At 42.4% G+C, this 144,179-nt stretch overlaps 5 protein-coding genes across 6 annotated transcripts; 3 read left to right on the top strand and 2 right to left on the bottom strand.

Moving 5' to 3' along the window:
* Positions 1-80,149: 80,149 nt before the first annotated feature.
* Positions 80,150-107,131, top strand: LOC306922813 (alpha-1A adrenergic receptor-like; the record flags this gene model as incomplete). Its single annotated transcript, XM_079500656.1, has 2 exons — positions 80,150-81,158; positions 106,478-107,131. 2 exons carry the CDS (start codon positions 80,150-80,152, stop codon positions 107,026-107,028), a joined length of 1,560 nt encoding a protein of 519 aa, XP_079356782.1. The 3' UTR covers positions 107,029-107,131.
* A 3,142-nt stretch (positions 107,132-110,273) lies between these two features.
* LOC306923636 (gastrotropin-like) lies at positions 110,274-113,052 on the top strand. Its single transcript, XM_079501840.1, has 4 exons — positions 110,274-110,564; positions 110,684-110,844; positions 111,468-111,557; positions 112,724-113,052. The coding sequence occupies exons 1-4, from the start codon at positions 110,426-110,428 to the stop codon at positions 112,781-112,783; spliced, it is 450 nt and encodes a 149-aa protein (XP_079357966.1). The 5' UTR covers positions 110,274-110,425; the 3' UTR covers positions 112,784-113,052.
* Positions 113,053-115,241: 2,189 nt separating this feature from the next.
* Positions 115,242-120,483, bottom strand: LOC306925323 (urokinase plasminogen activator surface receptor-like). Its single transcript, XM_079504096.1, has 5 exons — positions 120,347-120,483; positions 118,506-118,604; positions 118,238-118,372; positions 116,495-116,611; positions 115,242-115,688 (listed from the first exon to the last, which is right to left on the bottom strand). Exons 1-5 carry the CDS (start codon positions 120,390-120,392, stop codon positions 115,483-115,485), a joined length of 603 nt encoding a protein of 200 aa, XP_079360222.1. The 5' UTR covers positions 120,393-120,483; the 3' UTR covers positions 115,242-115,482.
* Positions 120,484-125,959: 5,476 nt separating this feature from the next.
* LOC306925664 (putative pancreatic secretory proteinase inhibitor) lies at positions 125,960-127,715 on the bottom strand. The gene is made up of 4 exons (XM_079504645.1): positions 127,501-127,715; positions 127,293-127,324; positions 126,937-127,049; positions 125,960-126,331 (listed from the first exon to the last, which is right to left on the bottom strand). The coding sequence occupies exons 1-4, from the start codon at positions 127,550-127,552 to the stop codon at positions 126,286-126,288; spliced, it is 243 nt and encodes an 80-aa protein (XP_079360771.1). The 5' UTR covers positions 127,553-127,715; the 3' UTR covers positions 125,960-126,285.
* A 3,696-nt stretch (positions 127,716-131,411) lies between these two features.
* LOC306922188 (sequestosome-1-like) lies at positions 131,412-142,257 on the top strand. Of its 2 annotated transcripts, XR_013789885.1 has the most exons (9): positions 131,412-131,732; positions 133,101-133,196; positions 134,020-134,420; positions 135,514-135,637; positions 136,807-136,887; positions 137,565-137,749; positions 140,463-140,649; positions 141,599-142,020; positions 142,093-142,257. XR_013789885.1 is itself a non-coding variant. In XM_079499584.1 (8 exons), the coding sequence occupies exons 1-8, from the start codon at positions 131,543-131,545 to the stop codon at positions 141,754-141,756; spliced, it is 1,422 nt and encodes a 473-aa protein (XP_079355710.1). In that variant the 5' UTR covers positions 131,412-131,542; the 3' UTR covers positions 141,757-142,257. The 2 variants fall into 2 exon arrangements, 1 of the variants encoding a protein (XP_079355710.1); XM_079499584.1 differs by having other exon boundaries at positions 141,599-142,257.
* Positions 142,258-144,179: the final 1,922 nt, after the last annotated feature.

Genomic DNA, 144,179 nt, shown 5'->3' with positions numbered 1-144,179 from the left:
GGGGCAAGTTCAATCCGATCAGGTGTTTACATGTGCCCACTTTTAATCAGATTAGCTACTGTTTGTATAATGAAATCAGACCCATGTAAGTGGTGATGTACTCAGGGGCGGCCTTAGAGACCGGGAGGCCCCGTTCATGACGTCATAATTTTAATAATTAATAATTATTATCAAAAAAAAAAACAGGAGGCCCCGTTCATGACATACTGTACTGATACCGTATTTGTACTGTAGCCTACTACATTGTACTGTACTGTACTGATACCGTACTTGTACTGTAGCCTACTACATTGTACTGTACTCGTACTGTAATGCACTTGTACTGTAGTCGTACTGTACTTACTTGTACTATACTGTACTCATACTGTACTACATTGTACTGTAGGGCATTCACTTCTAGTCATTTTTACTAGTTGACTAGTTGCCTAGTTTACTAGTTGATTAACTACCTATTATGTAAAAGTATAGTACAGTACAGTAGGCTACGAGTACACTCCACTAAAAAAATCTCAACTTCCCATCATGCACCTGTGCACGGTGTGAAGCTCGACAGCGCCACTTTGTCACCTGTTGGTACCCTAAACGGACGGACAGACATACATACATACATACATACATGGGTTTTTTTTTATTTTTATCGGGAGGCCCCCGATGCTCGAGGCCCGTTTCAATTGAAACGATTGAAACATATATAAGGCCGCCCATGGATGTATTTGGATTTGTTTCGTTAATGAAGCAGCAGAGCAGTTTGACTTCAACCTTTCTGATGGGGGAAATGAGTGGAGAAGATGAGCAGAAGAACAAAGGGATTATAATGGTAGGCCTACCTAATACCTATAGGCTATAGAGCGTTGCAGTCCCGCCCCCTACCATGGCCCAGGAAATGAATCCCAATGCATTTTTCCCATAGACATTTCAAAAAGTATTTATTTAAAGACGGTTACGCCGCGGACAAAGCCAACTCGAGTCGTGACAACTCATGACAACACAAACAATATGGACCAAACAAATAATTACAAAGAAGAAAAACAACAAAAAAAGTGTTGTAACCTGCCGTTTTTTTCTTCTTTCTAATTTTTTTTTTTTCTTCTTTCAATTAATTAAAATTGTTTGTTGTCATGATTTGTCACGACTCGAGTTGGCTTTGTCCGCGGCGTAAACGTCTTTAAATAAATACTTTCTGAAATGTCTATGAGGAAAATGAACGGAGAATCGTTTCCTGGGCCATGGTAGGGGGCGGGACTGCGACGCTCTATAGGCCTACTGTTACAACGCTGCTGTTTGTGTAGGCCTACAGGCTACAGCCCTACTTGTAGATGGGCTTACCCACTTCCAACCCATGCCAGTTAGCCCACATGTAGACCATGTTGGAACTACATGGGCTTGCCCACTTTCAACCCATGCAAGTTAGCCCACATGTAGACCATGTTCCCAGTTCAAGCCCATTCCCACTTGTACCCATGTATCCCGCATTGAAACCACATGGGACCCAAGTGGACGTGCTGGCTGGGTTCCATCTCTCCTCTCTCATCTCTGTCGAGAATGCAACTAGCCTACTTGGACTGTGTCTGTTTAACAATGGTAGGCTACTGAATGGTAGAGCCTTCAGACGTCGGAGTTGATTGATTTCCAGCTTATTTTGTGGCTAGTAATTAATAACCCTTATGGTCTGAGTCGTCTCGTCTTTATACTATTTATTATTAATTCAGCTTTCACATTTTACCCTACCCTATAGTTGCAATGGAAAGAATATTATATTAAATATCTATATACAATGAAAAATATTAAGAGTACATGGCATGCACGCCATTTAAAATGTCAAATAGGCTAATGTGGAATTTTACGCAGGTGGTTCCAAATGATGAATTGATTACATCACTAGCAAAAGACGTGAAACTAGGTCAAATCAATTACTGTAGCTGCAGCGGAGCTGTTCCAACTCTGACTTGAAGCAGCGGAGCTGGTCCGAAGCACACTAAACTGACCAGCACGGCTTCAAGTTTAAACCATAATGGCATGTAGGCATATTGGATATCAACTTTCTTCAGCCAAACAGAAACAGATCTGCGATCACAGAGGCAGGGGGGGGGGGGGGGGGGCAGCGCATGCAACTTCAGGTAGCATACGAGTGATTCTCATCATCCATTATCTCAGTGGCTGCAACACTTTTATTTATTTATACTTTTTATTTGCATGGGAGATTTTCGGCTATAGTGCCGTGTGTGTGTGTGTGTGTGCACATGCGCTTGCAGAGAGAGAGGGGGGAGAGGGAACGAGAGAGAGGTATACCGCCTCATCGCACTGCCAAAAACAAGGAGGTTAAGCAACAGAAATTGCCGACGATTTGATGTGCAGAAAGAACATATCAGATTCTAATCGGGTTAAGGTGTATACATGGAAGAAATGTCCTCTTGATCGGGTTTAAAAAAAGTCTAGACCACCCCTCTGCACCCGATTAGAATTTAAATCGGGTCGGACTTGATCGGGTTTATTTAGGTGTATACATGGATATTTTAAATCGGGTGTATTTAAAACCTTGTTTTAACCCGATTAGAACGTGACATGTAAACGTGCCTAGTGTGAGCTTGTAGATCGGCTATTTTCAGAGCGCAACACCCGTGCGCAACCAAAGATAAAATCACTTGTCTTTTAGCTCTACTGGATCTCTTCTCCACTAGTCCCTCGTAAAGTTTATATTTTGTCTTAGTTTTAGTCACGGTATAAGCTTTGTGTTTTATTTAGTTTTATTTGGTTTTCATTTATTTGGCAGTCGGTGAAATCAACACTGCTGTACAGTATACGGTAGGGCGGTGAAATGTCAGCGCAATATTAGCCCAAGCAGCCAAAGATAAACTGAATCTAAGATAAGATAAGCTAAGCTAAGATGACATAAGATTAGATAAGCCTTTATCGATGTCTGGATACTGCAATGTAGAAATATACTCCGTTGCAAGTAAAAGTCTGGAATTCAAAATGTGCTTGAGTAAAAGTACAAACATATTGACATCAAAATGTACTTAAAGTATTAAAAGTCCTCATTATGCAGAATGCCCAGTTTCAAATGTATACAAATATTTTGAAAATAGCTGATCTACAAGCTCAATGCGAGCTTGTAGATCAGCTATTTTCAAATGGCCGAAATGTACAGTATATAGGGCTGAAGTGGCTATACTGTATGACTTGTAATAATAATCAAAATCTACAAAGTAGTAGTACAAAAGTCCCGTTTCAATTGAAACGATTGAAACATATATAAGGCCGCCCATGGATGTATTTGGATTTGTTTCGTTAATGAAGCAGCAGAGCAGTTTGACTTCAACCTTTCTGATGGGGGAAATGAGTGGAGAAGATGAGCAGAAGAACAAAGGGATTATAATGGTAGGCCTACCTAATACCTATAGGCTATAGAGCGTTGCAGTCCCGCCCCCTACCATGGCCCAGGAAATGAATCCCAATGCATTTTTCCCATAGACATTTCAAAAAGTATTTATTTAAAGACGGTTACGCCGCGGACAAAGCCAACTCGAGTCGTGACAACTCATGACAACACAAACAATATGGACCAAACAAATAATTACAAAGAAGAAAAACAACAAAAAAAGTGTTGTAACCTGCCGTTTTTTTCTTCTTTCTAATTTTTTTTTTTTCTTCTTTCAATTAATTAAAATTGTTTGTTGTCATGATTTGTCACGACTCGAGTTGGCTTTGTCCGCGGCGTAAACGTCTTTAAATAAATACTTTCTGAAATGTCTATGAGGAAAATGAACGGAGAATCGTTTCCTGGGCCATGGTAGGGGGTAATGTCAGCGCAATATTAGCCCAATATTAGCCCAAGCAGCCAAAGATAAACTGAATCTAAGATAAGATAAGCTAAGCTAAGATGACATAAGATTAGATAAGCCTTTATCGATGTCTGGATACTGCAATGTAGAAATATACTCCGTTGCAAGTAAAAGTCTGGAATTCAAAATGTGCTTGAGTAAAAGTACAAACATATTGACATCAAAATGTACTTAAAGTATTAAAAGTCCTCATTATGCAGAATGCCCAGTTTCAAATGTATACAAATATTTTGAAAATAGCTGATCTACAAGCTCAATGCGAGCTTGTAGATCAGCTATTTTCAAATGGCCGAAATGTACAGTATATAGGGCTGAAGTGGCTATACTGTATGACTTGTAATAATAATCAAAATCTACAAAGTAGTAGTACAAAAGTTCTCTACTTATTTTCTCTAGTGCAGTGGTAAAAAATGAGTAAAGTGAGGTAAAAAGACAGTAGCAGCAACAGCGATGGGGGAGGGTTGGGTTTGTTTCAAACTCCAGCCGCAGGGCCATAAATCTGTGGGGCAAACCCTGCAGGTCAAAGAATATGGAGGGTTCCATTTGAAGAGGTTGCTGGGGGGACATGAGTCACCGCAACACCTCAGCAAAAGGTTAAATCAAGATCCATTTAAAACGGTACTTAAACCGTGAATGATGTGTTTGTTGTTGTTGAAAAGCTTTCAGACTAAATATTTGCATGTGTGGATTTTCGCGATGATTTACCATGCCGTGTTTATGTCTGTGTTTCTGTTTATGTCTGTTCACACGTCTCCGTTGGTGGCCTTAAATTACCCACAGGACAAAATGTGTCCAAATAAAACCCAAATTATTAAAAATAAATAGACTTGTTAAAAAGCAATGTTCCCTGTCAGTTCTCAGATATATCGTGTATAGCTGACTGCTATAGATTACTGGTACTTGCAGTTCTGACATGTATGTCCAAATAATATTCAATTCACATGGAGGAAAAATACTCTAAACTATTTTCACACCATCCAAGTTTTTTGAGAAGTCTTCCCTCATGTCTCATGGGTCTGGACTCTTGCTCCATCTTCAGATAATGACTGAATTTGTTTGAAGAAGAAAAACACAGACAGGAATGAATGTAATTGTCTGCACGACTAGACACAATGGGAAGTCAGGGAGGGAATGCAGAATGTCAGTGGAAAAGAATGTACCTGCCAGGACAGCTGTGGTATTTCACAGATCATATTACGTCTGATGCACTTTATGCCATAATGCTGCATTTTCTTTGGAAAATATTCAAAAGCTATCTCTGCCAAGAACTCAGTGGACTCAGGTTGAATAGAGTAAGGATTCAACTTCCGTATAAAATCGTCAGAGAGAGAGAGACAGTGAGAGAGAGAGTGAGAGTGAGAGTGAGTGTGTGTGTGTGTGTGTGTGGAAATACAGCTGCCCCAGATGTTCATTGACATTGTGAAAAATCCAGGAGAAGTGCAGGGAACAGCACCAGGACCTCTTCGTTGCTTTTATCGATCTATCAAAGGCTTTTGACACGGTCAATAGGGAGCTTCTCTGGAATATCCTTTCAATAGGGAGCTTCTCTGGAATATCCTCCTGAAGTTTGGCTGCCCACAGAAGTTCGTCAACATCCTTAGGCAGTTCCATGAAGGGATGACGTCACGTGTGACTATTGGTGGCCAGGAATCGGAACCATTCAAGGTGCGCACTGGTGTTCGCCAGGGATGTGTCCTTGCTAGAGTCCTTTTCAACATCTTCTTCCTGTGTGTGACACTCTTGCTCCAGAGAGTATCCAGAGGGACAGTGGGGTCACTGTGGACTTCCGACTTGATGGAAACCTGTTTAACATCCGAAGGCTCCCCGTGGCCAACCCTGCTGGCTAGGCCACGTCATAAGAATGCCAGAAGAACGCCTACCATGTAAGGTGCTCTATGGCCAGCTCCATCTTAGTCATCGCTTGGCAGGAGGCCCGAAAAAACGCTACAAAGACCAACTAAAGACATGAGGAAATGAAGCCTGAACCCGACTCAGTAGGAGGTCACTGCAGCTCAACGCACCATCTGGCGGCAGCTCCTCCAACAAGGAGTGCGCAAGCTTGAGGAGGACAGAGGTGATCGACGGACCAAGAAACGTCAAAGGAGACATGAAGCCAGAACCACACCCCCAGTCAGTGCTCTTCCCTGCCCTGTTTGTGGCAGATCGTGTGGATCACGGATTGGACTATATAGACACATGAGCACTCACAAGACATAGAGATGGATTGTCATCATCGGATACAATGGACAACCTTAAGTGTGTGAGGAAATACAGCTGCCCCAGATGTTCATTGACATGCTCCTTTATTCAAGTTATCTGTGGGAAACAGCTTACCCATCCAACACCTTTACAGATTGGCATTAAAACAGGCTGTCCATGGAGCGCAGTACATTTTATTATTGCCACCAATCAGTGGATAAAGTGGATGTGTCAGTGTGGCCCCCGCGGTGTGATCTCCCCCAACCCTGTACAGGGCTACGCGGATGATATTTCTTTAGCCTCTAGGGAAGAGAGCACAATTAAAAACGTGCTCTCCAGGACAGACCATTTTTTAGAATGGTCAGGCCTAGAGGTTAAAAATCACACCCGTGTGAAGTGAGGGGCGCTAATATATTAAAGTCCAACTCATGTTGATTAGGTGATGTAATGGTGCCAACAAACATTGAACTAAAAACGTAAACATTAAACCTGTATATAGGCACCCCTCAAAAATACAAAATGTGCTGTTTTGTATGAGAGGAGGAGTGGAGGGAACCGGTGGTACCACTCCAAAACAGCCACACCCCTAGTTTTCACCATAGCTTCGGAACCCCTACGTGTATGCGCTCTTCACCAGACATACAACTACCTTGGACATAAAATCAACATCACAGGAGAATGGAAGGAGCAGGTCAACAACATCTTGTCTGATTTTACATCTCGGCTGGACCTGATTGACATGCAGGTGTCCACTATGCCCCTAACTATGAAGTTGGAAGCAATCAGACAGGTGGCGCTCCGCGCCACATGTTCTCTAATGTCCACATTCAACAGAAAGTACTGTGTGAGATGAATGACAAAACAGTGAGCCTATAGTGCGAAAATACTTTGGACTCAACTCACATAGCACCGGCGACATCATTTTTCATCCACAGTGGGAGGGTGGGCTGGGGGTCCGAAACGTGGAATGTATGTGTGCCAGCATGAGGATTTCCCACCTCCTAAAAATACTGAACAGCTACGACAAGGATGTTAGGGAGCTGGCTCGATCCTCCATGTTCCTGGACCTAAGGAGGCGTAAGGTCCCACTGGCCAGGGAATTAGAGCCACACTTTCTTGGCTTCAGGAGGAAGCCCAGCGGGAAACTTGACACCCATTCTGCTGGCTTTTGGGTTTGGTCGTTCTGGACAGACCTAAATGACCTCTGCGTCCGTACTGGGGTGTCCCTGGAGTGCAGGGTACGGTCCAACTCAGAGACTGTGACTGTGAGACTGTGACATTATAACTGACCCTCTGGCTCTCATCCAGGTCAGGGCAACAGTCACCTACGCTGGACACAGTCACGTGCTAACGGCTACAGGTGCCAGACAAGTACTCATGGATGTACGCCAACAAAAGCAACAACAACACTGGACAGGATTAAAGGCAAACTTGAATGTTGCATTCATTAAGAACACTGCACTCAATGAGGACATTATCACATTCACAGTTAAAGCCAGTCTACAAGTCCTTCCCACCAGACTCAATCTTTCCATCTGGTTCCCCACCACTCAGGTCATTCATTGTTTGCACCATACATCTTGAATGGCTGTTATGCATACAAAGGGATGTACATAGCACGCCATGATGGAATAGTGGAATTCATAGCAAAGGACATGCATTATCATGCATCCTCAGTGAGAATGTATAAAACATTCCTGTGTCATTCCATCCATGTTCCAACCTGTGATAACCCAGACACCTTTACATCTCTGACAGCTAATACACCAGATACAGTATGTGGTTGATGAAGATTCCAGAGAAGTGTCCGTATTAGAGATAGCTTGCACCTTTGACCACAGCCTAGAGGATGCCTTTATAACCACGGCCATTAAATACCAACCACTTCTGCATACCATCTCAGAGCTGGGCTATAGGTGCAGGCTATTCGTGCGCAGGTGCGCGAGTGTGTCTCTCTCTGTCTGTCTCTATCCCCTATTCCCCTTCTGTCTCTCTCCTTCCCTCTTTGTCTTTCTTCATCCCCCTGGGCCTCTTTGCCTTCTCAAACGCTCTCTCTCTCTCTCTCTCTCTCTCTCTCTCTCTCTATCTCTCTTCCTCCCCTCCCCCCTCTCTATCTCCCTGTGTCACTGGATGTTGATAGGTTTTTATTATTCTGCAAATCAATCAGTTTACTGGTCCAGAAGGGGTAGTGAGCCAATCACTGCAATTACTCCTGGCTTACGCAATCTCCCTGTCGTCATTGTGCAGCATTGTTAGACGGGGTGACAAGAACACAGAGGCATGTTTTCATCGCCACTGCGTTCTCCTTGGGAACACTGCCGTTGCAACTGTGCACCCCACTTGGCCACGGCTTGACCCAGATCACCACCAGTGAGTTTCTCACAGACGCTTGTTGCATTTCAATTAGTGGCAGAAAAACACTTCCACTTATAAGACGTGGTGGCCGGATTGTTATACTTTAGATTGTTTGTTTGTATTGCCAAGGTTGTTCCTTTTCTTTCTTTCTCTTTCTTTCTTTCTTTCTTTCTTTCTTTCTTTCTTTCTTTCATTTTACTCAATTTCTTTATTTCTTTCTGAAGATTGCAGTGCTTGAGCGGTTTATAAAAGCTGAGTTTTGTAATGCCTTCAACTTTTCTTTTTCAGTGGGTGACAAATGATCCACAGCTCCACACATCTATTAGTGAATTACAGGCTATGACATTTGAATAGCAGTTCTATTATGCATCCTGATGACCGTGCAAGCAAACAGGCTGTCAAATGAGACATCCACGTTAGCAGGCTATTCTTTTCTTGAAATCGTGGCTATTAAAAAGCCATTAGAATAAAAGGGAGAGGTGGACAGATTGCTGGCTTAACCCTAAAAAATATATGAAGCACAAAACTCCCTTGAGGTATACAAACAACTCCTGCTCCTATTTAGACAATTGGTCCAGACCACGCTTTTCTTTGCTTATTTTTCCATTTGTTGTATTAAACAAAGTTGCCAGAGAGAGAGAGAGAGAGAGAGAGAGAGAGAGAGAGAGAGAGATTGTTAATGATGCATGATAGTTTTCAAGCTTGTATTTCACCACTTTCTGGTGTTAATCTGGTTGGGGTCTAGATGTTTCAAAACTAAGTGTACTGTCGCCTTGTTTGTGAGTGTTCTCTTTTTTTAACATTTAAAAGTGGTTCTTTGGCACGTGATGATGGAGTAGTAATTAAAATGTGTTTGATCTGAAGAAGCACTTTCTCTCACAAAGAGTTCAATGAAAGTTCTTAAGGATTTAATGGTTCAAGCAAGCAAGGGACCATTTTTCTTCTTTCCTGTTCGTTGTTGGCATGTTTTCAGGACGTTTTTGAGTGAGTGAGTGAGTGAGTGAGTGAGTGAGTGAGTGAGTGAGTGAGAGAGTGAGTGAGTGAGTGAGGAGTGAGTGAGGAGTGAGTGAGTGAGTGGTGATTTTCATTTGACCCTGATTCATTTACCGTATGTATAAACATAATTTTGAATGTTTTATTACTGCGCTATATAGGTTAAATATTCTATTAGTTGTTATGGGAGACCTCCTGATCCCTAAATATAACATTAACAGTTCCGTCATTTTTAAATCACGTGCATTTGCTTATTTATTTTTAACTTACACGTAGTCAAAACATGCCAGGTAGGAATTTCTGAAAAGCTTTTTAAGGACGATAAAAAAAAGAAAGAAAATGTTGCATTCTGCAAGTAGCTGCCAAAACAGTAATGCCAAACTACGCTTAAATAAGCAAAGCCCCCCTTTTTTATTAAAAATCCTCTATATTAAATTAGGTTTGAGCTGTTTAGATGTTTTGAGAAAATATATGCCCTTAACCTCGAGTACAAAATGTTGGGAATGTAAATATGTTGAGGCCTTGGCTCATTTTATAGCCCAAAAATACCTCAAGTATGAGAATGTCGTACAAAAAAACACAGCTCCATATGCATGTTATTTTAAACGACCACTTGAAAAAGTAAAAGTATACAGGTATTGGCATAAAAATTTACTTAAAGTATACCAAAAGTACTCATTATGTAGAATGTCCCATTTCAAGGTTTCAATAACAATCTTATGAAAATAGCAGATCTACGAGCTCACAATGGGTCGCATCGCAACGCATTGTGAGCTTGGAGATCTGTTAAACTCACCTGTTGTCTGAGGAGAGAACCCGGCATGTACACTACTTACCGGTAGACGCTCCTCCTGTTCCCTGTAAGAAAGAGACTGTTAATTTGAGTTGATTTGAACACTCCTAATTTGGCATTAGTGTAGAAGAAATTTGAGTTATGCACAAACCTGAAAGAAGGGAAGGAAAACCCTAAAACTAAACCCACTTACCTCACCCGGTCCTCCGCTGGTCCTCCGCTGGTCCGCCGCTGGTCCGCTGCTGCTCCTCCTTGCTGCCCCCCTCCCTGCCCCCCTGGAAAAGAAAGAGACTGACTTTGCCTAGCCTAAATGCACTTACCGTTGTCTGCATCATTTCTGTGAATAAAAACCGTGCCAGAGTTGGCCAAATGTTAAAGTGCCTCCTGTGTGTCCTTGGTGTGAGAACAGTGCCCCCCACTATATACACTGTACATACATAGATGTAGACACCTGCAGTATACGTGCACGCATATGACATGTACATACGACCTAAATCCATCCTTGCACACAGAAATAGCCCGATACAGACACAAGCACGTGCGCTTGCACACACACACACACACACAAACACATCATGTGCATCAGACACACACACACACACACACACCTAAAATAATGAACGGGCGACAATTAACAGTTTTATTCAACCTCTTCAGACTTATTGATCTACACCAGTGGTTCCCAAACTATTAAGTCCTGTGACCCAAAAGAGACATTATAGACATTTCCCCCCGGGACCCAAATTAGTGAAAATAGCAGATCTACAAGATCACAACTCGTCACTTCGCATCGCGTTGTGAGCTTGTAGATCGGCTATTTTCACTACTTTAAACATGTGTTTTCTAATTTATGGAATTTCTTTGATCTTTCTTTTACTTGTACAATAAATGACTTAGAAAAATCATTTAATTTGGTATTAATTCATGAAAACTAGGGATGTCCCGATACACTTTTTTCGTTCCTAATCCGATCCCGATGCCATCATTTCTGTGTTAGCTGATACCAAATACCAAATACCAAATACCGATACCAGTGTTGTGATCTTGTGTTGTGTTTATAGCTATCTAGCTATATATCTCGTGTTGTGTTTATACAATTTACAATTTAGGCATTTAGCAGGCGCTCTTAATCCAGAGCGATTTACATTAAGCAAGAACAAAAAGCATGGCAATACATCACATATATAAAAAGTATAGTACGTACTATGAAGTGCTATGACTACATACAATGCAATTATAGTGCTGTCTACATAACATGCTATAAGTCTGTATCAAATGCTATCTGAGGTGGTATACACACAAGGACGATTTCGGTGTTTCTCGGGCAAGTAATTCGCCGATCTGCCCTTTTTGTCACACGGAGACGGCGTTTTGGGGGACTTTAACGGCTAATTTTGAAACTACCTTCTAGAGTGGGAAAGTTTGGAGACGCGACTTTCACGTCTCCGTGTGTACAGCGAATGCCGCCTAATTTGCTGAAACGGTGATGTCATAGTCCCCTCGCCCCCTCCAAACTAACCAGTGTTAATGGTTTATTTCACCATAACCACTTACATATAAGTATCACAGCTATTTTATATTTGCACATAATGTCTATAAATCTCTTCTCCAAAAATAGCCGATCTGCAGCCCGCCGCACGCACGCAAACAGTTGCTGAGATTGAGCAGGCATGCACGAGAGAGGAGTTGTGTGTGAGGAGCTGATCACAGATAGAGGGAAATTGTTATATTTGGCCTATTATTTATGCTATATATTATTGACTGCGTCTGTGTCAGACGCAGTCACAGTCACAGAGAGAGAGAGAGAGAGAGAGAGAGAGAGAGAGAGAGAGATGCTGCGTGTTAAAAAATAGGCTACTCATCTTTGTGTTCTAGTTTCACCTTATTGCTGAGTGGATTGCAGGTAGGATAAACACATTGTTTACTGTCCATATTCCTCTATAAACGGCCTGTTTTCACTGTTTCCAATTGCTCTTTTTTTATACTTTTGTATAGCAATGTGCAATGATTAGCGCTGTGCTGCCAGCAGGTGGAATCAATCTAAACGAGCAATTATCTGACATTCAGAGGTGTTGCGCACCAGCAAATATATATATTTAAATCTCCAAAGTCAAACTCATAAATTCACAATGTACCATGCCGCTCCTCGTTGTGAGCTGTGTATGATGATCTGAGCGAGAGAAGGGGTGCGCACGCTCTCTCTCTCTCTCTCTCTCTCTCTCTCTCTCTCTCTCTCTCTCTCTCTCTCTCTCTCTCTCTCTCTCTCTCTCTCACACACTCTCTCTCTCTCTCTCTCTCTCTCACACTTACTTTGTGCTTGCTGCTGTTTTCAGAAGAATTAGTCCATGGTTTGTCATATATTATGGTTTAGTAGGCATACACTTTAGCTGGTCAGTCAGTGTGTGCAGACTCAGAGAGAGAAGCAGCACTGCTCTGCTCATTAAATTGATATGACCTAGATATGTCATATGCGCATCTGATCAAGATAATTAGTTATTTGGCAACACCTGTGTGAAATACCAACGCTTTCATATAGCCTACTTTTAGAATAAGCTTTTTCTTTTTTTTGGTGGCCATCTACAGGCCGGCAATGTGTACTGCATCTTTATCTTGAAAACGGAGCAGTTTACCGGTCTCGTGTGTAAGGCAAACATAATTAACATAACCGCAATGTAGACGCAGTAAAGTTTTATATCGTTCACAAACTTAGGCGGGGAACAGCCCGCAACGTCCTCGTCTGGCAAGGGCCTAAGTCTACAAAAGTGCTATCTAAGGGGGTAGGGTAAGTGCTATGGGCCATGATGGAGTCTGAAAAGGTGGGTTTTCAGACTACGGCGGAAGATTGGGAGTGATGCTGCAGTTCTGACTGCAACAGGAAGTGCATTCCACAGTTTTGGAGCCAGAAGGGAGAAGAGTTTGGGATGTGTGGAGCGTTGTCCCGGCGTTTTTAGTCAGGGTACTTCCAGCTTCCCTGCGTTGGCTGATCTGAGTGTGCCGAAGGGTTTGTAGGGTTCAATCATACTTGCAAGATATGGGGAGGCATACCTTTGGTTGCTTTGAATGCCAGCATCAGAGTTTTGTATTCTGTGCGGGCAGCGACCGGGAGCCAGTGGAGGGAGCGTAGAAGGGGGAGACATGTGAGAACTTTGGCTGGTTGAAGACCAAGCGAGCTGCGGCATTTTGGATCAGTTGGAGAGGCTTAAGTGCACATGCCGGTAGGCCAGTAAGGAGGGAGTTACAATAGTCAGGTTTTGACAAGACTGTTTTCTGGATTAGGAGCTGGGCTGACTCCTGGGTGAGGAACGGTCTAATTCATCGTATGTTATAGAGTGTGAACCTACAGGATCGAGTGACAGCTGTGATGTGAGTTTTGAACGAGAGCTGACAGTCCAGGATAACACCAAGGTTCCTGGCTGTTGGGACAGACGTTACCAGAGCGTTGTCTACGGAAATAGTTAGCTCCCGCATAGGGTAGTACTTAGCTGGGAAGAGGAGAAGCTCAGTCTTGTCTGGGTTCAGCTTGAGGTGGTTGGAGGACATCCACTGTGAGATGTCAGCCAGGCATGCAGTGATGCGCTCTTCCACCTGAGTGGCAGAGGGGGGGGACTTGGGAAGGATAGAAACAGTTGTGTGTCATCGGCATAGCAGTGATAGGATATATTGTGAGCAGAGATGATAGTGCCAAGGGATTTAGTATACAGTGAGAAAAGGAGGGGACCAAGTACAGATCCCTGTGAGACCCCAGTTTGGAGGGTTCGGGGGGGATGATAGCAAACCTTTCCAGGAAACCTGGTAGGTCCGGTCGGTGAGGTAGGAGGAGAACCACTTTGGTGCCGTCCCACCGATGCCTAGCTAGGGTGTCTAGGAGCAGCTGATAGGTCTAGGAGAATCAGGACTGCAGAGTGGGAAGCAGCCTGGGCAGCATGTAGTGCTTCTGTGACTGCCAGCAGTGCAGTTTCTGTGGAGTGGGCCTTTTTGAATCCTGACTGGTTGGGATCCAGCAGGTTGTTCTGTGAGAGATGGAGAGAGAGCTGGTTGGAGACAACACGTTCATTGCTTTTAGAAAGAAATGAAAGGAGTGATACCGGTCTGTAGTTCTTGACATCTGAGGGGTCAAGGATTGGTTTATTGAGGAGTGGTGTTACTCTGGATGACTTGAGGGCAGATGGGACGCAGCCTGAGGTTACTGAGGTGGTGCTGATGGAGGTGATGAAGGGGAGCAGATCAGGTGCGATGGTCTGGAAGATTGGAGACGGGACAGGGTCGAGAGGACAGGTGGTAGGTCTAGTGGATGTCACTAGTTGTAGGACCTCGTCTGGGGAAAGAGGAGAGAAGGATGGTATGCATGGTATGTTGGGGTTAGTGATGGTTGAGTCAGATGCCACTTTATGGGGGAAGGGGGGAAAGGAGCTGCTGATATCATCAACCTTCTACTCGAAGTAGTTGACAAAAACATCAGGCTTGAGGAGGGAGGAGAAAGTGGAGAAGAGCTTCCTTGGGTTAGAAGTACAGGATTGGATTTTGGTGTGGTAGAAAGAGGTTTTAGCAGTGGTTAGTGAGAGGGAGAAGGCAGAGAGGAGTAAGTGAAAGTGGGAAAGGTCATCTGGTAGCTTTGTCTTGCGCCACTTTCTTTCGGCTGCCATTAGAGGTGTTCGTTCAGATCTGAGAGTTTCAGATAACCAGGGAGCCGGTGGACATGAGCGAGCTGGCCTGGATGAGAGCGGGCAGTGTTGGTTGAATGCAGATGAGATAGAGGAGAGGAAGGATGAGGTTGCAGTGTCAGGTGAGAGAGAGAGGAAGGACTCCAGGGAGGGTAGAGAGGAGAGAATAGAGGATGAGAGGGAGGAGAGGTTTAGGGACTTGAGATTGCGTCGGGTGGTTAGTCGGAGGGTTAGTCGGAGGGTTAGTAGGTTTAGGCGGGAGGGTCGAGAGAGAGAGGGAGAAGGTTATGAAGTGGTGGTCAGACCTAATTAAGGGGGCAACAGAGAGTGTAGCGGGAGAGCAGGCTCTGGAGAACACAAGGTCCAAAACATTACCAGCCTTGTGAGTGGGAGGGGAGGGAGATAGGGAGAGGTCAAATGAGGCCAGAAGGGATGTAACGGGAAGATACTTCTCTGCTGTAGGTAGGTTGAAATCACCCAGTATGATCAGGGGGGTGCCATCCTCCGGAAACGAGCTGATCAGAGAATCTAGTTCTTCCAGGAAGTTCCCAAGAGTTCCTGGGGGGCGATAGAGCACAATGAGGGTGAGGGGGACTGGTTGTGAAATTGAGATAGCATGAAATTCACATGTGGATAGAGAGAGGTGAGAGAGATTTAAGACACAGAAATTCCATTTAGGGAACATTAGTAGTCCTGTACCACCCCCTGCACCTGTTGGGCGAGGGATGTGGGTGAACTTGTGAGAAACAGAGAGGGCGGCCGGGGTTGCAGTGTTATCTGGGGTAATCCAGGTTTCAGTCAGAGCAAGGAAATGCAGAGACTTGAGGGAGGCGTGGCCTGAAATGAATTCAGGCATTTTCTTTTTGGTAGCTGCGTGGCAGTTCCAGAGGCCTCCCTCCACCACAATGTGCACAATGTGGTGGAGGGAGGGAGGGTAGACAGGGAGGGTAGACAGACGAGGGTAGACAGACGGGAGGAAGGAAAGGAACTAAGAAAGCTCAGAGAAGTTTTAAAGAGAAAGACAGACAGACAGAAAGAGTGAGTGACCGAAAAAGTGAACGATAAACAGATGTAGATGTTATTAGAAGAAAAAGGTTCGGAGTATGTTCCCACCTACTGTAACCAATTGCAAATAACAGCAGATATCAGGATGCTATCAGCTGCTTCTCCACAGAGGAAGGGCTCCTGTCACACCGCTAGTCAGAATGTGATTTGAACTGAGGCAGATATAAGCAGTGCTACTGCCAGAGTATGTTCCCACCTACTGTAACCAATTGCAAATAACAGCAGATATCAGGAGACTATAGCAGACTCCTCACTCATATGTGCACTTGCAGTTTGGGCAACTCGAAAGCAAACTCCACATGCCCCAACATTTTATTTACCTGACATAGTGCCAACCCCTTACCCCTGTGTCGGATTGGTGGTTAGACTGGCATATTCGCCGATACCAATATGATCCGATACCGATACTTTTCCAACACCGATACCGTATCGGGACATCTCTAATGAAACTTCAAGATTTTTTGGAAATGTTTTGAAATAATAACAATTAAAATATATATGACACCAAAATTAAGGGACCTATAATTATGTGTATGTGTATTATTATGTATAATAAATGGGCCCGACCCAATGTTTGGGACACAGTGATCTACAGATTTTAGTTTTATTCATAGTGTCTACAGTTGATTTAGTCGACTAAAATGTATTTTGGCTGGCCTTGATGCCGTCGTAATGGCTGATTTTACACTTTCTGAAAATAGCCGATCTACAAGCTCACAACGCATCATGCAAACAAGTGTAAAATGACTGGATCTCTTGTCCACTAGTCCCTTCCTAACATTTAGCCTAGTTTTTATTTATTGACAAAATTGTCAATATTTGTAGCCTTAGTTTTAATCCTCATAGCTTAGTTTTTATTTAGTTTCCATTTAGTTTACGTCAGTGAAAAAACGTAGTCGACAAACATTTGTTGTCATAGTATTAGTCGATGAAATCAGTGTACTGCCCAGACTATGTATGAGCCTTAACTCTCCGCCTCCCGGCCGACACTTTATTTATGCCAGCCTGATATCATTTCAGATATCAGAACATGTTCTAACCGAATTTCAATAGATTTAAGATTAGACGTGTGCTCTTCTTCAGCGCTGCGCTCCTACAGCTGTCTTTAATGTCCCAGCCAGGGAAATTGAAGCGTTACAACAGCACAATGTGACACATAGAAAGCTAAAACTACTGGACAGACAGAAACACAAAATAGACACAAATGGACATAAACCACACAAGACCAGCACCACCAAGGACCATATGCCAATTGGGGGGGGGGGGGGGGGGGGGGGAGTTCTTATGCATTCGCATTGTATAGTCTGATAGCAGTTGGCATAAAAGAGAGTCTGTATCGTTCCGTGTGCATCCTCAGGGGGAGTGTGAGCCTACGGCTGAAAGTGCTCACCCTATCTTGCAGCACACCATAGAAGGGGTGGGAGGGATTAGCCAGCATGGAGTTCAGTTTGTCCCCGATCCTCCTCTCCACGACTGACTGCAGGCTCTCCATTCGGAGGCCAACAACAGAGCTGATCTTATTGAGCTTGTTGAGCTCACCGGCCTTGATGCCCCCCCCCAGCATACCACAGCATAAAGCAGAACGCTGGCCACAACAGACTGATAAAACATCTAGCTTGCTACATACACCAAAGGACTTGAGCCTCCTCAGGAGGTATGTCTGCTCTGACCCTTTTTGTACACAGCCTCTGTATTGTCTTTCCAGTCCAGGTCTTTGTTCAGGTATACACCTTTACAGTCTATGGTGTACACCCAGGAACTTGTAGGAGTCCACAATCTCCACCTCCTCCCCCTGGATGGTGATGGGTGCTGGGGTCCTCCTCTTGCTCCGCCTGGCGTCGAACACCAGCTCTTTGGTTTTCTTGATGTTCAACAGTCCAGCCAATGAAGTTCTCCACCACTCTTCTGTACTCCTCATCATTGTCCTCAGTGATGCAGCCCACAATGGAGGAGTCATCAGAGAACTTCTGAAGATGGCAAGTATCGGAGTTGAAGTCGGAAGTATAAATGGTGAACAGGAAAGGTGACAGGACGGTTCCCTGGGGAACTCCCGTGCATCCCATCACCACTTCGGACTGGCAGCCGCACATACTGTGGTCTCAGGGTGAGATAGTTTGTAATCCATTCCACCAGGTCGTGGTCCACATGCATGGAAGCAAGCTTCTCCGCAAGCAGGGGGGGCCGGATGGTGTTGAATGCACTGGAGAAGTCGAAGAACATGATCCTCACCGTGCTCCCCTTCTTCTCCAGATGTGCATAGGCCCTCTGCAGCATGTAGATGATGGCTCAGGGACTCACTCACCACAGGCCGTAGGTGCTGCAGAACCAGTCTTTCCAGGGTTTTCATGATGTGTGAAGTCAGTACCACTGGCCTGTAGTCGTTCAGAGTACTGGGATGCGCTCCTTTCGGCACTGGAATGATGCAGGATGTCTTCCACCTCTTCGGCACCATCCTCAGTCTCAACGAGAGGTTGAAGTTGCAACGTGACTTGTGCTGGGATATGAGCCGGAGGGCTATGGGGAAGGTTATCCTGGGAGCCGCTGATATCAAACCTATTAAAAAACAGATTGAATTCATTGGCTTTATCCTGGTTGCCCTCCACTGACCGGCTGGTGGACTGCTTGTGGCCAGACATGTTCTTCTTCCACACCTCCCTCACATTATTCCGTGCCAGATTCTCCTCAACCTTCCTCCTGTAGGTGTCTTTTGCCTCACTGATCCTCTTCTTCAACTCTGCTTGCACCCGCTTCAGTTCCGCCCTGTCACCAGCCTTAAAGGCTCTCTTCTTTTGATTGAGAAGGTCCTTTAGGTCTCCAGTGACCCAGGGCTTGTTGTTGGAAAAGCAGCGTACAGTTTTGGTGGGTATGACATCATCCACACAGAATTGAATGTAATCCGTAATACAGTCTGTTAGTCCATCAATGTCCTCCCCATATGAGTCATAGAACACTCCCCAGTCCGTGGCCTCGTAGCATCCTCTCAGCACCTCCATCAAGCTACACTCCCGATACTCCCAGTGTGACTTCGCCAACTCCGTCAACTCCTCCATCCCATGTGGCGCTTTGAGTGATCTCACGTTCCCCATGACAATGGACGGCAGACACGGTCTGAACTTTCGTCTGTTTGTTCGCCGTCTCACGCCCGCTCTGCAGCCCCGAAATCTTCGCATGAGTTCGGCTGGTAAGTCCAACTTCTTCCGTTGGTAGTTCATGTGCGGTTTCCTCAGGGCTACCAGCTGTCGCCTTGTGTATACATACAGTCCTCCTTAGTTTGGTCATAGTGTGTCACTATGTCCACAGACAGACAGGTTACAAGCTAAAACTATACTGCTATAACACCAAGCTAAAAACAGACATAAAACAGTAAAAACACGCTAAAACGCTAAAACACAAGGAGCTGCTGTAACAGGCAGCTACTTCACGCAGCACCTCCGAGATTGAGGCCTTTCTCTGCCTGTTGCGTGTCCCACTGTAGAGTGTGCATGTGCACATCTTGTTACCGGGGCGGACTTGTTACCGGGGCGAATCACCCAAATCACTGAATGCTCCTTTAAGTAATACAACGACTAGCGAAAATAGACGATCTACAATATCACGCCGCATTGTGACGCTTTTTTTGTTTTTAAATAATTTATATAGATTTTCTTCCTACCCATAGGCTAATGCCCAAAATAAGTATGCCAGGTTCAAAGTAGCTGTGTAAGCCAGCATGTGTTTCTCACACAATGTCCTCTTTATCAAGATACTCCAGGCCCGAGGATACAGGAAGTCACTGTTGATGTACAACTGTCACCTGCTTGTTAGAACAACATGCTTTCTGCCTTTTCCTATTCATGTGTGACCATGGCACTAAGGCCCGGACACAGAACACCAGACTATGCCACTCTGGGAGTTTCACCCAGAGAATATATGATAACACATAATATATACAATTTACAATTTACAATTTAGGCATTTAGCAGACGCTCTTAATCCAGAGCGACTTACATTAAGCAATAACAAAAGCATGGCATACATCACATATATAAAAAGTAGTTATCATGAATCATGCCTAGACTAAGAACGTAACAGTGGAGTATCTATGTAAACTATACATACTATACTATATAATATATTATACATGTGTACTATAAAGTGCTATGACTACATAAAGTGCAATTCTAGAGCTGTCTACGTAACAAGCTATAAGTCTGTTTAAAATACTATCTAAGTCTACATAATGTGCTATCTAAGGGGCTAGGCTAGGGCAAGTGCTACGGGCCATGGTGGAGTCTGAAGAGGTGGGTTTTCAGACTACGGCGGAAGATTGGGAGTGAGGCTGCAGTTCTGACTGTGATGGGAAGTGCATTCCATAGTTTTGGAGCCAGAAGGGAGAAGAGTTTGGGACATGTGGAGCGTTGTCCCGGCGTTTTTAGTGAAGGTACCTCCAGCTTCCCTGCGTTGGCTGATCTGAGTGCGCGGGAGGGTTTGTAGGGTACGATCATACTTGTGAGATATGGGGGGGCCATGCCTTTGGTTGCTTTGAATGCCAGCATCAGAGTTTTGTATTCTGTGCGGGCAGCGACCGGGAGCCAATGGAGGGAGCGGAGAAGGGGGGTGACATGTGAGAATTTTGGCTGGTTGAAGACCAAGCGGGCTGCGGCATTTTGGATCATTTGGAGGGGCTTAAGTGCACATGCCGGTAGGCCAGTAAGGAGGGAGTTACAATAGTCAAGTTTTGACAAGACTGTTGTCTGGATTAGGAGCTGGGCTGACTCCTGGGTGAGGAACGGTCTAATTCGTCGTATGTTGTAGAGTGTAAACCTACAGGATCTAGTGACAGCTGTGATGTGTGTTTTGAACGAGAGCTGACTGTCCAGGACAACACCAAGGTTCCTGGCTGTCGGGACAGACTTTACCAGGGCGTTGTCTACGGAGATAGTTAGCTCCCGCATAGGGCAGGACTTAGCTGGGAAGAACAGAAGCTCAGTCTTGTCTGGGTTCAGCTTGAGGTGGTTGGAAGACATCCACTGTGAGATGTCAGCCAGGCATGCAGTGAAGCGTTCTTCTACCTGGGTGGCAGAGGGGGGGAAGGATAGAAACAGTTGTGTGTCATCGGCATAGCAGTGATAGGATATATTGTGAGCAGAGATGATGGTGCCAAGGGATTTAGTGTACAGTGAGAAGAGGAGGGGACCAAGTACAGATCCCTGTGGGACCCCAGTTTGGAGGGTGCGGGGGAATGATAGCAAACCTTTCCAAGAAACCTGGTAAGTATACACTTGAATACCCAACATGTTTACATAAAGGGAGCAGAGACGCGTGATTCTAGTACAAAAATGTAATAATTTATTTAGGCTCAATGCAGACACACACACACACACACACACACACACACACACACACACACACACACACACACACACACACACACACACCCCAAGACAAAAGAGAAGAAGATTATACACACACACACAACTGATTTCACAAGCCATGCACTACACTAGTTAAAACCCCAAGACTGCCTATACAACGTGACCCACCACCTGTCGGGACTACAACTCCAGCCCACCCGTACTACTGCTACTGCTGGCACAGTCAGAGGCAAATATACTTTATATTCAAAATCTATTATTTTGCATCGATTCAATATAGTGAGCTGGTAGTACAATATGTTAGAGGCAGCCCTTTACCTCAGATTTAAGAATGCCACACTAGGCAATGAGAGGCCAAGCTGTCAGCGCTCGGCCCCTGGAGCATGCCACCGAACCTACTGGAGTTGGAAAAGCGCCGCATGAATGCATACGAGGCCATGGCGCATTGGCGTGGAGAAGAACACAGTCAGTACTCCTAGCTGGTCCATGGGGCAGCAAGACACTAAACGATCAGGAGCCAACAAACAGAAGCTCCGCATGAGAGTCATACGAAGCTATAGTATAGCCTACAACAGGTGGGGGGAAACCAAGCAGCCTATCCCAGGGTGGGATTCCCACTGTCAGATGCCTGCAAAATAAGAAACACTTAGATTTTGCTCATAACTTTACAATTACAAAAGCGCCTGGAGACCTTACATACCGTCAATGACATTCTCTTGCACCTACAACCCCAACACACCACCAGGCAAACACAACAAGCCAGCCAGCTACTCTGATGGCTGGGTGTGGCTCCCTCTTATTTAGTGAGCAGCCAGGTGTCTCAGCTGTCCTGAATATGGGTAATCGGGGTGTCACATGATTTACATGATGTAACATCTTCCCTGGTTCTTTATGAGCCGCCATATGACTCACATATCTTCTGGCAAAGTCATGTGGCGTGTGCAAATACATACTATTCATTTGTGTGCACGTCGTATAAACCAGTGGTTCCCAAAGTGCCCCAGGGGCAGTGACGTAGAGTCTGTGGGGGCCGGGGGGCCAGGGCTCCCATGAGGAATTGGACCAGGGATCTCGGCCCCCATGAGGAATTGGACCTGAATATATATTCGCCTCGGTTCGTCCCGTTTGTGCCGCATCAGGTCGCACCCGTTCGCGCAATTCTCGTCTTGCATTGACTTTGTATGTAATCGCGCCGCTCTAACCATCCAAGTCTGGCACCTTAACACGTCAGTTTTCCTCACTGTCCGGGGCGGGGGGTGGTGGGGGGTGTACCGCGTTGCCTGTCCCCTTGTACACATGCAGATCAGGCATTGAAATGCTAATCTGGGTGCTTAACCTGCCAGGTAGGTAAGGGTATGCATGCATACAGTAGGCCTACTGTAGCCTACTTGTTCACAATGAAACCACCACCAGCAAGAACACCCTGGCTGCCAGCCTGCCGTTGAAACCTTCCGCCGTCCCAGCGACAAAACACAGAACCTGCCGAGGCGGACAGGACTAGCCTGCAATCATGGCATTTAAACATGCTCTTCTGTTTATAAACTAAACACTGTGACACGTTTAAAAAGTGTTTAGAGCCTAACCGCTTGAGTTTAGCGGGGTGGGGGTGGGGGGGGGGGGGGGGGGGGGGTGCAGCACGGGCCCCCATGAGGATTATGAAAACTATTCGTCCCTGCCCAGGGGTCCTTGAGGGAGTTCCAGGGCCTCCCCAGTTAAATGATAGTTTGGAAACAAATGAACCCTTATGGGGTAACTCAGAGAGTGTACAAATGGAACTAAATGGACCCGTTATAGGGTCCGTTTGGTTTCAGAGTTAAATTAATTGATTTTACAATATAAATTGCGGGGTGCCAGAGATAGAAATGCCATTAAATGGGTGTCCATATAGACCAATGCCTGTATTCCTGTATGTTACTGTATTTGCTTTTTGTTTTTGACTTGATGTGTTCATTGCTGTTTTTTGACCCTGCTCTGTGCAGCACTTTGGAACATTGTTTTAAAAGGTGCTATATAAATAAAATTCATTATCATTCATTATCATTATCATTAATGCATGTCAAACTGGGGGTCCTTGAAATTAAACGGGTTGAGAATCACTGCTAGAGCCGTACAAATCTTCTCTTATGGGGCCTGCATGGCATGTATTTTCTAATGGGGGTCTGCGGACTGATGTGTGCCAATTTGGGGGTCCTTGACATGAAAAAGTTTGGGAACCACTTGTGCCAACGCAGCACCAATTTGTTTAATTTTACCAATTTGTTTAATTTTACGCTCTCAAGAGTTAAGTTATTAATTGTTAAACATCTGCATTCCTTAATTTGCAATAGGTCTACACAGAATGTAGAAGAATTGTCATTTCTGTATTGATGATAGGCTACCACATCAATACGGCATTGAATGGTGGACAAAATCTATCTAACGACAACAAAATGACAAAATATTCGAAGTCTTGGGTTTAAGAGTCTAAATGTCATCAAATGGTAGTCCGTGGCTCCAAAGCTGAATAAATAATGGACCTTGATATGAAAAGGGTTGAAAACCACTGCTGTAAAGCACAGAGCTGCATGCCGTCCTCAGCGTCCTGGGTGGAATTGACACTTATTAGCCCGCAGACCCCCCATTTGAAGATACCCCCATAAGAGAAGTTTTTTACGGCTCTAGCAGTGATTCTCAACCCGTTTAATTTTAAGGACCCCCCAGTTTGACATGCATTAGTCTACCCCATTTAATGGAATTTGTATCTCCCAATTTATATTGTAAAATCAATGTTAATTTAACTATGAGTGTACAAATTGAACCAAATGGACCCACAGACCCATATAAGGGTCTATATGGTTCCAAACATATTTCTGCTTAATTATTTAATCCTTTATTTAATCAATTTCATTCCTTAGTAGCAATATGTCAATAAACGATCTCCAACATAGCCGGGGTCATGTTGTGTATGAACAAGTAGCTTCAATAATGGGGTCCGTTTGTTGTGAAGCCCCTTGACAAATTGGGGCATATCCTGGAACATTGGAAAATCCTTGGATTGTCCAATATAATCCTATAGGATTATGACACATTCCTATAAGAATCCTATAGGGATTTATTTTATTTTTTTGACATGGGAGATCAGACAGTTTTGGAAAGAAATGGCCTCTTTTACTCTGACCCCCCCCCCCCCCCCCCCCCCATTCTTTCTGCCACGCTAACAGCTAAGTCAACGGTAAACTAATATGACTGCAGAGTGACGCGTACGGTGGCCCGAGAGTCGCACTGAAAAAAAAAGAGGAAAAAATTCAGAATATTCTTCTCTCGCCTGGTATCATTGAGGATGCGCTAGGACGTGTACACACGTCCAATGCATGTGGCATGTCCTTCTCCTACTCATAATGACATGCCAGGTTCAAAGTGGTTAAGATATCAAGATACTGCAGGCCCGCAGTGTTGATTTCGTTGACTAAAACTATGACGAAAAATGTCGTCGACTACCTTTTTTTAACTGACGAAAACTAAATGAAAACTAAGCTATGATGACTAAATCTCAGACTAAATATATTGACAATTTCGTCAACAAATACAAACTAGACTAAAATGTTAGGAAGGGACCCAGCGACCCAGCGATCCAGTATAAGTAAAAGACACAAGTCATTTTACACTTGGTTGCATGCTGAAAATAGCAGATCTACAAGCTCACAACGTGTCACGCTGTGATGCGTTGTGAGCTTGTAGAGCTATTTTCACCAAGTGTAAAATCAGCTCAACTCAAAAAAAATCAACTAAATGGAAACCATTCCAAAGACTAAAACTAAAATAAACACTGCAGGCCCGATGATAGAGGATGCCACTGGTGATGTATATAAGTGTCACCTGCTTGTTTTAGAACAACATGTTTTCTGTCCACTCCTATTCATATAACATATTATATGAGCCATGGCTTCTGGCAACGTCATGTGGTGTGTGTGTGCAATTGTATATATTATTTGTGTGCTTAACAGAAGATGCCTTGTGACACCATCGTGTTGCGGTTTTCCCCGGTGTTGCCGGCGCGGGTATAGGCGACCCCTCTGAACTGTAGTCCCAGGTTTCGAGACAGTGGTGCCTCAGCAGCAGATTTGAACTATAAACACAGTTCACGTTTGATGGTATCATGTGTTTAAGCCTGCTGCCAGTCCAATCAAACGCAGCTATGGCAAAATGAAACAGAGAAGGAAATGGGTATGCCACTTTCTGGAAACCCGGGACTACATTTATGCAGAGCCAGTGTGTTCGCTTTGCGACAAGCTTATGCTCATTGGTGGAAAGTAACTAAGTACAGTAACTCACGTACTGTAAGTACAATTTTGAGTTTTTATACTTCACTTGAGTATTTCCAATTTCCAATACTTTGATAAATATTTACAGATTTACTAGGTAAATATTGTACTTTTCCTCTACTACATATATACTATAGTTACTTTGGTTATTATTACAAAAGATACATTATCCACTTCAGCTGATGTACATTTCGGCCATTTGAAAATAGACTATCACAATGCGTCACAATCGCGTTGCATTGTGAGCTTGTAGATTGTCTATTTTCAAAATATTTGTATACATACGGTATGAAAACTTTAAATGGGAGATCCTGCATAGTGAGTACTTTCTACTTTTGGTACTTTAAAAAACCCTGCAAGACCCGGATTTATTTCTACTTTCAACAAAAGAAAATCAAAATATATAAAAAAAAATGTTTTTTCACCTAAACATCATCATTGATGTTCATTGTTTAGTCTTACAATGCCATTGGCCAGGATATTTGCATATAAATACCCCCCACAGAGGCAGAAATTCACACAACTTCCCAAAAGAACCCAAAAGCATCAATGGGTCCTGCAGGGTACATTTTGAAGCCAATACTTTTGTACTTTTACTCAAGTTTGAATTCCGAATGCCTTGTACTTGTAACGGAGTAGTGCTATATTGCAGTATTGATACTGTACTTTTAAAACATGTGATTACTTTTTCCACCACTGCTTATGCCCAGCACTGGCCCTGCAGGCTATTGGGTGGGTGAAATAGGCATTGGCTCAGATTTGTAAAATTTCACATAGTGTATATAGAATGCATGTAGAAAATATGATATAAGTCATGCAGGTTTTCAGCCCACATAACATGTGTTGTTAACTTGTTAGTCTGGCTGGGTGCCATGCAGCCAGCCAGACTAAGTGGAAAATGACAAAACAATGAAAGTTTTGACATGTTTTTCTAGCTTAAGAGCTTTTTTGTCCAAAAATAAATACTCAGACTTTACTGGAAGGTTTTATTATGCCATGAACTTGTTGTAATTATGCACTTGAGTCATCGGCCTACGAAGGCGTGCATTACTGTAGTTAGTAGGTGCCTGGACCTGGGAACAGCTCTCCTCCTGCACTGTGTGCAACTCTTAATAAAAAGAAAGTCACTGGGCACTGGGAAGATATACAGCGCAAATGCTTGTCTGTACGATTTCCTATAATGACTGTAATTAAAGCAGACGGACTGCAGCTATATACTGCCAAAAGACACAGTGTGTGTGTGTGTGTGTGTGTGTGTGTGTGTGTGTGTGTGTGTGTGTGTGTGTGTGTGTGTGTGTGTGAGTGAGTGAGTGAGTGAGTGAGTGAGTGAGTGAGTGAGTGAGTGAGTGAGTGTGTGTGTGCGTGTGCAACTGTGCATGTGCACGTGTGTGTGTGTGCTTGCGTGCATGTACTGTACTGTGCGTGTGTCCGTGTGTTGTCTCACAGGATTAACTATAGACCATAGCCAGTCTGCATAGTTGTAGGTAGGTGATAAATAAGACTATTAATCGTTAATAGTTTTAAAGTGCTGTGTGCTGGATGTCAGACTGATGAATGGTAACAGACAGGAACTAAATATTAATTTCACTTATCTTGCGTTTGGCCCCAGAAAGACTCTAGAAAATGGGACTAAAGGATTACACAGAGCAGTCTAATGATGTTTTCTATCGATAAGTCATATTTATTTTCTCCTAACTTGCTCCAAGTAACTATCCTTCTTTGCCATGTTATGTAACATTCAACTACTTGTTGTCAGGACACAGAAATATTTAGGATGTGAAATGCTGTATTTATTTCTCATTAAAAGGGAATCTTTTTGTACATCGTAGGGGTTTGGCTAGGTGTTTATTGCAGTGATAAGTCAAGTCAAAGTCGTACGATTTATCACACGCGCATTACCGCAGTGAAATTTGTTCTCCGCATTTGACCTATCTCTTGGAGCGCTGAGCCGCAGCCAAGGAGCAGTGAGCTGCAGCCGTGCCGCGCTCGGGAATCATTTGAGTTGATATGACCCCCAATCCAACCCTTTGATGCTGAGTGCCAAGCAAGGAGGCATTGGGTCCCATTTTACAGTTTTTGGTTGGTATGACGCCTCTTCCGGCATGTGTTCTCGAGAGGAGGCAAAGCTTTCTCGAGATTCCTTGCGAAAAATAGCTGAAGCATGAGCAGTGTGTGACAGAGCGGATGTTCATCATGTCTGACAAGTCCCGGAAAAGATGCGCTGTGATTGGCCTGTAGTCACTTGAGTGGCAGCGTAGCGTGCCTTCCACACTTCCGACGCACTTCCACCCCTCCTAGCCCAGAGTGTAAAAGTTTTAAAGAAGGGAGTTGCTATAGCTCCTCGGGCAGGTTGATCCGGAGCCAAGGAGTCGTGACAGCAAAGGCACGGTCAGCCTTGGTCTTCATCCGTGACTCTGGAACAGCCTGCAGGTTTCTGCCTACACACTGACACGAACCATGCGTCAAGCTGTGACTCCGCCCACCCCCGGGGGAAGTTGTGATTTGCTCTTGTTCACTGCAATGCAATTTGCGGAATTTTCAAAACAATATTGAGCAGAGTAGCGATTATCAAACGTATTTGCAATGCCATACGTTGAAAGATCTGTTGCCCGTGGACAAGGCACGCTACCTCCGCAAGTTAGATAGCATCGGCATAGATGTTTGTCCGTATGTGATTAAGGATTAGACCAAGTTGCATTGACAGCCATAGAAAATTCTTACTCCAGGCTAAAACCAGATGTGACGTTTTTGGGCGTTCCTGTCTAGCTTCGTGTCAGTCTATACAGATTTCCTGTAGGCGGAGACGACATATCTGCGGTGTAAACAGCCAGGTCTTCTACTACATTGAATGATAGAGTGACTGATGTTAGTCTGCCTCAAACTCTTTTACCTGCTTTTTAACACTAACTTTACAAAGAATCTCTGAATTTGTCTATATGAGGAGGACCTCTAGGCTGCACACAGGCTCATAAAGGGCACACAATTTAATTAGGAGCCAGACCATGAGGTGCCTTAAAAGTAATCAGTAAAATATTAAAAATCAATCAACAGACAGGCAATCAATTAGAGAGCGGTCGTGCACATCCAGCGTGGGAGGTGCCGGCGGTGGCAAGAATACTAAACAAATTAGACCACCTTCTGGAGTTTCACACTCTAAAACTTTGACTATTGGAAAAGCAGCAGCCATACTTAATTTGCTGGCATTGAGAAGGTCATCCTATAACTGTGGGGGGAGGGGGGCATAGGTTATATGGGTCTGTGTAACATTGACTTATTGAGTAATTAATCACTTGATTAATAAGTTGAGCTGTGTGTTGGAGGGTGGTTTGTTATATTGCAGTCTACTGTAAATGTTATGAGAGCAATTCCCTTTTATTACAAATGAACGTGACAAAGCACATTTTGTGAAATGCCTTATTCTTTTGTGGAACTAATGAAATGTTTTTTCTTTTTAGGAGGAGGAGTGGTCCTTTCCTATGGATATGAATCCTGAGAAAAGAATACATCTTTATGCTATCTTCTCCCAATTTAGTTAAACGTCTGTAGGATGAGGGATTTGGTGTGTTTTGTTTAAGTCGTGTTAAAATGTCATTGCAATAGTCTAGGCACAAAGAAGTAACGTAATGTATAGGCCTAATGATTTTGACGTCAGTAAAACATCCTGGAAATATGAATCTATTACTTTTGCTTATTTATCTAAGAAGACACAGAGGGTTTTGGCATTGTTTGATATATACGGTAGGAGTAGGATATGACTGAGTTGAGAATGTAACTGATCTGGTCCAATAGAGATTTGAGTTAACTCAGAGTTCCAATTGAAGGAGAATAATTGGATGCAACTCAGTTTGGGGAATTTAATTTTGATTTCCACATCTACTCTGACTTTTGCACCCCAGGCAGTTTTTAAGTGGCTTTAGACAATATTTACAGATTTGATATGCATTTGATCAGACATTCCCCCAGCGTATATAAGCCCAAGTTCAACTTCAAACCCCATGTTGAAAACTGGTGGCTGATATTGTTGTACATTTTTGATTAGTTATTTCATGCATGGCCTTAATTGATTTCATGAATGTAATTCATTCAATTGATGCAACATTACATTATGGAAAATATGAACATAATGAAAATAGCAACGAATTGAAAAATGAAGGTTTTCCCATTTTTGTGAGAACAACAATATCAGTCACCATGAGCAGCGTGTGTTTTCTGATAAGAACTCAAAGATGCATGTCAAAGAGAACCTAAAAAAGCACTGTTTAAAAATAAAAATAACTATAGACTAGAAAAAGTGCCCCTTGGGGCACAGGTCTCCACCAGGGCAGGTCAGGTTGTGGCCTCCTGGTGGCGCTATAATAGGCCAATGTGAAAAGGGTGCCATTTCTTCATACGCCTTTGATGGCAATTGGATGATTTGAGGCATTTTGTTCCAAAAATGTGTTTTGGAAAAATCAACCTGTTGGTGGCGCTATAACAGGCCAATGTGAAAAGGGTGGGATATATTCCTCAGCCTAGTAAGAAAATGTGTGAAAGATTTCACGTAAATTGCATGCTGCGTTCATGATTCTTTGTTCAAAACGGGGAAATCTTGTAAACTGTGAAAGCCAATTATAGCCAATTAGGATGGAATATGAAATATCGGACAGATCCGACTTGAGCACATGACCATAGAGATACTGTGTAACGATTTGTGAGATTTTTGGACAGAATCTGGAGGAGTAATATAAAAAAATGTGTTTTACAAAAGTCGGCCTCCTGGTGGCGCTATAAAAGGCAGATGCGGAAAATGCAGGTCAAAGGTTTGTCCTTGGCCTCTAGGGAGTGTGCATGCAACGTTTCACGCAGATCGGTGCAGTTTTAGGTAAAAATGTTATAATAGGCCAATGTGAAAAGGGTGCCATTTGTGTCTTGGATGGCAATTGGATGATTTTGCATTTTGTTCCAAAAATGTGTTTTGCAAAAATCCACCTGTTGGTGGCGCTATAACAGGCCAATGAAAAGGGTGGGATATATTCCTCAGCCTATAGTAATAGTAATAGGCTACTGAGAAGAAAAGACATGTATAGTTCTACATATTAACACATGGAACGCATCTGTGTCACCTTAACTTCTAACCATTATGTTATACTTTAGCTGTTGAAAAATAGCAGATCTACAAGCGTGTAGATCTGCTATTTTAGAAAAATCATGAAAATGTGTGCAAATTTTTTAACTCAAATCTTTGCTTTTGGGGGGTCCTTGGACCAACATATTTTGAGATGGGAGTCGGCAACAAAATAAATATAATTTTAGGGGTCCTTGACATGAAACGGTTTCAATATTGGCCAGCAACTCTACATCTGACCTCAAACCCTTAGATCTCCATATATGGAGCTGACCTGTTCTGACATTCCATACAGTATGTTGATTCTTCCCCATCCATCCTTCCTCTTCCACGTCTCCCTTTTGACTGATACTGTACCTGTCCAAGTCCATTCAAACTCTAGACCCTAAGTTATTAGTGCAGCTGTGCCCGGCAGCTGGTGAAAACTAGAGTTTTAGGTCGCGACGTAGGAGCTCGCTGTCTCTCGAAAATATTATTGCAGATTTAAGTAGTTACACCTAGCCTAAGTTAAACTAATTGGACTTTGAGTTCAGTAGAATGCAACCATTCCCCTACTGTTGTCCAGTGGAGAAAGAAAACATCTATCCCCCATGCACTGCTGCTGTCCCGTGGAGTCGCCAGACGCTTCTTTTCACCATCAATTAGGTCGATTCAAAACAGGATAAATCAGCAATATCCCCACACTCTCAGGAGACAGCCGCTCTTATGACAGCACATTTCACATCGACCGTAGTACCATCTTTTACTCTGCTCTATAATGAACCTGCCAGCTGCTACATTATGAAGTCACACTAGTGGGTCGCTGTGACGGCTGCCAATGATAGCGTTACGCTCCACCTCACCTCTGCTCTGCGATTATGCTGTGATGATGACATGCTCTGCTGTGGATGGTGTAAAACAGCCAGCGATGACCTCGGATGGCCCACCATCGAGGCATCACCCTCCCTATCTTAAGAACATCCTTCAGTTCCAATGAGAAATTTCAGAATTCAAGTTTTGATGTATATTTAGTACAAATTCCATGTTTATGGGATTCTGGGCGTTGCAACTTACAGTAGAGTAGGTTCTCTCTCTCTCTCTCTCTCTCACGCACGCACGCACGCACGCACGCACGCACGCACGCACGCACGCACGCACACACACACACCAATGCACACAAGTCTGCACCAACACAGTGGGAGAGATGCGCACAAACCTTCTGGTGAGACTCAGTGGAATAGAAGCGTCTGGTGACTCCAGATGTGGTTGTCTTTCTCCCTCCACAGGGCAACAGTGGGGAGTGCTCTTGTCCTCTTCTGCACATTGTTTCTCAATGACCCGCAGGGGTCCTTGAGGGGGTTCCAGGGGGTCTATAAAGTGGTATTGATAGACAGTTATGAGTCTTAATGGTCACTACGCAGACAGGTCTTTAACTCTGAGTGGAACCAAATGAACCAAACGTCCATTCGGTTCCATTTGCACACTCTCTTGAGTTATGGGGGTCCTTGATAATAAAAGTAAAAGTTCAAAGTGCTCTACTCAGGATATACTCAATATAGGAAGTCGCTGTGGAGAAACTTGTCTTGGACTTTAATGCTGGACAACTATAGCTGCTAGTAGCAGTAGTAGTAGTAGGCCTAGTAGTAGTAGTAGTAGTAGTAGTAGTAGTAGTAGTAGTAGAAGTAGAAGTAGAAGTAGTAGTAGTAGTAGTAGTTATATACTGTACTAAAACAAATTGTAATAAAAACAAGACATAAACAAACAAATAAGACATGCTGAAGCCAATCACAATCGCAAATTACACATTGCACAAATTACACAAAGTCTTTCAAAGAGACTAATAATTTATTGAGACAGCTCTGGATACAAAAATAGTATGTTTCCTGATTGCTAATAGGGATACATTCCTGCTCAATATATTTGCAAAACAAAATCTAAATTTAAACCTCCCTTTGGGGCAGCATATTTTACATACAGTATGCACTGTGGTACAAAAAAAAGAAAAGCTCAGAGAAAAGACATAATTTCCTCCTCTTCTGGATTGGCGTGAAGACAACAAACTAGAACATGCAGTCCAAGAATAACAAACTTATGCTTGTGGGCATTAACATGCTTATTCAATAAATTGTTCCCATGGTACAAGCTATAGGCATGTAACCAGAGCACCACAGTAGTGTTTAAAGAAATAAATAGCTTTCCATGTCTGACTGTGTTATGTAGGCTATGTACAGTAGCAGAATACAATCTGATTACTGTATTATGTGTATGAGTTCAGTTATGAGGCATTTAATAGCTCCCTTGATGTTCATTTCTTCAAACTACAAACAGAAATTCATAACACAAATTAAACGAATGTATGTGTGTATGTGCATATAGTCCCACACGCAAAAATGTCAGGAGGAAATATGCATGTAAATAACTGCTTACTATGTGTCAATTAAGCACGGTAACCATGGAAATGTTGATCAAAATGTACGATTGGTCATGCTTCACGGGACATGATAGGGAAAATCAACATACTTTGAAGCCAGTCTGTCGGCCTTGGTGGAATGGGGGAAAAAAAGAAAGCATGATTAAAACCCTATCAACACCCAGTGAGTTCATATTGACTGTCAACATCATCGGAGAGGAGGCTTTATATGAAACCAGAAAAGTGAAATGGGCAGAAGTGAAACTATATAGAGGCCCTACTGTAGAATATGCAAATCCTGAATGGTTGCCTTCATGATGTTTTGTTTCTGTAAGAAATAGTCCTCGCCCATACATTCAGGATTACTTACAGGGAAACGTATGGTATCACAACCCTGTTTCATCATTGTCACATGACTCACACAATCATTTGTTTTATTTTTTTGGGGAGTGGGAATGGGCATACAAGATATCCCTGTGAGTGCATCCATGGCAATGATCCGTCTTACCTCAAAGATGGAGTGCCATAGTTTCTGTTTTGTATGTGTCTATGGAGTTAACAATGCATTACTCGAGTAGACCCCCGGGTGTGCATGGTTATAATATTCAAATCTGTGTTCCCTGTGTATTTTTGGTTTCTTCCTGAAATCTGAAAGCCTTTGAATCAAAAGGCACAATCGAAATACACCACTTTAGTGACATGCTAAAATGATCATATGCTGCGTTCACACAGGCAGGGCAGATGCAAAGCTAGTCTACCATTCATTGTCAATGGAAGCCAGCGACATGAAGATGCAAAGATGCACTTAATGAACTGGTGGGTGTGGCCACATAAAAACAAAAATATAACACTTTCTGTACACTTTTTTTAAAGTATAATCTTAATGCCTGATGATCATGACCTGACCCTAACCCTAACCCTAACCCTAACCCATGTCCCCACAACCCTACCTCCTCATAACCCCCTTAACCAACCTACTGTACGTACCATGGGCAAACTGGCCTTCTGATCTTCCACGTCAACTAGTTCAGCCGACCAGTGTCTGACATTAGTTGTACAAAGATGGACAAACACATGGACACATGAACAAACAGGGACGATGACATGAAACCATAAAATCTAAATCCAATTCAATAAATGAATCGAGGCAATTGGCAACAAATCATTTTTTCACCATTGGCTCTAGGCTGCCTCTAAAAGCCAATGGGAGACTTACCCATAAAACCCATAGTCTGAACGGCGCAACGTGTCTGCAACAAGGCCCGACCATCGAGAGGAAACACTGAAGCGAAATGGACATGGTGGCCGAAAGTAGGTATACCTCAGCTCAAGCGGCACTGGGCCAAACACACAAACGCGCCGAGCGTCATGTGTTTGGCCCACCACGTTTACGTATGGCCTAAATGCATCCCAGAATGCACTCTGTTCCAACCCAGAAGAAGGGGTGAAAACGCCTCATGCGCTGGTTGAGCAACTCAATGCAAGTGGATGGGAGGGGAATTCCAGTGACATCTCTAGTATAATTCTATGGTCTGCAAGAGGAACGGACGGAGTGAGAGTGGCAACAAAAGCTAATGTTATGAGCTAAACCGGAGCTAAAAGTAAAGCCATAACAAAAACAGTGATTGAACCAACAAAAGAACGTCGGAAATTAATGAAAACAATGGCCGGGAAGTTGTGACAGAGAAACATAGGCCTACACGTTTTTGGGGGGAAATAAATAAATAAATAAATAATTGAGGGGGAAAAGATGCACAACAGAGACGGCCAAGCAGCAGTACTTGCTGCACCTGGCAGCAGTGCTGAATCAACCCCTCCGAGGGCCCTGGCGCTACACCAAATCAAAAGACCCCATGCACGCATCAAGAACGACACATTTTGCATTTGCACGCCCAGTGAATGAACAGGCATGCATTCAGCACACCGCAGGCTGCTGCCCGCCGCTGGATCTGCTATTTTCGAGTCTCCTGTCTCCTCCCATCGAGTGGTTAAGAAACTGTTGGACGACCAAAAACACTAGCTGGGGTTCCTGTGTTGCGTTACATTGAAATCGGTGACCTATGAATACGGTTTCGACGGAAGCAGCAGCTGTACCTATTTGAAATAGTCTCAAACAGGGCCCTGCAATAAGCTGTGGGCCATGGCGCTTAAGCTCCAGTATATTTCATTGTTAATCCGGGCCTGCCATGCAGCAGTTATGACTCGAGTGTCATTCTTGTTATTATGACCTGTGGTTGCTGAGCCAAACTCCTGTGAACTGCTCTGCAGCACTGCAGCTATATGCAGCTCTGCAGGCTCTGCAGTGCACCACATGTGCATTCTGATGATGCAGCCACACGGGTGGCTGTCTATAGTTCCATAGTGAATACACAGATGAAAAGGGCAATATTATGCTCCGTACTACTTGATCCTACGATATATAGTTTGACAAATTACTAATCATAAAGTAAAAGCTATTTTTAAGTCTGTATAGTGTCTGGCTGTCTAACCATGATGACTAATGCTTCTCAGCTGGTTGACTCTGCAGAGGTCAGTCCTGACTCCTGCAGCTGCTCTCGCCGTGTAACAGTGCAGTGTGATCATGTTGTGGTTTTATGGTCGACATTAAAGGACAACTCCGGACTAAATAACTCATTTTCCTACATACAAATATATTGATCCCAAATGACTTGCCATGGGGTCTATTTTTGCAGAAAAGCCCCTGTCATCCAGTCTGCTTCCCCAGCAGCCCCCGCTTTCGCCGTTTCATTTGTCCTAACTAAATAACACTTATACTCACTGCCAGACCGGGCGAGGAGGAGGGACCGCTTTAGCTCTGAGCAGATCCACATGGGCACGCATGCAACACGAGGACGCACGCAGGTTTTTGGTAGAGATGTCCCGATACTGTATCGGTATCGGAAAAGTATCGGTATCAGCGAATATGCCAGTCTAACCACAGTCTATCCGACACAGAGGTAGCGGGTTGACACTATGGCAGGTAAATAAAATGCTGGGGCATGTGGAGTTTCACAGAGTGCTTTCGAGTTGCCCAAACTGCAAGTGCACATTTGAGTGAGTAGCCTGCTATAAACACAACACGAGATATAGCTAGATAGCTATAAACACAACATGAGATCACAACACTGGTATCGGTATTTGGTATCGGTATCGGCTAACACCGAAATTGTGGTATCGGGATCGGATCGGGAACGAAAAAAGTGTATCCCTGTTTTTTGTCAGAGAAAATTGGATCGCCTTGGCTTTTCATTTTTCTTTTTCCATCATGGGCCCCCATGGTGCCTGGGCCCCGATGCGCTGCACTGGATGCACTGCCGATATTTACGCCACTGCGACAGGGACAATAATGCAAAATAGACCCCATGACAGTCACAAGTAATTTGGAATCAATATATGTAGGAAAATGAGCCTATATATGTGTTATTTTAGTCTGGAGTTGTCTTTAATATCTTTTTCCACCTGGAAAAACTATTATTATGCTGTTCCCAAAAAGCATTCTGCGAGGAAATGGAAATAAAAGAAACTACAGTAGTTGCTCTGAGTGGTTCTGAAGTGTTTTGAGAACGTCAACTGCTCACTGGATTCTTTTTAGTTTACCTATCGGTGTAATAGAGTGTAATATGGACGATAGCCATGGTACATTTGATAAGCAGGATACCTTATACTGTATATACATCTTTTATTTGGAGATTTTAGTTCAGAATTTACTACGGCACACAGCCTCACCATCTATTAATTACAATGTATAATTTAGGCATTTTGCAGGCGCTCTTATCTATCTTATCTTATCTTGCTAGTGCGAGATCAGAGTGAGCATGAAACCTAATCAACAAAAAATAATCAACTAGGTAAATGGTAAGTCACACTACAAAAATGTGCACGTCGGAGCGCATATTTCCAACAGGCTGGGTTGCATATCAAGGTAACCCAGCAAGCCAAATTACGTCATGATGACGTTATGACGACGTCCTCCGGTGACTCCGGTGACGTTCAGGACTAGGCCAGATCACAGCCCATATGGGGATGATATTTACGTCATTTCCAGGACGTCTTCACCAGTTCAAATAATATAGCTTATTCTGGGCCAGATCTAACTAGTTATGATATGACTTAAGTTGATATGACCAACTGGCCCCCGTAAAATCTGAATCAGGTGATATTCTGGGCCAGATCTGACAAGTCTTGGTTTGACTTTATCTGGCCCCAATAGAGACGTCACTAATTCGTCCAGGTCCTGACCGTGCTTGCTGGGAAGGATCAAGTGGGAGTGATATATTTTTTGGTTTCCGCATTCATGCCAGCACTGAAAGCAAGTGAAAGCAGCAGTAGTTTTGACAACCACCTTGTCTTGGATTTTTTTTATCCTCAGCTGATAAGAGTGCTAAATATAAGGATACAGTCATTTGCAGCTGACCCCAGTTCATAAGTGACCTGAAGTACTTTGCTGCATGTCCCCTAGCATGTCTCTCACTCCCATCTTACTGTGAAATAACACACACGAAATGCCATCTTTAAGAATGTCAACAAAAATAATGAAGAGGGCAAACACAGGTCTGTTCGCGATGAAATAAATCTCACATGTCTCCTCAATACCTTCACAACTTCATTGAAAAACATGGAAGCGGCTGACTAAACAAGCAATTTAAACGCTCGTTTCAACCCGTAACTTGGATTTTCTTGTCCGTTCCTAAAGTAAAATTAGTTTAGCTCATTTTCGAACCTTGTACAGAAAAGGGTAAGCAACGTTCCTAGTGGAAACCATGCGCCGGTTGAAACGCAGTGGAATGCGGGAACTGTAGGCTACGTGAACTCATCTCGGAGCTACGGAATGAGCGTAGGGACTGAGGGCACATACGGGGCTACAATATCCATAACATTACATGCAGCAACATGTAACATAGTTTAAGGTGATCGAAAAGGCTGAAGCTAAAAGCTTATAATGTATAATGTATGTCCTTTGTCCATGTCATTTTGCTAGACAATACAGTTGCAGTGAACGTAAATGAATGGGGAAACAAACAAAACAGGCAGAGAGGTTGCAGAGTCAAGTAAATAAACAAAAATAAACCACACAATCCATCAATAAACGCATAATTACATATGGATCCATAGAATAGTTACTGACCCATCCCATGTTCCACATGCAGCATATCAGCTATACTGCCCTTCGGGGTCCCTTGTTTGCAGATTAAATAGATTTACAAAGTCCATATCAATACGTTTTCAAATTTAAATAACGGATAAGAAAAGATCCATGAACACTTCATGGATGGTATGGTGAACCATGCTGCATGTTTACTTTTTATATGTGCTCATGCTCATCTTTGCAGTAGGGTGCAACATGGGTGAGAGCCCAAGCCAAATGTTCCACTTTGTATAGGACAATGAAGCTGATCTTGAATGCACTGTCAGGGCGTTCTTCCTGATGGTCAGTTACATAAGGCCAGCGTAGGCAAGGCAACAAGAAAGCCTCCCACGGTACTTTGTCCTGATATCACACTGTTCTGGTTTGGGGTAGCTCAACTGGGGATATGGTGAAGGTCAACCACACAATTGCACTGTGGAGAATTCTGGGGAGACAGCAAAAGCATGTCATACATGTCATACTTTTGCAGTGGTGGAAAGTAAATACTTTACTTAAGTACTGTACCTATAGTGCAATTTTGAGGTATTTGTACTTTACTTGAGTATGTCAAGTTGTCAGTACTTTTACTTCTACTCCACTACATTTCACAGGCAAATATTGTACTTTTACACCACTACAATTATTTGACAACTTAAAATACTTTTACTCAAGTACATTTTGAATTCTTGACTTTTACTTGTAACAGAGTATTAATACATTGCAGTATTGATACTTTTACTCAAGTAAAACATTTCAGTACTTGTTCCACAACTGTACATTTGTGTGGAGCGAGTTGAGCTTCCACAGAGAACTCTAGGGCGACATTAAATAAATTACCACCAATATGTCCCAGGCGAGCAAACGTCATCTCCGGTTGTTAGAGTTCATCAGTAATGAAGTGAACAGATGTGTTTATCAAACTATCACACAAGAAGCAACAAGGGAACAGGGGACTGAAACATTGATAACTAGAAAAAGTGCCCCTCGGGGCACAGGTCTCCACCAGGGCAGGTCAGGTTGTGGCCTCCTGGTGGCGCTATAATAGGCCAATGTGAAAAGGGTACAATTTCTTCTTACGACTTGGATGGCAATTGGATGATTTGAGGAATTTTGTTCAAAAAATGTGTTTTGCAAAAATCCACCTGTTGGTGGCGCTATAACAGGCCAATGTGAAAAGGTGGGATATATTCCTCAGCCTAGTAGGAACGTCTGTGAAAAATTTCATGTAAATTGCACGCTGCGTTCATGATTTGAGGCTTTTTGTTAAAATCGGGCCAATCCTGCAAATTTTTAAAGTCACTGTTAGCCAATCAGGATGGAATATGCAATATCGGACAGATCTGTCTTGATCACATGACTATAGAGATACTGTGTAACGATTAGCGGGATTTTTGGACAAAATATGGAGGAGTAATATCAAAAAATGTGTTTTACAAAAATCAGCCTCCTGGTGGCGCTATAACAGGCCGTTCTGGAAAATGTGGGGCAGAGGTTCATCGTTGGCATCCAGGGAGTGTGTGTGCAAAGTTTGGCATCTACCGGGTTAAAGGTGCCGGAGATTAGCTGTACACAGACAGACTGAAGGACACACACGGACACACACACACACACACACACACACACACACACACATACACACACACACACACACACACACACACACACACACACACACACACACACACACACACACACACACACACACACACACACACACACACACACACACACACACACACACACACACACACACACACGGACGGAGTGCAAAACATACTCTCTCCCCATGCCCTCCCCAGCCTTCGGCCTGGTGGAGACAATAAACAGTGGGGGTGAGTTGAACAGTGATTCTGTCCCTTTCAGCTGGTTGTGACTCCTGAAGACCAGAAAGATGTAGCAAGCCAATAATGGGAATAGTGGCATTTTAGTATGGTATAGACTAGAGCGTTGCAGTCCCGCCCCCTTTCAGGGCACCGGGAGAGAATTCAAATTATTTTTTCCCATAGACGTTTGAGAAAGTATGTATTTAAAGACCTTTAATGGGGGGGCACGGTGGCACAGTCGGTAGTGTCATCATGTCATTGACATGTAAAATGAAGGAATATTGAGCCTTATTGATTGCCCCTTTGTTACATGAGTGTGGAAGCCTATAGGCATAACTCTCTCACAATTCACTCTCATAAGTCTCATTGAGTGAAACAGGTCTCTCTCTGTGTCACAGTGTCAGTGTTTTTGTCTGTATTGTATTGTTGCTCCCCTTCCCCTTTCCCCAAGAGGACCACAACGGAAACAAGCCTAACGGCTTTCTTGTGACTCGATCCTTTTGAAATGTATTTTTCAATAAAGTAATCAATCAATCAACCAATCACTCAATGTGCTAATATAACACTTATATTATATTATATGATATTATAATAATAATAATAATAAAACTTTATTTGTATAGCACCTTTCATAACATGAAATGCAGCTCAAAGTGCTTTACAGAGCAATGGAGAAAGAAAGAAAAGAAAAGCATGGCATAAACATTATGCCTTGCGGGGATTTTTAGGCAAAGCGAGCAGGCCAGCAGTGGAAGACCTTAGAGGCGGTTTTATTTCTAAGGTGAAAAAAGGCAATCTTGGTAACATGATTAATGTGTGAATTAAAATTCAATTCAGAATCAATAATGACCCCCAAGTTCTTTACTGTACTGTTACTTTCTACAGTCAGGTTGCCAAGTCTGCTTATTATTGATTCTTTCTGCTCACTAGAACCAATTATGAGAACTTCTGTCTTATCCTCATTTAGCTTGAGAAAGTTCTCACTCATCCAGCATTTGATGCTAGACAGAGAGGTCAACAACGGGTCTAAAGCACAGGGATCATCTGGAGCTACAGAAAGATATAGTTGGGTATCATCAGCATAGGAATGAAAAGTGACTCCGTGATTGGTAATAAGTTCTCCCAACTGCAGTATGTACAGGGAGAATAACAGAGGACCAAGAATCGAGCCCTGTGGAATACCAGAACCGATGTTGTGTTTGTCTGAGTCAAACTCAGCTAGATTGACAAATTAACTTCTGTTTGTTAGGTAGGAGGAGAACCAGGACAGGGCCGTACCAGACAAGCCTATCCAGTGCTCCAGACGCTGTATTAAAATTGAATGATCAATTGTGTCGAATGCAGCCATTAGATCAAGAAGTACAGTAGTAACGGATACATTTTTCTTGTCAGCAGACACCCTAACATCATGAATTACTTTAACAAGTGCTGTTTCTGTGCTGTGACCTTTCCTAAAGCCATATTGGAATTTGTTATGCACCTTATTGTTCTGTAGAAACACATCCAATTGATGAAAGATGCATTTTTCTAAAACCTTGCCCAGAAAGGGCAGATTAGAAATAGGTCGATAGTTACCAAACACAGAGGGATCAAGTGTTTCTTGAGTAAGGGACTAACTACAGCCGTCTTCAGTGAGTCTGGAAAGACGCCTGATTGTAGAGAGCTGTTTACAATTTTTAGGATATCTCCAATCACACTGTCTAAAACCTCTTTGAGAAAGGTGGTGGGAATTGTATCCAATGAACAGATGACGAGAGAACTCGTTTTTTTTTATAGTATATTCAGTGTTGTTTTTCTCTAGATCAGAGACAGTCATATTAAAACACAGCAAATAGTGGTCTGATAGCTCAGGCCTTTCAATAGTCCTTTCCACAGTGATGTTCAGACCTCTAGAAATCACCAGGTCCAGAGTGTGCCCATGTTTATGTGTAGGCCCAACAACATGTTGGATAAACTCAAAGAAACCCATAGCCACAGCATCTGAAGCATCGTCCAAGTGAAGATTAAGATCACCTGAGATAAGAGTTCTGTCATAGTTAGTGGAACAGATAGATAAAAGTTCTGATATTTCTGTTAGAAATACTACTTTGGATAAATGCTAATCATTGGCATAGAGGATTGACCCTGCAGTATCGTGGCCTGGTATTCAAAGGATGAAAAGCTGCCAAGTCAGAGCCTTGAATTTTAAAGTGTCCGAAAAAATAATTGCCAGTCCACCTCCTTTCTTAGCCTCGCGAATGAGTGAATGAAACTGTAGTTTGCGGGACAGGCTGGCGCTAGGAGAACAGAAGAGGAGAGGAGAAGATTATAGCTTCTCTTTACAGATTATATAATTTACAGAAGAGGACTTATTTGTTAGTGACCTGATGTTAAACAGGGCAAGGTTTAGCTTGTTATCACATTTTGGGGGGCTGTGATGCCTGTGAGGTACAGTAACCAAACAGCATTCTCTCTTCAAACCACTCCTTGTCTTGGACACTCTATTTGAAATAACAGTAGAAATGTTGTGAACCTCAGCCTGTACAGTGATTGAAACACCATGCTTTCTAGAAGCATGGGGTCCATACATGTTTGTTGCTATACGCATATTGGACCCTGTTCATATCAGTTATCAAATGTATTTTCTAGGCTATTTGGAGCTGGGCTTGACATATGGGAGGCCACCAGTCGATGGCGTCGTGGGGGCACGATGGGTGGACTGCATAACATTTTTGGGGGCTGTGGGCTGGCCGTCTGGTAAGGGGGGTCAGCTTGACTCTCCAACGTTTATCAGGTCCATCATGGCCGGAGTGAATTCGAAGAGATGTATTGGTGATGGAGTTTGAAATTCTTCCACTCGACTGTCATTGATGGACCTCTCGGCGGCCTCAGTATCTTCTCCACCAGGGGATGCTGTGACTTCACGCTCTGTGAATTTTCAACAAAGCAGCTTTTATACAAATTTAAATTAAAGGTTTTGACACTTAAAGATTCTGTGTGCCGTGATTTATTTCCACCCTAAAACATGATCAGCAGGTATTATTATTATATAAGGAGGAAGATTTTTTTTTTAAATGTGTAGGACTACAGTATTTGTTAAAATTACATTTTTATGTGGACATGCCCACCAGTTCATTAAGTATTAAGTGGTTTTCAGGTGGGTGATGATGGGTGGTGATCCATCTGAACTAAAGGGGGGGGGGGGGGTTAGGGGAGGGGATGATATTGTGATGTCACTATATCACTGTTTTTTTCATTGGCACATTTGACTGTCAAGGTTTCAGCTTCCAGGAAGAAACCCTAAATTCAAAGGGAAGACATCATTGCACATAACAAGTCACCTCATAAACACAAACTGGAAAGAATATAAAAATCACGGCACTCCATCTTTAATAGTCCCCATGTGGGAGCATTGGACTCGAAGAATGCCAATATGTTGGTTGGTTCACATAGATACACGTAGTATCAGCGGAAGTAGCAGGATTTGGGCGGAAGTACCGCTCAAGGAAATGACGTCTACGCTTTACAAATCAGTTTACATTCTCTGAATGAAGAAATTTGATGCAAATTGTGTTGTGATTGGTCGAAAAATATCGTATACGGGGGAAATGCGTCTTACGGGTGTTCCCGCCCGACACTTCCACTGACATACATTCTCTGCCGTAGGTTGTGACCAGGCTTTTCTCTTCGCAGATAAGTAAGTCTGGGAACGAGGTTAGTTTCCAATAGAGCGTCTGCTTATTTCTATCTATGGGTTCACAACATTTTGGTCCAGTTTGGTGTAAGAAGCAGCACAGATTCTAGGGTCCGCTGGCACCTCTATAGATCTCTAGACATTTTTTCATTACTCATGTGCTAAACTAAAAGTATTCTTTTGTGACCTGTTTATGGAAGTTTTAATTGGACTTTAATAGCTGTAACCCACAGAATACAAACTACAAATGTGTACCACAGACCACTAACCACATATTTTTGGGCTGTGTAAAGTGTCTCCTGTGGGTTACAACTATTAAAGTCCAATAAAAATATTCATATATTAAAGGAAGTTTGTAGCGGAGATGACAGTAAAATGCAGCAAGAAGATATAACAAAAGTAATGAAAACACGCCTTGAATCAGCATTACAGGGCAAGGTTCTATGGTTAACGTGTGCAATGCATCTGTGCGAGGGATCAATTTCGATCAATTTCAATACTGTGTGTCTGCATACAAACAGCTCATCACTGTAAACAGCTCATCACTATATCGGCTCATCAACTTACTGCAGCTCCCGAAAGAGCTTTGGCGTGCAATGCCATGCATGTAACAACGAAGAAAGTAGTCCTGTTATACGGCATTTCAAACTCATGGATCTATCACTCTGTAACATCTGCCATCAAAGACCAGTAAACAAACTGTAGTTTTGAGGGCAGACATGTTATCCTGTCCTCCTCCAGGCTGAAGGCCTGTCAATTTCCCACAGAGCTTACTTCTTTAATAGCCCCAGGAGCAGCGTGAGGGTAGGCCTATTTACTTCCCGTGGCGGTGCATGTCTGAATATTACCCTCTCGATGGGGTAAGAGGTTATAACACGGGCCCCAGAAATCATATAATCATGTGCGATAAACCTCTTTAGAGTTGTGGGACAGTACTGTAAGAGATCAGGCACACTAACTCCTCTCAGGAGAGTTAGGATAAAGACCACAGCCATGGTGTAGAGATACAATCTAGTGTGCTAACAGGAGACTTAAGTAGAACGGATGAGCACGGCTTCCCCACTGACTTCACAACCAGCGCAGACTATACAGTGACTGTGCTCTGCCACAAATGACCTTTGGTTTTACACTAAACTGTCAATAAGCCTGCCAGTATTATAGCGCCGTCTGGGATCTCAGAGCCTTTCCACTTCTATTGTTATTTAATTTAGTGCACTCCCTATAATTTAGATAGAAATCAGAAGTTATAAAAAGCACAGGAAATTACATTTCCATGTTTAGGACCATTGCTTGTTGAAAATCTGTGGGTTTTGTGTGCAGTGGTCAGTGGTCACAGACAGTACTTGTTAATGATACTTTATAGTATGTAATACATACTATATACAGTATCATTAACAAGAAGAAAATACAGAAAACAAATTCCTCATTAACTGTATTGCATGTATACATACTATGTATACATGCAATACAGCAATAAATACACCAATAAACACCAATAAATTCACTCATTTTAATGAGAATGAATGTGCACTTATTCAGGATTAAAAAATAAAAACAAACCAAAAAAATAAATAAACATTGTGTTCCTTAAAATGTATACTGCCTCTCATCACTATCACGCAGGCATTAATCCATCATCCAAGCTCACCCTCCTTCACTAATTCAAGGCAGACACTATGGAGTTCGGAGTAAGCGTTCGCCAGGGTCTCACAGCACATGCATGCTCTAAATAATTCCACATTTTTCACAAATATTCCTAGAACTAAAAAACATCGCATGGGACGTATCCTCAGTGATGTATCCCAAGGTCATCAGGGTTTCGGGTCTCTCGAACATCATACCCCTCACTCAGGTGACCCAGCCGGGGTGATCAAGTCCCGATTTACGTCCCATGAGTAGCTACCCTCAATCAGTCCCATTAGGGAAAAAACAGGGCCACACAATCCGGAACTACTCTGCCAGGACTGGGAGAACCAGATTATCACGCGTGGAAGGACTAGGCTCTGTGGGTTGACTCCTGTCCGGGCCCCTCCTACGTCTCACCAGGTCCACTACTGCTCCCAGCACCATAGGCACTTCATTCAGGAGTGGTGGATGGGTTCATGTGTTTGGTCCGACGGAGCATTGGTCCGAACGACAACCTACCTCAAACCCTCACTCTAACCCTAACCTCCCCCGGGGCAGCACACCTAAACCTAACCCCAACCCTCTCCCGACCCCCAACGCACCTCGGACCAATGCTCCTTCGAACCAATGGTCCGTCGGACCATAGTATGCCTCCCGTGGTGGATTCCTCAGTATTCTGCCTATGATGATATGTGCTTTCTGCACCGTTAATGTACAACGTGTCGCTATTTGATGCGTTGCTAGCTTGAAGATCTGTTCTTTTCCCTCATCCTTTCAATGGCCCCTTCCCTAATCCCTCACCAAAAACAGTGTGTGGTACAGCTGTATAATATAGCAAACTAAAGGAGACAGACAGACCGATACGCAAGAAACCGGATTACTTCAGACCTAAACAACAAGTGAAAAATAGAACCACAATGAGAATGGTGGGAATAAATCAAATCATACAGGCTAATACTAGTAACTGTGTCTATCTAATTACATGCAACAAATGCAACCTACAATATGTGGGTGAAACTAGAAACACAATAGCAGATAGACTAAACCAACATAGATATAATATAAATAATGCAAAAGAAACAACTTTATTAATTGTTCAACATTTCATGACCCATGGGATTAGTGCCTTGGAGGTTTGTGGATTAGAATCTAATCAAACCTGGACAGAGGGGGGAAGGAGATATGCAGAGAAGCAGTGGATTTTAAAATTAAACACCAAATTTCCACACGGCTTAAACAATACCAATCCAATAGGCCTACAGGGAACAGGATAGTAAACAAACCCTTAAATGCTAAACTCCTAAATGGCTCTTAATTAGAGCAGAGCCAGCACAATAGCAGTAACACAAAGCCTTTCAGATTCAAAATCAGACCATCTTGGTCTGAGGTTGACACTAATGGGCTTGATGGGTGGACTTAATCCCCTCAAAGGTTTAATCATCAAGGTTGAATCATCAATCAACACTTTAATCATTGACCTCAGAGGTATACGACTAGATTCAGCCGGACTAAAACTAAATATAACATTGAGACATTTTTTAAGACTAAAACTTAATTGCCCAGACTCTTCTTCAACCAAGATGGCGAAAGCAAACATTCTTTGTTCGGTACTCATACAATAGTTTGGTACAAAACACTGAAGTCCTTAAACCAGAAATCTAACCCTAACCTCCCCCGGGGCAGCACACCTAAACCTAACCCCAACCCTCTCCCGACCCCCAACGCACCTCGGACCAATGCTCCTTCGAACCAATGGTCCGTCGGACCATAGTATGCCTCCCGTGGTGGATTCCTCAGTATTCTGCCTATGATGATATGTGCTTTCTGCACCGTTAATGTACAACGTGTCGCTATTTGATGCGTTGCTAGCTTGAAGATCTGTTCTTTTCCCTCATCCTTTCAATGGCCCCTTCCCTAATCCCTCACCAAAAACAGTGCGTGGTACAGCTGTATAACGTAGCACACAAACGGCATAAACAAGCGCTGGAAACTGCAGCATTTGTAAAAAACTTTGAAAATTAGGGTTGCATGACACAAATAGTTAATCCGCAGCGATGTTCAATTGTTGCGGGTGGAAGTGGCTCACAACAGTTTTTTCAATTTTGTAACTGGACGGCAGACCACGCACGCACCACGGCTCCATTTGCTTCCATTTGTACTCTCTCTGACTTACATTAATGGCTGTATTAAGAAACTCTGGTTCTGAATGTCCCCACGCTATTGGGAGGACATCCCCGTCAGCTGAAGTGGGAGCCGATGGAATCAAAGTGCGCCATGGCATGTGTGATCATGGATTTCTTATTCATCGAGGTGCATGATAGACAGACAGACAGACAGACAGACAGACAGACAGACAGACAGACAGACAGACAGAGGTCAGTTAAAGGACCACTTCACCACTTTTCAACTTATCTTCATATAATAGGTCCTCTCATAATCATGATAAAATGGCACAATTTATTTCTACCCGGTCTGTGTCTCATACGAGGGATGTGGGCAGTTCAGAGACCCGTCCACCAGTGACATCATCGTTAGGCAGATTTATTTTTAAACACGATTTTAGATAGATAAAACATTTTTAGATTTTTATTATCGTGAGAACAATGGCTTCCATTTACACATTGCAACTTTTCAGGAATAGAAAGCCTGCAGTTTCTATTAGCTTGGATTCCCCATCGATTATGTCACTGGTGGACGGGTCTCGATATATATATATATATATATATATATATATATATATATATATATATATACAGTCGATCAGTGTGTCATAATAAAGTGTATTACTGCGTCTCATCATAAGAAAAACAAGACAAAACAAGTCAACAGTGCAAATCAAACAAAACAAAAGTGTCCATTGGTCAGTGCAAGAAAGCGTGAGAAGTGGAAAATAAATAGGACAAGATACTCTCGGAAAAAGTCATAAGAGGCACGGTACAGTACAGTACAGTACAGTACAGTACAGTACAGTACAGTACAGTACAGTACAGTACAGTACAGTACAGTAATTATAACAATAAATGCATAGTTTAACCGCTTAGTTCACACAGGTGTGATTTCTGTATGTTGGCACTCGGATCTATCATCTCGGAAACAATTGCAGGTGTGCGTTAGGGTTTGTGTCATTTTGAACCCTAGAGCTCTGTGTATAATGTTCTATTTATTCTGACTTCTTTATTACATGAGGTTTATTGAATTGCAATGTTTCATTTAACGCTCAGTATATGCTTGAATTTCTCTTAAATTGAAAGTCGTTTAGAGCTACTTTAATAGTGCTTATAGTCAGTTAATTTCATTCCTATAGGAGTCCATTTGGTTAAATTTGTATCACATTGTATTACATTTGTGTGTCTTCGGTGCTATATCAAAACTGACGGCGCACGTCATTAACGTCAACTTCAACCCACGCACGCACGCACGCGCGCACGCACGCACGCACGCACGCGTGCGTGCACACACGCGCACACACACACACACACACACACACACACACACACACACACACACACACACACACACACACACACACACACACACACACACACACACACACACACACACACACACACACACACACACACACACACACACACACACACACACTTCAACAATGTAACTTTTTCAGATTCTGCCTAAATTATGCTTTGTACAGTTTACATATAGCCTATACAGAAACCCCTCCGCTTTTATTGATTTTTTAGAATTTTATAGAAGCACAGACTCTACTGTTGCATAGAAGAAACTGAGTTTGATTTGACTGGAGAGGTTGGAGTTCCATACACATGCCGTTCAGGGCCCTCCATGCAGGTGCCTTCCTCACTTTCAGTTATTGCTCGGTTGAGTTGACCCATATGAGCCCAGGAATTTGAAGTCCTTGACTTCCTTCAGCACAGTGCCTCCTGTTGTTGTCAGAGGTGGATGTTCTAGATGTTATAGGTGATGACCTTGGTTTTCTTGGCATCCAGCCAGAGGCCAACCTTGGCACACTCCAACTCCACTCTGTTCAGGAGTAGAGTTCCTGTGCTTGTTCCATATCGCCAAGTCTCTTGACAGGTGCTACACCAGAATGTTGCGTGCAGTACTTAACATCGTGAAGAGTGTACAATGTTACCAACAAGATCCTGTATGAGGGAATACTGTACCAAGGGTGAGCCAGAGAATAGCAGTCATGCAGGAGAATGAGACTAGCAGGACACTGCCAAAGACATCAAGAACTGCCAGCCAGCAAACATTACATGTAGATGTGTTCAAGAAAGACGCTGGTGCGCAAAGTACCAACAAACTGGCCAGATATATGGACAACCAGGATGACTGGAAGCAACGATGGAGGGCTCCTCTGTGGATGACCTATAGAGAGAGTAACGTTTTATTGTGTGTGTGTGTGTCTGTGTGTGCGTGCGTGCGTGCGTCTCAGATGTGCTGGCTATAGGAGGACTAGCTGCTTGACCCACGTAGCAGGTCAAGCGATCTATAGTCCTTTCCATTAAGAAAGTGGCTTACCTCCTGAACAGAGGACTGAGGAGCAGAGCAGACGTAGAACCAAAGGCAGCATGACGATGAAACGGTGTGGGAGGCAGGGTTGGGAGGATGAAAACGGCACAAAGTCATACGATGACACCCGAGCGGCAAGAATGGAGTTCTCCGTCCTATCAATTAGTAACGCTCGTCGCCCATGCAGGACAGAGTTAATAAAAGGACGGAGATTTTTTTTATATCAAAACTGATCGCATCGCTCCACAGGCTGGGAGCATCTGTTGCGCAACATTCGATGTTATCTCCGGTTATTAGCGGATGAGATCGAAAATCTTAAAACGTGAATAACTCTTGATCTAAATCATTCCGTCCAATTCTAAGCAAAGATTATGTTTTAGACGGCCCATCGCGGTCCCGTCGCTAGTCGCGTTAGAATTTATCATACCTCCCGTTGTTGTCGATCGCCTTGGGAGTGTTTTGGCTACATCAAGCTACTTCAGCTACATCCGGGATAGCACCTGGTGCGTCGCTAAATGTGCTCCGTTGCTGTAAATCGCTGAGCGCTCTGATTTAATGGTCCTAAATACCCCTGGGCGTTTAGGTGTTAACTCGATGCACAACATCACGTCCAGTGTAGTCACACCTACCATAACCGAAAAATCGTATTCCTGTTTGTGGTTTCCGGCTTTTTGGGATCACTTTGTTTTGGTCCCCCATGTTTGATTTTAGTATCGCGAGTCGCTACGATTTGGAATAAAATTCCATTCCAAGATGTACTTGAAGAAACGTGTCGGATTCATACGCCGCATCAAGGCTTTTATTGGGTAGGCCCTAAAATTACGATGCCCTTGATCACGGGGAATTTGGGGTCCTTCTGATTCCAGTTTGTGGTTTCCTGCCTGATGACTACTAATCAGTTATTACAACATGACATAAGTTACCATCCGCTCCCGACCGGATCATAAACCCGAAAGAATGCTTCCCATTCTACACCTACAATAGCTCTGATTAGTTTGACTCTGACCAGGTGTGACTGCTTAAATCAGACACCACACAGTAAGACAAGCAACCCAAGTTACCAACTGACTGACTCACTACATGAAGACAGGAGGACATTTTCTATGTGATTCAGAGCTTGAAAATGGAATTTGGTGCTTGAGAAGAGGCTGCATGCCTAAAAGCCTGTAGTAAAATGGGATGGCTTGGAGACGGATCATGTTGACTCAGAACGCAGGATGTAGATTGATAAAAGAATCTGCTGGCACGCTGAATAGACTGTTTGTTGTTGCACAGCAGTGGCATCCGTTACATCTGACACAAACACACACACACACACACACACACACACACACACACACACACACACACACACACACACACACACACACACACACACACACACACACACACACACACACACACACACACACACACACACACACACACACACACACACACACACAGGCTACATGGATGCACCCCAGACTCGAGCTTGCATACCAAGTATATTAAATTAAAAGGAGAAAAAAAAACATATCTTTGTGGAAGTCCAATTGCTCTGTCAGCCTTAACTGCAAACATGTGTATACCCTTCACAGAAAAATGGGAATTTCAAACCAAATATTTATGTGTACTAATAAGTCCCTCTGTGCACATTCACCACATCATAAAAGCTCAACTGGGATTTGTCTTTATTGGGTAACATTGATCTGATTTGACATATTAGTACGCTGATAATCTAGTCGGCACAGATTCTACGAGCAAACACAGTTACCCCGCACTCCTCAACAGGGGCACAGTTGAGGGCAAAAGCTTCACTGCCAAAGAACCATGCATATCTCACTACTACCGAGGCCTATCCAAAGCGTTGACTGATATTCAACGTAAATGCGTTTTGGCATCCATATTTATGTAGTGGTGAAGACAACATGCAGACCTGACATCACAGAAGGAACGGCAACATAGCTGGCTGACAGAACGTTGGGCATGATCCTTCTCTTTATCAGTGCTTTTGAATGGAAGTAGTAGTATACAGTACTATAGACAGCTGGGTTCTTGTTTACAATCAGTACTGGGTGTACACACATTCAGGGGGTAAAGCCACTTTGACTGAAATACACAGCTGATTAGATTCTAATCATCTGCTGAGAGTCTTTGTGCATGTGGTTGAGTCAGCTAGAGGAGCGATCTGTAGTTCACGAGCACGTGATCTCAATTGCAAGGCTGTCTCAAACTAGAAAAAATGATTTCCAGATAATGCTGTATAGGGCGTTGTTTTCTCCCTACTACTTGATATGAACAGAAATGAACAGAAACCCGGATTTCTTCAGTGTTCTAATGGGCTCATTATGTGTGTGTGACTGTTCCTTCGCTCTAGTAAAAGATCTCAGGGTCCTCTGCTTTTCTCAGGATGAAAATATCTCCCTCCTCAGAGGGGCTTTGGCTGTGGTCGATGTCAAGAGAGCTATCTGTTAAGTCTGTATTTTGGGATTTATTTACAAAACTTCCAACGCAAAGTTTATTTTGACTCCTGTACTTTCCCCTTCCTCGTCTCTCTTTTGGCCTTCACAAAACGTTCTCAGATGATCAATGCCATAGAGAGACATTGTGTTGGCAAAGACATGCTCTAAATCAACTTAACAGCTTCTGTGCCTGCACACAGTCTGTCTGCCATGTGCTGCATATTTTGAGCTTAAGTTCACATTTGTGTCTCCTTAATTGTTCTGTGGCTGTCCATTTTTTAACAATCATAGCCTTCCGAACAGCCACATGTAATCCAGGTTCATGATTATAAATACAGTATGCTGGGCGATCTCAAAGACATGAAGAAAGTTATTGTTTATCCAAAACGATTTATCTAAAGAGCTTTTCGCTGCGTGTCACCTACACACATTCACACAGCAACAACCTTGCAAGGTACCAACCTGATCATCATTAGTTGATGAGCAATTATAGGTATTCAATGCGTTGCTCAAGAACACTGCGACACAAAGCCAGGCAGGAGGAACCAGGGATCAAACCGGAAACCTTCTGGTTCCCAGACGGCCACTCTACCTCCTGGGCCAGTGCTGCTCCTCCACTATTCCGTAAAGATGTATTAAGAGTAAGACGTTGCTCAAAGTGAAAGCTCCTAGTGGATTAGATTTATAATGGTAGGAAAATACATATAGCCCTATAAATATAATCTCTGCCTTGGGGAGCAATAACTTTGTCCAGGATGGAAAAGCATCTCTCCCATCATGCTTGGCTGGCCTGCGGTCTGAAGAAGTGATATGCCTCCTTTTTGCTCTCCCAGTTTAATCATTGATCCTTTGAAAAGGTGCATAGTTGAAATGAGTCTCGCGTAGCCAGGCAATCAGAGGACTCTGCCTTCCCTATACGGACATATGTGGTGAAATGTAGGGCCTAGAAAACCTACACTAACTGCTTTCGAAAACAATTCAGATGCTGTCCCCATTAACACTTTGATTGCTACAAGATCTCGACAGGCCTATTTGGATGTTGCTACCGTTTAACATTGCACAAAGGCCTTGTTCGGGGGCCCACAGCAAAATGTTCTCTTATAGCGAGAATCACACGCATACATCAAAAGAAAGCTGAACTTGTCCACTTCAATTTAAAAAATACATTTTGATTTTACCATGTTCCATTCTGGAGATATTGACCTTTTTGCAACACCTGCATTTGCCTGGAAGTGGTTATCTTGAACAGCGAGCAGAGTTATGGATGGTTTAAAGTCAGAGACATTGACAGGCAGATATAAAATTGAACCCAATAAATATCCTATACATCCTATACACCGAATGAAAGCCCTGAATGTGTACTTTTACGAGGAAAAGAGTAAACATTGATCCCATGTACAGTTAGACAGTAATTGGTTATTGAATGCAGCTTGTGCCCACCAGATAACTTCAGAGAAGACATGGACGTGAACTCCTCAATATTCACAAAATAAGGCCTATAGCGACATATAAATACTATATACCGTATGAAACAGAAGACTCTCTGCTTTCATAAGAAAAAAACTTCTACTGTAGTAATAATAAAAATCACACCCATGTGAAGTGAGTGGTGCAACTCTGTCCCATATTCTGTTCTCTGCTTATTCAATACAGCTCGCTATATACGGACTGAGGCAGAAAGTCATGTAAACCTTTTATTTACAGTTTGGTCTGTAAACTTCTACTGTAATAATAAAAATCACACCCCTGTGAAGTGAGCGTTGCAACTGTTCTGTACTTATTCACTACAGCTCGCTATATACGGACTGAGACAGAAAGTCATGTAAACCTTTTATTTACAGTTTGGTCTGTAAACTTCTACTGTAATAATAAAAATCACACCCCTGTGAAGTGAGCGGTGCAACTGTTCTCTACAGTTGCACCGCGCAACTGTAGAGAACAGTTGCACCGCAGTAGAAGTAGAAGTTTACAGACCAAACTGTAAATAAAAGGTTTACATGACTTTCTGTCTCAGTCCGTATATAGCGAGCTGTAGTGAATAAGTACAGAACAGTTGCAACGCTCACTTCACAGGGGTGTGATTTTTATTATTACAGTAGAAGTTTACAGACCAAACTGTAAATAAAAGGTTTACATGACTTTCTGCCTCAGTCCGTATATAGCGAGCTGTATTGAATAAGCAGAGAACAGAATATGGGACAGAGTTGCACCACTCACTTCACATGGGTGTGATTTTTATTATTACTACAGTAGAAGTTTTTTTCTTATGAAAGCAGAGTCTTCTGTTTCATATGGTATATAGTATTTATATGTCGCTATAGGCCTTATTTTGTGAATATTGAGTTCGGGTCCATGTCTTCTCTGCAGTTATATCTGGTGGGCGCAATGTGCAATGTAACCAATTATGACAAACTGTACATGGGATCAATGTTTACTCTTTTCCTCGTAAAAGTACACATTCAGGGCTTTCATTCGGTGTATAGGATGTATAGCATATTTATTGTGTTTATTGTTATATCTGCCTGTCAATGTCTGACTATAAACCTTCATAACTCTGCTTTATTTAGATGATGATGATGATTGCCTCATTGTCTTGATCGCAAAACATTGGGGGGGGGGGGGGGTGTTCATGGGCACATTGGGCAGCAAAAGTCTTGATCCGTACGGCTATAAAAAGTCCCATTCCACCGTTCGGTTCAGAACTATAGTATAACGGTGAGACGCGTTGTCATCAACAGCTGATTTTGTTTTTCAAGCTAGTGAAGTATATTTACTAACAAGAGAACATGCCTGGGCATGCAGGTTGGGGGCGATGGAGGAGGAAAAAAAGATTCACCCGGCTGTGATGTCGACGACAACGGATCACAACACCACGGTTTAGGACGCGGAAAAGTTCGTTATACATTACACCCGGGTCGATTACGTCCCCGATGCGTTCATTGCGGTCTTATCACTACAATTATAATGAATAAAAAAGCGTTACAAACACACGTCCGAGCGATCTCCGATTATGACGGTTCTGCATGGCGATACGTGATCCACCAACGGCACACTGTCTGACGTCTGTGTCTGTTGTCGTGGCGGCCCCTCGATACTGTGGTTAGGTTAGTTCGTAGTATTGTAGGCTCGGGGATCGTTTGGTCGCTACAGTATGAAGAAGGAAACATGCATCTGTCCATGTGTGTTGCAGACCGATCGGATCCGGTGCATATGTGTTTAGGCAGCGATCCGTTCGTTTTTTTCCGAGAGCCAGGACAGAGCCCCCATCTCGCAAGGCCCTCCTCCTGCAGGAGAAACAGGAGGGGAGGGGGGAATCGAGTAGTATAGTGTTGTGTGAAAGCCAATAGGTGGAGGAAAGCCTGGTGAGGCGAGGTTAGGTGAAATTTGATTCTTTTCACACACAGACTGGATCATTCCATGGGCGCGTCCATTTTACACTGGCTTAGTGGCTTCTACACGTAAAGCGGCCCGCCCTCCTGTTTTCAGGAGGGGAGGGTTTTTTTTGTTTTTTGTTTTTCTTTCTGATCACGTGAGCGGGACTAAGCCGCAATGATAGGGGGATGGTTCTTCATTGTCCGGGTGGGTAAAAAGATGAATGAAAGTATGCTATAAAAAAGTGATTGAAACGTATTGATACGTGATTCGCACCCGACGTTTGATTAATTGATAACGTATTGATACGCGATTCGCGTCGGCTGTGTTAAGTAGGTTAAGTCTTAACCTTGGTTAAGACTTATTGGTACCTCAACGCAGTTCTTTGTTTAAATCTCTGAAATATTTCCACACAGATCTATCCCTTACATTGAATTTACATGTCACCACTATGAGTAGAATGGAAGGCAGGTAATAGACAGCAGCAAGATCAATACTGACTCACTCATCTTACACCATCGACTCCACCAATGGAGGGTCTGAAATGTTGTTGTTTTTGAGGGGCGCCAGCCCCTCCTATACACAGGTTTAAAGTGTGTCTTTAGTCCAATGTTTTTTTTGTAAACCATGGCCATGGAAGATTTAAATGTGCCTCATTACATCATATTGTCTCTTTATTGTTAATGGCGTTTAATGTTTGTGTTGGCACTGTTTGTTTTACATCACCATTACATCACCTAATCAACATGAGTTACTTTAATATATTAGCGCCCCTCACTTCACACGGTGTGATTTTTGAGTGGTGCAACCACTCCAAGGAACAGCAATGTCCGTGTTTAACTATGTTTGTTTGTGTTCAACATGTGTGTGTGTGTGTGTGTGTGTGTGTGTGTGTGTGTGTGTGTGTGTGTGTGTGTGTGTGTGTGTGTGTGTGTGTGTGTGTGTGTGTGTGTGTGTGACTATGTGTGTGACCAGTACCAATGAGCACCAAAAGTGGCGCTGTTGTGCCAGAAACAGAGAGAGAGAGATCGCGTTAGAACCAATAGGAACTGAAATTGGAACGATACAGAGAAGAAATTGGAACGATACAAATTAGAACGATACAGAGAAGAAATTGGAACGATACAAATTGGAACGATACAGAGAACTAATAGGAACTGAAATTGGAACAATACAGAGAAGAAATTGGAACGATACAGAGAAGAAATTGGAACGATACAAATTGGAACGATACAGACAACCAATAGAGGGGAGTTGCACCACTCAGTTCACACGGGTGTGATTTTTAACTTACAAGCTGTTCCTTGACAACGTTTCAGTAGTTTGAGCTCCAGGCGTTATACCGTATGTCTTTCTAATCATCTGGCTTCTGCCACACTAATACAACACTGGTCCCTTATAGTCACTGATCACACATTACCGGTGATCAACCTTAGGGTTTGTTGAAGCCTGTCAATCAGTTGAGCTTTTCATAGTTCCATTATAAGAATGCCACCAGAGGAACCAGATGGATTGCTTCAAGCAATGTGTTGGAAAATTGCAGCTGGATCACTGACCTTTAGCTCAAGCAACACCAACCAAACCACACCGTGTTGTTTTTGAGGATACAAGCCTAATAGGGAAGGCTGCAGAGGTTGAATGAGTGGGTTTCATGTGAAGCAGCTTGTCTTCAACACTGACAACGCTTGTGCTTGTCTCCACAGGAAGCCAGCAATGCAACTTAGACTTTGTCAGGGGGGTCAGGGTCACATTATCAGAAAGCTCTTGCTGTCTTCAGAATTCTTCATCAATGTTAGATGTCTGGGATAACAAAACTATCTATTATACAATTGAAAAGGTGTGCCCAAAAAGCTGTGCGCAACCCAGGAACAAAAGGCACCAGCTACTACGTCACTGACACACTGCAACACACACTGCAACAACCCACTAAACACACTAACACGTCACAGACTTACCCTCCGCGTCGATCCACGGCTATCTCCTCATGTCGCGCAGCACACCCACACTCAACACCACCCGCGTAAAAATTGTCATTGCACTGCCACTAAAGCCGCCTCCCGTCCAGACTCACAAACAATATCAATATCAATAATAAACACAAACACGCCACAAGCACCGACACCCCCGCCTAATTTGTTGCCAGGTCTATGAAAACAAGCCCAGAAAAAATGCCATTCAACACGCTACTTACAACTCGCTTACAATTCGCGGACCTGGCAACACTGCATCCTGTTTTCCCATTGGCTACGGTTGCTACAACACGCATTTGCACTGCATGTTGGGAGCAACACAGCTTAATGTAGGGGTCACCGATTGCTGTGCTACATCCCCCTCATGTTCTCACCACCCCGTTCGGCTACACCACACACACTAACCTACACAATTCTCCACATGCAACACAGGGCCCTTATTGGCTAGCCCCCTCACATGGCGATCCCCACGCAGCAAAACACAGGCCAGCCAGCCACACACACACACCCACACACACACAACGGCCACGTTCGGAAATATCGCACTGAGCGCACTGTGCAAATGCAATGCAAACTAATAGGCGAGTGTGCTTCGGTGCGGTATTTCCGAACGCGCCCATCTCATCGCCACAACGCGCGCAGTCGGATGCCAAGCTCTTCCGCGCATTATTCCTTTCCCAGTCTCACCACACCACGGACTCATTGTAACCTCGCATCAGTGTCACTGCAGACACGTAATCACACTGTGGAGGATTTGTGACTGAGTGACTGTGTGTGTGTGTGTGTGTGTGTGTGTGTGTGTGTGTAGTTTGATTTCAGCATGTTTTACACTGCACAGTTGCGCAGTGCACACCATGGGACAAATCGGCTTTTCACCCCCTGCCACTGTGCCCACAAACGCATGTACAAGAGGAAAACAATCTAAACATTATATACTAACGTCAGCATCGGGCAGATTAACACACACAAGCGTTATTAGTTGAGTTTTCTTATTGAAGTGCCTCTGAATTGTAACTGTGCGTTTATGTCAGTCAGCGATGCGATCCGTTGTTATTCAGCCACCAGCAGCACCATACGCACGGACTGGAGAGAGGCGACGTGTTTCTCTCCCTTCGGCTCATGTAGCCCTCATTGTAACTACAAATATTGTTCCCGAAGAAACAATGTGGGGTCACTGCAATCCAAAAGATTGTAGGCCTACTATAATGCAGTCAAGGTCCCCACAAAAATATACTACAGTATGTTCTGCTCCATTCTCAACATCTTTTGGTTTCCAAAAACAGTAACTTATTGTAAGTAAACAAAAACAGTAAAAAGCAGTTTCATGTGTGCTTATTTTAATTTAATTTAATTTGCTTTGATGTGAAAATAAAATACAACAAATAATAATAATACCCATCCGTTACTACATGTGAAGGGCACAATACTGGGTTTAAAAACACAGCTGAAACATGAAGTGGAGTCTGTCAAATCTCGCAATTTCCTTCTTCCCATTGCGCTGCAACGGAACTAGGATGAGCCGCCCGAAGGGCGGCGAAATTCTAGTAGTCAACATAAGGAAAAAGATGATCTCTTCCCATCAAAAGCTGCACGTTTTCTATAAATATGGCAACGAATGAAAGGCCTTTACACATTCCAGTGTCTCTAATTGTTTTTAATCATATAGTTTGTATTTCTTTTTGGATGCATATGCAGTGGTGTATTTTCAAAAAAGAGCTATTTTAAGGGGTTTTGAATTTAGATTCTCAAAACAGAGAAACAACAAAGTGTTCATGTGGGTTTCCAAGAGTTTACGTAGCATTCTTTAATGAACTAGATTTGGTGCCTGGGAATTATAGGCATTTGATTAGACACAGACATTCATTGATTGTAGTGTCCATGTCTTGTATTTATGGTCTTGTACTGGTCTAGTTTTCTTGCTTCTATGTGTTCCAGCAGTATCTTATTTGTAATCACCCCTCATGTGTGCATGTACAGCAGGGGTGGGCAACTGGCGGCCCGGGGGCCACATGCGGCCCCCACCTTCACTTAATGTGGCCCTCAGGTTAATGTCAGGATACTGATATAATATTGGTTTCAGTTGTTTACAATTCCACAACATGCAAACATGACCCGCTTTAATTACTTCAGTCTAAATTAGTAGCTCATTGCTCAACACAAGTATAATTAAAAGGCATTTGAAATTACATAAAAATGTTAATTTTCAGGATTCCAATTCAAAAATAGTAAAACATAATTCAACATTTCAATTCGAATATAGCGACGCGTTTTGAGCTTGTAGATCGGCTATTTTTGCTACGACAGTAATATATGGCCCTAGGGAGTGAGTGTGGAAATATAGTGTTATATTTGAAGGTGAGCCCACCTCAGTTTACTGAATGCATCATTGGTCCTATGCCACCATAATGGATTATGGGTAGCTCATGGTCGGTTGACAGAAGGACCTCCCTGAGAGCAGATTCCTGTGCACTCACAGTGTACGTTATTCACACAATCACCAATACCCTAATGTCACTTTTAACTTGAACTTTGGGGCCCTTTGAATGAATTACTGAATTTGTCGGTCATGAAGCTGGTGATTATTTATATGAATACAGGCTGCGCTATTCCCTTTTGGTATGATAGCAATTTGCTTTAAGTAGTACACAGGGCAAGGGTTGCCTTGTGTACTGTATTTTTTCACTAAGCTCATAGCGCGGCACCGAGTAAATGACGAAAACAGTAAATGAAAAACCACGGCCCCCTCTCGTATTAGGACGGTATCAGTCACTAGAAAGTCATGGTTAAAATGGAGTTTGAAGTTACAATGGGTTTGTATATGAAGAGGGCAGGGCAGCTAAATTTAATATCAAATATCTTAATACTGAATCAAGCTTAAAAACTGTCTGGGGTGTTCACATAAGCCTGAGTAGACGATGGAATTTTATTTTTAAAGTGAAATATCCCTTTAAGTAAAAGTACCAATAGTGAAATATAGAAATACTCCATTACAAGTAAAGGTCCGGATTTCAAAATGTACTTGAGTTAAAGTACAAAAGTATTGACATCAAAATGTACATAAAGTACAAAAAGTAGAATGTCCAGTTTTCAAGTTTTAAAATCTTTTGAAAATTGCTGATCTACAAGCTCACAATGCGTCACATTGTGACACATTGCAAGCTTGTAGATCGGCTTGTTGTGACTGAAGGTCGCGCTTACTATGAAAACGTGCATCTCAAGTCCGTTAGTTAGTTAGTCACCCATGACTATGGAATAATGCTAATACTTTACTTACATTGCTCTCTAAAGCACGTGTGAATTAACTGCCTTTATGACCTCAGCTGTTCAATCACCATGCTGACCTCAAGTAAAGTCAAGGGTGTCAAGGAATGTTCACATCAGCTTTTAATGCAATCTAAATGGGTGAAGATCTGCAGCTGGCGCACATTTGAAAGTGTATAGAGGAAGCTATAATTCACTGGTTAAATGGCATTCTGACAGAACACCCACAAAGACTACATAGTACATAGAAAGGTGATGAATGGTAAATGGACTGCATTGACGTATACAGTAGCACTCAAATGCTCTTCAAATTCACCCAGTCACACACCGCAACGGCGGAACAATGTGGATTATGTGTAGCGGCAACAGCTCAGGAGATAATGCTCCCCTTCGGCTATATAGTGCTGCTGAAGTGTCCTTGAGCAACCTATAACTGCACTGCACTTACACAGAACTGCCATAACGGCACCTGCTGTTATGGCAGCTCGTCAACTACCTTTTTTTCACTGACGAAAACTAAATGGCAACCAGTGTTGTTTTCGTCGACTAAAACTATGACAAAAAATGTTCGTCGACTACCTTTTTTCACTGACAAAAACTACATGGAAACTAAATGAAAACTAAGCTAAGATGACTAAAACTAAGACTAAATATAGTGACAATTTTGTCAACAAATACAAACTAGACTAAAATGTTAGGAGGGGACTAGTGGACAAGAGATCCAGTATAAGTCATTTTACACTTGGTTGCATGCTGAAAATAGTAGATCTACAAGCTTGTAGTCATTATGATGGCATCAAGGCCCGACAAAATTCCTTTTAGTCGACTAAATCAACTGTAGACTTAGTCGACTAAAATCTTATGATATTTAGTCGACTAAAACTAGACTAAACACTAAAACATTCCAGGTGACTAAAATGTGACTAAAACTAAATGAAAGCTATTCAAGAGACTATGACTAAAACTAAAATCAAAATGTGCTGCCAAAAACAACACTGATGGCAACTAAATGAAAATTAAGGTATGATGACTAAAACTACACACACACCACACACACACCCACACCCACACCCCCACACCCACACCCACACACCCACACCCACACCCCCACACACACACAGTGTGAAGCCCAAAACACACACAGATGTAATCTATATAGTAAACAACATGTGTATTCTAGATCCTCTGCTTACCCAGCTGTCTGTCTGTCTGTCTGTCTGTCTGTCTGTAGAATCCATCTACAACAGTATCTAACAGTATCTAACCAATATAAATATATTGACAATTTTGTCAACAAATAAAAACTAGACTAAACATCTAAAGACTAAAACAACTGTAGATTTAGTCGACTAAAACGTATGATATTTAGTCAACTAAAACTATACTGACAATAAGACATTCCAGGTGACTAAAATGTGACTAAAACTAATTGAAAACTATTCAAGAGACAATGGGCTCCATTTTCGTCACCGCTAAATCCCTTATCCCTAAACTTCTTTTTTAAAATGGCCAGTCTACAAGCTGACAACGTGTCAATGTAGATTGGCTATAGTTGAACTATTCAAAATAGTAAAAAAAAAAAAAAGGCAAAGAAGTTTAGGGATAAGGGGTTTAGCGGTGACGAAAATGGAGCCCTGTGACTAAAACTAAAATCAAAATTTGCTGTCAAAATCAACACTGCGTGAATGGCTGCCACCGTTGTGAATGTTTGTGTGTAGGTGAATGAAATACAAATTGCTTTGATAAGTTCACAATTTATCATTTCATGTGGCCACCATGCAAGGCTGCAGCAACCAGTTCGTCAGGGGCACAGTTAGGGCTTCGGCAGCCAGGAGGTGGCACAGGGATGGAAACGAGGACCTGTAACATTCACATACCGGGGACTGACCATAAGTCCGACCTCCCGCTAGTCCGAACTACGTGGCCGGTTAAGACTGAGGTTAGTGTTAGTGACCTACGTGGCCGGTTAAGACTATGGCGTGGCCGGATATATGACTGAGGTTAGGGTTAGTGACCTATACGTGGCCGGTTAGGACTATGGCGTGGCCGGATATGACTGAGGTTAGGGTTAGTGACCTATACGTGGCCGGTAGAGACTGAGGTTAGGGTAAGGTTTTTGGGATAGTGTTAGTAATCGGTCGGACTAACGGGAGGTCGGAACAATAACATGTTACCCAAATACCTCCATTGCTACATCCTGATCATCCACTGCCCATATCAACTGTAAGCAGGGCATGCTCTCTGATGACAGTGTCTGTTATAGATGGACTGTAAACACAGGCCGTTAAAACACAGGCCGTTACAAGCCAATGAAAGGATGCTTGTGATCAGGAGAGTAAAGGGCATTATGATTGGAGGCAAATGAAGTGAGACACATATTTCAAGGAGATGGTGATTTGTGCTTTCGTACATGATATCATGGGGAGAAAGCACATTTAACAGAACACAGGGATATCAGACCATAGTTATACTCACAGTAAGAGAGAAGCTGCTTTTGGACCAAGCTGTACCAAAAGGCAAAAGGTGAACCGCATAACAGAGAGAGAGAGAGAGAGAGAGAGAGAGAGAGAGGGGGCAACGAAGACTTTTTATGCAAAAGGGTACTTAACCACCTAACCATCTGTTCTCAATTCTTAATTATTTTACTGCGATCAAAGTATGAATATATTCGTACCCCGCAGCTATGGGACGTTATCAGCCAGGTATAACGCCCCCCCCCCCCCCCCTCCTTATACTCTGTATACAGCTTTTAACAATGATCCGGTTGCTATGCATCACCACCAGCTATGGGACGTTACAACTGCTCTCCATTTACCTCGGTTCAACGCAGGATTTTCAAAGCTCCATAACTAGCCATCCAAAGTTCGGATGTCATGTGTGACTTTGTCTCGCATCGCTCCCGAGTCCTGACATGTAAACGTTTCTGGCGACAGGTAAACCGTGTGCGCTAATGCTATGATAGCCAATGGTTACAGTGAGTGCATGGGGCTACAGGGGAGAGGAAACCGATTCTCTTAAAGTGGACGCAGGAGCTGGCATAGGTTAACTACATATATGCTACCAGCCAGCTAGCAGCAAAAAAGAGTTATTGTGAACATCATTTAAAAATTAAAACAGTTTTGTTTTTTTAGCTCAACTTATTCTTCACAAATAGAAATTAATAGAATTCCATGCAAGCAATGACATTGTCTAACCATGACCAAAAGCCATTCTCTAGCATGGTCAGACGATAAAGTTCCATTCAATCATGGCCGGGAAGATGTTTGCAGTAGGTGCTGAATGCTTAGTAGGGGGTGCCACGCAGAAAAGTGGCTTTTACTTTCCCTCTCCACACGCATGAGCAAACTGACAGGCAATTAACCAGGATAAGGTGCTGATACATGTGATACAGCATATTTATTAGTCCATTAACAGAAATCTGTTTTGATTAAAATCATTATTTTCCCCATCCTGTCCGAGGGGGGCTGTGCCTGGGCGGCGAGGGTGCTCCAGCCCCCCCCAGCACCCCTACTTCCCTCAGCCATGCATTCAATTATACACTTGACATAATGTACAAGATGGGCTGCTACTGTATAATGTGACTGAGATACTGGCGCCACATGTGCTGTGGTCATATATTTTCAGCACAAGAGCATAGCGAAATACCCCAGTTATATTATCAAAATGTCTTATTTGAAAACGATGGTCATTTTGCCTATATTACGTCTTTAACAGAGAATGCATTGGTATGTTGGTGTAGGATAGTTTTAGGTTGAGACTGGCTCATGGACTATTTCATCACCATGGTACATCGGCAAGAATGTATAGACAAGGAGATTTCCGTTTAAGCCTTTATTTCCGTTGCACAGACACACATTTCAGTTGAGCAAGGAGGTGGTGAGGCATCACGGTTATGGTTTTTACTAAAACGACAAGAGAAACATAATTATTATACAATTCATAGTGCATAAGTAGACAGACAATTAGGTACCTAAGACAATTAGACTCAAAGGGGGGGATGTGTAGGCCTACCACTACATATGAGTACACAAACATGGGAAATACAAACATTCAATATAAGTTATTAAGTTACTGATTTACTAACACTAAAGTGAATACGTGCACTGCGCATTACACACACACTCGCTAGTTTCAGGAAAACAGATTGGATTACATTTATCACAAATAACCAATAAAATGCAACATACAAATGAACATGAACAAACTGAACTCACTTCAAAGACGCATAACCAAGGCCGAGGCTCCAGGACAGAGGGCTCTCAGGTGGTGGAGTTGTTGTTGCTGCTGCTGCTGACAAACATGACTGCATGGACAGGCACTCAGGCAGTATAGCTGGCCACTGATTGAGGTGTGAGTGGGAGCAGGTGAGATTGCTGATTGAGAGGGAGTGACAGCAGGAAGTGGGTGGATCCAATCCATGAGTAGGCCAGGGGGAGGGTTGCTGCTGATAACTAGGGTTACTCTTTTCTACAGTTGGCGTGAAAAAAATAAATAAAATGAAATCTATATTTACCCAGGGTATCTGGGCTAAGCTCAAGAACTTGTTTCCAGCCAGGCCCTGCTCATAGAACACATTTCATCGTAGTGGTTCAATGCCTTGTTCAAGGGCACTTCAGCGGTGGTAATTTTAACGTGTCGGACGGCTGATTCGAACTAGGAACCTTCCGGTATCAAGATCGCGCCGCTATCCGTTCGGCCACCGCTGCCAATAATTATACTCAGAATTCCCTACCTCCCCCATTCGGGCGAACTGCAATTTTGATACATCTCTCACAGACCTGCAGCTGTGGCATGGGAGAGGGATTAAATGTGTAAAAGTCCTCTTCAAAGAGGGGCACTTTATTTATTTTTGAGCAGCTGAAGAATGATTTTCATATTAAAAGGTTTTTGAATATTCACAGATAAACTTTTATTCCAAGCTTTGAACATGGTTTGTGCCATTTTAAATGTTTGATTGATTGATTGATTGATTGATTGATTTATTAACAGTTTGCAGAATTACAGTACATTTCAAGTACAACTCAATACAAAAACTGTTAACTGTGAGTGGACGACACCATAAAGCATTACACTTGTTTACAATAGGGCCCACCATTTTCAATTCATCAAAACATTTAGAGACGTACAAATATACACAACTATATAGTCAAAGCAGGAAATCATCATAGGAGGTAAAAAGGGGATAAAAACCATATACAGTGAGGGGGAAAAAGGGGTGGGTGGGGGATTCAGATTTTACGGGGGCCAGTTTCGAATTTCAGCCGTCCGTAGGTGCCCTTTGAGAGCAGTTTTGAAGGAGTCAAGGGATTCGCATGTCTTAATGACTGTTGGTAGGGCGTTCCACATTTTGGTGGCATAGGAGCGAAATTAATTTAGTCCCTTGTTTGTTCCGAATCTCTGGTGTTGTGGGTGTGGACTTCGTTGACATTAAGGAAGTATTTAGACAGGTACATGGGTATCTTATCTTGGTGGTGTAGCGAATCTTGTGGACCAGACCCATTGCAAGATGCTGTACTCTGTCGTCAACCCTAAGCCATTCCATCCTGTCAAAGTGGGCAGGGGTGAGGTGGGTTCGCGGAGTGAGGCCAAGTAGTAGCCTGACCAGTTTGTGGTATTTGATACATTTTTGTATGTGTGACTGTCTCAACTATAGACCCCAATCCATTGACGGCTTTGTTTGGTGCTCTCCCAGAGGGATTACCAATACCGAGACCCACCAGGCTGAAGCTATAGCATTCTCCTCTTTACTTGCTATAGATGCCTGATATTGTTTAGTTGAAAAAAGGCAACACCGCCATGATCGCCATCCCACAAATGCTGCTTGGAGGATGTTATGTCTCATCTTAAACTTTAGAGAGAATCTTGAAAAAACAAGAAAGTGGCCGCACACGCCAATAGCCAGAGTGCCAATACTTTATGAGGACGCAGCAGGTTAAGACAAATGAATTCAACGTTTCGGCGGTTAAGCCTTCATCAGGGAATGATCTTCTTAAACTTTAAACAGCTTAAATATACAATCAGGGGCTCCACCCACAAATATGTTAAAGTCTGTCAACCATTTCTGACCTATTTTGAGGATGTATTTTCTACAGCATAGCCATTTTGAACTAGCTACGCAGGCTGCACATCATTTACTTATTTTTGTCTCCACAAGGCCGAAGGCATGGGGAGAGAGTATGTTTTGCATTGTGTGTGTGTGTGTGTGTGTGTGTGTGTGTGTGTGTGTGTGTGTGTGTGTGTGTGTGTGTGTGTGTGTGTGTGTGTGTGTGCGTGCGTGTGTGCGTGCGTGCGTGCGTGCGTGCGTGCGTGCGTGCGTGCGTGCGTGTGTTGAGTACTAGTTTCTGGTGTTTTGTAGCTGTTAGGTGTTTGTCTGTGTTTATAATCTTTTGGAAATACGCAGCAAAAATATTTGAATAATAAATAGGCTACTCTGAATATCCCGAATGCTTGTTTTATCACCTTAGTTTAGTCTACACTTATATTTTGAGTTGTGATTCATTTTTATATTGGCTAGAACATTGTTGGCAGTTTTACAGAGCTTCAGGGATGTAATGGTGGCATATAGAGTTCAAAGTACTAGTCAATACGGCCCAGTGGAGGAAATTCTGAATACGTATCAAGTCCCGCTCACTTTAAAGCCAATCATCTAATGGCGAGGGGTGGGCCATGCTGCATAACTCAGCACAGTGTTTGTGAGAGGCTGGGCTCCCTGCCAGACCACTTCCACCCTACGCTACGCTTGCCCAAACGTCCTACAGAGTATGAGGGCCTTGCCTTTGTCTCTGTCAACAGTCCTATATACTCTATCAGCTTGATTATGCCAGAATGAGCATTCTCTCAGGGTCAACTGGGGATCAAACCAGACTTTGAAGCGGGGCTCTCCGATCGTGACTTCACACCTTCCTCCTAAATATAAACGACGCATTAGAAAATGCCACGCTAGCACGTGGCACGCTTCCAGGCTAGAAATCATCCCTTGGCCAGCTGCTATTTTCCAGCAGCTGTCGTGTTCATGTGCAGCCCGCTGGTCTAGTGTAGGTAACCGTATGGGTGATTGTCACCACTCACCATGTGGGCTGCTGTGATAACTTATCCTGGATACAGGGTTAAGGACAGAGACAGAGACAGATACAGAGATACAGAGAGACAGAGAGTGAGACCGAGCAGCAGCACAGAGCGGAGAGCGAAGAGAGTTAAGTTAGTGAGAGGAAATAATAATAAAGTGAGGTGGGTGGAAAAAAAGACAGCGTTTCAAAGCATGTGCCCCTCTGATGAGATGGGATAAGTGGTGCCCCAGTCCTTTACAAACCAGTGAAAGGCTTTTTCATCTGCTCTTTTATGCAGTCAGACCATCCACAGTCCAAACAGTACAGGTCCTCTCTGGCACAGCGACAACAAAACTGTTGCTGAAACCCATTTTCTTCTCTTTTCATTACTCTGTACTGATTGATGTGTATGGGTGTTTTCCCAGAGCCATGCTACATCTCAAGGCCCTAGCTGTATTTCAGCTTGAACTAGGGCACTGACCACGACGGTTCAGAATGTCTTTCAAATGCATACAAATGAATCATTCTAACGCTCATTTCAAACAGGTAATTACCAGCAACTCAGTGTATGAGTTGCATGGCTTGAGGGCTGATGGTAGGTGTGGCGCTCCACCTCAGCGATCCAATCTAGCGTATTGTGATGCAGATAGACTCCCGAGTTATGATCAGCTGATACCGATAATAAGCCTCTTCTGACCTACAGTACTTAATCAGCAGATCAGACAGATTTTAGGAGAGGACAATAGTTGAAAGAATATGAAATTAAAAGGATTTTAACTGGGCACTTCAATTAGACTACCAAAATAAGAGACAGGAGCACTCATTACATGTGCACATTTACATATAGACTTGGCTGGCACGAATTACATATTATTTTGACGCCTATTTTCTAATGCCGCTCGGTGCCGAGATCGCCTTTGGGCGCCTTTTTTAATATCAATTTATTACGGTTGATATTAGCGTCCTGTATGCACCCATAACACTCCAGTTCCGGTGCGGTGGAAAAAAAACAGAAATGGAAAATCCGTTGGTCTTATGCTGTCTACAGGGACGCAGATTCTTAGAACGTAAATATCTCGGATTCTTCTTTTTAGACCAAAAACAATACTCTGAGAGTGTATACACTCTCAGAGTATTTTTTGATGTTTTATGAATTGGGGTCTCAGAGATAGAAATGCCATTAAATGCGGGGTCTGTAGACTAATGCATGTCAAACTGGGGGTCTTTGAAATGATTGTATTACTTGCACAAGCAGAGCCAGTGACGTCAGCTCTGTGGGGGCCCCCATGAAGAATTTGTAACTCCTCTTTTGTTCTCACTGTCTGGGGGCAGGGGAGGGGGGGTGGTGGAGGGGTGGGCGTTGCCTGTGCTCTTTTAAATTCGCAGTTCAGGCATTCAAATGCTAATCTGGTGGCTTTTGTTTTAACCTGCCAGGTAGCGTATAAAAGCTGCATACAGTACTGTACCCTGCTCACTTGTTCACAATGAAACCACCACCAGCCAAGAAGAGGTTCATTCAGAGGATTCTACAGTTCGCCGCCGGCAGCAGCACCAAGAACACCCCTGGCAACAGCGATGCCAGCCTGCCGTTGAAACATGCCGCCAACGCAGCGCCAGAACCTGCCGAGGCGGACAGCACTAGTGTCAGTGCCACCACAACGGCTCTTTTAAGTGCCAATAATTATTTGATACGCTACAATAGACATTCATTGATTCTTTACTGTTGATCATCCATTACTACTGTTATGGTGCTGAAATGTTGAAAGTAATAAGATGCTGAAACAAGTCATGACTGAGTGAATCATTTGTTCGTTGTGAACTGAAATCGTCCCACTGTGTTTATTACCAAACTGTAAATAAAATAAAAACTTTTTCCCCCGCTGCAGCGCGGGGGAAGGGGAGTGCAGGGAGGCAGGCGGGCGGCGGGCCCCCATGACAATTATAAGACCGTCCGTCCGTCCGTCTGTCTAATCTCCGGCACCGTTAACCCGGTCGATGCCAAATTTGGCAGACACACTCCCTGGATGCCAACGATGAACCTGTGTCCCAAATTTTCCAGAACGACCTGTTATAGCGCCACCAGGAGGCAGACATTTGAAAAACATTATTTTTGATATTACTCCTCCAGATTCTGTCCAAAAATCCCTCACATCGTTACACACTATCTCTATAGTCATGTGTTCAAGACCGATCTGTCTGATATTTCAGATTCCATCCTAATTGGCTAACATTGGCTTTCAAAGTTTGCAGGATTGGCCCGTTTTGAACAAAAAGCCTCAAATTATGAACGCAGCGTGCAATTTACGTGAAATCTTTCACAGACTTTCCTACTAGGCTGAGGAATTCACAGTGATGATTTAGGCCATGTTATATGCTGGTGTTGATCCACTGACAGTGAACCTAACAATGGTTTCAACACAGCCATCTTTTTTATGTAGGCCTACATTGTGCTTCAGTATGTTGACAAGCTTCATGGAGATGCTAATTTTCCAGCTCGATTTGGCACCTGCCCACAGTGATAAAACTAATAGTATGGTGTACTGACCATGGTATTACTGTGCTTAACTGACCACCGAACTTGCCTGACCTGAACCCCCAGAGAATCTAGGTTATATTGTCAAGAGGAAGGTGTGAGACATGAGACTCAACAATACAAATGCATTTACGGCTGCTATCAAAGCAAACCTGGGCTTCCAGACAAAGGCTGATCACCTCCATGCCACACCCCATTGATGAAATAATTGTTCAAAAGTAGCCCAGACAAAGTATTGACTGCATACATCAATATACTTTTCAGATGGTCGACATTTCTCGTTTCTCGTTTCTCGTCAGAGTGAAGCGTCGCCAATGGCAACGAGGGCGGATCCTGGAAGGAAGGTACATCCCACACCGTCTCCTCGTCTGTCTTAACAAGCCACCCGCTGCGCAGCCACACCCAGGCAGGTTAAAGGGCTCTCTCAGAGACTCTCCCATCCCGAGATACAGGCTGGCGTGCGGTACCCGGTAAGACTAGTCCATATTCCCTCTCACAGTATCCCATGTGATGTGATGAAAGTACTAATTGTATGAATCTCTCACCTCTCAGGCTCACCTACCTCCTCCGTGGAAGTGACCGCTGGGCTGTCACGACTATGGTCGTGTGTGTTATGATTAATAAAGCAGCAGTTATGAACCTGTATTAGACTAACTCTCCTCCCATGCAGTTGGATGGCCGAGTATATTAATGGGTCTTCAGACAGTGTGATTGTCACCCGCTGTGTGTCTGGGTACTCCTGTTGGCCATGACCGTGGAGGCCTGATCAGCCTCCCCGATTGGCTGACGGTCACGTGAGGGAGCTAACGGCCGTGGCTCTCACACTACTAAGCCCATTCACCCCCAGACAGTCACTGGGGAAACATCATCCAAGGTCTTTCCCTCATCCGTTGTACTGCTAACTGTTAACTAACTGTTTTGCCTTATTTTGTGTTGAACCTTTGATTAAGAGTTATTCCCTTCGGAAAGGAATAACTCCGTTTGTTTTGATATCCGTTGATTGGTTTTTCTTTTATAGTTAAGAGCCATTTATTGTACTGATTATTGATTATATTATTTATTCAAACCTTAATTATGAATAAATACTTGCATTAGACCTTGGTTTCCGTGTCTCCTCCATATGTTGCATTGCCTTGTACCCATAGACAATTGGGTTTTGTAACCAGTATCTGTGATTTGTGAGGCTCACACTGGCTGGGACACTGGAGTGCCCCTAGCCCTAGGTATTGTGGCATATGTAACCCGTGTTGGGAATTTGCAGAAGAGACCTTAGTTTATGACATGCTCTGTTAAACAAAGAGCCCCTGAGTTAAAGCCCACTTACCTACCACCTGGACCCTGTTCCTCCTCCATAATATTAACCATCTCTGGACATATTTCTGTATAGTACTAGTGCCAGAATATGTTTGCAGCCTAGCAGAACTGCATTCAGACCACATTCCCAGAAACTCTCGAATCAGCGTTTTGTGTCCTCTGGGGGATGACAAATGTGTCCTTTACATCCACACTCAATTTCAGATAAAATACGCAAGTCTAATGCTTCTGTGAAGTGTGTTATTTCATACAGCACTCGAGTGCTGCATGTGCATGGTTGGATGCTTAATAATACAGATTTTCTAGCAAAATATACTGTATTGCTATATAGGAATTTAGTTCTCTTGGAAAATCTTCAGTATTAAAATAAAGTTTTTTTTACATAATGGTATTATGTTAATAATGTAATATATATATATATATATATATATATATATATATATATATATATATATATATATATATTATACTTATCTATATGCCTATGCATTCATGGTTGGAGAGTGGAACACTGATATCAGCTTTCAGTCTAGGTCCTGTTGCCATGTGTGGGAGGAGACCTAACTGTTGCTATGCCGCGCCTCCAATCAAGCTGGATCAATCATCTGCCTGTCTGCCTACTATTTAAACAAGTGTTTAAGTGTAAGCAGTCTGACTTTATGTGATCTGTTTGTATAACTACTGGCACCAGCTTTTTGTAACAGTCACTATTGATATAGGCTAGATTAGGGTAGTAAGATTATAATTGATTTCAATTGTCCTTTTTATTTATGTTAGGTAAGTGAGTGTGTACTTAACGTTAGGTTAAAAGTATTTTGATTGTTTATTGATTTGTGCCAGGGTTTATTGTCTGTTATTAAGTCTGAATGTAAATTCATGTAACTTTGTACTTTAGGTTGACCTTTAAAAAGAGCCGATAAAAGGCCTATAATAAAGCAAAACTTCACCTACCACCCTTATTGCATCCTGCACCCCTAGACCTATAAGGATTGTAATAAGTTAAAGGGGCATTCCACTCATTTTCAACATTTTACTATGTCATTAATATAGTCCCGCCCCCCACCAGGGCCCAGGAAATGATTCTCCGTTAATTTTCCTCATAGACATTTAAAAAAGTATTTATTTAAAGACCTTTTAAGCCTCGTACAAAGCCAACTCTTGTCGTGACAAATCATGACAACAAACACAATTTTTCGGGCCGAACAAATAATTAGAAAGAAGAAGAAAACGGCAGGTTACACTTTTTTGTTTTTCTTCTTTGTAATTATTTGTTTGGTCCAAAATATTGTGTTGTCATGATTTGTCACAACTCGAGTTGGGTTTGTACGACGCTTATAAGGTCTTTAAATAAATACGTTTTGAAATGTCTATGGGAAAAATGCATTGGGAATTATTTCCTGGGCCTGGCGTCGTCATGAAAGGGGGCAGGACTGCGACGCTCTATACCTTTAGAGATGTTGTGTGGAAATAATAAAGTCCCCCCATTCTGTGTCTCTAAGATATATTAATGACATACATTGAAAATGAGTGGTATTCCCCTTTAAATTATCAGATTATTACAATTCTGCACCATCATCCAATCAAAAGGGCCATAAACTTTATCTGACAGAATTTGGTGGCCAAGATCAAAGGGCAAGGGCAATGACATCAATTATGATATGAACACATTTCTAATGTCTTACTTTACTACAAAATGGTTCAAGAATGGCAAAAATAATAATCGGCAGGAAATTGTGGGACACATGAGCTTGCAATGCAGTTTTTGCAATTCATCATACTCTATTATAAATATTTGATTTTTTTTTTATTATATATTTTAACATTTTCTTTTTTTATATAATGTTTCCTTGGGTTTTCTTTTTTTCCATTTTTTAAATACAAGACATGCAAGGAACAAAAAAAACAACATCCATGACAAAACAAAATCAACATTAACGCATAGCCACCCACCCACCCACCCACCCGCTAGCCCGGAGGGGAGAATAGACTTGTAGAAAAATGTACGATAATAAACAATACTTACAAAAAAATTGGAATTTTAACATTATTAACTAAATTATAATAACATGCCAGTTACACCGGGGATAAAGTGGTAAAACGATATGAACGTTTGCCTTGGAAAGCTTGTCCCAAGCCATTTACCTACAACTAAATAATGATGCTAAATAATAATGTCACTTTGCATAGTTGACCAGTGTTGATTTTGACACCAAATTTTGATTTTAGTTTTAGTCATATCTTGAATAGATTTAATTTAGTTTTAGTCACATTTTAGTCACCTGGAATGTTTCAGTGTTAGTCTAATTTTAGTCTACTAAATATCATAAGATTTTAGTCGACTAAATCTACAGTTGATTTAGTCGACTAAAATGTATTTTGGCGGGCCTTGATGCCGCCGTAATGGCAGATTTTAGCCGATCTACGAGCTCACAACGTGTCACACTGCGACGCATTGTGAGCTTGTAGATCTGCTATTTTCAGCATGCAACGACATGTAAAATGACTTATACTGGATCTCTTGTCCACTAGTCCCTTAATCCTAACATTTTAGTCTAGTTTTTATTTGTTGACGAAATTGCCAATATATTTAGTCTTAGTTTTAGTCATTATGCACAACTTAGTTTTCATTTAGTTTCAGTTTAGTTTTCGTCAGTGAAAAAAGGTAGTCGACGGTCTTTGTCAAGTGTCACTTGACAAAGACCGTAAGGTCGAAATGTTGTATTTTTTGCCTGCCTGTCGCTAAATAACGTTTGGAGCATCATAAAGTGAGTTGCGAGCCCCTGCTTTCTTTTCATTGTTCACTGTTTCTACAGTTTTGGCTCAGCACCAATGGAGGATGTGCGTTACTTTTCTTACCCTGTACATTTTGTACTCTCTCAAGAGTTTAATAACACTGAAGATTTTGCTGTGTATACCAGAAACCTCAAGTGATAAATGAGCTGTAACATACTGTAGACCACAGCACAAATGGGGAATCGGTGATGACTAAATGGGGGTCAATAATAATCTGGCTCTCAACACCACGAAGACCAAGGAGCTAATTGTGGACTATAGGAGAACGAACCGCTGTGACCACACCCCGATCCACATCAACGGGACGGTGGTGGAGTGGGTGTCCAGTTTCAAGTTCCTGGGTGTCCACCTCTCTGAGGACCTCTCATGGGCTCTCAACTGCTCCACCCTGTTCAAGAAGGCGCAGCAGCGTCTATACTTCCTAAGGAGACTGAGGAAGGCTCACCTTGATCCCCGGATTCTGGTGAACTTTTACCGCTGCACCATTGAGGGCATCTTGACAAATTGCATCTCAGTGTGGTACAACAGCTGCACAGTGTCTGATCGGAAGGCCCTGCAACGGATAGTAAAAACTGCCCAGTACATCATTGGCACCCAACTCCCGTCCATTGAGGATCTACAGCGCCAAAGATGTCTGCGTAGGGCGAGAGGCATCCTGAAAGACCCCTCTCACCCAAACCACAGACTCTTTGCCCTTCTTCCATCCGGGAGGCGCTATAGGACTATTGGTTCCCGCACTAGTAGGCTCAGGAACAGCTTCTTTCCTGTTGCTGTCTCCCTGCTGAACTCTGCCCCTCCTCAATGACACTGAACAATGATACCACCTTCCTCCTACCCATCTGAACTCTCATGCTCACACCATACATACAGTAGCATCTTATGGCTTGGGTGGGTGTGTATATATATGCATACTCCTTATTTATACTTCATTGCTTATTTTTCTATTTATTTTTCTATTTATTATATACTACTGTACATACTGTACATTATGTACATTCATCAACAAGTGTATTTATTCCCATTACTGCATTACTGTATTGCACTCTGGCTAGACGCCACTATTCATTTCATTGTCAAAGTATTTGTATACTATGTGCAGTGACAATAAATTGAATCTAATCTAATCTAATCTACAGCAAAGCAGTTTAGTTTAAATGTTGCAAACGGAAAGAACCACAAATGCAGATTTTGTAGGAGATGTGGCAACCAGCATCTTGCTCTTGCCTCTTTTTGTCTATTTATGGTTATTTCAAAGTCATATATTAATATAAATAAGCCCCAAAAGGCAGATATACAACAAAACCTATTTTCCGGTTCTCAGCTTATATTGCAGAGGATAAGCCATACATGGGCATGGACAGACTGAATACAGAAGCAGAGAGTCTGTCCGGGGCCCCCTATTAAATCTGCACTTGAAATCTCATCTGCAGTTGAACGACAGCAACAGGATTGTGGGTGGGCTTCACCGCCAAGAAACATCTGCCAGTCAAAGGTACAGTATGCATCACAAAAATGGCAACAACAAAAAGTGCATGCTGAATGCAGTTCTGTGCCAATAGACGAGTAAATGCTTCAAACTCAATACATTGCCAAAGGCCAGATTCTCCTTAATAAGCATTATGGTCTGTTATGTATAGTCTTCAGTCAAGGGTAATGCAAAAAATAAGTACAGTAATCATTTGAATGAAAGATTATTCCTTGCCAAGAGCATGGTATTGCCTGCCTGGGTTAGTATGTCCAAAAGTAAAACACAGCACACATCTTTAACATTATCTTCACATCTTTCACACGTGCTTCCTATACTGTTGCTTCTAATCATGCACAACAAATGATGAATTTAGCTTAAACCTGTCTGTGTTAATAAAGCCCAGGGAGTTGTTGTGATTGAATGAATCGACCAGACTGCTGTGAAGTTGATCCAGAAGCAGGTGTACTGTGAAAGAGTTCAAAGGGAGAATGTACTGCAACCCCTGAACCGTTCAGTCTCACCAGCCATCAGCCAAGAGACCGTCCAGCCCAGCGGCAGACCTTTACCACTGCAGATCTGGACCTTCTCCAGGAACGAAGAGGAATTAACACGACTTAAGTCTAAATTCCTTCCACTGATCTTCTGCAGTGCCGTCCCACGTCAAACCGAAACATAACATAATAATGTGCTGTTTTTATTATTATATTTTCAAAGAATATATTATTATTATTATTATTCCCAATCTCAATATTATTATTTTTTTGATTGCAAATGATTATGGAGACCACTATCCGTATATATTTTTACAACAGGATTCTACCACTTGCCAAATGACCAAATCATTACTCATCCACTGAAGTATGAATTACCAGCTGCAATACCTTTTATGTAACGGCTGGACAAGAGAAAAAGAACAAAAAATCTTGTTTGATTTGTGTTTAAATGACTAAACCAAAATGGTGCTCTGCCGGAGGAAACAATGTCTTTAAAAATAAACAAAACTGTTCCCACCTCTTATGTAACTGCTAGCTTTATATCACTTGCCTTGGACAAGAGGAGAAGCTCATACTGCTGAACACCAGTCCAACAATAGACTCATGGAGGATGCCCCTTGTGACATGAGAGTGTTGTTGTACTTGGAAGCCTAGCCCGAGGGTATTCATCCACATGGGATGAAACAGTGTTTAATGCACTAAAATTCCAACACTCAAGGCTCAGATAAGAAGTTAAATAATTCAAGGATATTAAGGTACCCCCAAAAAAAACATGCATTAGGCTACCCACATTATCTGCTGTCTCCTGGATTGAGATCGGACACATATGTTTCTGTTTAACCTGTATGGTGGCTCAAATTTAAACCTTTTAAGTTTTGCAGCTCGTAAACCTCATAAATCTATCTGCCTTCAGGAATTCTTGAGTTGTTCAAGTGATGCTTAAGTTTGTTTGGTGTAGTTGTTCAAATGTCATGTGGTTTGTGCATACAGTACACGTCTATAAGATTGTTGTGACACTGAATATGCAAAACAGTCTGAACAAACATCGCCTATCTTCTTTCTTTTCCTCTTTGGTCCTCTCCATAATTGGTTTTCTAACTCTTTGTTGGGATCAGGGTTAGGCTTATTGTTATAAGTGGGGAACAAAGAACCTTATTTGCTAGCCTGATTAGGTGGGCGGGGTCTTTGGGCTGGATCCAGGCTACTTATTTGCGGGGTGGGGAACATATAACCTGGGGATTGGGGAACATATAGGTACGGTCCCCTGTTTGTATTGTTTTGTTTATTTGTATTTTTGTCTTTTTAAGCCTCTCATGGCCAGGTTCTAAATTATCTGTCTAACAATACACCTGGTGCAGTGCATATTGTGCCAATGTCAAATAAATAAATGCACAAACAATCATGTGATTAATTTAATTTGTTAAACCTTATATAAGAACGGAGGAAAGACCATCTGTAATTAGAACATCTGAGAGCCACCGAACCACCGAAAAAGGGCAGCTGAACCACAAGAAAGGGCTAAAAGTATAATATACTAATGCTGTATAATGGGAGCCAACTTCTCTTAGAACTCAAGATTCTATCTACGATCCATATTTATGATGTTTTTGTTTCGACATTGTAACATGGTACAGTACATAATTTGAATCCATCATTTGCAGCATGACCCCTGCAGTCCGCAGGAGTGTGTGTGTGTGTGTGTGTGTGTGTGTGTGTGTGTGTGTGTGTGTGTGTATATATATATATATATATATATATATATATATATATATATATATATTCATTAATGAAACCCTAAAACAAGCATAAACTTTGAAATTAATATAATTGTATTGCTAAAGCCATCCGCCTCCATTCAGGGTTTATTTATTTTTAACTGGGCACTTTCACATTTTCACTTTACTGTATATCAAATTGGACTGTTAACTGATTTTATTTGATTAGGCTATTATTTACTTAACAAACATTTATTTATTTGTTATAGTCTCAGTGTGGAAAATGTGTCTTAAATGTGTCTGTGTGTCCTGTATATGCTGTAGTCTGTACAGTGTATTCATCTCTGATACTTTACTGTGGATTGGTCGTTGGTGTTGTATGTCTCTGTATGGAGCAATGGCCTCATGCACACATATTTCCCTGTGTTAAATTTATTGCAAGTGTCTGAAGTCTGAATGAGACATCACCCAAGGTCAGATTATGTCGGGAAGCTAGCAGCTACTGCATGTGACCAAAATGGGAATGTGTCTGTCAGTAGAGGGATTTCATGTGATCTTGCTATTTGCTTTTGAACTTTATGACTATATGACCCTTCAGGCTTAACCTGTTAACACCCGCTTGTGTGAACAGGACCTAATTATTCGCCTGTATAGGCATATGAGCCACAAACTAAAGAGAAGTTATTTCAATTTGGCTACCTCGTTTTTCACTGAATAAAATATTGTGTTGCCCTTGTTGCCCTATTATTATGCCCTTACACTATACAATATTCTCTCAAGGTAGTCCAAAGTTCCAAACCAATTGTCAGTTACTGTTTCTTAGATAGTTTTATAGTGGTGTGATGGTTTTTATATATGCAAATGCACTTCAAGGTTTACACAAGTGTATTGTGTTTGTGTGTTTGTGTGTTGCGTGTGTGTTTGTTTGTTTGTTTGTTTGTTTGTTTGTTTGTTTGTTTGTTTGTTTGTTTGTTTGTTTGATTGATTGATTGATTGAAGACTTTATTAATAGTTTGCATGGGCAAGCATAGGCAAGGTACAGTACAATACAAGGTCTGGCAGAAGGATTTATCCAAGAAAGCATATAGGTCCAAATAGGATGTAAATTAACTACATTATAGTGCATTAAAGTGCATTAAAGTGCATTACAAATAAAATCCACAAGTTACCCAGTTGGTGAAAAATATGTTCTTTGTGCTTTGTTGCCATAATACTGTGATAGCAACATTTGGAAGATGTATAGAGTCACTGAAGAATGTATTTTCAAATTGGTCCAGTTCAATGAATCCCTTTAAATTTATGCAGAGACATAGGCTATAGGCCTACTCATATAGAAACAAGGGGGGGGGGGGCTCACTGCAAGTGCATGTGCGTACTGCGTAAAGAGCAAGAAGGCGACTGTTAAGAGGATATTGAGGTACACATAATTGAATGCATTTTGTGGTGCCACGTGTTTTTGGTTCTAAAGGACGTTGCGTGCGTCATACAGTACTCGAGTATCTTTGTTTTGCCTAAAGTTATGTTCGTTCGTCTATTCAAATTGGAAATAAAAGCTCCTGTGGTGACTGACTGACTGGTGAGAGGCACATGCTGTCTCCACAGGAGGCGACTGCTGCTACTGTATGCTACCCCCCTCCGTGCTCTAGTGAGCCCTGCTTCATTCAGGGAGAGAGGAGCGACAGAGCAGGACTACAGCACGCACGCACGGGTGTAGACTATTATTATGGAAAAGAGCTGCCCAACTAAATGTTTTTCAGCAGTTTTATAAATGCTATAAAAACTATAATTACGCACTGCTTTGGACAACTCGTTTGTTAACTTGCAAGGGCACAAATGGCTAATGCCATTTAGGCAACATCAGCGTTTATTTTTGTCATGCTGTTTTGTGCGTTACAGTCACAATTGGTGATCTGAGTTACTGCTATGGAGGACCACTCGAGTCAACATGAATCTGAACATTGACGATGCGACAAACTCGTGGAAAAACGGCTCCTCGGAACTTGACTATGGAAAAGTGGGCATCACGTCGCCGCCGCCGCAGCCCGTTAACTTTTCCAGCAACTCCACCACGGGCAACCAAACGGACCTGGTCCTGGGCTCCGAAGTGGATCTCACCCGAGCCATCCCGCTCGCCCTGGTCCTGGGCGCCCTAGTCGTGTTCGCCATCGTGGGCAACATCCTCGTCATCCTGTCGGTCGTGTGCAACAAGCAGCTGCGCACCCCGACCAACTACTTCATCATCAACCTGGCCATCGCCGACCTGCTGCTGGGCACCTTGGTGCTCCCCGTGTCCGCCACGCTGGAGATACTGGACTACTGGGTGTTCGGCCGAGTCTTCTGTGACATATGGGCGGCGGTGGACGTGCTGTGCTGCACCGCGTCCATCATGAGCCTGTGCGTAATCTCCATCGATCGCTACATCGGCGTGAGCCACCCGCTCCAGTACCCGGGCATCGTGACGGAGCGCCGCGCGCTGCTCGCCATGCTGGGCGTGTGGGCGCTGTCCATGGTCGTGTCCGTGGGCCCGCTGTTCGGCTGGAAGCAGCCGCCGTCCGCGGACGACACGGAGTGCAACATCACCGAGGAGCCCTTCTACGCGCTCTTCTCCTCCGTCAGCTCCTTCTACATCCCGCTGTTCGTCATACTGGCCATGTACTGCCGCGTGTACATCGTGGCCAAGCGCACCACCAAGAACCTGGAGGCCGGCGTGTTGCAGGAGAGGATGAACTCCGGCGGCGAGTCGATGGCGCTCCGGATCCACAAGGGGTCCCACGCCGCCGAGCCGTCCGGGCCCGGTGGCAAGACCCGCGCCAGCCAGGCGCGAACTCCGCAAAGCTCCCTCGCCAGGAAACTGATGAAATTCTCCCAGGAGAAAAAAGCCGCAAAAACTTTGGGAGTTGTGGTCGGCATGTTTACGCTCTGCTGGCTGCCGTTCTTCCTCGCCTTACCCATAGGTAGGTTCAAACATGTTATCATGCAGTTGTCTACACACTTTATATTTAAAGGCTATTTAGACTAAATTGATATACCATTGAATGTCTACTTATTAATCCCTATATAGCCTAGAGATAGAGGCAAAGAGATGACCAAAATTGCAATCTACAATTAAAACAAATCTAATCAATATAAAACTGTGTTTAAACACCTGCCAAAAATATCTGCAATATATTCAATTAGTTAATGACTTGGGCAGGATGGATAATTATGTCGCATATAGGAAGCACTTGTTGGCTTCTGGCACACAGGCCTATTATAAATCAAATCTATAACTGGCACAGGGACAATCTCTTGCTCTGAGTTTTCATTTGTGCAAATACAGTTGGCAGACATGTACACCTGTGTCTAAAGTCTGCATAGTGTACCTGTATGCATATGGCAAAATTGGTGTGTGTGCAGCTCTAGCAGGCACTCAAATTTGTTTTTGATGAGCCAGACCAAATGGACCCTTATTAGATCTTTAACTCTTGAGAGCGTAACATGAAACCAAATAGACCCTTACATTATTGTTAAAAAATATGTATTAGCCTACTTAATATATAGCCTTATTAGCCTATACAATAAGTAGGCCTATACACAATTAGTTATTTTGATCGTTTGCCTGTTATCTCTCCTATGGTACCAACATCAACACAGCATGGAATTGTGGACACAATCATTATCCAACAAAATATTCTACGTTTTGTGTCTGAGAGGCAAAATCTCAAATGGTGGTCTGTGCCTCAAATGCTGAATATGGGCCTTGATATGAAAAGGGTTGAAAACCACTGGTTTAGACTTTAGAGTGACAATCTGGCTCTGAACTTGAGGCTAGTGTCACGGCTGTTTAGGGAACGACAGAGGGAGGTTAAACAATATACTGTGGTGAAATGCTCATGCTGTGGTTCATGTTGTGATGAAGGGGTTAGGGGGAAAAAAACTTGCAGTTTCATGTATTGACTTTGTTCAGATCAAAGAGTGTTGTTTGTCCCTCAAGGCCTCGTGTAGTAGGGGCTGCATGGGGAGTGAGACCACAGACCACAGACTGTGGTCTCTGGCAGCTCTGAGCGCTGATGGTGTGTGTGTGTGTGTGTGTGTGTGTGTGTGTGTGTGTGTGTGCGCGCGCGTGCGCGCGCGCGTGGCGTGGCGTGGCGTGCGAAAATGTGTGTGGGCCAGTGTGTGTGTTATTTTTTCCCAGATAATAAAATGGAGCCCAAATCCTTGTTTTCCAAGGGTCTCTGCTTAGGTGCAGGTACACTATGGAGTTATTAAGCCACATTAGTGCCTATAGGCCTACTGAGTAAAGGGAATTACGATAAGCTGTGAAAACAAGCCCTCCCTTGAGGCACTGTGACTAGCCCCTGCCTCCTGCAGTCCTCTTCCCTTCTGTCTAAAAGAAAGAAGAAGAAGGAAAATAAAAATCACACCCGTGTGAAGTTATCCTTTCATTGTTAATGGCAAATGAGACACGAGTTAGGACAAAGAGCTGTATATAGGAGGGGATAGCGCCCCTCAAAACAAGAATGACATCATAACTGCCAAGTGTAGTAAGCTCTTGTAGCGCCCCTATCCTACCCCGGTGACAGAACAAGAGGTGCTACACCAGTAGCGGTTACCTTTGAATAACTCACAAGAGTTAATATTGGGTTGAACAGCATTGACCGTATTGTATTGCCTGGCATACGTTCAAACTAGTAAAAAAAAGTACAAAATCTTTTGAAAATAGCCCATCTACAAGCTCGCATTGCGTCGCTAATTACATTTCAGTTTTTGGCAAAATGAACACTGCATTAGTCTTAATGATTAAGACTAAATCAGAATTTGCTGACAAAATCGCACGGCTGCGTTCAAGATTTCAGACATTTTGTTCAAAATGGAGCACTTCTGCAAACTTTGGAAGCCAATCTCAGCCAATCAGGAGGGAATCTGAAAAATCTGAAAGACCTGTTTTGTTTAATGACTATAGAGATAGGCTACTGTGTACCGATTTGCGTGATGTTTGGATAAAATCTGTAGGAGTACTGTAAAAACAAAAAACTCTTCCTCCTGGTGACACTAACAGGCCCATGTGAAACATGTGTGGCAGAGGTTCTGCTCTGGCATCCAGGGAGTGTGTGCACAGTTTCGCTGCAATCAAGCCAACGGTGCCAGAGATTATAGCTGTACACAAACAGAATGGCGGACACACTGACGGACAGACAGACACGGTGCAAAACATAGTCACGGAGACAATGATGTTAGACTAAAAGGGGAGTGCTGTAGAAACTATTAAAAAAGGAGGAGAAAAACGTCCGTATTTGGCAGCCACAAACAGAAAGGCCTTAAGGTTTGATTTACTGTAAAAGAACAGCCCGCCTTCAATTTTCTGGGAGTTTGTTCCAACTTATATGTACTGTAGTAGTGCCTAAAAACTGAAAGTTACTTATCCCTGTTTATTACGGACTGGATTCAGAAAGCTGACCTGAGAGATGGCCTGAAAAGGCTGTTGCATGGTGTGGCACAAGATCAAATGAAGTATGAAACTCTGCACTTTTAAACTCAAGGGAGGCTTATAAAGCTAACGCCAGGTATGAGAGGCCAACATTGATGTCCACACACTATGTATAAAAGCGCAAAATTGAAGTTGTTTCGGTTCTCACCCAAAACATTTTTTAAATACTTTTGCACATAAGTAATTATTTGCACTTCATAACTAAATAGATGTATGCCTCTCAAGATCCTAATCCTTTATCTGTCAGTATGCAAGCCTCTTCACAGTTTTTTTTGCACAAGATCAGAAATGCATTTTTCAATGCTTTATTATTTATTTATTTTATGTTTTTTGGACAGACAGTGATTCTGAATCTGGTAGGTTTCTTTACAACATTCATATAAATGGTAAATGGTGCATTTATATAGCACCTTTATCCAAGGCGATTTACAGAGATTGTGCATTACATTCACCCATTCACACACACATTCACACACCGATGCCGGAGGAAACCGGCAACCTGCACATCGGGAGCAATCAGGGGTTCAGAGTCTCAAGGACACTTCAACACTAACTCTGGGGGAGCCCGGGTTCGAACTGGTAACCTTGCGGTTCCCATCCGGTCACTCTACCCCTGAGCCAGCCACTGCCGCCCACATCATATCTCATGTGGTCAGCTCTCCTCGCTACTGGTGTGCGATACTGCCAGCATTGTTTTCCTGAATCTGGTAGTACCAAGACTAGATGTTGCAGAGAGAGAGATACAATACAACCCATCATTAATTTAACCATAGGTGATTCTGGTACAAGCGGAGCCACGATTAATGATGGTGATGCTGGATGCATGTGTCATATGCCACTGCTACCACCCTTGAGGCTATAGACAGCAGGCTATTAGACACTGCCTACTGTACCATGGAGCCTGCATGCTGCGTCCACACTGGCAAAAGATTCAAGATTCAAAGATACTTTGAAGCTAAAATAATAATAATAATAATAATAATAATTATTATTATTATTATTATTATTATTATTATTATTATTATTATTATTATTATTACCATTATTATTATTATTATTATTATTATTATTATGCTTTAAGCTCTGGAAATTCAGTCTGATAACTCATCCAGAACTTCACAAGGTGTTGTGAACCTTGCATATCTTCAAGTAAAAAAAAAAGAAAAGTAAAAAAAGAAAGAAAACCTGAAATACCGGTAGGACATCAACATCAATGGTCACAGTTTCTATTTTATTAGTTAAAGGGATTGCGACATAGAAAAAATGAATTGTAATTTTTCTAAAAAAAAATAGGTTTTCTGAGCTCAATTGCACCCCAAAATCTGAACTTTTAACATGGCGGGGGGGGGGGGGGGGGGGGGTGTTTCTGGCTCAAACAGGTGTTCTGAGACTTCCAAACCCCAGAGAAAGCTCCAGATAATACACAGATAATCCACTGAATGTTCAAAGTTCAGGTTTTTTGGATGTAATTGAGGTCATAAAACCTAAAATAAAAAATAAAAATAAATGAGAATTAAAACCTTTAAAAGAGAGAGAGAGAGAGAGAGAGAGAGAGAGAGAATGCTGATCATACTACAGTGTAAGCTCGTGTCCTTCCTTGTCTCAAGCCATGCAATAAGCTCCTGTGTGGCCCAGTGTCAAAACTTTAGAGCTGGATGGCTGAGAGATTCACTTTCTTTAACCTCCACCCACGGAATGGGATTTCCTGTCTCCAAATCATTATTACCCAGCTTCTCCCTTCTGTGCGGGTGATATTATGCGTGATTGTGTGGAAGACAAGCTGCCTCTGTCCACTGCCCTTCTCTGCAGTGGTGGAAAAAGTACTCAATTGTTTTACTTAATTATTTTTCTGTCAAGTCCGTATATATATATACGTACCCCCCAGCTAGGGGACGTTATTTGCTAAGTCGGTATATATACGGACCCCAATGTATACTCCGTGTATAGCCTATAATGATTGAGCCCCACAGCAGCGTTTAACATTGATCCGGTTGCTATGCAACACCTCCATCACCACCAGCTATGGGACGTAAAATCTGATGTCCGTTTACCTCGGCTATAAACAGGATTTTCAAACCTCCATCAGTCGGAATCTAGGAGACCTGTCCTTGGTGGATCTTCAACCATCCAAAGTTCGGATGTAATTTGTGACTTTGTACCGCGTCGCTCCCGACATGTAAACGTTTCTGGCGAGAGGCAAACATCAAAGTGTGTGTATTGAGTGTGTGTATGGGGGTGGTGGGGGGTGGAAACTCGGAACTCCCTCTCTTAAAGTGAACGCTAATGGTGGCAGAGGCTAACTACATTTATGCTAACAGCTAGCGGCAGAGAAAGAATTAACACATTGACTACATAACCCGCTAAACCCGCATTTTATTCCATTGTCTTTCCCTGTGTAATACGCAAAACCTGCTATTTTTTTATATGTTTAATTCGCCGTCTTTTAATAACTTAAAAGAAATACCGGCTTTGTCGCGGACCTGGTGACAAGGCAGATGCTTTATGATGTAACCGGAAATCAGCCTATCACTGGCTTGCAAGGGCTTCTGGGAAACTGAGTCCAATGCAAAGTGAACGAGGGTGCGAGCCTGCGAGGGACAATCTTGGCTAGCTAGCCTCTTTGATGTTGATCGCATTGAGACTGGAGAACAAACGATGGGACTATTTTAAGCCGGATAATCATCATAAGGAGGTAGAATTACGACGCATTGACTCCTCAAAGGTAACTGTATACATCGGCAGCGACCGTATCTTGTTAGTGAGTGGTGCAACCACTCCTATAGACAGCTATGTGTGTCCCTGGCTGGCTGTGTCCCTGTGTCCGAGCACAAAAATAGCGTTTGGTTGGTTTTCACCACCAAGTGTCACTGTTACGCAGCCTAACACACACACATGAAATGAAATGAAATGAAATCTATATTTACCCAGGGTATCTGGGCTAAGCTCAAGAACTTGTTTCCAGCCAGGCCCTGCTCATAGAACACATTTCATCGTAGTGGTTGATGCCTTGTTCAAGGGCATTTCAGCGGTGGTAATTTTAACGTGTCGGACGGCTGATTCGAACTGGGAACCTTCCGGTATCTAGACCGCGCCGCTATCCGTTCGGCCACCGCTGCCACACACATACATATTAACTGTATATATGATGATTTCGGGTGTGACAGTACAGTACAGTGACAGTACAGTACAGTAGCCTACAGTTGTGGGACCCCCTGGGGACCCCCACACAGTAACTCTGTAATTTCTCAACCATTATAGGACGCGGGGCGGCTCGCCGGAATCGGGCCGGCCCCCTGGGTGCATTCCTGTGGGCCTGGAACTTCCGGGGACCCCCACACGGAGTTGCACCACTCACTTCACACGGGTGTGATTTTATTAGACTATAATGCATGGAATGAGTTAATAAATCTACAAATTAACAAATGAATGTAGTGGAGTGAAAGTAAAATACTTGCCTATAGTGGAGTAGAAGTAAAAGTACTGAAAATGTTACATACTCAAGTAAAGTGCAAATAGCTCAACTTAAGTAAAAGTACTTTTGTTACTTTCCACCACTGCACTTCTCTGATTTATATATCATGTCAAAATAAGCGATTAGTTACTTTCTACCACTGCACGTGCACAAGCTGGCCTTAGCCAGCTCAGATCCCACCAGAGCCTCTATAAAGCAGAGCGTACATCATGTGAAACGGAGGTGCCAACCAAGCACAGCTGACTATAATTGCCGCATTTATATTATCTGTTGTTTTGTCATCTCGACTCGCTATGCCATGAGCTCGTTCAAAAGGTTCAGCTATATTTCCAACACAACAGTACCAACAAAATACAGTAGCTCCATGGCGGCAGCAGGACTCTCTCACATTTGTGATGACGGCTATGGCCGTTTTTAGCCCAACCCAAAGTGTTTATTGTGCAAAACTAATGCTTGGAATGGATTCGGAATCATGAAAACCCCCTAGTTTGACACATCACATGCTACAGTACTTAAAGCATGATGACATTTTGAAAATGTTTCCTTATATAGGTGGTTAAGGGTATGGTCACACATAACCCCCCTATTATGAAAATTGCCCAACATAATGCAAGTTCGCATCCGGCAGTTTCTAAATGCTGGTGACCCATACTCGACATTTCTAACGCAAGCACGCGCGCACACACACACACACACACACACACACACACACACACACACACACACACACACACATTTCATATCGCACTATACCTGTACATTTCATTAGCCCTGTCTATGGAACATTCATCTGAAATCCCAGTTGAAGAGAAGTTTGAATGTGGAAAATATGAAGCCTCCATGAGCCGATGAATAGGCTACTGTAGTTTTATGATTTATTTATTTATTTATTACACATTTCTATGAAACTTTGCAGTTTGGTATAGGGGCATGCCAAATACAGCTAAAACCAATCTTACCCCATCCCCCTATGTTGAGTCAAAACTCAGGAATCGAGCATTATCTCCAAGCATCTTCAAAAGGCTTATGGAGAAGCAATCAAGCCGAATTGAATGGTCACTTGTTCAGTAGGCCAGGGGTCGGCAACTGATTCTAGCCTCGGGCAAATTTCTTTCCAGAACTTTATTTGGGCGGCCGACTGCAGCACCGACCGAAGCTCGGCGGCGCGAAATATTTTGACCTTATTTTGAACGTCAATTTAGAGGAATATCTCAATTTAAATTCACATTAAAGACTGTTTTCACCCACATGCCAGCTGCTCTCCCTGTCAGAATCCTTGTGCTCTCCCTCTGCTGTAATCTGAATAGTGATTGGCATAGGGGTAATGTTGGTTGGCACACCACCACACACCCAGAGCGGCAGAGAATGGATCAGAAACAAGCTGCGCATATGTGGCATAATCAACTGTAGTAGTGTAGACAAGTTTTTTTAGACTGTCTTACAGAACTAGAGGCAAGTAAATTCACTCTATGGGAGCCAACCCAAGGCAAACCCAGGAGGGGAAAGAAGCGCACCACCTACGTAGAGGCACTGCAGCCCAACAGCTTAGCTAACAACACTCTAGTCTGGAGGTCAAGAACCTGATGATAGATAGGAAAGTGTGGAGGGCAGCGATCCAGGAGTCCGAGTTGGTGTTGGCTAGACCTCACTCTCGCAGTAAGTAACAAGTAGACCTATGCCTACATTTGTGATACAGATACTGAATCAAAATATAAGGTAATAAGTTAGTTAGTTAAAATTAGTTTTTTACACAATCATCAGAGTTTTAGCAGATGCATGTATCGGTCTTGGCTGAATGGAATATTAACAAGGCACTTATAACAGCAGCTCCTACTTTGCTCTCTTCTTTATCCACGTGCGGGGATACGCACGAGAGTTGCCATGGTTGCTTTAACCTTCTTATATTAATTTGCTTTGAGCTTTGCTAGTTTGCTTTCACCTTGTTGAGGTCAACACTCAACAGTACTGTTGTCGGAATCTGTGATCGTGATATAAAGTAGAATTGCACACCAGTGTTTTCATTCAAATCAGTGCAAGGTAAGACAGAGCTTGCCTTGCGCTGCTGATCTTAAACCAGCATCATCACACAAATAACGCAGCCATTCATGTCGCTGCAACACTAACCTGATCCTAGGTCAGCTTAAATTATCACACTTTAAACAGAACCTTTTTCCCCCGTTTTTTTCCTCCGCAGCACTGCGCAGCATAGCGCACATGCAGCGGACCGAGAGAAAGAGATCAACAGTCAGACTGACATACAATCACACACTGATTGAATATTTTATTAACATTAACACAGACCGTACACACACGTCACACACACAGTAGCCTACAGTAGTCTTCTCGGATCCACTCGGGCATTACACATAATGATTGACAGACCCAAGGTCCGCGGGGGATACGGCCGATTCCGACCCTGCCCGAGTGATTACGACGGCTCCGACCCGTGCGGGTCTCGGGTCCACTCGGGTATTTTTGGAGTCGGGGGACTACAAAGTCACATACATAAACATGATTCATAGTAGGATCGCTTTCAACGCGTTGCGGTGTGTTGTGTGAGTTTGGAGATTGAACACAGATGCGTTATTATTATGGCTCCCACCGCAGCTCCAGGCAAACCCTGCCATCGCTGCTCAGAAGCCCTGATGAGTCATGACACAGGAAAAGCCCTGTATTGACTGCGATAAAGCGAACGTCTGTAAATTGCTCCATTAGCTGCTTTTTTATTTTTTTGACATGGAGCACATGCGCATAATTATCACACAGGCCTGCGATATTCCCCTGCATTTCAGCAGGATTTACAGTACAGCAAGGGATTGCTAAAACACATAAAACGCCAAATAACTACAAATAAATTATTATAGGAATGCCTTATTCATCTCATTATACTTTATCTGTTATAAACAGGGCAGGTTCTGGTTTCAAGTTGGGCCCCGCCCCCTGTACATTTGCACTTGTCCCAGGCAGGTAAGGCGCCTAACACTAGTAACACATAGCCTACTTAAAGGACCATACAGTCAAGTGTTATATGATGCTACTGCATGAATGAGGGGGCCCCATTTAGAGAAATTGGAGTAGATAACATAATCCATGATATATGTTATCTACCCCAATTCATCTAAATGGGCCCCCTCATTGTTGTAATGCGTGGACATTAGAACATATTTCTGTATGTTGTTGTTTTGCACTTTCTTTTTGGATCCCTCCCTCTGGAAGCCTTATTTATTGACACAAGTGAATAAGCCTATTGTCTGAGAAAACGTGCAAAGCTAATAACAGTGACTGAGTATTTTGTGCGTGCGTGCATGCGTGCTAGTAGGCTACAACGTACACGTGTGTTGTGTTCAATCAATTATTAAATCAAAGCAAACGACATAAACAATATTAGTTTGCCTCTTCTACAAGTTAGTTACAAGGCTGCATTCTGTCGTGCGTGCCAAGCTGTCATTCTCTTGTATTATTTCCCACCACGGAGTAACCTCGCATCTCGGAGGACAGTCAAGACGGGCAGTGTCGGTAGGCCAATCAGAGGCAGGCAGGGCGTTACCATGCATGCCTATGCTCGGACGCAAATTAGATTCACGCGTTGACTCCCACTGTAACAATGGAATGCGGATGTGCTCATTCTATCTCAATGGGATAGTTCCAATGTTTGATACGGCGAGATCAAAGCGTGTCGCCACTCTCTTACTATTCCACTCGGGCTAACCCTAGCCAAAAACGAAACCTACGTGTTTTTGACCCCAGGGCTTAACTGGGGACAGGGAGGAACTCCTTATATGGTCAGCACACTCTATCGTAGGGAGGATTTTCAAAAACATATATTTATATTATTATTGTATTTGAATTAAGTGAAATCACTGAATATACCTTTAAGGTCACATTATGCATATTCTTTTACTGATTTTAGGGTTAATGTTAGTTTTAACATAGTTTTACTGATGTTAGTTAGGGTTATGTTTACTAGAATTAAGTATAGTTTCACTGAGGTTAGGTTACTAGGTTAGGGTCAGCTATTTAAAATGTTAATTTGTTAATTAGCATGGTCTTCTTTCTCTCAACTTCAGTCTATGTTCCTATAGCTTATTTATTTTGCATATTGTTCTTATTATCGCTTATTGCTTTCCTGCTTTGCCACCATTATCGCTGATTGCAACTATATTTGCTCTTGTTTTTGTGTACACTGAAGTGGCAAGAATGTTTTGAATGGCTGATTGTTTTCCCAAGTATCACATTATGTAAACATTACACTTAGATTAAATTAGGTCTAATGTTAGAAACAAGTCTAATGTAGCCATTTCCCAAAAATGTTTCACTTGGGGGCTTAGGTTTCCCCAGCAAATAAACGTTTCAGTCTCATTAAATTGCTTTAGTCAAAATAAACGTAATGGAACATCTTCGTTACTTTGATATCAGGAATTCAACAACATTCGCACATTCATCAGCCAAATTAGAATTGCAGGAATTCCTTATTATCAAATGAGTTAAATCACTATCTATTTGAATTAATGCATTCTAATAGATCCCTTGAGTTCACAGTCACACATCTCACTTGAATAAATCATTAGTCTTCAGGGGATAATTGCTTTATATCACAATTACCGCAGGCACTTTAACACCCAAAAGCACAGCTATGTTAATGACCCATGAAGAAGAGTTATCGACCCATGCAGGCAGCATGCACCCAATGTGACACAATATTCCAGCCCGTGCCTTTAAGTGTTATACAAAGCTTTGTGCGTGCGTGCGTGCGTGCACAATGTGCACGATGTGTTTGCATTTGCAAGTGCTGCATGCATTGCATGTGTATGCAGTGCTGCAAATGTGCAATATATCTATGCATAATGTTATTTGTGCGTTTATGCTAATTACTGTGTGTATGTGCTATATACATGTATATGCCTTTTCCCGTGTGTGTGTGTGTGTGTGTGTGTGTGTGTGTGTGTGTGTGTGTGTGTGTGTGTGTGTGTGTGTGTGTGTGTGTGTGTGTGTGTCTGCGCGTCCGTGCTTGCGTGTGCGTGTTCGCGTGTGTGCGTGTGCGTGTGTGTGAGACTGCTGGCCACTGTGCTCTCAGGGTAATTGAAATGGTGTTTGGGAAGGAAGAATAATGAGCGTGTTAAGTGTCAAAGCATTGGTGGAGAAAGGAGACAGCAGAGGCTGTGATGAAGAGTCCATAGGGCAACAGGCAGTGCCATAACGCTATCCCCCTTGAGACACCGAGCTCTAGAAATAGCCCCCGTGGTGCGGTTTCATTTGGAAGCAATCGGCCGGAGCAATAACACTTCATGTCTTATTATATTGAGAAACTTTAACCCATTTAGACCAGAGGACGCATCTGTGTTACCTTTATAGCTTTTAACCACCTTAACTATTATTTTAAACTTTAGCTGTTGCAAAAAGAGCAGATCTACAAGCTCATAGCGCAGCACCGAGTGCCGAGCTACGAGCTTGTAGATCTGCAAAAAAAAAAAAAGAAATCCTGAAAACTTTGAATATATATTCTTTCACAGTGAACGTTTTTTAACTCAAATCTTTGCTTCTGGGGGGTCCCTGGAACAACATATGTTCAGATGGGGGTCTCAGGCCAAATACATATTCTGTGGGTCCTTGACATGAAAAAAGTGCACCATGCAGTGCACCACTGATATGTTTTTCAGAAAACTGTCAAGATTTAGAAGACATTTTGTAGAATCAGTTCTCAGGTTTTAACGGATTAATCATATTTATGGAACATTTGATACGATAGGATGTGCGGGGGATCTTTTGGAGAGTGCGTGTTTACGTGGCTTAGCATCACTTGTTATCATCTTTGACAATAACAGGATGTCTTGCTGCAGTAACGTGTCCCATTGTTTCGCAGTGAGATGCGTGAGCTCTCAGGAAAAGGAGGTGCAAGCACTGCTCTTTGTAGACATGATAGAATGGCATGGTGTGGACAACGTCGCTATCCACATGTCATTGTCTGGTGGCTGGCTTCCGCGCAGGGTATAGATCGACTTCAGCATAAACACACTTAAAACATGACAAAGGGTCATGTTTAACGAAAACAAAACACTCAAAGATGCAGGCTCCTTTTGGGAGAACAAAAAAAAACATTGCATGGATGCACCTGGGACGTATCCTCAGTGATGTATCCCAAGGTCCTCGGGGTTTCGGGTCTCACAACATCATACCCCTCACTCGGGTGACCCAGCTGGGGTGATCAAGTCCCGACTTACGTCCCAGTAGCTACCCTTGATCAGTCCCATTAGGGAAAAACCAGGGACACACAATCCACTGCTCCAGAACTACTCTGCCGGTACTGGGTGGGCCTTCCGGTACTGGGCGGGTACTGGATGGGCCATCCGGCACATGGAGGGACTAGGCACTGTGGGTTGACTCCTGGCCGGGCACCCCCTACCCCTGTGTTAAATGATAAAATGATGCATTCATACTGCCAATTTATCCAAAATGCATTATACATTGTGCATTACATTCACACGTTCGCACGCCGACGGTTGAGGAAACCATGCATGGAACCCAACCAGCTCATTGGGATCAGGGTTTCTCACAGTAGGTGCCGTGACACAAGTCCAGGGGTGCCTCAGTCAGAATACTTTAATAATATTTGGAATTCATCATTGTTGATTCCGTCTACTAATACTACGACGAAAAAGGTTTGTCGACTACCTTTTTTAAGCTATGATGACTAAAACTAAGACTAAATATGTTGACAATTTCGTCAACAAATAAAAACTTGTACACGAGAAAATGTTACTGGAGAAGAGGTAATTTTATGCTTGGTTGCACCCAGGCTTTGCGCTCTGAAAATAGTCGATCTACAAGCACACAGAGCTTGTAGATCAGCTATTTTCGGCATGCAACCAAGGGTAAAACATAATACGATGCCATCAAGGCCCAGAAAACTGTCAGGTTTTGTAGAATCGTACTCAGGTCTAAATGAGTTAAACTGTACTTTTTCAGCCTAGAAGTACACAGTCTCTACACCAAAAATAGCACAAAAATACAAGCTCACAATGCATCACGTTGTGACGCGTTGTGAGCTTGTAGATTGGCTATATTTGGACGCCCCCCCCCCCCTCCCTCCAGAATAGGAATGTTGAGATTGAAGTGCATGGTTAAACGCCAAGTATAGAAGTTATTTTCAGTCTGTCCTAATGGAAACAGTTATTCTTTCCAGTTTTCCTTGTGTCATACTGTATCGTAGGGGGGAAGATTTACATATTTACCTACCGTTAATATGACAAAATGTGCTAGAAAGTAACAATTTAACCCAATCTTTGCTGGAACCTGGAATATCTCGGGCTTATTGCTTAAACGCTCCTTTGCCAGACCGGAGAAATCTTTGGTTTCTTTAATGTCTCTTAATCCAGAATTAATAGTATTTTATTTACTTACTTTTTTATTTTCAATTCCAATTTAGCAAAAATAGCTGATCTAAAGCTCAAAACGTGTCGCAGTGCAACACGTTTTGAGCGTGTAGATCGGCTATTTTTACTACGACAGTAATATGCAATGTGTCCTCCTGGAATGAGGGTGGAAATATAGTGGCCCTCTGGATCGTCAAAGTTGCCCACCACTGGTTTAGAGTAATCAGCCACTGGCCCAGCTTTTCACTTTAGTTCCATACCATGCACAGCTGAACTGCCCCTGACATAAGTCGTACAGCTCCTCGGGTGCCCTAATGCAGTGGTTCCCAAAGTGGGGTCCGGATCACCCCTAGGGGTCATTGAGGGAGTTCCAGGGGGTCCCCAGCTAAATAATAGTTAGGAACCAAATGGACCCTTATGGGTCTTATGGCTCTGAGAGTCCATTTGGTTCCATTTGTACACTCACAAGTAAATTAACTTTGATTTTACAATATACATTGGGGTCCCAGAGATAGAAATGCCATTAAATAGGGGGCCGTAGCCTAATTCAGGTCAAACTGGGGACCCTAGAGCCATAAATATCTTCTCTTATCCTTGGCATATATTGTCAAATGGGGGGGTCCACAGGCTAATGAGTATCATTTTGGGGTTCTTGACATGAAAAGGTTTGGGAACCACTTCCCTAATGGATAAAGTGTATCTTCGAATAGTAGTACATTCTGTACACATTCATCACAATGACAAGTAGGGCCTGTCCCACTCCCAAGCCAACGAGAGGCACCGTGAGAAGGCCAGTGAGTATAGGAATCTTCACAAGCTCTATTTTTCACTGGCACAGGACCGGCGTCACCATCCTCCTACCACAGGCACCACTGTTCTTGGGAGTGATCAAGGTTCAAGGTTGTCTTTATTTGCCTCCCTAAGGAGAAATTCAGTCACAGCTGCATACAAATAACATATTATACACATTCATAGAAGGAAAATAAAAACACCATCCCTTTCCCTCCAATTCCTATGATGGTTATACTGTAGGATAGCTATAATACAGTGCTTTTCAACCCTTTTCATATCAAGGCCCATTCAGCATTTGAGCCACGGACGGACCACCTTTTGATGTGATCACTCTCCGACCCAAAACTAAAGAATATTTTGTTCGGATAAGATTTTGTCCACAATTCCATGATAACAAGCAAACATTGATCAAAAATAAATCTACATTCTAATTGTGTAGACATCTTGTAAATTAAGTAATGCAGATGTTTAACAATAATTTAACTCTTGAGTACAGGTCCATTTGGTTGGTTGGGTGGTTTCATTATACGCTCTCAAGAGTTAAAGGGTCCATTTGGTTACCAACTCACTGGTGGTCCCCGGACCACTGGTTGAAAACCACTGTTATAATACAACCAGTAAGACGCCCTGAGGGCGAGAAGCAACCTCGCCCTTTTAGGGCGAGGTTGCCTGTTGACTGTTGAGAACACTAGTTTTAGCCGGCTGCCGGGCGCGGCATGCGTTAATGAATGGAAGGATGGGTGGGGAAGGATCAATATATGGAATGTCAGAACAGGTCAGCTCCATATGGAGATCTAAGGGTTTGAGGTTTGAGGTCAGATGTAGAGTTGCTGGCCGGCTCCCATGGCATGTGTCACGTGGCATAAATAAATAAAGTCGGGCAATTACAATTACTAAACTCTTTTAAAGTTTTGATAACCCAAACAAACAAATGAAAAGGCTACTTATTCTGTCTAAGCAAAACAGATGGTACACCTCTTACCCAGTGTACTAACAAGCTATGAACCCATGCGTGTTGGTACCCACAAAGGATAAAAAAGGACAGACAACCCAGACTGAGTTTGGCAGCGATCAAACTACGACAAATATAACAATATGTCAAACAGCAATGTGTGAGGTCAAATGCCAGATGCAACAGAAAAACAGGTGCATCTTAAAATGTGGTGCGGGAGCCAGGTGATTGGTGTACTAGGAGGGGAGGAGCTGATAGTCCGGCGAAGATTGAAGGATGGACGGGGCCAGTCACACAAAAACACGTGCATTTCTTGAAAGGCATTCTCCGGCGAAGCCTGCTCACAGCATTCTCATCTTGTCTGTCAGCTACTACTACCCACAGTAAGCCACCAATGTGAGCATGCACTGATATACCGTTGGGACGTTCGGGACGTCGCCACCCTGCGAGACAGGGTGGCGACATACAGTATGCACCAATCATGGGGCCTTTCGGCAACAACATTGGCATTTTTCACCCGAATGCCTACAGCTGCAGCTTACTTGGAATGCACAGTGGTAGAGTAGCATGTTTATATTACAACTAGAGGCTTGAACCTCTGATGGCATAATGAGAGGAAACGTGTGTGTGTGTGTGTGTGTGTGTGTGTGTGTGTGTGTGTGTGTGTGTGTGTGTGTGTGTGTGTGTGTGTGTGTGTGTGTGTGTGTGTGTGTGTGTGTGTGTGTGTGTGTGTGTGTACACGTTTTTTTCTGATGTGACGCTAGAGTAATAGCTCTCTGCATGCAAGTGTGTTGGCCTTGTGTCTGACACATGAATGGGTTTCCTCTTTAGGGGCTGGTATTTTCACATGCTATTTCCACTCGTAGACAGCCACTTAAATGAGATTACATAACCACAAGAGTTACGTCTGTGAATGGGATTGCGTGGGGTGGCATTACTGGCATTAACGCTGAGTTAATGATAATTAGGAACCAAATGGACCCTTATGGGTCTGTAACTCAGAGAGTGTACAAATGAAACCAAATGGCATTTGGTTCCATTTGTACACTCTCAGAGTTAAATTAACTTTGATTTTACAATATAAATTGGGGTCCCAGAGATAGAAATGCCATTAAATGGGGGACCGTAGCCTAATTCAGGTCAAACCGGGGGCCCTTGAAATGAAAATGGTTGAAAATCACTGCTAGAGCCGTAAAATCTTCTCTTATGGCAAGTTATGGGGGTCCTTGGCATATCTTTTAAAATGGGGGTTATCGGTATCGGCGAGTATCATTTCGGGGGTCCTTGACATGAAAAGGTTTGGTAACCCCTGGTTTAGCAGACCCCCTGTTCCCCACTGAGGATATTATGTCAATGGACAAGAAGCTGGACTAAAGGAATATTATCTTAGCTGTTGTTGTTTCTTTTGTTTGTTTTTTAGAATTTCTAATCAGTTAGCTAGACACAGGGCTAGACAATCACACACACACTTGAGAGCTTCAGGCCAGGGACATAAACATACAAACCAGCATAACAAAACCAAACTGAAATGGATGCAAAAAAAAAGAAAAGAAAAAGACCCCCCCAAGACCTCAAATGCTCACCCTTGCTGAGGGTGAGCATTGAGATGAGATGTATATACCCCATTTCCCAGTAAACCACTTTGACCAGACTTGAATGTTCAATAAAAATAGTAAGTCACCTCATAATTAAAATTGTTCTATATAACACAGGTGAGCGGACAAAACAACAGTTACACCGCCCAGCAACAGTTACATTTTCTGTGCTAAATTTATGTTGTGCTGCTAAAATGACATCAGACCACAAAAGCTGTGTTCCCAATCAGTGGCCAGAAACAACCAACTGCAACAACAGTCAGTTGATAGATGATGACATTTTATAGTGTGCAAATCTCAACTAATCTGAGGGCACAATGACAGGACAAATGAGAGCAAACAATATCTCAAAATTATGAATGTATCATATGTACCTGCCTTAACCCTTAACACGATATATGCCAGACCCGTGATTTCTCTGGATTATCATTACTAAATGGACCGATCGCTGTCTGTCTGTCTGTCTGTCTGTCTGTCTGTCTGTCCACTTCCGGGTCACCAGTGAAAGGGTCACCAGTGAAATGCATGTTGGGATGGACACAGATTAATACTGGGACACACTTTTCCGCGTAACACAGGGAAAACAACTCTGACCCTGATACTACTAGCTACTCTTGCGTCAGTCGACAGAACTTCTTCTTTGGGCAAGCATCGCGGCCAACGCGGGGTTGCGTGGCACAGGCACCTGAAAGCCAGCTCTGACAGTTGGACGGGGGCATGTTAACGTGAACACACGCGCTTTTCCGCATAACAGACGCACACGGGGAAAACAACTCGGACCCTGATACTACTAGCTACTCTTGCGTCAGTCGACAGAACTTCTTCTTTGGGGAAGCATCGCGGCCAACGTGTGGCACAGGCACCTGAAAGCCAGCTCTGACAGTTGGATGTGTTAACGTGAACACACGTGCTGTTTCATAGCGGATTGTAACTGTTGCCAAGGCAATTCCCCGTCCGGTTGGACTTAAACCCTGTTGTTGTTAGACCATCTGTAAACAGTTCCCCCCCTATCAGTAATGTGATCTATTACATTTCATTACCCATACTGAACATCATTTGCTGTTCATATATTCAGAACGGGTAAGGACTAGTTCTATAAATCCTCCTTTGCCAAAACGAGAAATCTCTGGTTTGTTTAATGTGATTTAATCCAGAATTAATGTTAGTCTGTTAGTATGTTTTTAGCATCCATCTCTAGCCTCCGGTGGCACCCATGGTGTGACGTCATCAAATAGCCAAAGTCTCCACATGCAAGCACGCAATCTAAAGTATTTATATGGCTCGGATTGAGCTAATGGACAATGTTTAGAGCTTAATAAAACTCTAATCCGACCTCGCGAATACAAAACCATTGTTTACACTGAGAGAAGATGTCCCACACAATCACTTCCAGTTCAACGAACAAGTTCACAGCTGTCAAAACATTGTAGTTTTCTGTAGTTTAGCCACCAGATGGCAATATGTAATCGGTTAAAGGAATAGTTCACCCAAACTTTAGTTCTACCAACCCAGCGTTGTCTTTGACTCGCGCAGTTTTAGTTTGTGCCAAAGTCCGTTGAGAAACATTCCAAAATGTCACCAAAGAAGAAGTAACACATTCGGTTTAGCTTCCAGGTTTTTTAAAACTTTATTGTCTTCTTCTTTGGTGATATTTTGGAAGGTTTCTCAGCAGACTTCGGTAGAACAGAATCTAATTCATAATATGAGGTGTTTTGGACTTCATGGATGTATTTTCTTTTTATAATTTTGCTGTTGTTAATCGTGGTCTCGGATTCATTCCATTCCAGTTTTTTCTTCATTTTTGGATCCTTTATCCAATGTGCATTACAATGTGCATAACATTCACCCTTCACGTTAGCCAATTACGGAGGCAACCATGCAAGGCACCTGAGCACCTGCTCATCGGGAGACGTTAGAGGTTCAGTGTCTCGCAAGGACACTTGCAAGCCAGGAGGAGCTGGGAATTGACCCATTAACCCATTAAGACTGCATCTGTGCCACTTTCGCTTTTAAAGTTTTAACCACATTAACCATTATTTTAAACTCTCATCATAGTGCAGCACCAAGTCCCGCGCTGCAAGCTTGCAGATGTGCTATTTTTGAAAAATTGTGAAAACCTGTGCAAATCTTTGAATATATATTCTTTCACACGTACAAACGTTTTTAACTCAAATCTTTGTTTCTGGGGGGTCCTTGGAACAAAATATTTTCAGATGGGGGTCCGCGGCCAAATTCAGATAATTCTCGGGGTCCTTGCCATGAAAAGGTTTGAGAACCACTGACATAGAAACATACGTTTTTTTCAGAAAACTGTCAGGATTTAAAAGACAAGATTATTCTGTCTGTCTGTCTGTCTGTCTGTCTGTCTGTCTGTGAGCAGCTAATCTTGGACAGACCGGAGTGAAACTTTGGATACACCTCGGTGCTTAATTGTGTGTGTGCAGTTAAAGCACCATTCTGTCTTGTGTGTGATATGTGCAGTTAAAGCGCCATTCTGTTGCAGGTAGTTACGAGTAGTTGCATGTTGCAAGGAGTTGCATGGTGTGGTTTGGGGGGTGCATAGTGCATACGTTGGATAGACATACTTAGGCTTCGTACACACCTTTCGGACACACAGATCTGTCCGACCGACCACTGATTACATTTTTATGATTTGATGCCTCCATGTCCCACAATGCTTTGCGCGATTTGGGCGGTGCTACGACACGCGGAAATAGATGCACATATGTTCAGTGTAGTTTTCTTGACTGCAGCAGCAGCTAGCAGTAGTTTGTCGAGGCCGTTTTTCACACTCAAAGTTCACTTAGAAGGTCCGGACCAAGGACCAAATATTTGCATTTTGATTTTGGTCCGTTTGGTGTTCACACTGGACTTTGTAAAGCGTACCAAATATGTAAACAAATGACACGTGGACATGTTAAACGAACCAAATAGTGAAAAAAAGAAAAGAGGTCATTTTGCTACGGAGGGAAAAATAACATGAGGGGGTGCGGGAAATCACTGTACAATTTTTGGGCGCAAACTTCAGTCACACAGAGAGAAGAGAACAGCAACATGAATCATGATTGCAGCAACAACTTGAAATTGCATGAATTCTTAATAAGTATTTTATTAGCCAAATAAGACAACAGATGAACAGAGGAGCAGGTGTTTGAACAATAATGTGCTTGCTGCTGGTGCATACAATTCACCGGAGACGTATAGCCTACAACAAAATATCCCCGAATCCCGATAAAAAGGACTTTTCTTCCATGTGTGCACCTTAACCTGATTCGATATAGGCCTATGTTATTTCTGCGCATCAAATCGACGGGCATTTCCATGTCATCTTATGGTTTAAACTTGAAGCCGTGCTGGTCAGTTAAGCTTCAAGTCAGAACAGCTCCGCTGCAGTTGAGTTGACCTATATCACGTCTTTTGCTATAGTGATGTAATCAATTAATCATTTAGGACCACCTGTGTAGCTTATTTAACATTTGCTCCATTGGCTCTTTATGCGTGCGGCCTTGCGCTAGAGCGAGACAGGATGATTTTAAATATTTCTCTGTCTGCGTCTCTCCCATAGAGCTATAAAATATATCGGGTCTCTCCCCCCACATGTGCGCGCGTGCTTAAAATAAACAGATCTACAAGCTTACATCGTGTACCAGACTGTAAGTACCATTCGTGTCGATAACTTGTACATCTGTTATATTTGCGCATGTGAACCTCGTACGCTGCCATTACATTTCTACTCTAGGCTACTCATAGACATATATGCGTCTACTATTAAAATCAATAGTGATCCCCGTAAAAAAGACATGCTTTTAGAACTAATTATTAATGCAGCCTCACAACTGCCGAGGCCCGACGGCTATTTTGGCTATCGTCCTGTATTTCTGTATATAGAATAGAACCAGTACCAGACTGGACTCACTAACTGGAGACAGCCGTGCGCAACTTGGACTCTCCAAGTTACGCACGGCCGTAGCCAAAAGAAGACATACAAACAAGCGATATAATAGTCTGTGTCACGTAACTCAGAAGACTACAGCCTAAACCCCACCCAGTGCTGTCAAGAACGGAAGTTCTCTCCTATTAGTTGGCGGTTAAAAACCACCCTTCTGTCCGATCTGAAGTCCCACCCTGTTCGTTGGCTGTTTTGACTACAAGGTGTCCGATGTGTTTGTTGTGCCCTCCGCCCCCACATTGGACAGGTTTGTCCGATCAAACGACGTGACTCCCATTGAAAATGAATTGGAGCAGCAATCAAATAGCAATCAGGCATCGCACACGGACCAAACATTTGTTCTTTAGGTGTGTACGCAGCCTAACAGTTCGACAGGTATTAGTTCGACAACACCGTCTCTCCCGACATGAGCGTTCTGTTACAACTAACCCGTGGCCGGGTTAACCTAATCTATGACAGACCCGCGATCTCTCGGGATTCGTGCTTGCAACCTCCTTTGCCAACAGGATATATCTCAGGTTTGTTTAATGTAATTTAATCCAGAATTAATATTATTTTATTGACCGTTTTTAGCATCCATCGTTAGCCTCCGGTGGCTCCCATGGTGTGTAGTCAAAATCTCGTGCACAAGAATGCACGCAATCTAAAGTATTTTAGGTATCATGTTTAGAGCTTAATAATAAAACGTTAATTTGAGGTTGCGCTATGCATAATAATAGTTCAAGCGGCAGATCATGGGCCTGGCACGACAATGGAGGGCAATCACTTCCGTTCAGTTCTGTGTCAATGAGAGACTATGTAAACAGAAAATCTTAAAGTAGCATACATGTGCAGGTAATGGAAGAATATTATTTAATATTTCACCAAAACTATACTTAATTTTAGTTAATGAAGTAACTCACTAATCTACTATTCTTTAATCTTTACTGTGTAAGACAATATTGTTAAAATATAAAACAATTAGATAAGCCTACATTACACAGTAATTCCCTTTCCCATTCCATGTCATCTCCCTTTCCTTTCCTTTGCTGCAGCTGCAGAGTTATTGCTGTTTTATTGAATATGTGGAAGTCATTGTATGAGTTTATTATCGACTCTTGCTCAATGGAAGGGAAAAGGAAGTTTGCTGAATCTGCAGATTGTTTGTCCAAGAATCCATAGTAGTTCACTTCAATTGTTTGCTTCCGTTTTATTACAGTATATCCACCATTGTGTATGCCTGGCTGCCCCTGAGATTTCTGTCACTGAACATTTCAATAAATAGATTTTGAAAAGAAAGATAGTTGCCGGTTAACCACTTAAGCCCAATTTATACTTTGTATGACTGTGTCACGTGAAAATAGCCAATATAGTGGATGTAATAGCTCACTTGTGTTGCAATTAGACCAGCTGTGAGCTCTATGAACTGCGTTTACACCATTTTTACATTTTTGTTTTCGTTTTTTTTAATGCTCCTATGCTCCTATTTGAATTTGAAAGTGGTTAACTTTCATTATTTTGTCCTCAAAGTATTTCTAGACAGATGTTGCTTTGCTGATCATGAAGGAGCTATGGAGGGTAGTCTCCATGGCTACATGTCATGTGTGTTTTCCACGTGAATGCCGGTGATCATGAAGGGCTTTCATCTACCGTAATGCTTCATTAGTTCAGGTAGGAGAAGTGTGGCTGCACAGAAGCACTAGGGATATGCTCAACATGTGTGAGTGAATGCACTCACGAGTCACGCATGCATGCACACACACACACACACACACACACACACACACACACACACACACACACACACACACACACACACACACACACACACACACACAGGACAGACGCTCACTTCCTGGCTTTCACAACACCCTGTTTTCATTCCAGACGCATATCTTCTTCTCTCCACTCATTAGCTGTGAGGTTCCCTCTCACTTGACAGGCTTGACCTGCGGGCTTCTTGGTGGGAGACGAACGCACTGGTTTAATCTATAAGAATGTTTTTAATTATATAAATAAATAAAACAACATCTGGCAGCCCCCGTCACCGGCGAGTATAGGCAGTGGTGGAAAAAGTACTCAGTTGTTTTACTTCAGTAAAAGAATCAATACTGCTATATAGAAATACTCTGTTACAAGTAAAAGTCTGGAATTTAAATGTACTTGAGTAAAAGTACAAAGGTATTGGCATCAAAATGTACTTAAAGTACCAAAAGTAGAAAGTACTCACTATGCAGAATGTGGTATTAGAGAGATGACTTCCGCACACCCGGTTTAATTTTACAGCAGGTGCGTATAGGTCCTGGCAGAGCAGAACACGTTTGGAGAAGGAGGAGAGACCTGCACACCGCCACTTGCTGGTTCAAGAGTTTTATTTTTAAATAAGAGTCAATAATTGAGCTGTATTTTGCGTGTCTTAAGTACCAGGTCTTATTACTTAACTTAAGACCTGGAGGCGTGATCAATGCCATTTGGCTATTCTGAGTGGCCAAAGAGCATTGACCACGCCTCCAGGTCTTAAGTTAAGTAATAAGACCTGGTACTTAAGACACGCAAAATACAGCCCATGCATGGTCTCTCCTCCTTCTCCAAAAGTTTTCAAATGTATTCAAAATCGCCGATCTACAACATCACCATGCGTCTCAATGCGACACATTGTGATCTTGTAGATCGGCTATTTTCAAATGGCCGAAATGTATATAGGGCTGAAGTGGTTAATATAGGTTTTGTAATAATAATCATCACATTGTGGACTGAATCAGCTATTGTCACTGAAAGCTATTTTAATTGAATGTTTGCCTATTTTCATTGAACGCTCGCCTTTTACGATATCCCTAATGACGTTGGGATTCATGTGGTTAGTGGCCCAGTGTGGGCTTGTCCTGAACATATAAATTAGGGTTATGTGTTCGTTCTTAGGGAATTCATTTAGCTAATAGTTATTTAACTACTTTATTAACTTCCTTCTTATAAAAAAACCCCAAAACAAATCTAACCAAAGCTTATATAAACAAAGCTATTACAGGCAACATGTTTCTGTCCTATCACCCCCCCCCCCCCCCCCACCCACACACACACACACACACACACACACACACACACACACACACACACACACAGTGTATATCTATTCTAGATAAGCATAGACATGGTAACGCCCCGCCTGCCTCTGATTGGCCTACCGACACTGCCCGTCTAGCCCCCATGGTCACACCAAACTGTCCTCCGAAATGCGAGGTTACTCCATGGGGAAACAATACAGTAAGTATAAGATAATGGAAGAGGCAAACTAATATTGTTTATGCCATTTGCTTTGATTGAATGATTGATTTAACACGTACGTTGTGCTTTCATTTGGGTGTGTGTTCTAATTAAAATGTTAGTGTTGATTATCGTGTATTAATCTAATTATAGTACACTAATACTATTATACTAAAAAAGATCAAGATCGAGGGAAAAGAGACCTTTTTACAGTACAATAATGTTTCAAGTTTACACATGTATGTAAATAAACAGCATAAAGACTGTTAGTTTGCCTCTTCTGCAAAAATAAAAGTTACTGTTGCGTGTGCCAAGCTGTCATTCTCTTGTATTATATCGTACTTGTATTATTTCTTGCACCAAGGAGTAACCTCGCATCACATTACCTCGGAGGAAACTCTGGTAAAGGCCGGCAGTCGGTCTATGTATATGGTGTCGGTAGGCCAATCAGAGGCAGGCGGGGCGTTACCATGTCTATGCTCGGACGTAGAATAGATATACACCCCCCCCACACACACACACACACACACAAACACAAATACACGCACGCACGCACGCACACACACACTGACACATGTGCAACAACATCTGTAACAGCACAACCTGATAAATGACACTGAAACTGAACATATCTCTTCCAATTCAATGGCACAAGTTAATGAACCAACTTAAGTAACCAGACTTAGTTATATTGTAAAATACTGCCATCTACTGGGCAAAATGTATCCTGCTGCAGTGCTGACGTGTTGATTTTGTCAGCAAATTTTGATTTTAGTTTTAGTCATATAGTCTCTTGAATAGTTTTCATTTAGTTTTAGTCACATTTTAGTCACCTGGAATGTTTGTCTAGTTTTAGTCGACTAAATATAAGATTTTAGTCAATGCTGATGCTATCGTAATGGCAGATTTTACACTTGCTGAAAATAGGCGATCTAGTGAGCTTGTAGGCTAGATCGCCTATTTTCAGCATGTAACCTGAATTTGTCGACGAAATTGTCAATATATTTAATGTTAGTTTTAGTCACCATAGCTTAGTTTTCATTTAGTTTCCATTTAGTTTTCGTCAGTGAAAAAAGGTATAGTCAACGAACATTTCTCGTCATAGTATTAGTCGACAAAATCAACACTGCTTAGACAGAACAATATACGTCACAGAAATGCTCAACTCGAAAGTTAATAGTAGAAGCCAACCATCCATGCCTGACCCGTGGCTCAGCGGTCCAGGCCTGGCAGTGTGCCGCGGGTTCGACTGCCGATCCTGACTGCCTTTATTGCATGTCACCCCCCCCCCCCCCATCTCTCTCCTCATTTCTTGTCAGCCTACTGTCTGTCCCTCTATAAAAAATATAATATAAAGGCGAAAGACAAAAAATAATTAAAAAAAGAAGCCAACCATCCACATTGACCAAATTTGTGTTCCCTCTCTCTCTTTCCAGGGTCTTTCAACAAGAACCTGCGTCCCCCGGAGTCCCTCTTCAAGGTGATCTTCTGGCTGGGTTACTTCAACAGCTGCATGAACCCAATCATCTATCCCTTATACAGCCGCGAGTTCAAGATGGCCTTCATCCGCATCCTCCGGTGCCAGTGGGGACGGAAGCGCCCCAAGTTTCGGGCGTACAACTACCGCTCCACCAACTTCAACTCCTCCGTGAACTCCCGCAGACTCTCGGCCGAGCACAACAACTCCAGTTGCCTGAACGGCAGCCAGCGCACGCTGCCCTCCTCGGCCAGCCCCAGCCCGCGCTACCTGAACAAGGGCCTCTCTCCGTGCCACACCGCCACCACCCCAACTCCGGCCACCCCCAGCCTCTTGCCCGGCAGCCCCACAGACAGTCGGCCGAGAGCTCCGAGAGCGGAGCCGAGTGGGGCCTCTGTGGGGGTCGGCCCCTCCAAGGAATCTACTGACGATGTGTTTTGTTTCCGGCTTCAAACCGGAGGAAGGGAAGTCTCGGACAAAGTCATTTCCATTCCAGAGGACCAGGTGTAACTATCTGTATCATATTTGGCTTAGGCTAATAATGGGGGACTTGAATCACCAGCAGAGTGCTATTCCACGCAGTGCCATCCTCCGTGTTACTGAAACTCCTAGAGTGCTCAAATGGAACCAATTTTCTTTCCACTCTCCGAGTTGAAATGAAATGAAATGAAATCTATATTTACCCAGGGTATCTGGGCTAAGCTCAAGAACTTGTTTCCAGCCAGGCCCTGCTCATAGAACACATTTCATCGTAGTGGTTCAATGCCTTGTTCAAGGGCACTTCAGCGGTGGTAATTTTAACCTGTCGGACGGCTGATTCGAACTAGGAACCTTCCGGTATCAAGACCGCGCCGCTATCCGTTCGGCCACCGCTGCCAGTTCAATGAACACTGAGGATTTTACTGTGCACCAGAGAGATGACATTTATACTGTAGGATTACATGCCAGTCATGTACTATTTCACATACATGTAAGTGGTTTTAAGTGCATTCCCATCAACCTTCATCAGAAAATGAATCATAATGTCATTGCCATTGATGGTTCACATGACGTTATTGAGTATAGGTTATTATTGCTGCTGTGTCAGAAGTGTGGTGCAATGTGAAACATACTGTTTGGAGGCGGGAGGGTGGTAGAGACAGGGTATATCCATTGTGATTGTGATTGCTCACACTGTACTGTTATGGATTGGAAAGTGGCCAATGCATGTGGGTGTGTATAAAAAAGCAAGATAGGAAATTTATATTTATATGCATTTATTTTGCCATTGCCAACCATATATATATATATATATATATGGTTGGCAATGGCAAAATAAATGCACCCAACACAACCTTTCCACCCCCGTTTCCAATTTTCCTTGGTAATTGAATTCATGTCTCTCTTTTAGCTGTGAAGAGACTGATGTACAAGAGTAAGGGAAGCTGATTTATGTAATCTGTGTAAGAAGCCAATGATCGACTTTCTGTTACTATCACTTGATATCCTTATGGCTTATGGTATGTCGTGAACTATAACCAGGTTTATCTCTTGTGTGCACAGTAATCGTCTTCTTTATAATGCTTGACATCTTTAACCACATGAACCCTGGCGACACTATTCTGGGCATGTCATAATAGGCAAATATTCAACGAAAATATAGGTGAACATTGGGTGAAAATAGCTTATCGACAAGCTCACGTTGCGTTGCAATGTGGACAAGCTCACGCTGCGTTGCAATGTGGACAAGCTCACGCTGCGTTGCAATGTGGACAAGCTCGCGCTGCGTTGCAATGTGGACAAGCTCACGCTGCGTTGCAATGTGGACAAGCTCACGCTGCGTTGCAATGTGGAGTGAGCTGGTAGATCGGCTACCGTATATCCGCTATTTGACACACAAATAAGTATAATGTAGGGGTTTAAGTGGTTTAAGAGAGGTGTAAAGATAAAGCTAAGTTATCACTATGGGATAAAGTTGTGACACTTAAATAAATATAAAATGTCAACATCTGCATCTTTCACGTCATTCCAGCTTGGTGCAATACGAAAAATACATTTTGAGTTGGTATATTAATGGATGTACTGTCAAGATAAAGATCTCAATCTCTCGTTCACACTTCTGACTGTCACCACAAAATACCACCCGAGAGGATAGGATATCCTGCTTGAAATAGAGGCCGTCAGATATGGATTTTTCAAGGGCAAAACTGATTCTGATATTTTGAGGACAGGATCGAAGCCTAAGGCCCATGGGCTGACATATCAACCCATTTCATCTCTCTTTCTTGAAGATTCCAATATTCATAATTAATGAAGCCAACTCTACCATAACAGGGACCTGATTCCACTGTCTGCGCACGTGCCTTTGATTATAGACCGATTCACTTTAAATGCTTAGTATGAGGTATAACGTACAGCAGCCTTGTGTTCCTAAAACAGAAAGATTGGGTATTGGGTAAGACTGACCTTATGTATCTTTCAGGACCTTTCACTGCTTTGTCTCAACCATTACTCTATGGCTCTGGTCTCAGCCACCGCAGTAGATATTTTGACATTCGTTTTCTTTTACTGTTGGAGCAGCCATAAACTACACAGGTTCATCCCGATGTTCTGGGCATCTTTGTAATGTTAGTAAAAAGCAGGTAAAAGAGTAACGTTTGAGGCAGACTAACATCAGTCACTTTTCCATTCACTGTAGTAGAAGAGGTTTAAACCGCAGATATGACGTCTCCGCCTACAGGAAATACGTTGCCTGCGACCATGAGACCCGTTTCTGAATTGGTCTATAGTCAGGCATATCTATAGAGCGTCGCAGTCCCGCCCCCTACCAGGGCCCAGGAAATGTTTCTCCGTTCATTTTCCAAAGACCTTTTAAGCGTCATACGAAGCCAACTCGAGTCGTGACAAATCATGACAACACACACAATATTTTGGACCAAACAAATAATTACATAGAAGAAAAACAACAAAAAAAGTGTTGTAACCTGCCGTTTTGTTCTACTTTCTAATTCTTTGTTTGGCCCGAAGATTTTTGTTTGTTGTCATGATTTGTCACGACAAGAGTTGGCTTTGTCCGCGGCGTAAACGTCTTTAAATTAATACTTTCTGAAATGTCTATGAGGAAAATGAACGGAGAATCATTTCCTGGGCCATGGTAAGGGGCGCGACTGCGACGCTCTATTGTTTAGCATTTTAACATTTCAAGCTCTCTGAGCACTCTTTACTGACTGTTTAAGAGAAATATTTATATTTCAAAAGTATGAAAACAATTTGAATTACTCCGGATAGTTAACATCTTAACAAGCAAAAACTTTACACTTTGTGCCACGCTGTATCCCTGTACTTTTGCTGTTTGAAAAATCGTGAAAGAGTGAGAGCTATACTGACTGATTTAGAAGGCATTTGCAGAATACAGCGAGATGATAGAGCACTATATGGTTTACACTACAGCCTCTATATATATATATATATATATATGTGTTTGTTTGTTAGTTTGTTTGTTTATCTATTCCCCCAGAATCATAATGATCAACAATAATAATAATCAGGTATAAAGACCAGATACATCCCTGGATGTTATCACAGTGCCAAAGGTTTTTAGAAGTAATTGTACATTAATTTGTAGTGTTTTGTATAGTTCGGCTGTCTTGTCTACCTAACCTGCACTGACTTGCAGTCCTTACTTCATGTAACATCATGTTTTAAAGACCAGATCCTGAACGCTAAAGAATTCCTGCTCAACATATAGGCCTATATAGCTTTGAGCCAACAGAGAGGACAACATCCTGCTACAGAAAACAAACAGCATACTTCTTGCTCATACAGGGCTCCCTTTGTCACACCTGGATCTGAGGTATGTATGACAGGATTGGAAAAGGGAGGAATTTGGCAGTGATCACTGCGAAACCAAAGGCATATCTGTACCTGAATGCCACTCCTCTCGTTTCACTTGCTCCTATTCGCTTCTTTCCCTTTTCTCTTCTCTCCTTTTGCCAACATCATGGCCTTCACTGGGAAATACGAGCTTGAGAGTCAAGAAAACTATGCCGAATTTCTGCAAATCATCGGTACTGTATACATTTGCCAAATGATTCCTATAAAATTAGACTCGTTGATACAGATATTTGGAAGAGGAATTTGAGTAAACCTTTTCTGTTTTTTTTGTAATGCTTTTCTTCTAAACTAGGTTTAACTACAGCCAAGACAGATCATAAAGTGATAACAGAGGTGGCGCAGAAGGGTAATGATTTTACCTGGACACAGAGCATTCCCAACTGGACCTGGTCCAATGACTTTACTGCTGGCCAGGAGTGTGAACTGAAGACAATGCTGGGCCCCACATTCAAGGTGAGTGAATGGAATAATGAATCATTTCATGACAAACTACACTATAAACAAAATAAGTGGTACTTACAGTGGTGTCAATTTAGTAACAATTCATTTACTTAAGTACAATTTTGAGGTATTTGTACTTTTACTTCTACTCCACTACATCTCAGAGCCAAAGGTTTTACTTTTACTCCACTACATTCATTTGAAAACTTTAATTACTAGTTACTTTGGAGATTTTGATTGTAAAGCATACATTAACCACTTCAACCCATATACATTTCAGCCATTTGAAAATAGCCAATCTACAAGCTCACAATGCGACGCACTGTACGTGATCTTGTTGATCTGCTATTTTCAAAAGATTTTGTACAACTCCCATTGTGAAATGGGACATTCTGCAATACGACTACTTTTACCTTTATTACTTTCAGTACATTTTGATGCCGATACTTTTGTACCTTTACTTGAGTACATTTTGAATACGGGAGTTCTACTTGTAACGGAGTACATCTACATTGCAGTATTTATACTTTTACTTAAGTAAAACATTTAAGTACTTTATCCACCATTGTAGCCTACTTACATAATATGGTATGGTAAAAACACATTCCTTGTTTTGTCTATTTGTTCCACTTTAGGCCATGGTTCATTTGGACGGAGGTCAGGTTTCAATACAATTTCCACAATACCACTTCAACGCTGAGATCAAAGAAGACAAACTCGTAATGGTGAGAGCGAGAACCACACATTCACTGAATTACAAAGACATATAGTCATGTTGCAACAGTCTTTGCTAAACAACACTATCATACATTGAACACAAATAGCCTCTCTCTGGTTAGTGAGACTTTTGGTCTTACTTGGAGAGACAGCGAACTCCATCCTCGACTAACGGCGACTTCCGCGACGTCATCAATATCTGTGCAGTATAGAAATATGATACATTTTACATATCCTTGCTGTCGGGAGGAAACAACTTCAGTCCATTGTTGAGGGGTTTGTTTTTGCATGAATCAAATATATAACGTCACAATACCAACTTTTGGTAGTAGTATTGCTTTGTTTTCAAAATATATGGTTTTATTAATTTCCTGAAAAATGTATATTTTGGAGTTTTTAGGTGCTTTCTTCTCGACAGCAGAGATATCCTAAACCACTAGTGGTCTATTGGGGGTGGGGGTGGGGGGAGGGATAAATACAATTAAATACATTGTACATTGTACCTTTGTTACGTGCATCAACAATATGTTTAAGGGCTTGATGTACTTTGTTGTGTACGGTGTCGCATGGTGTACAATCTGTCGTTAGCGTGTAGTTTGACTATCCATCTATCAGGCAAATAAGTAGCTTTAAGATCCTTAACGTGAAATAAAATTGAATAGAAATGACGTGTGTCGTGCCTATACTAAATACATATGGAGGTGAGGTGGGGCGGTCCTTGAGGATTGTTCTAAATTATGGTAGTGGTCAAACACGTATAAAAGGTTGAGAACCTCTGTCCTAAACCATAGAGCGTCGCAGTCCCGCCCCCGATGAAGACATTTAAGCCTCGGACAAAGCCAACTCGGCTGCTGACATTTTTCTTTTATTTTATGTTCAATGTATTTGTATAGTTCATAGAGTTAACATAACTATAATTAAAGGCATTTGGAATTAAATAAAAATGTTGCCTTTCACGATTCCAATTGAAAAATAGCAAAAAATAATTCAGGATTTCAATTCAAATAATAGCAAAAATAGCCGATCTAGCGACATCGGCAAGTTTTGCTACGACAGTAATATGCAATGTGGCCCTCTGGAGTGAGTGTGGATAGTGGATCTCTCCATCGTCAAAGTTTACCACCCCTGCCCTAAACCATCTTTATACATTTCTGTTCCCTGTCATGCATTCTAGAATTGCGTAACCCCAGGAGAGAACGGCGTGACATTCAAACGGATCAGCAAGAGGATCTAACGTTGCAACTCCCGACATGTCCCGACAGAAGCGCTCGACACCCTCACTGAGCACACAGAGGGAGAGAGACAGAGGAGGCCTGCTCCTGTTGCATTCCTCTCGGTGTACAAATTGCCAATGAAAACATCATCAGCTCATTACTGTATGTTGTCTGTTTTAAAGTGCAACATAGAGTAGTCCTACATCGTTTGTATTGTAGTCTAGAACTATGAAACCTTTAAAATGAGCAAAGAATGTATATTCTCTCAATTAAAACACAACAGTATGAATTGTTTGTGGCATGCATTTGTGTAGAAAACATGCATGATTTGTGTAGAAACATGCACTTCTTTCTTTCTTTCAAAGCGGTCAGATCATCCAAACCACAGGTTGATGCTGCATACAGTATGTTCTTGCAACGAGTCTTGTTGTCCAGAATGCGCCTTTATCCAAAGATTTAACATCATATTTCACTTGAAATGTGAGATTTTTGGTTTGCTAATTCATAAAACGTAGGCTAAAGCTAAAGCTTTCATGAATTGGTATAATAAAGGATTCTGATTACATTATCGCCCAGTACGGTAACAATGTTGCAACGCTATAGTTATATAAACAGCTACATTGTTATAGCCTAATAATTGCAATTTGTGAATGTAACCACTATATCTTCTGGTTTGGTCAACTATTCATACTGCAATGTAGAAATACTCTGCATGTCTGGAGTTCAAAATGTACTTGAGTAAAAGTACAAAAGCATTGGTATCAAAATGTACCTAAAGTACCAAAAGTAGAAAGTACTCATTATGCAGAATGTCCCATTTCACAAGTTTTCAAACGTATAAATTGTACAAAAAATCATTTCAAAGTAGCAGATCTACAAGCTTGTAGATCGGCTATTTTCAAATGGCCGATATGTATAATAGGGTTGAAGTGGTTAATGTACCGTATGCTTTTGTAATAATAATCAAAAGCTTCAAAGTCACTATAGTAACTAAAGTTTTCAAATAATTGTAGTGGAGTAAAAGTACAATATTGCCTATATATTAGAAGTAGAAGTACAGACAATTGGAAATACTTCAGTAAAGTAAAAATCACAACCGTGTGAAGTGTGGGGTGCTCTTATCATCGTACATCATGTCATAAAATAGACACTATGCCTATTTGCTCAGACACTATGATGTAAAATTCTCCATTCATTGTCAATGGAAATGTAATGTTTGTGTGGACAAAAATAGACACTTAAGCCGATTTGCTCAGACACTATACGTAAAATTGTCCATTCATTGTCAATGGGAATTTAACATTTGTGTAGGACGAAAATTGACGATTTGCTCGTCCACATATGACGAAATTTCTCCATTCATTGTCAATGGAAATGTAATGTTTGTTGTAAGACAAAAATCTACACAAATAGCGCATTAAAAAAAAATGTACTTAAGTATAGTATGAGGGGCGCTAGCCCTTCTATGTCCAGCTTTGAGGGTTTGTGTAAACAAACATTGAAGACAAAAGTGAGGCCAGAATGAGATGATGTATGATGACGAATGAACACTTGCAAAGCCACTAAAGGTCCTTTGACCTGAGGGGGTGTCATATGATCTTTCCTCTTACCACACGGTGTCACTATTTACTCATTTGAGTGCATTACACTACAGTATGGATGTATGATGTAGGCCTACGTGTGTGTGGCAGGGACACAGGGACACATAGCCAGAGACACAAAGCTCCGTATAGGAGTGGTTGCACCACTCAAAAAGAGTTGACTGGAATGCCTGATAATTGGAAGAATATGGAGCCATAGATTGTTTAAGATACAGATACAATGAATACATTTAAAAAAACAAAACTGTAACCAGCTTCTTCCAAATTCAGATTTTTATACATGAAACAATGATGAGGATATCCAAGAATAAAGCTGCATATTTCCTATACGTTTAACTGACACCCAACTATTGTTGACTATAGAGTGGCGCAGTCCCGCCCTCTTTCAGAACGACGAGCGGCCCGGAAGATAATTTCCCATTAATTTTTCCCATAGACGTTTCAAAAAGTATTTATTTAAAGACTCGGACAAAGCCAACTCGGCTGCTGACAATATTCATGACAATAAACACAATTGTTTTGGGCAGAACATAGGCTATAATTAGAAAGAAAAAAAAGTTAAAAAAGTGTTTTTAATAGTATACCCTGTCCTTTTTTTATTCTGTCTAATTATTTGTTCAGCCCAAAAAAATCGAGTTGGGACAAAGTTGGCTTTGGCTGAGTTGGCTTTGTCTGAGGTCGTACAGGTCTTTAAATAAATACTTTCTGAAACGTCTATGGGAAAAATGAATGGGAAATTCTCCTGGGCCGCTCGTCAGGGGCGGGACTGCGACGCCTTATAGTTACGTGCTCATGCAGACTAGGGTCTCACTCACAACTTTCGATATAGCATACAACATTGATGCATGCTAGATGTAAGCAAGATGTAAGTGTCATGGCCGCCCCAATGCATTTCCAATGGAAGTCACATGGTTTGATACAACATTTTGGACTACAAGCTGTTGTATGGCTTTCGGCTGTGTTTCGACTGCCCCCCTCCCCCTCATACAACACAAATGTTGTGTCAAACCATGTGACTCCCATTGGAAATGCATTGCGAGCTTGCATCAGCTATACATCTCATACAACAAGCATACATCAATCTGTTGCGACCGTGTGAGTCGCCCCTAGGGTTCCCTTCAGTTGAACAGAGCAACAGAGACCACTGGCGCTACCAGGAGCAAGAGGCTAACAGCAATGCCTGGGCCGCCGTTGTTGCACAGGTCACCGTCACAGCAGGTTGCTTCTCTGACTTCCATGACTCCCATGTTGATATTTGACATACACATGCTCGATTCGGCACAGCCCATCACTTTCATCAGTTTGCCTTGACTCCCCGTTACCGCTGTGAACAACAACAACAACAACAACAACGACAAAACACACATTAGGCCTACTCAGGCCTAGTTCACACCTACACAACAAATGTTCGGTCCGTGTGTGATGCCTGATTTCTTTTTGAGTGCTGCTCCAATTCATTTTCAATGGGAGTCACATGGTTTGACCAAACATTTTTGTTTGATGAGGGGGGAGCAATCAGCAATCAGCGATCAAACACAAATGTTTGATCAAACCATGTGACTCCCATTGGAAAAGCATTGTGGTGCCCCAAAAAAACAAAAAAACGACCAAACATTGCTTGATTGGTGTTTGGTACGTGTGAATGAGGCCTTAAAGTTCTGCTATACTCATGATTTAATGTGCACACTTCCTTGTATGGTGATGCAACTTTATAATCTGAAGCAGCACTATAACTCCAACTTTGGGTAGCCCTTAATAGCAAAACAAACAACACCAGAGGGAGTTTCACAAACCACGTTCAACCCAGATTCAACAAGGGGTTAAATTAATTTCGCTCATATGCCACTACAATTTGGAAAGCCTACGTCCTACCAATAGCCGTTAAGAAATTTGAATGCAATTTGAAACTGCATGGCCCCTGCCAAATTATTTTGGGTGGTCCCCAGATAAATAAATAAAAACACTAGCAACTTGCAACTGCAACCCTGGCTGCAAAGATAACCTATATAGTCATTATATTACTGTCTGTAGGCCTATAGTCTAGAAAAATCTATGAACATTCTTCTGAGCTTATAGGAATGTGAAATATGTGCGGAAAAGGCCACATAAAAAGCCATGACCTATAGTTACCATATCCTGACATGCAGCGATCCTCATCCCCAGAACATGTTAGCTCTTTCATCTCGGAGCAGTCGTTGCCTGTGCACGTGTAGCACTTCTTCCCATTGGGTTGAGGGTTTTCTGGAACTGTATACGGAATACAATTTTGAAAAAAGTATACATAACATCGATGATGTCTTCAACCCTGAACCATACCAACAACAACACCATTCACATTCACATGTGGGAGCTGTCTTGTTCAACACACTTTGAATTGCACTTAATTGGTCTGTGGCACAGCTGAAAGTTATGCAACTGAATAGGTTTTCATAAATTGTCTTTCGGATAAGCGGTTGTCCAGAACCTGCCGATTTGACCAATAGGCCCACATAAGGCATATATTGAGATCCAGTTGTCGAGGAGTATCTTGATTTTGGTTTTATTATTATTTATGTATTTATTTTTGTCAGTTGGTATGTGATATGGCGTCTGCAATAAAGATTGAATACAAAATATCTTATACTATGAAAACCTGAATGTCACGTCACACCTCCATATATGGTCACGCCTTGTGACATCACGCCTCGTGACATCACGCCTTGTGACATCATGCCTCCATATATGGTCACGCCTCGTGACATCACGCCTCCATCTCCATATATGGAGCTGATCTGTTCTGACATTCCATATATTGATCCTTCCCCATCCATCCTTCCTCTTCGATGTCTCCCTTTTGACTGATACCTGTCCATTTAAACTCTAGACGGGCCCGCCCCAAAGTTATTAGTACAGCCGGCGAAAACTAGAGTTCTCAACAGGCCTGAAACTTAAGGCCCGGCCCTACCTGCAGGGCCCTCATCAAACCGTGTCAAGACACTGCCCCCGCTGCCACCCTTAGATCTCCATATATGGAGCTGACCTGTTCTGACATAAAAAATTCCTTCATTCCTAATGCCATTAAGGCACTAAATGATACCATGTCTCGTTAAACCTGTTTTTAATGTATTTGTCACTGTTGTCCTGCTTTTTGCCATGAACATAATTGTGTGTAGGCTAAGTGTTGTTGCTGTTTTTGCTGTTTGTTTGACCGAAGACAAATTTCCACAATGTGGACAATACTAACTAACTAACTAACACAGCAGATAGTCTGGGGGGCGCGCCCCACGGCCGGTTCAGTCTTGCTTCTACAGCTTCTACAGCGTCTTTTAAATAATGGTTGATGCTCTAAAAAAGCAGTGGTTCTCAACCATTGGTCCGGGGACGACCACCAGTGGTCCTTGAGGGGGTTCCAGGTGGTCCCCAGCTAAATGATGGAGTTGATAACCAAATGGACCTTTATAGAACCCTTACAGAATTTAACCAAATGGACCCTTACAGAACCCTTATAGAACCCGTACGGGTACATTTGGTTTCATTTTACACTCTCATGAGTTAGATTTTTGTTAAACATCAGCATTACTAAATACTTAATTTAGCCTGTAAGAAGTCTACACAATTAGAGAATGTAGAAGAATTGTTCTTTTGATCAACGTTTCCCTGTTATCTCTCCTAATGGTACCAACATCACTACAGCATGGAATGGTTGTCCAAAATATTCTTTGGTTTTTCGGGGGGTCTGAGAGGCTAAATGTCATCAAAATGTAATGGTGGTCCGTGGCTCAAAAGCCGAATAAATAATGGGCCTTGATATGAGATGGGTTGAAAACCACTGCTCTAAAAGTCTACTTTATACCATCACTGTGCACTACAGGCCTACTGTATAGGTATACTTACTTGAGGGATACATGTTGTTGCAGAGGGGGGCATCACTGCAGCACATGGCGTAGGCACGGCGGGATCCAACGTTCATTGAGCCAGTAGCACACATCTTATCTTCCATGCAGGACTTCATAGTCATATTCTTGCCACCTTTAAACAAACAGAATATGAGTCTCTGACTCTGCCAAATGATGTCTTATATTTGTATAGTATAAATGACTGTACTCTAGCTGTGACAGGTTTTGCCTCACAAAATGAAATAGTTTAATCCCCCATTACATACCCTCATACATGACAGTAGCTGCAGCACATTTCCCAGGGCATTCTTCTTTTTTGCAGGGTACCGCAGCTCCCGTGCACTTATAACATTTCATGGCATAGCCTATAAGACACCGGGAGGTATAGATGATCAGGTTGAAGTTTAATACTAATGTAAAATGTACACACAGCTTGAAATAATACCTAGTTTTTATATTAAAAGGAACGGACAAAATATGTTTCAGGCCCTTGGACACAGCTGTATGTTGCTGTTTTTCCCATGAGGAAGGTTGAGCAGCCCTGTTTTACTGCAGTGTTGTTTTTGGCAGCAAATTGAGTTTAGTCATAATAGTCTTTGGAATGAAACTTCACTTAGTTTTAAGTCATATATTAGTCACCTGGAATGTTTTAGTGTTAGTCTAGTTTTAGTCGACAAAATGTCATAAGAATTTAGTTGACTAAATGTACAGTTGATTTAGTTGACTAAAATGTATTTTGGCGGGCCTTGATGCCGTCGTAATGACTGATTTTACACAAGTACAAGTATGAAAATAGCCGGTCTACAAGCTCACAAGCTTAAGATCTGCTATTTTCAGCATGCAACCACGTGTAAAATGATTTATACTGGATCTCTTGTCCACTAATCCCCACAGTTTAGTCTAGATTTTCTAGATTGACGAAATTGCCAATATATTTAGTCATAGTTGTAGTCATCATAGGTTTTGTTTTCATTCAGTTTCCATTTAGTTTTCATCAGTGAAAAAAGGTAGTCGACAAACTTTTTCGTCATAGTATTAGTCGACAAAATCGACTAATATCGAACTGGAGCACAAGCTGATAAATGATCTTTGTGAGGTTCTCTTTCCTGATTGGATGAAATATGTAACCCACTTGAAAATATATTTTCTATTTAAGAGGGGGAGACAACTAGTCTCTATAGCAGTGGTTTTCAACCCTTTTCAAATAGGCACATTTTTGGGGGGTATTATTTGAGCCACGGACCACCATTTGATGAGATTTAGCCTCTCAGACCCCAAACTATTTTGTTGTCGTTGGACAAGATTTTGTCCACAATTCCATGCTGTATTGATGTTGGAACATTGGAGAGATAACAGGCAAACATTGAATTGTGTAGACTTCTTGTAAATTAAGTAATGCAGATGTTTAACAATAAAAAGTTAAAGATCTATGAGGGCCCATTTGGTTACCAACTCTCCATCATTTAGCTGGGGACCACCTGGAACCCCCTCAAGGCCCACTAGTGGTCCCGGACCACTGGTTGAGAACCTGCATTGGGTCGGGACCCATTTGTGGATCGCGGACACATTTTTGTGGGTCCCTTCATATTTGTTTCCTACATTTTGTTTTAAATGTGCTTGTTATTTTGATCAACGTTTGCCAGTTATCTCTCCTGTGGTACCATAATCAATATAGCATGGAATTGTGAACAAAATCTTACGACAAAATATTCAAAGTTTTGGGTCTGAGAGGCTAAATATCATCAAATGGTGGTCCGTGGCTCAAATACAGAATAAATAATGGCCATTGATATGAAAAAGGTTGAAGACCATGGGTCCTCAACATGGGTTTTTTAAACCACTTGAACTTGAACCCTATAGCATCTCTATTCTGGGAGGAACATTCACAGAGAATATAGCAGACAAAGAGCCGACCAAGTGCAGAGGCAATGGTCAAGTAAGTAAGTAAGTAAGTAAGTAAGTAAGTAAGTAAGTAAGTAAGTAAGTAAATAAATAAATACATAAATACATAAATACATACATACATACATACATACATACATACATACATACATACATACATACATACATACATACATACATACAAAATAAATAAATAAATACTTGCCTTTCGGGAAAAGCATAAACCCAAGGATCAGTACGAGCAGATGCATAGTGTTGGGGAGGGGTTCAAATGAAAGACGGGGACAGAGAGAGATAGCTTATTTTAATGAGTCACCACCCAGACTCTTAAGAGACCACACCATTGGTCAACCGAAAAAAGAATCACAACAACCGCCAGAATGACGACAGACGACAGACCCAATTGCCGGTGGTATAGCAATGATTTGGGGAACTTTCGACAGAACAATGGTGAGCAGAATGGGTGTTGAAAGCAGCAATCCTCATCATCCCCTGCATGCCACCACAACATAATAAAAGAATGTTCACATACAGTATGTAAAATGTGTACAAATTATACCTGACACAGTGAAAAAGAGTTCTCAGTCCTCAAATCATCATCAACACTATGAGTGCTGTTCTGCTTATATCTCAGTTCAGTTCAGTTTATTTATTTTTGGACTACAGGATCCACCACAAGTTTTTACATTTATGTCTAATACTAAACTATTCAATCAATCAATTATCTATTAGTCCACAAGATCTGGAAAACTGACGGAACTACAAAGCATTCCAAATATGGTATGGTGGTTTGTATTTACTGTAAGACGCTGAGGTGCATTGCCTCGCTTTGTGCATTGTCTTAGCTTCCTTGTGTGGCAGAGAAATGGCTTCTCAACTATGTTGTGATGTACTTTTTAGCTTGAAACGTCTTTGATGCTGATTATCATCAAATTATTGTAGATCTCTTGTCTGCTGTACATTTTTCATTAGACTAAAAACCCCATTTTATATTCAGCCCTGCTGCAAGGGATGGTCTGCATGCATTGTAAGTTAAGTTGCGAGTGATTATAGGCTTTCAGGTGGGCCCTCAAGGAAATACAGGAAGCCTGGTGCTTTCTTAGTGGTTATACTGCATTATACCTGCATATTACGTATAGGTTATACCACTGGTGGCACTCTGTACCCTGTCGGGAACACTCTGTACCCTGTCGGGAACACTCTGTACCCTGTCGGGAACATGTGACCAACACCATCCTTTACAATGAGCTCCCACTGGTGGCACTCTGTACCCTGTCGGGAACATGTGACCAACACCATCCTTTACACTCTGTACCCTGTCGGGAACATGTGACCAACACCATCCTTTACAATGAGCTCCCAGGAGTGACAGGATAGAAGCATGCACAATGCTACTGCATGGCTCATATATCTTGTGATACAGTAAGTCTACCTGAGATGATTATGAAATTATATAGCTAATAATAAAATGCTCTATGAGGCATGTGAACAGGAATTTTACTTCCATCAATTTAATCAACGGCAGTATGGTCCTTCGTCCTTTAGATATTGCAAGACAGGCCAAAAAACTAAACTTGTCCATACCTATATGTCAAATCTCTCGCTCTGCAATGCCATAACTGAAATTCTTTCTTGTCTCTTTTTCTTCGTTGTTTTCTGCAACCTTCCTAGCTTCAGTACTATGAGAACATAACCTCACTCTCTGCCTCGTTATTATTAGACTAGGATAATAGCGTAACAGCACTGTACATGGAATCTTCTCAAACTTCTCGTTTCAACTTCTCCTTACCATAAACGACACCACATTAAAATACTTTGCTTCATCCTTCTTGCACCATCCTGCGTTGCACCCATCTTCCCCACGTCTTGTGCCACCCTGAGTTGCAACCATCTCTCCTCTATACCACACATCTGCATCTTGCACTGAAAGGAGCTGTACATATGTCCCCAGGCCCGGATTGGACAGTCTGGCAATTCTGGCAGATGCCAGAAAGGCTGGGCAGTCATGGGGCAGTCATGGCTGAGCCAAAACAAAAAGAAAAATCAGTAATGGCTGTACTGTACTGTACTGTCACTGTACTGTACTGTACTGGGACACCCGAAATCATCATATATGTGTGTTTGTGTGTGTGTTAGGTTGCGCAGGTGGTGAAAAACAAAATGACATAGTAGCGTCTTTGACCCGTCTTTGGGCCAGTGAAGACTACAAATGCCAGGGCCGATTTTCTGAGCCAGTCCGGGCCTGTATGTCCCCACTTCACAACGCTTTTTAGATATTAATATCACATTGTATCTTGTAACTTATCACAGTTAAAACAAGAATGCAGGACTGACAGATGGACTGTCCTTTCACCTTGATAGCATGAAAACCTCACTTTTTACAACTGCTCACCGTTGTTTTAATTCCATATTTTACATAATTCTGTTTCATTTTATGATAATATTTTCCCTCCCCCACTTTTATTTCATTTTATTATTTTAGTTCAAATGCCTCCCGATTTGTAGTATGCCACCGTTGTTAGTATGCAGAATGACATCAGGTTACATTTGTAGGTGTTATCAACTTATCACATACTTCTGAGTAATTCAGATCCAGAAATATAATATGGGCCAAGGGAAAGATAAGGTAACTTTTTTTTCCCCTTTTTTTTGAGTGGTGCAATCACTCCAGTGAACAGCAATGTGTGTCCCTTTGCAACAGGTGACAAAGTGGCGCTGTTGAGCTTCACACTGTGCACAGGTGGATGGGAAGCTGAGTTTTTAGCAGCCATTACGTGATTTCGGGTGTGACAGTACAGTACAGTGACAGTGCAGTACAGTACAGCAGAGGGACCCCCTGAGGACCCCCACACGGTAACTCTGTCATTTCTCAACCGTTTAGGATGTAGGGCGGCCCGCCGGAACGGGGCCGGCCCCCAGGGCGCGTTCCTGGGGGTCTGGATGTTCCCGGGACCCCCACACGGTAACTCTGTCATTTATCGACCATTTCGGACGCGGGGCGGCTCGCCGGGGACCCCCACACGGGGTTGCACCACTCACTTCACACGGGTGTGATTTTTTCATTACTTTTTACATTTATTTCTTATATATTTTTAAGTTTATTTCATTTGAAAGTGAATTCAGTCATCATCCTTAGTGTAAGTTGTGTGGCTCGGTATCATCACATGATGCAGCCTAAGGAGTCAGAGAGAATATTATAATTATGAACGCCTGATCCTTTAATTGAGGCATTCTACAGTACAGAGCACTCAATTTCATGCTGTCTTGCAGGTGCATCTGATGACCTGTAGGGGTCAGTTTGGACAAGCCCCACCATCACTCACTTACAATCTTCTTGTGGCAAGAGTAATATGGTCCATTGTGCATCAGGCATCCTGATTAATCAAATATTGAGAGCCTATTTTTCCAGTGTAGGTATTTCTTAATTTAATTTATTTTTGTTTATTTACCATACACCTCCTGAACCCATTTGAGTGGGGATGTGTAGGCCTACACCAGTTCATGAATTTACTACTAATTTACAGTTTAGTTTAATTACAACATTGCCACATTGCCTCAGTCCTTTCATGTGCAATGTTTTGATATTTCAACAGACCTTTAGAAATCAAATAAGAAATACTGACACTTTCATCACAACCAGACAAACACTTCCCTCATCTCCCCAAATTATCTCCAAGCAACAGAGAGCAATGTTGTTCAATGTTGTTAATTTAAATGTTCATTAATTTAAAAATAGCCTAAAACACTGGTTCTCAAATTGGGGTCCGGGGACAACCATGCAGAGTCCTGTATTTCGGAAAGTGCTCTTTGCTCTTTTTGTCACAAAAAAGAAAAAAAAAGATAGGATCAACATGAATTATTTTCTGTAAAATCTGAATAATACAATATTAATTTGCTATTAAAAGTAAATAAATGTATTAAAGTATTAACATGTTCTTGTATTTCCAGATGAAACACTGCCATCGTGTGGCTGTTCCCTCTCTCTCCAAAGTGGTGGTAATAAGTGAGAGTGGAGATCTTTTTATTATAGTCCTCTTAACTTTCATCTACCTGGCATTCAAAGGGAACAGAGCAGCACTGAAGGCATCATACCAAGTCAGCCTTGACAGGGCAAAGAATCCCCATTCCATTGGTAGCAGACAGTTGATAAAATGGTGTTGATACTGTAAAACATGTGTCTCAACATCTTGGGGTAAGGAAGCTGTAAAGAGGAAGAGCCATTTGTTTCTTATTTTCCTCCTTGATGTCACTGCATACAGGGAGGGTATTTAACCCTGGCCCTAATCAAGTGCAGGTGTTGCCAGTGGCAGAGGTAAATTAGTTTTTGACTGTGTTCATGAGGGCTGGTGAGCTGTATCCTATGCGTTTAATTTAAGCTATTTAATTTAATTTCAACTCAACGGACACAGTTTGGACATCAGTTATTCTTTGAGAATACGTCTGAACTTCCTCAGCAATCAGTAGCACCCAAGTATAGGGACTTGGGCTCTATAGAAGCAGTGAAGAAAGTTGAGACTGTCCCACTCTCAGATAACCTCGCCTTCTTTTACACTACACATCCTGTCTCTCTAGCACTACTCCTCCTTTCCCTAAGATACTGTCTCTATACTTGAAATGGTAAATGGTGCATTTAGGGGCATTTATACAGCGCTTTCATCCAAGGCGCTTTACAGAGATTGTGCATTACATTCACCCATTCTTCACACACAGATTCATACACCGATGGTGGAGGAAACCATGCCAAGGCACCAACCTGCTCATTGGGGTTCAGATTCTTGCTCAAGGACACTACAACACACACTATTAAAACAAAATCGCTCTCTCTGTTCCGGGGGGGAGAGGAGGGGCAGAGCAGCTCGCAATTCATTTTCAATGGGAGTCCATGGGTTTCACAGAGCAGCTCTGCTCCATGGGGGGGGGGAGGGCAGAACACAGCCATGGAGCAGAGCTGTGAAACCCATGAACTCCCATTGAAAATGAATTGCGAGCTGCTCTGCCCCCTCTCTCCCCCAGAACAGAGAGCGATTTTGTTTCAATAGTGTGTACGGCGCCTGGGGGAGCCCGGGATGGAACTGGGAACGTTGCGGTTCCCATCCGGATCCGGCTGCTCTACCCCTGAGCCACTGCCGCCCCATACTCTACCTCCTCTGCCAATAGACACTACACCTCCTCTTCTAAAATCTAAGACCCCTCTTCCTCTAACAAACTGCACCTCTCTATTGGGTTTGTCTTCTAATCCTTAAAGGACAACATTTGTGTTTTTCAACCAAGATTCATGTTTTAGATTATTATTAGAGAAAGTAAAAAACATTTGCTGCTTTCTTTAGTTTGAACAATTTGTTATTTTTGACAGGGGTTTGGGCGGCAACCACACTTTGCAATTTTTCTTATTAGTTATTATTTACTATAGTCCTACTAGACCCCAGGAAATTACATCTGGCCACAAAAGACGGGATCTATTGAATGTGAAGGTGACAAACTGAAATATTGAGCTACACACAGTATGGCATCCCCCTAGTAAGGACATTTCCTTAAAGACATTCCTTAAGGACATTTCCTTAACGGGATTAGAATAAGATTAGGTTCCGAAATATTGTTTCAATCCCATGTCTTCTTGATCCCATGATCACGGAGCACTTTATTATCAGCAAATAAATAAAGCAAATAAAATGAATGATATTTTCTTTAGTCTCAGTCTCTTCCTTAAAACTTTTTCTGCCAGTGTTCCTTTATGTTTTTGAGACCACCACAGTTAACCTGGAACAAAGGGCAAAGGACCTGTACATTCTTATGTATGATGACAAGTAGAAGGACAACATCAAAGCTCTAGATCTTTAATGGCCAAATAATCCACAGAGGCAAACAGTGATATTAGATATAATACAAAACATCAGGATTATAAAAGAATGATTAGCGTATGGCTATATTGTCATGTATAATATGGATTTAAGTGTGTGTGTGTGTGTGTGTGTGTGTGTGTGTGTGTGTGTGTGTGTGTGTGTGTGTGTGTGTGTGTGTGTGTGTGTGTGTGTGTGTGTGTGTGTGTGTGTGTGTGTGTGTGTGTGTGTGTGTGTGTGTGTGTGTGTGTGTGTGTGTGAAATCTGAGATACATGACGATATGATATCATCAGTTGACATCGTTCCTCAGCATTCTCCTTCTTTCACTATCAGTATGTCAGCGTTGGTTAACCTGGAAACAAGAAAACATTTTCATCAGTTTGGAAAAGAGCATTTTGAGGCTATTTAGTGGCATGAGTTTACCATAATAATACATCTATTCTACAGCATATATCAGTGGTTCTCAAAGTGAGTTCCCACAGGGGGAGAGATTGTGCACCCCCAGGGATCCTTGAGGTGGTTCAAAGGGATCCCTCGCTAAATTATTGATAGTTAGTAATAGGAACCAAAATGGTTCCTTACAGGTCTGTAACTCAGATAGTGTACAAATGTACAATGTGTGAAATGTTTAAGAGACACTGGTCTATATTACTAGGATTCATAGTTTATCAATAGGACGTGATATAGACTTCATTAGGACGTAAAGCCTGATTTATACTTGCATGCAAAGCAAAGTTAAAGGGCTTTCCCCCCTCATCCTGTCACTGGTGAAACAACTCCAATAAATCACATTGGCAGACTCAGTCAGATTTGTTGGCTCCCATATTGGTTGGCTAATCCCCGTCCCCTGTTGCTGTTGGGACAGCAGGACTCTACAATGCAAGCTCGCAATGCATCGCAATGTTACACGTTGTTGAGCCCCCAGTATAAATCGGGCATAAGGTTGACCATACTTACAGCCTGTGGACACACAGAGAACACTCGTTTGCATAGGTGACACCGTCACTGCCACACACAGGGGAGTAATTCAGAGGACAGGCCTCATCTGTGCTCATATCAATGCAGGAAGGCTGGGGACAGATCAAGCATAATTTCTGTTTGAATGTGATTCCATTTTGAAAGCTACTCAGACACCGATGTTTCTAAAACGTATTTAAACGGGAAGACATTACACATGTTTTTTGTATGAAGACTACTGTACATATGCTCCTTCAAATATTTGTATGGACAATGGAATATGTTATTTTATTTTTTAGGATTTGACTTTCAAAGGGGGTATATATTGGTTTTAGTTTTTAATTGTTGTCTCATACCCTTCTGTAGAATCTGGACTTGTCCTCTGCATCTGAAAAGGTGACATTTGACAAAGGTTTGAATTAAGTCAGCACTTCAATATACTATACTATATATACAATGTTTAAAGTAATATGCAGAAATATATAGTTTAATATGTATTTCTTATCTAGCCTCAACCAAACTCTTATATTATATGACATTCATAAATGAATCTGATGAGGTTACCTGCAGAGAAACAAACTGCCAGACAGAGCAGAACAACTGTCTTGTGAATCATCTTGATGGAGGAGATCACCAGAGAAACAAGATTTAGTTGAAAAACAGGGGAGCTGTTAAGAGTCCACTTTTGCACGATAACAACTGGATCTGGATGTTTGCCTGTGGTGATAGTCTTGTCTGCTCCGGGATGTGGTTTGCTCTGAGTCCTGTCTGTGTCTGTGTCTGTGCTGCTGCTGTGCGGAGTGCTGTTGTCATATAGAGTAGAGTTTGAAATAATGTGACCCTGTGTGGTGACAAAAGCCATGTTTTGACGGCCGTGTGCCTGACCAAATGTTTGTGACGAGCCCCCCTATTGTTTCGGCCTTTATTAGGGGATAAACATTCCTACTGGCCAAATATTACTGAGCAGGCAGAAATATATGGGATGGGGTGGTGGGGGGTGGGTTGTTAGTAATCCCCCTGACTGTCTAGAGCAACAACAACTCTGCCACAGCCACTATATCTAGTAATAAAGTATATAACAGATTAGATAAATGATCACTCGGGCATTCATCGCTGTATCCACACACAGCGTGTGCACATGGCTGCCAGTGCCAGCCTCGCCGCTATGCAGCCATTATGTGTATCATGGTGGCTGTTTTCCACTCTGTGTTGTGGTGGTTCCTTTGCAACAGGATAAACTCCAATGTCTCCTTGGCAGAATTCTGCCACATTGTCTGAAGCAGCGATTGCTTGGCGGTCGAGCTTTGTCGATGTTTGACACTGACGTTCCTTCTGCTCACAGTGCCAGTTCAGCATGCCTTGGGGGAATACCACTCATTTTCAATATAGCCTACCTTAGAGTTGTTGTGTGTGAATATTTAAAAAAAGACTATCACCCCCATTTATTCAAATATACCTTTCTTTTTTTCTTGTTTTTGTTTAGAAAACTAGTTATTTCTCCATTTCAGAGTCATGTGACATCTGAAACCAATGTGTTCTCCAACTTCTCCATTTTATCAATCTTTTTCACCAATGTTGTGGTCACATGTGTTGTTCATAATCTTTCAAACTCTCTCTTTCACCATTATGAGACTTAAAAGTGAATGCTTTTTGATTTTAGTTGGTCTTGAACCAAGAACTGCTGAGACCATCCTAGAAGCCATCGAGATAACTAACCACCAAAACAAGGACTCAGCTTTGAATGTGTATATTCAAGTTACTTGTTATTCAAGTGTTAACAATAGCTGAGAGTGTGGAGATGGACCAGTCAGGATTCTACACGGCGAGTAGACAGTACTCTCAGAAGACAGTACTGTCTTCTGAGACAGTACTCAGAAGACACTCTGTTGCCAAACATCTCCCCTTGAGATTATATTCATTACGTTACATAAATTATCAGTACTTACATTCATTAATATTCATATTAGATCTAAACAGTTTTAAAGACTTTTTGAATGACTGATTCAAACCAATACTAAACCTCTTGACTTCACCACACTAACCAAATTAAATATTTATAAAGTATGCAGGGAGCAGCAGACCTAATTATAAGGTGTGGATAGTGCATTCATTGTACCCCAGCAAGCACGGTCAGGACCTGGACGAATTAGTGACGTCTTGATTGGGCCAGATCAAGTGAAACCAAGACTAGTTAGATCTGGCCCAGAATATCAAATGAGTTCAACCAACATAAATTCTGCCCACTAAGACGGGCGTCCCTGGATGAATCAGAGATAGTCCGATCGAGGCCAGATCAACTTAAGTCATAGCCTATCATAACTAGTCAGATCTGGCCCAGAATAAGCTATATTATTTCAACTGGTGAAGACGTCCTGGAAATTACGTAAAGTCCTGAACGTCCTGAATGTCACCAGAGCCAGAGGTCATCATAACTCATCATGACGTTATTTGGCTTGCTGGGACTAAAGACTTGTCTTTCATACATTTGACATTACATGGTTGGTGTAGGTGTAGTAGTCATGGAGTGGCCACAAGGTGGCTGTATTATACCATTAGGCTACAGTACACACACTACATTATGATAGGCTACAAGAAGATACAATCTGTCTCAGAAAATAAACATAATCTTTATCAGTGTTAGACCAGTGATTTTCAATCAGTGGTCCGGGGACCACCTGTGGTCCTTGAGGGGGTTCCAGGTGGTCCCCAGCTAAATGATGGAGAGTTGGTAATTAACTCTTGAGAGCGTAAAATGAAACTTAAATTATTGTTAAACATCTGCATTACTTCATTTACAAGAAGTCTACACAATTAACGTTTGCCTATTATCTTTCCTAATGGTACCAAGATTAATACAACATTGTGGACAAAATCTTATCCAACAATAACAAAATATTCTTCATGTGTCTGAGAGGCTAATTCTCAACAACAATACAACATAGGCCTACAATATAGGCTATGATACAGAATCAGCACTTTTTGGGATACTTTCTAGAAGTTTCTCAGCATGTTGTCAGAGGCCAAACCTTCTTCTAGAAACTTCCAGAAGGTTTGCTTGATAGGGTTTGTTTGAGAGGTCAGATATGGTATCTGGTACTTAACAGATTAGCATCCAGGCAAAGGTAAAGAAAAACAAAATGGAATCTCAACCACGGGGACCGATGACTCATCATATTGGGTGTGGTGTGTGTGTGTGTGTGTGTGTGTGTGCGTGCGTGTGTGTGTATGGTGGGGATGCTTATTACTGTACGAACATGTAGTAGGCTACTTGACATTACTTACATTAGACAAAAGGAAAAAAGTCAGTAAAAATTGTTTTTAAGCGGTAGGCTATTATTTACATAAAGATCCCAAATGACACATCAACTTATATCAGCCATTTCTTTCCAACATTATTTACAAACATGTAAAAACAATAGTGTAACATGTAGCTATGTTGTTCAAAAGAAATAAAAACACACTTTTCAAATCACTGGGTTGACCTAACACACTGTCTTGGAACTGCATGAATCCATTGGAAATGTTTACTGTAGTCAAACTGTCAAAGATAAGATTAACAGATGTACTGTTCTGATTTCTTAAGTAACTTTGAAGAAGTTGACCTTATGACATGCATGTAAGACATTTCCACTGAGAGACAAGAACCTCCTACTCAAAACAATTACGGTTAAAAGAAAATGCAGAAATTATTTATTTAAAATGATGATGTGCTGCTGCATTTCTTTTCAGATGATAATACAAAACAACAACTCTATCAGTTAATCTGATTTATTTGCACATAATAACACAAAATCAAGTTTTCTTGCACAGTGGTTTTCAAAGTGGGGCCCGGCCGCCCGGGGGACTAGCAGGGGTTCTTCTGGGGTTCCACGGCGTCCCCAGCTAAATTAGTATCTACAATCTCACAAAGCATCACATACCCGCATTGTGAGCTTGTGGATCTGCTATTTTAAAACATCTTGGGAGTGGGGAAAGGAAAGAAATGGCAATATTGTTGGATCATTTTATAAGTTCTTGAGCTTAGCCCAGATACCCTGGGTAAATATAGATTTCATTTCATTTCATTTCAAGCACAAATCTTGTATGGGGGTCCGGGCCCCTGGTACAAAATGTGTTCAGATGGGGGTCTGCGGCCTAATACATTATATGAATTTGATGGTCCTTGACAATGGTAACGTTTGTAAACCAGTGGTCTTGCAAACTAAACATGAATGTTGCATGATGTTGACATGGATTCATGATTCATGGTCTGTGCTCTGCTCTACTCAGTCTGCTGCTGTTGTCACGTGGTCATGACGCATCATGTGACTATGACCTCACCAAGGAAAATCCCCCACGGAAAGTGCCTTGTCATTCCTCAGCCTCTCATTGGTCGGAGCTCGGTGACCGGCACCGCCTACTTGTTTACATTCCATGCGGTGCGGCGTTGCGATTGGTCCGACGGAGGAATAAATATTGTACTTGACGAAAGTGTGATCTTATTCTATTCAACACGGAAGTACAGCAGAGCCTCTCAGAGAAGAAGAAGAAGAGTGAACAATTTCTTGCTGCGCAACGAAGTGGAAAAGCGACCAGGCAGGAGACAGAAGAGATCTGAGTGTCCACCATGTCCACCATGTCCACCACCACGGCCATTCAAGTGAAAGCTTACCTCCTGGGGAAGGAAGACAACCACAAGGAGATCCGACGCTTCACTGTTGACCAAGATGTGTCCAGCAGCTTCGAGTACCTGAAGGGAAAAGTTGTCGATGGTTTCTCCAACCTGAGAAATGTCACCTTCCAGATGTTCTACAAGGGTAAGTGAGATCGGGACATAATAGAATAGACCAGTGGTTTTCCCAACCCTTTTTATTGATTGATTTATTAACAGTATTGGAGAATTACAGTACATTTCAAGCACAACTCAATACAAAGACTGTTAACTGTGGACGACACAATAAAGCATTACACTTGTTTACTATAGGGTCCACCCTTTTCAATTCATCAGAACATACACAAATATACACATACATATAAACATTAACAGTGAGAGGCCCAATACATAATGGGCCTCATTATTTATTGGGCTTTTAAGCCACGGACCAACATTTGATGAGAGTTAGCCTCTCAGACCCAAAACGTATGTTTTATTATTCTTGGATTCTAAGATTCTAAGATTTTGTCCACAATTATGCTGTATTGATGTTGGTATAGAGATAACAGGCAAACGTTGATCAACATAATAATTCTTCTACATTCTCTAATTGTGTAGACTTCTTGTAAATTATTGCACATGTTTAACAAAGACTTAACTCATTTTACACTCCAGAGTTAAAGATTTACTTAATTTCACGAAGTACTGGTGCTTGGTTACTCTCCATCATTTAGCTGGGGACCACCTGGAAACCCTTCAAGGACCACTGGTGGTCCCCGGAGTGCCCGGACCACTGGTGGTCCCCGGAGTGCCCGGACCACTGGTGGTGCCCGGACCACTGGTTTAAACCCACTGTAATACTGTTGTTAATGAGGATATTGTGACACATGTATAGACCATTAATGATACTGAGACATATTATACTATTCATATTATTGCTGAGGCATAATGGACTGTCAAATTATACGAGTTAACGTATTAATCTGTGACATAATATAGGCTAAATGGCTGCTATAATGTTACTATGACATGATGATACAGAAATATCATACTGAGACATATAAATGTATAAATTATACTGATATGGACTGTTAATGGTACTGAGACATACAGTAGAGTAACTATTAATTATGCAGAGTCCTAAAGACCAATGATACAGAGACATTTAATGATAAAGAGACATTACACTACATGAACAAGTTATTAGGAGACCAATGAATATCTTGTGGGATTTGGTCATGATTTTGTCTACATGAAGGAGTGATTTCAATACTTACTTTTTACATTTATCACATTAAAGTATCATTAATAAGTGTTATTATTGTCACAAGCAGCTAGGAGAAGAAACCGGTAGATAAGTAATAGTCTATTATTAAAATATGACACAGACTTCTTGGTACTGCGAGCGCTGCCTGTGTTTATCTTACACACACACACATACACACATACGGGTGAATTTCGGTGTTCCAGAACAATTGGCAGCAATCTGTAAACAGAGCAGTGTGTTGACGAGATGTTTGTTTTCCTCCAGATGAAGATGGCGACCTGATCTCCTTCTCTACAGACGAGGAGCTGATAATGGGACTGACCTGCAAGTCGGACCAAACCTTTAAACTGTACATCAAAGGTACATGGCAGCAAATATACATTATGTATTGTACAAACACCCTGGCCTTGACTGCACATTATTGTACAGTAGGCACACTGCAAAATCATTCTCAGTCTAAAGCATAAAGTACATGTTACCCTTTTTAAATGCCTTTCTATACTAATAAAGTTGATCATAGTACTTCTATGCTAACTATATTTAGTAAGTAAGCCTTGCCTAGCCATGAGACCCATAGGGCCTGTAGCGGGAGGCAGCTTGATGTACAAGTACACCCCCTGGACATGACGCTAGTATGACACAGGGACTTGCCCCCGATCCAACCCTTGATCCTGAGTGTCAAGCAGGGAGGCACTGGGTCCCATTCTTCAGAGCCTTTGGTATGACCCGGCCTGGGATGATTGAACCTCCCCGTCTCAGGGCAGACACTCAAACCACAAGGCCAACTGAGCTGGCTAGCTATATTACAATGCTATTGTTGTTTTATCCCATTTAGACCTGAGACCAGATTCTACAAAATGTTTTCTAAATCATGACAGTTTTCTGAAAAACCTCTGTTTTTATGTTGTTCCAGGGAGCCCCCAGAAGCAAATTGCTGGGAAAGAACATGTATTCAAAGATTTGCACACACTTTCACAATGTTTCAAAAATTGATCTACAAGCTTGTAGCGCAGCACTCTGTGCCACGCTATGAGCTTGTAGATTTACTATTTTTCAACAGCTAAAGTTTAACATAACGGTTAAAGTGGTTAAAAGCTATAAGGCAACACCGATGCAGTCTCAGGTCTAAATGGGTTTTACTCGATCTATACTGATACATTGTTTTATTGTTTTTATATTGCAGAGAAGAAAGAGCATCGTCGCGAATTCCCCCTCCACGCCTTTCCCGGCGGGTTCCCTCCCTTCACCTTCCCGCCCCACCCACACGGCCCCCCACCCCCCCACGGCCATGCTCCTCCGCCCCACGGGCCCCCACCCCCCCAGGGTGGCCCCGGTGCACCACCACCACCCCCCCATGGCCCCGGTGGACCACCACCCCACCACGGCCCCCAGTGGACCCCCACCCCTCCCGCCATGCTGCACCCCGGCGTGACGTGCGACGGTTGCGAGGGCGGCATCACTGGCACCCGGTTCAAGTGCACCGTGTGCGCTGACTATGACCTGTGCTCCGCCTGCCAGGCCACCGGGATGCACCAGGAGCACGTCCTGCTGCCCATCTGGCACCCGCTGAACAACATGTTCCAGGTCAGAAATTCATTCGTTTTTTTTCACTGACAAACTAAATGAAAACTAAGCTATGATGGCTAAAAGTAAGACTAAATATATTGACAATTTCGTCAACAAATAAAGACTAAAATGTTTGCAAGGGACTAGTGGACAAAAGATCCAGTATAATTAAGACAAGGCATTTTACAAATGGCAGATCTACGACACGTTGTGAGCTTGTAGATCGGCTATTTTTTAAGTATAAAATCAGACATTACAAAACTAGACTAAGCTAAAACATTCCAGGTGACTAAAACTAACTAAATTAAGTTTCATTCCAAAGACTAAACTAAAATAGAAATGTGCTGCCAAAAACAACACTAGTCAGAATATATAATATCCTTCACGTGCAGTGGTGGGGGAAAAGTACTCCAATTCTTTACTTGAGTAAAAAGAGTCAATACTGCAATGTTATATATTATAATACTCTCCCGTTACAAGTAAAGTGCAGAATGTTCTTGAGTAAAGGTACAATGCGTCACATCGCGGTGCATTGTGAGCTCGGCTATTTTCAAATGGCCGAAATGTATAGGGTTGAAGTGGTTAATGTATGTTTTGTAATAATATGTTTTGTAAAGTACAAATACCTCAAAATTGTACACAATTTAAGTAAATGTACTTAGTTACTTTCCACCACTGTTCACGTGAAAACTACGCCGGTCAAGCCATGAACCACTTTGAACCTGCCGTCCTGATTTTGCTGAAAGTGAACTTTCGGTGAATGTTTTCGCAAAAATCATGAAGCAAAAAATTGCAAATCTACAAGCTCGCAACACAACACGCTATTTGTTTGCTATTCAAATCTCATTGTATGATAAAGTACACGCTCTCTTAAATTAAATAGTCCAATGCATTGGCACGCTAAACTCGGCAAACTTAATGTGGTGCAGATGTTTAAACATACAGAATTGAAAAATTAGTCATGCATAAAAAAATAAGCTTTGGCGCTTATTTAGTAAATACCCACCCTAGGTAATGTAGAAAAGGATAGAAATGTTGAAATAAAAAATGCAGTCAGTGATTGTTTCATCCTGCAATGTGCCTGATGATGATGTAATTGTACCTTCCTCAGTGGATACCTCGTGGAAAGTGGATGAAGAGGATGAGGCAGTGTAACAGGGCTCAGAACCAGAGTCAACCCAGGACCTGTGGGGCTCAGACCTCTACTGCTGACCCGGCTAACTGCGTCCCCTCTGGTGAGTCCTGGAAATTGCTACGCAGGATTAAATCCTTAGTGTTATGTTGCGTTCACACGGGGCAAATTAAACGATGTCTACCATTCATTGTCAATGGAAGCCACTCAAGCCAGCGGCATGACGTTGCCAAGACGCAATGATGCATGTTTGTAGCTGCTCCGAATCGACTCACGTGTCGTTGCATCGTTTCATCTGACCGTGTGAACGCACCATTAGTCGAGCTCTCAGGCCTTTTTGTTTGAGGCCGATGGTAGTATTCATGTACAGAATATCGGCAGCGCAAACCTCAGTGAATCCGCATCAACAATGTAGACTATTGTGTAATGTGTAATTCTGCATGAGTAGTCAACGGTCCAGTGCATCATTTTACTTTACGGTCTATAGTAGTACTTCTGGTTGGTTCTTAACTGTGGTTCAGTGCCACACATCTGTGACTGGTATTGCTTATTGGAAGTCCTATTTGTAGAGCCTGATCGGTCTGGCCAACATATCGTATTCCTTTTTTTTTTTACGACATCAGCATCTGCAATTAGCCCTTCACTAAATCCCACCCCAAAAAGCGATTTGTCCAATGCCAATCCAAATAGTTTAGCAACGGTTGCTATGCAGGTCAAGCTTTCTTCACTGCTAACGTGCCTAAGGATGGGTTGGGGAGGGACTTAGTGAAGAGATAATTATGTAGTCCTGATTTTTAACCACTTTTAAGTTGGATCCCTATTCTCTAGTTTGGGCGTGGCATTATAGGAAAAACATTTTCAATAGGCCTTCAGTGGTTATATAACGACTCAAGAGGTAGAGCAGGTCGTCCAATGATCCATGGGTCGGCGGTTCGAATCCCGGCTCCATGTCGAAGTGTCCTTGGGCAAGACACTGAACCCCAAATTGCTCCCGATGTGCTGGTTGGTACCTTGCATGGCTTCCGCCGCAATCGGTGTATGAATGTGTGTGTGAATGGGTGAATGTAATGCACATGTAATGCACAATCTATGTAAAGCGCCTTGGATAAAGGCGCTATATAAATGCACCATTTACCATTTTATATAACCACTGAAGCACTTTTTTTTAATCTGTCAAAATATCAGTAACTAATGGGTGGTCAAGGACTCTCCAAAATTGGGATCGGACCCAAACATCTGACCGTATAGTGAAACTTCCTCTCCCCCTCCTAGACTCTGCCACTGACATGCAGGCAAATGTCGATTTCCTCAAGAACATTGGAGAGGGTGTGGCTGCCATGCTGAGTCCATTAGGTAAATATACCCGGCCTGTGGTAAACAAATCACACCCAAATCACATTTCTGCTCTACCTATGCCGATTTTATACTCTTCACACAATTGTTTTGCTTGCCTACGACCACGAGATTGGTTCTTTTCAGCCAGCGACACTATCGTTCGACTGAATATGAATCGCACATTACAGTAGATGTACGTTCCCTCTCCTCCTATCTGTGGTAATACCCGTTCTCTACCTTCTGTGTAGTAATGAATGAATGAAGCTCAATGAAATATCTTAACCCATTTAGACCTGGTGCAACCTATACGTTGCTATACCTTTCAATCAGGATGCTTCCTCTCTCTGTGTCTCATTAGTTATAAATGTTAAAAGGTGCATTTATATAGCGCTTTTATCCGAAGCGCTTTACATTGTGCATCGCACCGATGGCGGTGGAAACCATACAAGGCACCAACCTGCACATCGGGAGCAATTAGTGGTTCAGATTCTTGCTCAAGGACACTTCGACACTAACTCTGGGGGAGCCTGGGATCGAACTGGGAACCTCATAGCAACATATATATTTTTTTGAATTAGAAGGTTTTCAGAAACCTTAGGACGTGATGGACAGAACACATAGTGTCTGTGTGTCACGGTTGTACAGTAGATGGAACAATTTTTGCTCTTGGTGAAAGTTTTCTTTACCCTGACCAGGCATCGACGTTGACATTGACGTTGAACATGAAGGTCAACGCACCAAGGTGACCCCCACTCCCCCCGGATCTGCCGGACCACCCAGTGCCACGGGCTCAGGGGACTCTGCAGGGTCAGATGTCAAACAGGATGAAATGGAGGTGGAGGGAACCAGCAGCATCGGGAGCGCTAGTGGGGGAGATAAGGTACGTAAACACACATGCAAGTCACAACACGTATAACTATAAACTAAAAAATCGGTTCTGCAGGTTGCCTTTTCGAAACTCTTTGACCATCTTTATGGCGTTGATTGACTTTATATCTGACGTAGATCAACTCCTTTTTGCGGTCATCAGGCGGGGCAGAAATCATGGTGGAAACCCAATACGTGCTCCTCCAAAATAATTCCCACCTTAAATTAGTAATTTGATGAATCCTACGAGTTTCAAGTCAAACTTGGAATACTTGGTGAGACTGGATTATGTATTCGGCACTCGGCAGCAAGCAAAGTGGTGCCAACCGCAAACCAATTCCTAGAAAACGTGGCCGAAACCTCTTTCCTCTGTGTGAAAAGCCTATAGTTGTATAACTGTTTAGTTATACAACTATGAGTTGGGTCTAAAAGTCTAAAAGTAACTTCATTAATGATAAAGCTCAGGAAAACAAAAACAATCCTCATGAGCTCTGGAAGCTACTAAACAATCAACTAAGCTATGGTCAGAAACTAAAAACCAGATTTTCGAACATAAACAACAAATCTGACAACACTCTCATCACTGACAACCTTGATGTGGCCAACTACTTGAATATCTTCTTTACAAACATAGCAACAACTCTGGTTAACAAACTGCCCTCCCACTCTGGGCTCTTTGGTGTAGAGCACATTACAACCTTCTACAAAAACCTAGGTGTTTGTAAAGACGATTTTAAACTAGTTATGGTAACAACTGATGAGATAATTAAGAAACTGAGTGCCCTCCAACCCCACAAGGCCACAGGCCATGACAACATTCCCTCCAAATTTCTCAGAGACTCAGCCATCTCTATAGCTCCAATCATCACCCACATAGTAAACCTCTCCATCAAACAGGGACAGGTCCCCCAAGATTTCAAACTGGCCAAAGTAACCCCCTTGCACAAGAAAGGGAGTAAATTAGACCCCGGCAACTACCGCCCTATTTCTATTCTTAGTTCCATCTCGAAAGTGATGGAAAAAATAGTCTATGAACAGGTTGAAAAGTATCTTGCCACTAATAAATTATTGTACGAGTTCCAATCTGGCTTCAGAACATCCCACTCCACTGACACATGCCTTCTCTATTTGAGCGACCACATCAAACAAGAGGTGGACGCTGGCAAATACTGCGGCATGGTCATGCTGGACCTCCAAAAGGCTTTTGACACCGTGAACCACTCCATACTGGTTAACAAGCTAAAAGCAATTGGTTTCGATAGCACATCAGTGAGCTGGATGCAATGCTACCTGGAGGGGAGAGAACAGATGGTGGAAGTGAACGGAACACTGTCCCCCCCCCCTCCCAGTGAGCTGTGGCGTTCCACAAGGAAGCATACTAGGGGCTCTACTGTTCCTAATATATGTAAACGACATGACTTCAGCCTGTGACTGCAACTTGTTCCTGTTCGCAGATGACTCAGCACTGCTGGTCTCGGACAGGGACAAACTGCAGGTTGAAAATGCCCTCAGCTCTGAACTCGGTAGAATCTGCACCTGGCTCGCTGATAATAAACTATCTTTACACCTGGGAAAAACTGAATCCATTCTCTTTGGCTCTATTAGTAATCTCAGCAAGGCAAATGGCTTCTTGGTTAGAGTGGGTGACAATGTTATCACACGTAAAGATGAAATTACCTACCTAGGTTCCATCCTGGAGGCTAATCTTTCCGGTGATAAAATGGCCACCAACGTAATCAAAAAAGTCAACCATAGAACAAGATTCCTCTACAGGATCTCCTCACTGGTCAACAAAAACACCTTGAAGACCTTAACAGGAGCCCTTGTACAGGGTTTCTTTGACTATGCATGCACCTCCTGGTACCACAGCACCTCAAAGGCCCTTAAAACCAGGCTCCAGACTTCCCAAAACAAACTGGTCAGGCTCCTACTTGATCTAGCCCCCCGAACCCACCTCACCCCTGCCCACTTCGACAGGCTGGAATGGCTTAGGGTCGACGACAGAGTACAGCAACTTGCAATGGGTCTGGTCCACAAGATTCGATACACCACCAAGATACCCATGTACCTGTCTAGATACTTCCTTAATGTTAACGAAGTCCACACCCACAACACCAGAGGGAGTGCAACGAACCATGTACAACCCAGATTCGGCACAAACAAGGGACTAAATTCTTTTCGCTCCTATGCCACCAAAATGTGGAACGCCCTACCAACTGTCATTAAGACATGCGAATCCCTTGACTCCTTCAAAACCGCTCTCAAAGGGCACCTACGGATGGCTGCAATTCGAAACTGGCCCCCGTAAAATCTGAATCCCCCCCCGCCCCCCCCTTTTTTCCCCTCACTGTATATATTTCTTTTCCCTTTTTACCTCCTTTTTGATGAATTCCTGTTCTGTCTATAGAAGTGTCTATTTGTACGTCTCTAAATGTTTTGATGATTTGAACATGGTGGACCCTGTTGGAAACAAGTGTAATGCTTAATTGGGTCGTCCACTCACAGTTAACAGCCTTTGTATTGAGTTTGTGCTTGAAATGTACTGTAATTCTGCAAACTGTTAATAAATTCTTCAATCAAGTCTTGGACTTCATGGAAGTCATTCCGAATCGTGTTGTGTGTAACTCTTGTCTCTGGCTTAGTAATTTAACGGTCTGTAGGGTATTGTATTTGGCTTTCAGACGGTTATTTTATGGGTGTTTTTTTTGGAATTATTTTCTCCACAGGGTCCCAAGGACCAAGGGAGCGATGAGGAATGGACCCACCTGACTCCTAAAGAGGTGGACCCCTCCACCGGAGAGCTCCAGTCCCTCAGGCTGGAAGAGGACCAGGCACAGGGGTCCCTGGAGGCCCCACCCACCGAGGGCCCTACTGGCCTGCGTGAGGCTGCCATCTATCCCCACCTCCCTCAAGGTAGTAGCCAAAACCAGATATAGAGCACTAAAAGTCCTGACGTCACTCGCTCATCCCCTGGTTTGCGGAAGTAATCTCTATGGATTGTGGTCCAAAAATAAACAAACTGTCTTAGCGATATTATCGGTGTCTCTGTATCGTTTACGACAGTCACTCATATTTGATTGTCAGTTACATTTTCGCTAGATACAAATTCGGCAGTAGTAACAATAGCGTTTTCTTGCAGTCAGTTGATTCTTCATATCCATGAGTGAAACCGCCAGGATGATTTATTTTTCAAACGGTTCTTATATGAGGCGATCTAAGATCCCCTATGGGGATTATAGTACAAATAGCGCCCTCTAGCGATATTGACGTCAGTTTTTTTTTTTTTACATGTTTATTGATTTTTCTTTACGACAAAGTATTCTTAAAACAATTTTTCACATATATTTTCATACAGCCAAATGGCAGCACAAACACTGAAACAATTGTGTGTATTAATATCAAAGGTAATGCAGTGCAGTGTTTAGGTACTTTTAATTCATAATTAATATATAATTATATCTCTATAAATCGTTAATTGTATTCCACTCCTGTACCAACAATGTTTGCTGAAAGCGGTGGCATTTGTGTTTCTTTCACCATAGTTTCACATAGACATCAAAGGCGGCAGCCCCTGTCAAGGACCTTTACTGTTATTTGTTATTCATAGATCTAGGCCTACTGTTTGATTGACCACTGGTGCTAAGAATGTTATTTAGACAGCATGTTGTTTACACAGGTTTGATGTTTACCTGGTATCCTAGTTACTTAGTAGCAAATGCAAACTTGCACTTTAGAAATCACAATAGAACAATGTCCAAATGTAACCACGTGCCCTTACAAATCCACTCTGTCTGTACATCTAATCTAGCATTATAAATCTGTTATCGATAAATGCATTCTCTTCGTCAATCGTTCTGTCTAGACCCAGAGCCCAAGCTGGTTGAATCCCTGGCTCAGATGCTGTCAATGGGTTTCACAGACGACGGCGGCTGGTTGACTCGACTCCTCCAAACAAAGGATTGTGACATCGGAGCGGCGCTGGACACCATCCACTACTCTAAGCCCCCCACATACCCATGACCACTGCCAGCATATACAGCCTGTCTTCTGTCACAGCGCCACCTTTATGTTAATCAGTTATTAACCGCCAAGAAGGCAGAGCTTCTATGTATCAGTTAAATAACATTTGACTAATGATTGTATTCTGAGTCATTTACAAGCTTTCCTACTGTATTTGTCTTGGTTTTGCTAGGACATGAAGTTGCCATTTATATATATAACAAATTAGTTGAAAATATTTCTTTGGCGTCTCTGATATAGGTGTTTGTCAGATATAACACGTGTGTCTGCAGTTTCAAAGAATTGTTAACTGAAACAAAAGGTAAAACAGGGGTTATCTAAAGTATAAAAAGGAAGCCTCATTCAACTCAAATATGATATGCATTATTAAGGACTCTTAATATGTTTTATGTCCTGGATTTAACTTACTTGGGCAGACAGTCTAATATAGTTTGAGACTAAAAGGCAAGAGTATGGCTAAGGTTTCTCTGCATTTAACAATAAACAGCTCCTACAATTTTATACTTGTTTCATTGGTTTTATTTCCATAGAACTATCCAACTCATTTGTCATACCAGTTTGAAAATGTCATCCTAGTAATATCAGGACACTTAATGTACACTGCATTAATAACACTGTAAAGCCTCATACGGCTATGAACGTACAGTAACTAGGTTTAAAATGACCACATTAATGCAATGACTTGACCTTATATGGAATTGAACAGCATCCAAGGCAAGAATCTACTAAACTGTAAAATCCTCTGTTCATTTAATTCTTCCAAGTTAAATACATTCTGGGGATCTGTAGTGAAAATCATTCTATTAACCCATTAAAAGCCAGGAAAGCATCTGTAATTTTAGAAAAGCAGTTCTCAAAAATAGCAGATGTACAACTATAGAGTGTCGCAGTCCCGCCCTCTTTCATGATGACGACAGGCCTGGAAGAGAATTCCCCATTCAATTTTCCCATCAGACGTTTAAAAGATATTTATTTAAAGACATTTAACCCTCGGACAAAGCCAACTCTTGTGACTTCATGACAACAAACACAATGTTTTGGGCTGATCAAATAATTTGAAGAAAAACTAAAAAAGGGCCCTTTTTTTTCTTCTAATTATTTAATCGGCACAACGTTTATTGTCATGATTTGTCACAACAAGAGTTGGCTTTTGAGGGTTAAATGTCTTTAAATACTTTTTTAAACGTATGAAATGAAATCTATATTTACCCAGGGTATCTGGGCTAAGCTCAAGAACTTGTTTCCAGCCAGGCCCTGCTCATAGAACACATTTCATCGTAGTGGTTCAATGCCTTGTTCAAGGGCACTTCAGCGGTGGTAATTTTAACGTGTCGGACGGCTGATTCGAACTAGGCACCTTCCGGTATCAAGACCGGGCCGCTATCCGTTCGGCCACCGCTGCCACAGGGAATGAATGTGGAATTATTTTCCGGGCCTGTCGTCAGGGGCGGGACTGCAACGCTCTATATACCACCATGAAAATATGCCATTTCTGAACAATATCGAAAATGTTTGGTCTAGTCTTCTCTTCTGGGTGCCCCCGACCATTATATATATTTATTACATGGCTTGGTTGAATGCTTGATTCTGATTGGTCAATCGCTTAATTCAGCGGTGAGTTATCTCATGATAATGACCGCTCCGCTGTATAATGACCGCTGCCTAATCAAACCCTCTGAGCACCACCAGCTGCGCGGCTGCGCCCGCTTGATTTACTGCCGTTTCCAACATAACAGCCATGTAAACACACACACTACTGACACACAATGTAATTTACAGCTAAACATTGCTCTTAAAAATGTTTTTGAAAACATTTGAGCGAGAAATAGACGAAGCAGCTGGACCCGAAAATTGATTCTATTTGATCAACTCACTTCCTTGTTTTCCGACAGTGCTTCAGCCCTGCAGCTGGGCAGACTCAGCCAGCGCGAAGTTATGGAATACTTTTTTTGTTGTGTTTTGGATCAATGGATTAATTTATGTTAGTTAGCCATGTAATAAGCGGGATAATATCTGGCTAGGTGGTCATTGTCGGGATATAATTCACCTTCAGCGAGTGTAACCACCTCGGCTTCGCCTCGGTGGTTAAACTCCCTGTCGGTGAATTATCTCCCGACAATGACCACCTAGCCAGATATTATCCCTTACCTATGCCCCCGACTGCTCTACTCAGTCTGCTGCTGTTGTCACGTGGTCATTACGCATCATGTGACTATGACCTCACCAAGGAAAATCCATAGGGAAAATCCCCCACGGAAAGTGCCTTGTCATTCCTCAGCCTCTCATTGGCCGGAGCACGGTGACCGGCACCGCATACTTGTTATTCCAGGCGGTGCGGCGTTGCGATTGGTTCGACGGCGGAATAAATATTGTACTTGACGAAAGTGTGAGGTTATATTTAGCAGAAATAAAAGAAAGGTACG

This window comes from Electrona antarctica, assembly GCF_951216825.1.
Source record: "Electrona antarctica genome assembly, chromosome: 1".
NCBI classification, from domain to species: Eukaryota; Metazoa; Chordata; class Actinopteri; order Myctophiformes; family Myctophidae; genus Electrona; species Electrona antarctica.
This window is presented reverse-complemented; position numbering and strand designations above follow the sequence as displayed.

What these genes read in the sequence shown, in the direction of transcription:
- LOC306923636 (XM_079501840.1), top strand. Translation starts at nt 110,426, where the DNA reads ATGCCACTCCTCTCGTTTCACTTGCTCCTATTCGCTTCTTTCCCTTTT. An exon ending in CGAATTTCTGCAAATCATCG is followed by an intron (nt 110,565 to 110,683) that starts GTACTGTATACA and finishes CTTCTAAACTAG; the next exon opens with GTTTAACTACAGCCAAGACA. An exon ending in AAGAAGACAAACTCGTAATG is followed by an intron (nt 111,558 to 112,723) that starts GTGAGAGCGAGA and finishes CATGCATTCTAG; the next exon opens with AATTGCGTAACCCCAGGAGA.
- LOC306925323 (XM_079504096.1), bottom strand. Translation starts at nt 120,392, where the DNA reads ATGCATCTGCTCGTACTGATCCTTGGGTTTATGCTTTTCCCGAAAG. An exon ending in GTTTATGCTTTTCCCGAAAG is followed by an intron (nt 118,605 to 120,346) that starts GCAAGTATTTAT and finishes GGTGTCTTATAG; the next exon opens with GCTATGCCATGAAATGTTAT. An exon ending in CAACAACATGTATCCCTCAA is followed by an intron (nt 116,612 to 118,237) that starts GTAAGTATACCT and finishes TTCCGTATACAG; the next exon opens with TTCCAGAAAACCCTCAACCC.
- LOC306925664 (XM_079504645.1), bottom strand. Translation starts at nt 127,552, where the DNA reads ATGATTCACAAGACAGTTGTTCTGCTCTGTCTGGCAGTTTGTTTCTCT. An exon ending in GGCAGTTTGTTTCTCTGCAG is followed by an intron (nt 127,325 to 127,500) that starts GTAACCTCATCA and finishes TCACCTTTTCAG; the next exon opens with ATGCAGAGGACAAGTCCAGA. An exon ending in AGTCCAGATTCTACAGAAGG is followed by an intron (nt 127,050 to 127,292) that starts GTATGAGACAAC and finishes ATCTGTCCCCAG; the next exon opens with CCTTCCTGCATTGATATGAG.
- LOC306922188 (XM_079499584.1), top strand. Translation starts at nt 131,543, where the DNA reads ATGTCCACCATGTCCACCACCACGGCCATTCAAGTGAAAGCTTACCTC. An exon ending in CGCTGAACAACATGTTCCAG is followed by an intron (nt 134,421 to 135,513) that starts GTCAGAAATTCA and finishes TACCTTCCTCAG; the next exon opens with TGGATACCTCGTGGAAAGTG. An exon ending in GGCTAACTGCGTCCCCTCTG is followed by an intron (nt 135,638 to 136,806) that starts GTGAGTCCTGGA and finishes TCCCCCTCCTAG; the next exon opens with ACTCTGCCACTGACATGCAG.